The sequence below is a fragment of the Trichosurus vulpecula genome, chromosome 2, assembly GCF_011100635.1.
Source record: "Trichosurus vulpecula isolate mTriVul1 chromosome 2, mTriVul1.pri, whole genome shotgun sequence".
Lineage (NCBI taxonomy): Eukaryota > Metazoa > Chordata > Mammalia > Diprotodontia > Phalangeridae > Trichosurus > Trichosurus vulpecula.
The window spans coordinates 6,787,789-6,890,196 of NC_050574.1; the positions used below are offsets into that span (position 1 = coordinate 6,787,789).

At 39.7% G+C, this 102,408-nt stretch overlaps 1 protein-coding gene and 2 pseudogenes across 1 annotated transcript; all 3 read left to right on the top strand.

The window, feature by feature from the left end:
• The first annotated feature begins 18,099 nt into the window (after positions 1–18,099).
• LOC118835847 (zinc finger protein 2 homolog) lies at positions 18,100–38,528 on the top strand. Its single transcript, XM_036743127.1, is given in 6 exon segments — positions 18,100–18,388; positions 19,017–19,100; positions 27,285–27,411; positions 29,935–30,030; positions 36,416–37,905; positions 37,907–38,528. Coding segments are annotated over 6 exon segments (2,391 nt in total). The 5' UTR covers positions 18,100–18,373; the 3' UTR covers positions 38,486–38,528.
• A 12,584-nt stretch (positions 38,529–51,112) lies between these two features.
• LOC118836171 lies at positions 51,113–81,516 on the top strand (annotated as a pseudogene).
• Positions 63,235–66,203, top strand: LOC118837693 (annotated as a pseudogene).
• Positions 81,517–102,408: the final 20,892 nt, after the last annotated feature.

Consider the following 102,408-nt stretch of genomic DNA (forward strand, 5'->3'; position numbering starts at 1 on the left):
ATTGATTCTGTGCTGCTTATGCTAATTTTGGCCTATCAGCACCAAAGAAACGCAGGTGCTCTACCAGCCAGCACACCAGCCACATGTGGAACCATTGGTTACAGCAAATAGAAAAGTTTTGAATACTATGGATAAGTTCATTTACCTTGGCAGTGTACTTTCCAGGCACGTACACAGTAACAATGAGGCTGATGCACACATTGCCAGGGCTAGCTGAGTGTTTGGGAGGCTCCAAAATAAAGTGTGAGAGAGAAGAGGAATTAGGCTGACTACTGAACTAAAAGACTACAGAGCTGTTGTGCTGAGCTCATTGTTGTATGCCTATGAAACCTGGACAGGCTACCAGCACCATGCCAGGAAACTGAATTGCTTCCATTTGAGTTGTCTTGAATTGTCGGGTCATGTGGCAGAATAAGGTACCAGACACTGAGGTTTCTTCACAAACTAAATTGCCAAGCATTCAAACTCTACTGCAGCAAGCACAACTCCGATGGGGTGGCCATGTTTTTTGAATGCCAAAGGTACACTTACTTAAAAGACTATTTTACAGAGAACTCACACAAGGCAAGCACTCACATGATGGTCAGAAGAAGGGATAGAAGGCCACTTTCAAGGTCTCTCTGAAGAACTTTGGAATTGAGGTACTGCTAGTATAGTAACCTGTACTTACAGCACAGCAGTATTCCATCACAATCATAAACCACAACTTGTTTAGTCATTTCCAACTGATGGGAATGCCTGCAATTTCCAATTCTTTGCCACTACAAAGAGAGCTCCCATAAATATTGTGGAACATACAGGTTCTTTTCTTTTCCCCTAATTATCTTATCACCTAAAGACACCAAGCAAGCCCTCTTATCAGTCTCTACATTGGGCCTCCCAGATTGAAGGTGAATCCCAAAGTACTCCCAGAGAGAGAAAAACTTCTTTTAAAATCAGGAATCAGCTGGAAAGTAAGTAAAATTTCATGTTTTTCTGTGAAGACTATAATAAGTTAGGGTAAGAGAACAGAAGAAATAGACTTAGCTTTTGAGTTATTTGAAAGGAGATAGGGAAAAGGTTAAACTTTGAACCTTTCAGAAAATTATAGTCTCCATCAGACACTTTTTTCAGTGGTGCAATTCCTGCTAATATATGAAGTAAAAATTGTGTTTTTAATAAAAGCAAATACTTTAAATCAATAAATTATTATGCTACAAATGAAAGAATCTAATGCAAATCGTTGTTGACATTTGATAATGAGGTAAATTTTATAATAGATCATAAAGGATAATGATCTGACTATTAAAAAGAGTTAGTGAAAGTGGTACAAAATGATTGGGGAAGGCTATGTTCAAGGTTATGTGAATCTCTTTAAATGTCAAAGGATTTGTAGAAGTGTACTGTCACAGGGTACTGTTCTTTCATATACATTTCATTGAACTAACGTAATGCTCGCAATTATGTTCTAACAGTTGTAATCTCACCATCACTTTTCGATCTGAGTTAATTTTTTTTTCAAAAATTAAAGAATAAACTAATTAATATCAATGAGCTCTGAAATTTGAGATCCTGGCAGTTAATAGCTCTTGTGAAATTTTAGATTTAAAATTGTTAACATTAGTGATTATTTTGGAGCACTAATGATGGACCCCTAGAAGGCCTTAGACTTTCCCATGGGGCCCAGATTCCTGTTGTTTACCTGGGGTGCCTGGCCCTTTACAGTTAATAATCCTTTCAACTGCTCTTTCATTGTGGTCCTCACTGTCTGCACCTGGTCCTGCTCCTTAATTCCATCTAGACCCTGTCTCTGTTACCTTCCAGTCACCCCAGACTAATGGTCCACTCACATCCAAATCTTCCCACAGATCTTTTTCTTATAAAAAGGGTTAGTCTCATCTACCAAAGTGCAGGTTCTTAAAATCTTGCCCACCTCAGCTGGTCTTTTAAAAAACCCTCCTTGGCTTTGACTGAAAGAAGGCTTCAGTCGAATTCTTTTGAGGTGAGGCCCATGTCTTTTGCTTTTGAATTTCAGGGTTTCCAGCACCCCTAGATTGCAAAAATTATAGAACTATATTTTATTTAGTTGAATCCAAATATTAAATGTGTGACAAAGATTACTGTTCATTTAAACTCATTAGAAAATTAATTCCTCCTTGATGAGAGGCAAACCTAAAACTCTTAATTGCTTATTAGGTACAATAATTTAATAACCTACAGTATTAGAAAATAGCATAAACTTTGTAAAAGAGGCAATTAAGCATTCACAAAGAAAACATATGTACAAGTTTCTTTGCACATTAAAGTAGCAGCAGGAAAATGAAAATTGCTTTTACAATAAAGACTGTACATTGAAAAACCATACTTAGCTGATTCCTCTTGTCATTACCAAGTCAATTCCTTTGTGAAACAGGTGGATAAATGCTTCCCTAGCATAGAAAACATTAACTGTGAGAAGACAGATGACCTCTTCTCCAAAGTCACCAGTGAGGAAGCAAGAGAGCCCTTAAACTTTGCAGTTGTGCTGAATGAGTTGTATTTGGGTTTATTACTTATAAAAACTATATCACGGTAACCAATTCTAATTGCCCAAAAGGCCTTAAAGTAATTGGAATGAGCTATGCATTTGTAATGAAGAGGAATTAAGAGCCTCTTGATGAGGGTGAAAGAGGCAAGTGTAAAAACTGGCTTGAGCTTAACATCAGAAAAACTAAGATCATGGCGACTGGTCTCATCAAGTTTTGGCACATAGAGGGAGAAGAAATGGAATCAGTGTTAGACTTTATATTCTTGGGCTCAAAGATCACTGCAGGCAGTGACTGTAGCCATGAAATCAAAAGATGCTTGTTCCTTGGAAGGAAAGCTATGGCAAATCTGGACAGCATACTAAAAAGCAGAGACATCACCTTGCCAACTAAGGTCCATATACTCAAAACTATGTTTTTTCCAGTAGCAATGTATGACTGTGATAGTTGGACTATAAGGAAAGCCGAGCACCACAAAATTGAGGCTTTCAAATTGTGGTGCTGGAGAAGACTTTTAAGAGTCCCTTGGAGAGCAAGGAGGTCAAATCCATGAAGATTTAATGAAATTAATTCAGACTAGTCATTGGAAGGACACATACTTAAGCTGAAAATTTGGCTACATAATGAGAAGATGGGACTCATTGGAAAAGACCCTAATGTTGGGAAAGATTGAAGGAAAGGAAAAAGAGATGTCAGAGGATGAGATGAATAGATAGTATCATGGAAACAACAAACATGAACTTGGACAGACTTCCAGAGATAGTGGAAGATAGAAAGGCCTGGTGTGCCATGGAGTCATGAAGAGTCAGACATGACTGCACAACTGAACAACAACAAATGCATTTGTAAGCCTTTAAGAACCTAAAATGTGACAGTATTACAATTAATTGGTTTTGTATAATAAACTGTATAGGAATATTATATAGGAAAATTCACTAGAATGAAGATTAAGGCTGTAGACAGTCTTGGACATGCTTGGGAAATAAAGACTACAGAAATTAAGCAAGTAGAAGAAAGGAAGAAAAGTTTCAGATTGAAATATGGAAAGGGCAGGGTTTTTTTTATTTTTTTTTTTTTGAAGAGGGAAGGCAAGGGAATTGGGGTTAAGTGACTTGCCCAAGGTCACACAGCTAGTAAGTGTGTCAAGTGTCTGAGGCTAGATTTGAACTCAGGTCCTCCTGATTCCAGGGCCAGTGCTCTACTCACTGTGCTACCTAGCTGCCCCAAAAGGGCAGTTTTAAAGAGCTTTAGTCAAAGTCCACTGAAGGGATATAAAAAGAAAGGAAGAAAGTTTAAGGGAATAAGGATGGGAGAAGAATGGAGAGAGAGCTAAAGGAAAGTTGAAGTCTATTTGCACTGCCACAGTGTCAATGGGGGCCTTCAAAGTAGAGGGTTTTGGAGTTTTGAAAATGAAGATTTGAGGAAGTATTTGATCCCAACAAAATAAAAAAGATCTGAGGAATTTTTAGAGAAATACCTCTTCAAGGAAGTGAAATACCTAAATAACCCCATCTCCAAAAAAGAGATTGAGCAAGCCATCAATGAACTCCCTAGGAAAAAGCTCCAGGGCCAGATGGTTTTACATGTGAATTCTATCAAACATTTAAAGAACAATTAAATCCATTACTTTATAGACTGTTTGGGAAAATAGGCAAAGAAGGAGTCCTACCAAATTCTTTTTATGACACAAATATAGTACTAATACCTAAACCAGGAGGAGTCAAAACAGAGAAAGAAAATTATAGACCAATTTCCCTAATGTATATTGATGCAAAAAATTTAAATAAAATATTAGCAAAAAGGTTGCAGCAACTTATCACAAGAATAATACACTTTGACCAGGTAGGATTTATCCCAGGAATGCAAGACTGGTTGAATATTAGGAAAACTATCAGCATAATTGATCATATCAACAACAAAACTAGCAGAAACCATATGATTATCTCAACAGATGCAGAAAAAGTTTTTGACCAAATACAACATCCATTCCTATTAAAAATGCTAGAAAGCATAGGAATAAATGGAGTCTTCCTTAAAATTAAAAGTTGCATCTACCTAAAACCATCAGCAAGCATTATATATAAGTTGCAGGATATAAAATAAACCCACATAAATCCTCAGCATTCCTATACATTACTAACAAAGCCCAACAGCAGGAGATAGAAAGAGAAATTCCATTCAAAAAGTTGCTATAGACACTATAAAATATTTGGGAGTCTATCTGCCAAGACAAACCCAGGGACTATATGAACATAATTATGAAACAGTTTTCACGCAAATAAAGTCAGATCTAAATAAATGGAAAAATATCAGTTACTCATGGTTAGGCTGAGCTAATATAATAAAAATGACAATTTTACCTAAATTAATCTATCTATTCAGTGCCATACCAATTGAGCTACCAAAAATTATTTTACAGAGCGGGATAAAATAATAACAGAATTCATCTGGAAGAACAAGAGGTCTAGAATATCTAGGGTATTAATGAAAAGAAATGCTAGGGAAGGTGATCTAGCCATACCAAATATTAAACTGTACTATAAAGCAGCAGTCATCAAAACTACCTGGTACTGGCTAAGAAACAGAGTTGTGGATCAGTGGAATAGGATAGGTACACAAGATGGAGAAGTCAACGACTATAGCAATCCACTCTTTGATAAACTCAACGAATCTAGCTTCTGAGTTAAGAATTCACTCTTTCACAAAAACTGCTGGGAAAATTGGAAAATGGTAGGGCAGAAACTGGGCATAAACCAATATATTACACCATATACCAAAATAAAGTCAAAATGGATTCATGATTTAGGAATAAAGGCTGATACTATAAACAGTTTGGGGGAGCAAGGAATAGTTTACCACCAAGAATTTTTTGAATATGAACTAACTGAAAAACAGGGGACCCTTGGGAAAATGAGATTTAAATATAACGTGGTCTCATTTACAGTGAGATGAAATCTTTGCACCTACCTCCCAGTATTGTTGGGAGCAGCACATAATTGTGAAGTGCTTAACACAGGACTGGCCTTGTATAGAGGATGAGCAGTGTAATAGAGCTTATAGGAATTCACCTGAACAAAATGCTCAGCCACTTAAAAAGGTGTTTCTTAAAAATGACATTGAAGGGGCGGAGCCAAGATGGCGGCTGGTAAGCAGGGAATAGTGTGAGCTCCCTACGGAGACCCTCCAAAAACTTATAAAAAATGGCTCTGAACCAATTCTAGAACGGCAGAACCCACAAAACAGCAGAGGGAAGCAGGGCTCCAGCCCAGGACAGCCTGGATGGTCTCTGGGCGAGGTCTATCCCACACCGAGCTGGGAGCTGGGAGCTGGGAACGGAGTGGAGCAGAGCCCAGCCTGAGCGGCATGGACCATCCAGACCAGAAGCCAGGCGGAGGGGGCCCTAGCGCCCTGATTCAGTGAGCTGCGGCAGTTATGAGACTTCTCAACCCACAAATACCAAAGACAACAGAGAAGGTTAGTGGGAAAAGCTGCGGGAGTAGAAGGAGTTCGCGGTTCGGCTTCCAGCCCCGGGGGCAGCGGAGGTGGGGCAGCTACAGCTGTTGTTACTTCCGGTTCCAGGCCCACCTGGTGGGAGGAATTAAGTGGCAGATCAGAGCAGGGGTGCACAGCCTGCCGAAGATCTAAGCCCAGTTCGGGTTGGGGGCTGGGGAAGGAGCAGTGCTGGTGTGGCAGAGCTGGCACCTCCCCCCCAAACGTGGAACATAGAACTCTGTAATCTACAAGCAGTCGTACCCCACTGAAAAACTCAAGGGTCAAGTTAGTTGGCTGGGAACATGGCCAGGCAGCGAAAACGCACCCAGATTCAGTCTCAGACTTTGGATTCTTTCTTTGGTGACAAAGAAGACCAAAACATACACCCTAAAGAAGTCAATAAAGTGCAAGAGCCTACAACAGAAACCTCCAAGAAAAACAGGAACTGGTCCCAGGCCATGGAAGAGCTCAAAAAGGAGTTGGAAAAGCAAGTTAGAGAAGTAGAGGAAAAATTGGGAAGAGAAATGAGAAGGATGCGAGAAAACCATGAAAAACAAGTCAATGACTTGCTAAAGGAGACCCAAAAAAATACTGAAAAATACACTGAAGAAAACAACACCTTAAAAAACAGACTAACTCAAATAGCAAAAGAGCTCCAAAAAGCCAATGAGGAGAAGAATGCCTTGAAAGGCAGAATTAGCCAAATGGAAAAGGAGGTCCAAAAGACCACTGAAGAAAATACTACTTTAAAAATTAGATTGGAGCAAGTGGAAGCTAGTGACTTTATAAGAAATCAGGATATTATAAAACAGAACCAAAGGAACGAAAAAATGGAAGACAATGTGAAATATCTCCTTGGAAAAACCACTGACCTGGAAAATAGATCCAGGAGAGATAATTTAAAAAATTATTGGACTACCTGAAAGCCATGATCAAAAAAAGAGCCTAGATATCATCTTTCAAGAAATTATCAAAGAGAACTGCCCTGATATTCTAGAGCCACAGGGCAAAATAGAAATTGAAAGAACCCATTGATCACCTCCTCAAATAGATCCCAAAAAGAAATCTCCTAGGAATATTGTCGCCAAATTCCAGAGCTCCCAGATCAAGGAGAAAATACTGCAAGCAGCCAGAAAGAAACAATTTGAGTATTGTGGAAACCCAATCAGAATAACCCAAGATCTGGCAGCTTCTACATTAAGAGATCAAAGGGCTTGGAATGCGATATTCCGGAGGTCAATGGAGCTAGGATTAAAACCTAGAATCACCTACCCAGCAAAACTGAGTATCATGTTCCAAGGCAAAATATGGATTTTCAATAAAATAGAGGACTTTCAAGCTTTCTCAGTGAAAAGACCAGAACTGAATAGAAAATTTGACTTTCAAACACAAAAATCAAGAGAAGCATGAAAAGGTAATCAAGAAACGAAAATTGCAAGGGACTTACTAAAGTTGAACTGTTTGGTTTACATTCCTACATGGAAAGATGATGTGTATGATTCATGAGACCTCAGTATTAGGGTAGTTGAAGGGAATACGCATATATATATGTTTATGTATATATATAAATGAATGTGTATGTATGTATCTATATGTATATGTGTGCATGTGTATGTATGTATATATATGTGTGTTTTTATACATACATACATACATACATATATATATATATATGTAAAAGAGAGAGAGCAGACACAGGGTGAGTTGAAGATGAAGGGAAGATATCTAAAAGAAATAAAATTAAATTAAGGGATGAGAGAGCAACATACTGAGGGAGGGAGATAGGGAGAGATAGAATGGGGTGGATTATCTCGCATAAAGGTGGGAAGAGGAAGCAGTTCTGTGGGAGGAGGGGAGAGGGCAGGTGAGGGGGGAATGAGTGAACCTTGCTCTCATCAGATTTGGCCTGAGGAGAGAATACCATACATACTCAGTTGGGTATCTTACCCCACAGGAAAGAAGAGGGAGGAAGATTAAAAAAAAAAATAAAAGGGGGGGGATGATGAAGGGGAGGGCAGATAGGGGTGGAGCTAATCAAAACAAACACTTTGGAAAGGGGACAGGGTCAAGGGAGAAAATTCAATAAAGCGGGATGGGTTGGGAAGGAGCAGAATGTAGTTAGCCTTTCACAACATGAGTATTGTGGAAGGGTTATACATAATGATACATGCGTGGCCTAGGTTGAAGTGCCCGACCTCTTAGGGAGGGTGGGTGGGAAGGGAAGAAGGGAGAGAATTTGGAACTCAAAGTTTTAAAAACAGATGTTCAAAAACAAACAAAAAAAAAGTTTTTGAATGCAACTAAAAAATAAGATACAGAGGCAATGGGGCGTAGAAATTTATCTTGCCCTACAAGAAAGGAAGGGAAAAGGGGATGAGAGGGAAGGGGGGTGATAGAGGGGAGGGCTGACTGGGGAACAGGGCAACCAGAATATATGCCATCTTGGAGTGGGGGGGAGGGTAGAAATGGGGAGAAAATTTGTAATTCAAACTGTTGTGAAAATCAATGCTGAAAACCAAATATGTTAAATAAATAAATTTAAATATAAAAAAAATGACATTGAAAGTTAACAAATCTGTTGATATATTTCAGAAATGAAAATTACAACTGAAAAATCAAACACTAAATCTTTTAAAGTACTACAAAAGTTATGGCTCTGAAATTCTTTAAATTAAGCTTTACAAAGCAAAGAAAAGCCTGGCAGGTAGGAAGCAATGTAGAAACTATTTCTGAGTCCATACTAGACTAAGGCGTGACTAGTATAAAGATGAAATACACTTAATTATATTAAAATCAGCTGATTGGTAATAAGCTTTAAATACATGGCATTGTGTATGTTATTTCTAAAATCTTTCTTATATTGTGAAATTTGAGAACAATTTCATCAAGAATGTCATTAGAAAGGTAACTTCCCCTTTTGTCTAGATGCTGTTATGAATTGAACTTTTAGAAGATATGACAAGGCTGTTCGCCAACTGTTTAAATATTTAATGGGCTATAGTTTGCTTTAAATTAGAAAATAATCATAATAACTTACTGTTGGGAGAAAAGAAGAGCAAAATCCTCTTAAGGGATCCTAGTCTGTAAGCTTCCTTGGGACTTTCTACTCAGGCTGGGTCAGAAGATCTTACCAATCCTCTGACAGCTTGTTGTGAAACCCTTTAGTGCTCAGTTTGAGGAACTAGGACCTCTCCTTGCCAAAGTGGAGAAATTTATAAATTCACTTTAGAGTGAGTTTCATCTGCAATCATTTGAAAAATCATGTAATTGTATCTTTTAATAATGAGTAGTAGTGAAGCTACACTTTTGAGCCGAATATTTGCTCTATGTGTGAACTGGTATTTACTGTATATGAATAAAAGTCCAAAATGTAATTATTCTTACATGAAAAATCAATAGACATTATTAAGACATGAGAAAAATAAAAATAACCTAGCCCTAAGCTATAATTAGTGAAATTTTCCTGTTCAAGGAAACATTTCTTAGAACTTTAGTCTGCTGCTATTCTAAGTTTTGATTTCACATATGTGTGTTTAACCTCTCCTAATGTCCATCATTCAAGGGAATGCTGTCTCTGGGAAAGCTGAGGAAATGACTTTGCCAAGGTGAAGGTAGGAGACTCTTGACTTGGTTTCCCTATCTTATTAAGCAAGACATCTTCCCACATAGGTATACCTGAGCCTGGCTGTATGGGGCTCTGAGGCTCATGGTGAGCCTTTCTGTAGGATTGGCTGTTGATTCTAACTCATACCTGAATTTAAACAGAACTAAAAAACAGTATTGATGTTGTGGTATCTCTCTTGTTTTCCTCACATAGCAAATTCCATTGATAAGGACAAGTAAGTAATGATGCCTCATTTCTTTGTTGTGATAAACATAGGAGATAAACCCCATTGGTGACTTTTGGCTGAATAATATATGCTACTATAGTACCATTTATTGTAGAGAGGAATCATTTTACATTATCATTTGAATTACACATAAGAGAACATATGGGGCCTTACATCTGATAGAGTATTTGGTTTATAGGAGATCGACACCACAATATCCTTTCATTATGTTAATATGATCATAGTATCCGCATTAGGGGGGAATGAATGTAATCAGATTTAGATAAGATGAATGAAGCTGAATATAAAATTTCTGAAATTAAATGGAGTGCACAGTTTTGAGGAGCAACAAGCTATGTGTTGCCTCTCAAATCCAAATGACGTTCATGGAACATACAGTAGCCTGGACTTCAGACTTACCCCCCAACTTATCTGTCCTAGAACCTGAAAACATTCACCACCTTGTCCTACTTTCACTTTTGACCTGCCATACCCCAGTCCTGCCACTGAGTGGGCCTTTCCCTCTATCTTGTTTTTCTTCCCTGAGACATTCTCTCACTGGAAGACAGCTGTATCCTATGGGGAAGCTGAGACCAGGAAGTCAGGACACTGGAGTCCTAAGGCATGTGTTACATCCCATGTTATAGACCTTCTCTTCCCACATACACAGACCTTCACATCTCCCTCTAAGAGCAGGGTCTTGGCTGCTCCCTGATGCAGTAACTGAAATCTATCACCTGGGAGGTCCCACTATTTCCCTCTCCACCCCTTAAAACCTGGGTCCTAATGGGAAGGGGAGAGGTGCAGAAGGCAGGAAGTGTTGATCTTGGGGCACAAGAAGGATGGCAGGAAGCCAGAACAGAGGCCAGAGAAGGACTGAATGTGGGGTTGCTGTTGGAGGGGGAGGGAGCTCAAAACCTTTGGACAGAATCCTGAAAGATCCTTCTTGACTTATTTTTATAGAAGTAAAGACAGTACCTGCCCTCCTGGACCTTATCTTGTAAAGGTGTAGGAAAAGTGGGAAGGAAGGGGAGCTTTGGATAAAAAAAGTTATGTTTGTCAAAGAATAAAGCTGCCCTGGGGGTGGCAAAACCAACAGTGGTATATGAATGTAACAGAAAGTTGCTGGGCTCTAAGAAACAACAACCATAATGAATACAAAGAAGCATGGGAAGATTTCCATGAACTGATGCAGAGCCAAGAAAGCAATTTATGCATTGACAACAATGTAACTGGAGAGAAAGACCAAGATGAAACAAACAAAAGAAAATGTTGCAAAAATATAACAAACAAACTTGGCTCCAAAGAAGTAGTATGAAAAAACATCTCTCCTTTCCAGGCCTTTGCAGAGGTTGGAATCCACAAGGGTGGGACACTGAATATAAAATCCTATTTTTTTTGAAGGTGTCAATCAATTTTGCTAATTTTTTTCTTTTTCTTTTTAAAAATTCTTTATTATAAGGGATGTCTATCTGGAAAGGGGGAAAGGAGAGAGATGCAGAAAGAAATCTAAATAATGTGAAACCAAAAGATATTGATAAAAATCTTTGTTTTTTAAATGAAGAAGTTTTCCTTACCCAAGGAGACCAGGTTTCTATAGTTCTCCAGCATCACATCTCTATACAGGGCCTTCTGACCAGAGTTCAGCAGCTCACACTCCTCTCAGGTGAAATCAATAGCCACATCCTTGAGTGTCACCAATTCCTGAAATACCAGATAGATTATTGTTCATCCAGTGCCGATCCCCTCATACAGTCATGGAAACAGAGAGGAAGCTGGGCAGTGGTTTCTCACAGTGTTCACCATTTTGAATGCCAATAAAAGCAATCATACTCCCAAGGTAGATCTCTGATTAGATATGACATATTTCTCTCCAGGACTAATCTAAAATCATTCCATAGGAATATACATCCAGAGCTGCAGGGGACCTCAGAGACCATCTAGTCAAACTGCCTCATTTTACAAGTAAGGAAACAGGCTCTGGGAGGAGAAGTGAGTGGCCCAAGGTCACAGAGGTCTGTGAGGTGGCACATCCTAGCCACCTACTTTGATTTAAATCCTGGCCTTTTGTCTCTGGAGTCAATCTTCTTTTCACTCTGTCCCATGGGAAAAAAATAGGAATTTCTTTATAATTTCATAATGACAAACTTTAATTTTTATTGCTTCAACTATGCATATATCAATACACCTGGCATGGGACTTTTATTGTGGCTTTAGTAATTTCCTTTTGTTTCATATAATGTTGCTGGGCACTACAGGAATCTGATTTTTCTCTGAAAGTTTACCAAGCTATTTACCTAAGCATTTTAATTTTTAAGAGTGAACTTTCTTTTGAGGAATATATACCCATATATCCACCTTTCTGGCACAGACTCATTTAGTTCTAGGTATTCTTTCCCCCTTGGCCATATTTTGGTAGTTGTGAAAAAAAATAATACAATTTGACATCTTATGGGAAGAGTCCTAAAAAGAACAAGACTAAAGACATTGCTTTTGTTTCTTTGAAAAACTTGGAGCTATCTTATTTTTTTCTACGACCTTTCCAATGTATTCCTCCCATCTCCCACTCAGAGTGCTTTCCTTACAACAAATAATAACGAAAACCATTTTGACAGAGTTAACCAATACATCTGCCTAGCCCAACTGACATGATGTGTTCTGTACCCCAGTAGAGCTAGGAAGGGGGAGGGATGAGGTGCATTCTCCTAGTGCGTCTTGCAGGCCAAGTTTGGAATATTTCATTACACAGTGTTCAGTTCAATTGGTTTTCTGTTCTGCCTGCTTATATTGTTGGAGTCATTGTATACAGAGAGATAACTCTTAACCATGATAAGGAATATCTGCTTGAGATATTGATAAAAACAAATCAGATGGACAATAATCCTTAAAAATGGAAGCAAATCGAGGGTAGCCTGTAGCTGAATCACATTGACCTGACTTTCTTGCTATAAATGAAAATAGAGGCCCAAGGGAAATGTAGTGCAAGGAAAGGTCACTCACAACTTCCCACTGCATAGAGAGAGGCTGGTTTTTATCAAGTAACCAAAGACAAGAGGAAGCAATACTCGCTCCCACACAGGCAGGGCTCATGGTAATAATTGTATAATAATTATAACACCAATGATAACTAGCATTTATATAGTGCTCTAGGGTTGCAAATAAGCTTCATAAATATTATTTCATTTAATCCTCACACCCACCCTGGGAGGTAGGGGCTATCATCATCCTCATTTTACAGATGAAGAAACTGAGGCAGGCAGTGGTAAAGTGACTTGCCCAGGACCACAGCTAGTAAATATCTCAGGCAGGATTGGACCCAGGGCTTCCTGACCCAGAGCTCTACCCAGTGTCCCACCTAGCTGCCTCTTAAAGACCCGCAGGGAGATGACTGAGCTCAGGTTCAAACTGCCTCCCGCCCCTGCAGTAGATGAAGGAATATAGGGCAGCTCTGACAAGACTCCAAAGACCCTCTGACACTCAGTGACTTCACTGCCATGGTGGCCACTGGGAAACCCAGCAAGGCCAAAGACTTGCCGCCTCTCCATGGCCTTGTGGTTAGGACGCTGGGCCTAGAGCCAAGAGATGTGGGAGTCCCTTTACCTCGGAGCCATGGTTTCCTGATCTGTAAAAGGAAAGGCATGGAACCAGCTAGAAACCTAGGAGATCACCATCTTCTGTAACAAGACTAATTTTTTTCTCAATCAACATTTATTAAAATACTTTGGACTATTTGTGCCCGACCTGAGGTGGAGCATTCTGAGCTCATATACTGAAAATTGACCGTAGCACAGTGATGTCGTTTTGGTCCTCTTCGAGAACGAAGGACAACAACCAGCTATTAAAATACTTACTCTGTCCTAGGCATTCCTCTAGGTCCTGGGAATAAAAAGACAATAACAGCCTCTGCCTTCAAGGGGCTTACAGTCTTTTCTTTTTTTTTACATTTAATTTTTAATTTATTTTTTCTCAATTGTAAGCAAAAATTTTTAACTTTTTAAAAAAATTTTGAGTTCCAAATTCTCTCCTCTCTTTCTCCCCTATTATACATGTGCAATCGTATAAAATATTTCCCTGTTAGCCATGTTACAAAAGAAAACAGAGACAAAAAGAAAAGAAAAAGAAAGAAGGTTTAAAAAGTCTTCTTCAATATGCATTCAAACTCCTTCAGTTCTTTCTCTGGAGGTGGATAGCACTTTTTGTCGTGAGTCCTTTGGAACTGGCTTAGATCATCATATGGTCAAGATTGATTTCTTAAAGAAAACACCAGGTAACCAAGGGACCAGGAGAGCATCAGATAACATCACACAATAAAACTGTCTTTTTAAAGACAGGAAGTGGCTCATTGCTGCTGGGGGGGAAGGGGGTGGTGGTGGTAGTAGCAATATCTTAGCACCCTCCACCATGAGTTTGAGGCCTGTTTTTCCTGAAAAGGTCTGAGGCCTGGACACTTGGCCAGGTCACTTCATCTATCTGGCTTTCAGCTTCCTGAAATTAGGGTGTTACATTAGGGGTTCCTAACCTGGGGTCTGTGAATTAAAAAAATATGTATATTTGACAACTATATCTAAATATGATTGGTTTTCTTTTAAAGGCAGCTAGGTGGAGCAGTGGCCTGGAATCAGGGAGATCTGAGTTCAAATCCAGCCTTGGACACTTACTAGCTGCGTGACCATGCACAGGTCACTTAACCTCTGCCTCAGTTCCTCACCTGTAAAATGGGGATCATCATAGCACCTTCCTTCCAGAGTGGTTACAAGGATAAAGTTAGACAATCACTGCAAAGTTCCAAGCACCGCAGAAATGCTAATTAGGAGCGTTTACTATTAATCTGTGTTTCACTTTTTGCATGTAAAAGCACTCCGAGAAACAGTCCATGGGCTTTACCAGACCGCCTGCCGAGGGCGTCTAAGACACAAGAGAAAGTGAGAAACTCCTTCCAGCTCCAATGACTATGGGCTCTCCATCACACACCGAGATAGTCAAGAGTCTTTTGGGGAAAGACGGCTGAGGTTCAGGCCCCTGGATGGGACTTGGCTGGGCCAGGGTGCAGGAAGTGACAGTGGTACCCACATCTTGAGAAATGAGACAGCATTTTGGGACAGAGTCAAAGCCAACTTACCTGTGACCCGCCACTGGTCAGGACGCCAGAAGCCATTGCTTTGTGCTCTGTCTCCTCTTCCTTCAGGGTCCTTTTCTGGGGAAGGGCAGAGTGCTGAGAAGGCAGAGCTGCAGAAGGAAGAGAAGCCATGAGAGAGACCAAGATGGGTCTGTAGCTTCCAAGCTCCCCAGGTTGGATTCTATTCAGAGAAGCTGGTTAAATGCCCATGGGCAGAGCACAAGACAAAAACAGGGCTGAGGAATATGTGTGCTGCCTTGCGGCATGAGAGATGGGTTCTGGCCTTAAACACCTGACAGCCCAAATGCCCTTGTGGTCCCAGAGGGTTTCAGAGGCCCCTAGCATTCCCCTCCAGAGAGGTAAGGAGCCACCTGGTAGAGAGGTAGCTGGCCTTGCAGTCAGGAAGCCCCGGGTACAGGTCCTGTCACCAAGATATTGCTTCTTGAGCACAGCACAGTGCCCAAGGGAAATCTCCAAGACTTCAAGCTATCTATGAGTTGTGAGCCCCCAGTGACTGGTCATGGAGAGTTTCTGACTTTGACAAAATGGCAGGTGGGGCTTGGACAAAAATATCTAGTGGCAGCGCCACCTGGGGGAATGAGCTAGGGGGGCCATAGGGAGAGCTGAGTGCCAGGGTCAGCTGGGGATGGGACACCTCTCCAACACCAATCCAGGGTACCAAGGCTAGAGTTTCTGGAGGAGAAGGCTCACCAGGAAGACTTCACTGGTCCCTGCTCACCATCCCAAGACAGGCTGAAGGGCAGAGCCACCCAACTACAATCCTGAGAGCAAAGAAGGAAGAACACTGGGCTGGAGGATGGGCCCCCCTGGGACTCCCAAGTGCTCCCCTCCCCAGGGAAAACCCTACATCACCATGACTCTTTGAAAAAATTTGTCTTGATATTTTTTGGTATTGATGTCACCTACATTTCCCACTTTATTTCCCCCAGGGAACCATCCCTTCTATTAAAAATAAAACAAGAGGAAGAAAGTAAAGCAAACTTCAAAGCTTATCAACTCATCCATCCAAAGTCTGATATCATATGCAGTTTCCCATGCTTCTGGTTCCCCACCTCTGCAGAAAAGCATTCTCTCTGTTAGCTAGTCACAGGGCATTTATAAAGATGTAATACCCCCCTGCACCCACACCTATGGGGTAATATGTGTAAGGCATTTGAAAATCATTTATGTAACATGTTATGATATATATTATATATGATATGCAGTACATATAAATCTATAGCTATTATATTAAAGAGAACAGCCTAGATGGACCTGTGTGTGGTTTAGTGGCTGGAGGAAACAGAGACCTTACACTGGGACTTCACTTGAAGAGATCAGGGATAAGCAAAGAAAAGGGAAAAGAACCTATTTGGCTCTTTAATTTTCAAGGTCATACTATAAAAACATGAGAAGAGAAACAGATCCTAAAGCTCTCCCAGGCACAGAAAGGAGATGTGACTTTAGCCAAACAGGAGCCAGAGGCCAGGACAAAAGACAGAAGGATCCCTGTGATTAGTTGGCACTGAAAAGCTCCTGAAAAGACACCATTGAGGGATCTAAGAGAAAAGGGAAAGGGTCATATGGGAAAAAGCTTTGTAACAAGATTCCTCTGAAAAGGGTTTGGTGACCAAGATACAGAAACCATTTCAATAGGTATGTGTGTAGGGTATGTATGTATGTGCTTAAAAACACATGTGTGAGTATACAGACATACATGCCTACTCACTGTTTTGGCTTCATTTTCATCCCCAGCCTTGCCCTGTCCTCTCCAATTGAGGTAACAAAGAACCAAGATGAAATCCCACCCTGCCACTTACCTGGATGGTGTGTGTCAATCTGTGCCCTAAGGCCCCACTCCCCAGCCTAGTAACTTTTTCATCCAAATTGCAGGTCCCTGTCAACCACTCCCCTTCCCAACATAAGGTCCAGGAAGGTGGACCTTTTGTCAAAAAAAAAAAAGTCAAGAAGGCTCTTTCAGGATCCTGTCCACGGGTATTTGAGCTGCCTCCACCTCCAACAGCAACCCCACATCCAGTCCTTCTCTGGCTTCTGTTCTAGCTTCCTGCCATCCTTCTGCTCCAGGACCAAGATGCCCAGCTTTCTGCTCCTCTCCCCTTCCCATTAGGACCCAGGTTTTGAGGGGTGGAGAGGGAAATAGTGGGACCTCCTAGGGGAAGGACTTCAATTGCTCCACCCGGTAGCAGCCAAGACCCTGCACTTAGAGTGAGATGTGGAGATCTGTGTAAATGAGTAGAAGAGAGAAGATTTATAACATGTGCTGTAACATGTGCTGTGGGACCCAGGTGTCCTGACTTCCTGCCTCAGCACCCCTGTAGGATCCAGCTGTCTTCCAGTGAGAGAATGTCCCTTAGGGAAGAATAATGAGATGGAGGGAAAGGACCCCTTAGTGTGGGCTTTGGGTGTGGCAGGTCAAGAATGGAGACAGGCCAAGGTGGTAAATGTATTCTGACTGGAGGAGGGTTAAGTTGGGGTGGGCAAGTCTGGGCTCCAAGCTTCAGGGAGGTCAGGGATCCTGAGGGAGTGAGGGCATGGAGAGAGGAGAGTGGCTGAGAGAGCCAGGAGGGATGGAGGGTGGGCATATCCTTGTGAGGAAGAAGATGGGTGTAGCAGGGGAGAGCTGGAAGCAGGCCAGGCAATTCTGCTGAGGAGGAGGAGGGTCTGAGTCCCAGGGCAGGGTAAGGGAAGGAGATAGAGAAGTGGAGGGCTGGGGAAGGAGGAGCTGTCAGAGGTGACCACGCTGGTGGGAGGGGCCCAGGTGGAATTTGAGCCCTGGCGTGGAGTCTGGAGGCCTGGGAGGAGGCGAGAGGGGAAGAAGGGGACCATTCCAGTGGCCAAAGCATTCCACGTGACAGAAGGCAAGGCTTGGGGAGGAGAAGCAGGCAGGGGCCTGAGCTCCTGGGCCTGAGTGCGATTGGAGGAAAGGGCCCATCCTGGGGGCCTCAGGGGCTGGGCAGGGTGGGGCTTTGGGGACTAGGAGGACCCTCCCAGAGTGGGCTGCCTGAAAACAGGAACTTGAAACTGAAATCCCTCTGCCTTCTTCCCCTTTGAGCTGAAATCTTTCTGTTTTCTTCCCTCAGAGCTCAGATCACTCTGCCTTCTTCTCCTCTGAGCTGAGATCTCTCTGCCTTTTTCCTTCAGAGCTGAGATCTCTCTGCCTTTTTCCTTCAGAGCTGAGATCTCTCTGCCTTCTTCCCTAGGAGCAGAGATCTGTCTTCCTTCTTCCTTTGTAGCTGAGATCTCTCTGCCTTCCCATCTCTCTGCCTTCTTCCCCTTTGAGCTTAGATCTCTCTGCCTTCTTCCTTCAGAACTGAGATCTCTCTGTTCTTTCCCCCTCGGAGCAGAGATCTCTCTGTCTTCTTCACTTGGAGCTGAGATCTATCTCTCTGCCTTCTGAAAACCATCTCTGCATGTGCAGGTCCCAGGTAGGTCTGAGCAAGGACCTCTCCCTGCACCCAGCTTCTGCTGGCTGCCCTTCCCATTGAGGCTCATCATCCCCATCTGACCTCTTGGAAAGCATCTGGCAGCTCCTCCAGGAGCAGGTGTCTCTCACAAGCCTGGCTCCCAGAGGCGCTTCCTTCTGTTGCTTCATGTCCAGGCTCCCTGTCACATCCGATAGGGCCCGGGCTGCCATCCCCAGCTTTAACATTGGGTCCCAGCCTGCCAATCTTCCTGTCTCACTCATAGTATCAGGTAGAGGCAGGGCTCTGGGTCTGGGGTCATTGAGGCTCTAACTGGTCTCATCCCATCTAGGATCCCAAACCCCTTCTACCTCCTGGGTCTCTGTAGGATGGGGGAGGGGCATGAGGCCCAGGAGAAGGCGTTAGTGACAGTGGCAAGTTTCCTGTTCAGACCAAGTTCACTTCCATGCCTGACCCTCCCTGCTGCCTTCATCTGTTGGTTGGAGTCTCTCTCCCGAGGGCAGAGCCAAGGGCTTTGCAACTTCTATGAGACCTCACTCTGTAATTCCAGGTAGGCCAGTGACCAGCCTAGGAAGAGAAGATAAAGACAATGTTTCCCCCTCTCTAAGATCCTTCTCCCTCTGCTGCTAAGCTTGCAGACGACCAAAGCCTCTTCCAAGGAGAGAGCCTTGAACCAGAGGGAATGGCCCCTGGGACCCAGAGACCCTCATCCCAGGTGAGTGCAGTCCATCCACAGACCTTACCAGCATCAGCAAACCTGGAATCCAAGAGAAGCAAGGAAGCTGATCCTGTTAGACTTAGGTTGTCCTTTGCAATGCTGTCAGCAGAGCAGAAATTGTCCTGCTTCTGCTCATTTCCTCCTGCCTTGGGCCACACAAGCCTTCCCAGATCTCTATGAATCCCTCTCATTTACCATTTCCTTAGGTCAAGTCAATAAGCGTTTAGAAAGTGGCTCCTCTGTGCCAAACACTGTGCTAACCTACTTGGGATGCAAAGGAAGGCAAAGAAAAAAAAAATCAGTGCCTGCTATCTAGGAGCTCACAGTCTAAAGGGGAGAGAACATGAGCAACTGTGTCCAAACAAGCTCTCTATAGTATAAATGGAGGCACCCTGAGAGGGAAGGCTCTGGCAGTTTCAGGCACCAGCAAAAGCTTGTTTTCAGAAAGCAAGATTTTAGCTGAGATGTGAAGAAAGCCAGGAGTCCCAGGTGATTAGGAGGACATCCACAGAGTCAGGGGATGGAGGGTCTTGGTCCCTGGGTCAGAGGGAAGAAAAGGACCAAGGTGTAAGCAGACTGGAAAGGGTTTGGGGCTGGTCACATGGTGTCTGCTGTGTTCCCGGCCTTAGAAATATTGTCCCATTTGTTCCTGTTGTGAAAATTGTCTGGGTCCTTGCTAGGGGACAGCCAGAATAAGGGAGCACAGGACACAGCCAGACAGGTACATGGCAGTTTGGTTTTTTTTTTTTTTTATCCACTCAAGAGTATGACCCAGTCATCAGTAGGTGATGGATATTGGGTCCTTCAATTCCAGAAATCACATGTGTAAGTATGTATTTATATGTACATTTATTTTTATATATGTATTGTGTTTACATATGTGTATCTCTCAATACACTATATATAATATATGTTCTTTCTTCCTTAGCTCCTTGTCCCAGGGCCCTTAGGCAAGAAAAGAAATAGAAAGGGGACATTAAAAAAAAAAAAAAAAAAGAGGATGCTTCCACTGTTCAAAAGCTTTTAATAGCTAGGAGGCATAGTGGATAGAGTGCCCAGCCTGGAGTCGGGAAGACCTAAATTCAAATGCAGCCACAGACAATTACTAACTGTGTGAACCTGGTTAAGTCACTTACCCCTGTTTGCCTCAGTTTCCTAAGCTGGAAAATGAGCTGGAGAAGAAAGTGGCAAACATTCCTGCATCTTTGCCAAGAAAACCTCAAATGTTTTCAGGAAAATTTGGATAGGACTGAAAAGACTGAATATCAACAAGGAAGGAAGCAGTATCTTCTTTAACAATCAGTTGGTTAACTAGCCTTTGTTAAGCTGTTGCTCTTTGCCTAGTTTGATAGGATAAAGGGAAGGGGTTGAGTTCCTGGAACTCTTCCAAGTCCTTGGAGTTGTCTTTTGGAATATGGGACTGGGCTCTCTGAAGGAGACATTCAGGGCCTGTTCAAGAGACATCTGGTTATGAGGCTAAGTATTATCATGAGACCAAATGGAGTCAGTTTGGTTTTCCCCAAAACTCATTATGGTCAGTCTTCCCAACAACTCTATTAGGTAGGTGCTCTTATTCTCTTATTTTACAGTTGAGGAAACTGAGGCAAACCATGGTTAATGTCTTGCCTAGAATCACATAGCTAGTACATGTCTGAGGCCATATTTGAATGTGGATCTTCATAGTTCCAGGCCCAGAATTCTGTCCCATGAGTCACCAGATTCTTCAACCTAGGGAGAGGTTTTGCCTCCTTCTTTGGAGAGTAACTCTGTTCCCCTGAAAAGGAAAAAAGAGTGGTTAAAGTATTTTTTAAAATTTTTAATATTTATTTATTTTCAGTTTTCAACATTCACTTCCATAAGTTTTAATTTTTCCGCCCCTCCCACCTCCCTTCCCAAGATGGCATGCAATCTGATATGGGTTCTACATATACATTCCTATTAAACACATTTTCACATTAGTCATGTTGCATAGAAGAATTATAACAGATGGGAGAAACCATGAGAAAGAAAACAAAACAAAAGAGAAAAGAGTCTGCTTCACTCTGCATTCCCACTCCATCGTTCTTTCTCTGCATGTGGATGGCACTTTTCCATCACGAGTCCTTTGGAAAAATTTTAGGTCCTTGCATTGCTGAGAAGGGCTAAGTCTATCAAAATCAGTCCTCGCATGCTGTGGCTGTTACTGTGTACAATGTTCTCCTGGTTCTGCTCACTTCAGTCAACATGAGTTCATATAGGTCTTTCCATGTTTTCCCAAAGTCTGCCTGCTCATCATTTCTTATGGCACAACAGTATTCCATTACACTCATATACCACAATTTGTTTAGCCATTCCCCAAATGATGGGCATCCCCTCGATTTGCAGTTCTTGGCCACCACAGAAAGAGCTGCTATAAATATTTTTGTACATGTGGGTCCTTTCCCCATTTTTATGATCTCTTTGGAATATAACCCTAGAAGTGGTAGTGCTGGGTTAAAGGGTATGCATATTTTTATAGCCCTTTGGGCATAATTCCAGATTGCTCTCCAGAATGGTTGGATCAGTGAGTGGCTGAAGTATTTTTCAAAACGCGTAGAAGGGAATGGAAGGACTTTAAGAAAGATACATAGACAAGTGGAACATCTTAGAAGGGAATTATCATCTGCATGGAATTATCATCTGCATTTAATACATCAGCCATTGCCCTCTGCCTCAGCATCCTTCTCTGTAAGAATGGGGATAATAGCAACACCTTTCAAAGTTGTTTTGAGGATCAGTCAATCAGTATACATTTATTAAGGGCCTACTGTGTGCCAAGCACTATGTTAAGCCCTGGAAATTGTGGGGGGTGGTGAAGCAGACAGTTTCTTCTGTCAGGGAATTTACAGTCTAATGGGGTTGACAACACATAAACAAATCTGTGCAAAGTAATGAGCATTTAGGAAAAATAAGAAATAATAAGAATTAAGAGAGGGTAGGGAAGACTTCCTGTAGAAGACAGGATTTTAGTTGTGACTTGAATGCGTCCAGGAGACAGAAATGAGGAGAGAGAGAATTCCAGCCAGGTTGAGAATCCAGAGAAAATGTCTGGAACCTAGAGATGGGCATTAGAGAAGGCCAGTGTCATTGGATCAAAGAGACCCAGTGGTGGAAAGTAAGGTGTAAGAAAACTGAAAAAGCAGGTGATGTCTAGGTCATGATGGCTATTGAATCACGAGGGTTTTATATTTGATCCTGGGGGTGAGAGGGAGCCCCTGGAGTTTATAGAGTAGGATAGTAACATGATTGGCCCAGCAATTTGGACACTTCACTCTGTTGACTAAGTGGAAGATCTGTTGGAGTGGAGAGTATCTTGTAGCAGACTGACCCACCAACAGACTGTTGTAAAAGTCCAGGGATGAGGAGATGAGAGCCTGTAGTATCAGCAGAGAAGAGGATGTATTGGAGAGATATTGTAAAAGTGACATCGACAATATTGGCAAGAGGTTGGATAAAGGGGGATGAGAGATAGAAGTCAAGCAGGACACCTCAGTTATGAGTTTGAGGGACTGGGAAGATGGTGTTGCCCTTGACAGTAATAAGGAAGGTGGAGGTGGTGGAGGGAAAGATGATGAGTTCCATCTTGGATATCTTGAGTTTAAGATATCTGTTCATGATGTCTGAAAGGCAGTTGGGAGGAGAGGTAGCTCAGTTTGAATGGCCTTAATTTTCAAAGCAAAATAAGAGGCAAGACACTTAGAGGAGAGTGTTTGGGTAGTCAATGGTCAGTCAACACTTATTAAGTGCCTACTGTGTACCAGGCATTGTCCTGAACACTGGGGAGCCAAATACAGAAGATAGTCCCTGCCCTCCAGTAGCTTACACTCTAAGTGACAGATACAGCACAGAAAAGGAAGCTGAAAAGGGGGCCAGGAGAACACCCTAAAACTCAAGACCTGGTGGAGAATTGTCACAAGTCCCCACTTAGTGCTCTAATCCCAGACTGAGAGGAGACTGGGAAGGGAGACAGCCATTTCGCAGAGTGCCTGTGCTGTGACCTCAAGCCCTGTCTGGGCCCCTCCTGGTATTATTTCTAGAAGATGTTGTAGGTCTTCATAAAATTGATCAACTGTGGCCTCTTCAGCATCAGTGGTTGGAGCATAGTCTTGTACCACTGTGATGTTGAACAGTTTGCCTTGGGTTGGAACAGATATCATTCTGTCATTTTAGAGATTCTACCCCAGAATTGCTTTTCTCACCCTTGTATTGACTATGAGGGCTACTCCATATCTTCTAAGGGATTCCTGCCCTTAGAAGGATGCCCTGCCCTTAGTAGTGGATGATGATCTGAATTAAATTCACCCATTCCCACCCATTTAAGTTCACTGACATCCCAGATGTTGACCTTTAATCTCTCCATCTCCTGTCTGACCACATCCAACTTGCCTTGGCTCCTAGCTCTCCCATTCCAGGCTCCTGTGCAATATTGATCTTTATAGCACGGGACTGCTTTCATTACCTGATGTATCCACATCTGAGCTTCCCTTTGGCTTTGGCCCAGCCATTTCGTTCTTTCTGGAGCTGCTTGTACTTGTCCTCTGCTCTTCCCCAGTAGCATGCTGGGAACCTTCTGGCTTTCTTCTGGAGCTGACATCTCTCTGGCTTCTGTTCTTTAAGCTGAGGTCTTTCTGCCTTCCCTTGGAGCTGAGGTGTGCCCAGTTGCTCAGCTGATATGATTGAGTCTGATGGGAGCTTCATTAGGCTGAAGCTGGTTTTAGAGATCTGGTAGTGACCTGAAGAGATGGTAATTAAATCAATCCAAGACAGGAGAGTGTAGAGAGAGAAGAGCAGAGGGCCCAGAACAGAGCCTTGGGGATATGTATAGGTGTGGTTTTTGATGTGGTTGTTAAGCCATCAAAGGGGATTGAAAAGTATGGTGACACATATGGCAGGAAAGAAAACTCCCAAAGGACTGAGGATTCCAGAGGAGAGGGTGGTCAACAGTGTTGTCAGAAGAAAAGAGGTGAGTTAGGATTATGACTGAGAAAAGACCATTAGATCTGGGAATTAAGTGTTCTCTGGTAAGTTTAGAGAGTGCTTTCAGGAAAGGCAATTTGTAAGGGAGTAAGGAGTGAGTGAGAGAGGAAAGTAGAGAGTTCAGACAGATTTTTCAAGGAATTTGGCTAAGAAAAGGAGATGAGATAGACTGATAGCTCAGGGGGCCATGTGTGTTTAGGAAACTTCACAGCCAGGCACTGTGCTTAGTGGTGGGCATGCAAAAAGAGGCAAGTAGCAGTGTCTGCCCTGAAGGAGCTCACAGTCTAATGGGGGAGACAACAAGAACACAAATAAGTACTAATCTATAGACAGGTTAATGGATAGAATTAAAGGAAGGAAGGCACTATAATGAAGTGGAGCTGGGAAAGGCTTCCTGTAGATGGTAGGTTTTTAGTTGAGGCCTGCAGGAAACCAGGAGGCAGAAATGAGGAGGGAGAGAATTCCAGCCATTCTGGAGAGCCATAGAAAATGCCCAGAGGTAGAGATGGAGTGTCTTCTTGGCATAACAAGGAGGCCGGTATCATTGGATCAAAGAGAAAGTGGCTAGAAGTAAGGTGTCAGAAGACTGAAAAAGTAGGTGATATCTAGGTCATGGTGAACATTTAAAACAAAATAAGAGGCAAGATACTCAAGGGAGAGTGTTTGGATAATCAGTAGTTAATAAACATTCATTAAGTTCCTACCATATGCTGGGTACTGTACTAAGGCCTGGGGATAGAAATAGAAAAAAAGAAAGATGATTCCTGTCCTCAAGAAACTTATACTTTAAAGGGGTGAAGGCAAAACATAAAATGAAGCTGAAAGGGCCAGGGATGGGGGTTGGGGAGTACCAGACCCTGGGACATGGTGGAGAATTCCATCAGAAGTCCAAAAGTAGTGCTCTAATCAGAGAGTTAGAGGGGAAAGATGAGGTAGAGTACCAAGGCAGATGAGATGTTACAGGATAAAGAGCTTATCCTGGTCCTAAGCTTCTTGGGACCTGGTGGAGAAGTCTGACAGAGAAATCCCAAGGTGTGATAACCACACTGGCACACCCAGGATGGCTGCTAGTGTGGGTTCTTTTATCTGCTTTACTAGGAAAGCAACATAAAAGGGGTCAATGATCTTCTTTAATTAAACAGAAAAAAATACAGAGAAGAGAAATAAAGACCAACAGACAGGGCTGTACTGCCTGAAGCAAAGCTTTACATCCACCACCAAATCAAGAGAGCATTTACCTCTGAGGAGTCAGGGAGCTCTGAACATATGACCACTCAGAGTCTTGACCAGGGAATCACAACATCTTTCTCATAAGTGAGCCCTGAAAGCAAAAAGCTCCCCTCTCAATATATACTCTTTCAATTAATAGGATCAGAGCCAGGACCCTCCTCACTCAGTGCCTAATTAGAAATTAACAAAAAGTGTGTAAGCCTTCCTATAAGCAAGCAACTTTCCCTTAATGGACTCCACATGAGGCCTTTTGATCAGTGGGGAAGATCTTATTTCCCATTGACCTTACACAAGGAAGTAGAGCCAGGTGAGAAATGAAGAAATATGTGAGCTGAGCTGGTTGCTTAAATGGTTTGGTGTTCATGGAATTACCCCATGGTGGTGAGGGATGGAGAAGGAAACAGGCTTAAAATAGCTTTGTTGGGAGTGGGTTAGAGAATCAGACACTGATTATTCATCAATGAAAGGACTCCCTTCCTATAGTGGTTGCTCACACTAAGAATAAATACTATGCAATGAAGAATCATGACTCACAAAACCCTAAAGCAAAGAACAGGTTTGTAAACTCTTGGGAATCTCAAAAAGTGGGAAAAAACAATAAATCCTTTGATTTTTCAGAGATTGAATAATAGTCAAAAAAGGAAGTTAAAGGTAAAATATGGATGACAAATAGAATATAAATCAGATGTTCTAAAGAAGAAAACCAAATAATGAAAAACATGAATATACAATTTTATCTACATGATAGGAAGTAATAATAAGAGAACCAAATAACAGAATTATTGGATAGTGGAGGTGGGAAGGTGAGAGACAGGAGTCAAGGATGACACATACATTATAAGTTTGGGGGACTCCAAAATGATAGAACCTCTGAAAAAGTGAATTGTATCATTCTACTAGAAATGGAAGAAAATAAAATGGAAGAGCATCTGAGACCAAGTGCAATGGCCAAACATCTAGCAGATTGGAAAATGAGATGATCCCTCCCAAGTGTCAAAGGATTTGTAGATGTGGCCACCTTCTTGTGGCCATCAGTCTGCCTCTTATCTTAACTCATGCTCTTGACTCTTGATCCTCAACATTGTAGAGTTCTAAGGGTCTATTGAAATAATTTGTTCCTCATAAATATTCTGTTAGTGTCTTTCTTGTGAATTAGCTCCATCTCCAGCCCCACTTAATAAAATATTACATATTCCCCATTGTAATTCCTCATTTCTATATAACTAAATATGAAAATTAAGGAATAGGTGCCATTAACAAGTGAAAGTAATCATGAAGCAAAGACAAAAGCAGTTTTTTCTATGATGCATCATACCTAGTATCACCTCAAGCCCTCAATAAAACAATAGATAACTCTTCTTCCCTTGGCTGGAAACAGTCACATACCACTCAGTTCAGCCCAGATTGTGAATATCATGTCTTAAGAATCCTCTTCATGCTTTCATTTAGATAAGACTTTATTTCAGCCTTTTCAGAAATTAATTAGATAATTGCCTTTTCTTTGCTCTCTCTTCAGTGATCATAGGTAACATTTTCCCCCAGCTTCTCACAAACTCTTCAAAGAATTTTCTCAACGTATCACTCATAACACTTCTGATGAAGAGAAATTTCATATCACCTCTTTTTCTCCTCCACAGATTCTCATACCTCACTGGTAGAGCACATACCTTCTCCTTGATTCCATAGGGAGAAGCATTTCATATTGAGACATTCATTTTTCCAGCTTTTATTAATCCAACATGATTCTCACTTCAAATAGAAAATGCTTTTCTAAACATTCCATTGGGCTGTTATTGACTATGGTTTCAATTGTTGGCTCTGACCCTCATAAAGGTGATAGGAGTTTTGGGAAATCCCTTCTGTGCTTCAGTTTCCTCCTATAAGTTGATAAGGCTTGGACTAGATGAATTCTGAAGTCTCTTTCAGCTCTAAATCTTGTGATATTTGATGGTTTAGGAGTCGGTGACATTCCAGGATGTGGCTGTGGACTTCACCAAGGAGGAGTGGGGCCTTTTGGACCATTCTCAGAAAGAGCTATACAAGGAGGTCATGCTGGAGAATATCTATAACCTACTCTGCCTGGGTAAGTTCCATTTCCTTTGGTAATTCCAAACCTGCCATCAGAGGTGTGTTTTTGTCCCTACATATTGTGCAGATTATGAGTATTTATCAATTATTTGAAAGGCAAAAATGGTCTCTTCACAAGGTCTTCCTGCTGCCTGTCTTTCCTATGTAAGGTCTTTGAATTATATGGGGGCTCTGGGACTTTGCTTTGTTTCTTCTGAAGTTGTCTCATTTTTATTTTAGGTAGCTTCAGGTAAAAAAAAAATCAATCCAATATTAGAGAATCTCAGCCTTGGAGCCAATTTTAGTGGTCATATTGTGTCTAACCTCTAACTGGATGTAAATTTTGTCTGCAAAATCTCTGGAAATTGCTAATGCAGCTTTTCTTTGAAGATGGGCATTGAAGGAAGCCCTACTTGCCAAAGCATCCCTTCCTCTTTGGGAGGGGTCTAGAATTTAGAAAGGTCTTCCTGTTAACAAGTGTAAGTTGTCTCTCGTTGCTCCTAATCCTGCCTAGCGTTATGTGTGAAATTGAACAATAAGGAAAACTGAGGCAAGAGAACCTTTATTAGCAGGGCCATGCCACCTGCCAATAAAAGGGCCCGTGACTCTGTCTCTGGTCAAAGATCCAGAGCAGAGAGACAGCTCCCCTTTTCCATGTTTTGTGGGGCACAGAACGAAGAACAGCGTAGATGACATCAGGGAATTGAAAACAACATGATTGGTTACAAAGTTGAGGTGTAGGGAGCAATGTGATTGGTTGGAAGTTTGATAAGGAAGGGCTAACAACAATCCCCTCCTTCTTCCCTGTGACTAAGAATTGGTTATTGTTTTAGAGCACCTACAAGGTCTTAGAAATAATACATCAGACATTTTGGATGGAAAACCTAACATCGTTGAAGGATGGCTTGGTGGCCTAAAGATATTAGGCCCAACACCCTAGTATTCACACGCATCCCTCAAGGACGGCTAAGTTTCTCCAGGCCAGAATGGATCGGTGATTAGCAGGAGAGGTAGATTTTTAAAGTTAATCTACTACAGACCAGCTGAATTCTGAACTAAGTCGAGAGAGAAAGAATCATGACTTAAGCAATTACAGGACAAAAACAGTGTATCAGGAGGGCAGAGTTTATAATCTCAAAGAGGATCATAAACATGTCTGAAAGGTTCGGAATCGCCGGATAGAAGAAACTCTCATAGTAGAAGGCAGAAGAATCAAAACATTTATTTAGGCTCAACAGTAACCAACCCATGAACCAGCAACCCCATTTTGATATGTTGGTCATAATCTTCCAGGCCCAATAGGTACGCCTTGAAAGAGTAACCAGGAGGCTACAGAGAAACATGATTGCGTAAAGCAAAATCATGTTTCCCCCTTGATGGTAATAAGATTACCCACTGGACTGAAGTCTTTGTTCAGCTTCCTCCCGTAGATCAGCTCTGCTGCTGGCAGCTCCTGCCTCAGCTGTGTCTGTTTCTGAAACTGAAGCTGCAACTGAAACTGACGATGTAACGGTCGTAACTGCCTCTGTAACGGTCGTTGTAACTGCCTCTGGCTCCAACCGGAAAAGGAAAGAGAGGAAGAGAGCTCTCCGAGCTGTCCTCTCCCCTCTTATAGGGTCTCTGACATCATTAAGCTCCGCCCAAATGACCAGGGCCGATTGGTTCTTGAGTTGGCTCCTCCCCCTAGGGTAGACCAGGTTCTGGAGCTAACACCTCCCCTCAGCCAGCCCCATGACTCCCCACACAGGAAGCCGTCTGCCTCCCGGCATGCTCCCCGGGCCTCCTGCCCCGGAAGAGCAAGCCACAGTGTCCAGAGGCTCAATGAGGCAAGCTGAGCCATTCAAAGAAAACAAAAGCCATTATGGCTACAAACAGTTATAGGGACCAATCAATTAATTGAAAAAAGGATGAATAAATAAATGATACTGAATCATTTTCCTCACTAGTATAATACATTTAATTTTATTCTCCTTTGCTGTTCCCTCTAATTCCAGTACAGGTGGTAGAGAAAAAAAAAAGGGAAGGCAATAAGCATGTGTATATACCTACTGCGTGTCAGGCACTATGCCAAGTAATTTATAAATATTTTGTCATTTGATCCTCACAACATCAGTGCTATCATTGTTCCTACTTTATAGTTGAGGACACTGAGGCACACATCAGTGGAGTCATTTGCCCAGGAGTGCACAGCTCCTGAGTGTCTGCGGCTGGATTTGGAATCCAGCCTTCCTGACTCCAGGTCCAGGGCTCTTACCACTGCACTACCAGCTGCCTCCAATTTCTAAATAACGGAAGCTATGGAGCGTGCCCATCCTTCTGTGGAAGAGGTGAACAAAGCCAGAATTTTCTGATTCCCAGTTGGCTGTATGACCAAATAATGTGCTCTCCAAAGATCCCAACGATCAGTACCGTGGAAACCATCCTTGGAGAGTCCCGAGAACCCTCCTGTGGTCCTTGCTTATATGTCCCTTTTCCCTAAAGAGGACCAAATTATGAATTTCTCTCCCTCCTCATGCTTTCTATTATTCCCCATACCCAGGGTTTCCAGTTCCCAGAGAAGGTCTGAGCTCCTATATCGAGGGAGGAGAAGCACTGTGGATTCTGGAGCCAAAATGCCCAAGGAACTTTTGTCCAGGTGAGTGAGATGAAAGCAGATATATGAGATCTTTCATCACAACGCATTTGTTTATGTTGTAGTGAAGGGAGTGCTGGCCTTGGGGACAGGAAGACCTGACCTGGAATTCCTTTTTAGATACTTTTTAGCAGTGTGATCCAGGGCAAATCACTGAATCTCTGAGCCTCAGTTTCCCTGTCTGTAAACATAAGGTGCTTAGACTCTATAGCCTTCAGTCGTAAGGCTACAAGAAGTCATTGTTTGGAACTCTGGGACACAGAACTCTCCTGAAAGCAACCAAAAAGGGCTGAGGCTGTCCAATATGAACAAGTCAACAAGCATTTATTAAGCACCTACTACATTCCAGACCCTGTGCTAAGCACCAGGGATACAAAGGGGGACAAGCCCCCTGCTCTCAACGACTTCACAGTCTAGTGACAAGACAACATGCAAACAATGATGTACAAACCCACTACCTCCAAGATAAATTGGAACTGCTCAAGAGAGGGAAGGCACTAAGGCTGAGGAGGACTGGAGAAGACTTATTGTAGAATGAGGGGTTTGGGGTGGGATGTCAGGGAAGCCAGAGCAAGCATGAGGGGCAGCCAGAGGAAACCTGGCATGGGGAGATGGAGTGTCCTGGTTAAGGAACAAAGAGGAGGCCTGTGCCGCTGATTATTGCATGTGTGGAGGGGGAATAAGGTGAAAGAAGACTGGGGAGGCAGGAGAGAGGCTAATGATGAAAGGTGTTAAGAGTCAATCAGAGGATTTTATATTTGATCCTTGGGACAGGAAGCCAAGGGAGTTTATCAAATAGTCAGTGACATGAGGAGAAGTGAATTTTAACAAGATGAATTTGACAGCTTGGTGGAGGACTCAGTAGATTGGGGAGAGAATAGACATGGGGAGGCCAAGCAGAAGACTCCTGCAGATATACCCCAGGTGTCAGGTCACTAGGACTTGATCCAAGAAAGTGGCAGTTGGGAGACAAGGGGATGTAGGTGAGAATTGTTACAAAGGCCAAATGAAAAGGACTTCCCATAAGGTTGAATTGGGGGTGTGAGTATATGAGAGATGACAAGGACTCAGTGGCTTCTAGCTTATGAGCCTGGACAATGGGGAGGCTGGTGCCCTGGATAGTAATTGGAAAGTAAGAAGATGGCAAGGTTGGGGGAAAGAGAATGTGTTTAGTTTTGGACCTCTTAGGAGGGGAACCAAAAGAAAGTATTGTCACCAAAACCTGGAGAGAAGAAAGTATCAAGGAACAGGGGGTGACTGATTGTGTTAAAGGCTGCAGAGATGCCAAGAAAGATGAGGATTGAGGGAAAGTTAACAGTCAGGAGATTATTGGTAACTTTGCGGCAAGCAGTTTCAGCTGAACAATGAAGTTGGAAGCTGGAGTGTAGAGTTTGGAAGAGAATAAGAGGAAGGGAATTGGAAACACCACTTGTAGATGACTCTCTCTAGGCATTTAGCCATGAACAGAAGGAAAGATAAAGGACAGTATCTAGTGAGGACAAATGGATCATGTGAGGCTTTTTACAGGAGTGGGGAGATATGATTTTATTTATGATAGCAGTGAAGGAACCAGTAAGCAAGGAGAGATTCAAAATTAGAGAAAAAATGAGGATGATACAGAAGGGAATTTGCTGGGGGAGAAGATTGGATGGACTGGGATCATTTATGCATGTAAAGGGGTTTACCTTGACAATCAGAAAAGTCACCTCTTCACATGCAACCAGGGCAAAGGAAATAAAGACTTCTGATTTATGTGAGCTGAGATGAGAAAATTCTTGTCCAATTTTTGAAGTAAAATATGAAGCCAGATACTCAGCTGAGTAAATAACTAGAAGCAAAAATAAGAGGATTGGGGAGAAATGGAAAGATCTGGAAAAGCTTCTGTGGTGAGTGGCATAGGGAGTCAGCTAGGGAGACGTAAAAGGATTTTGTTCTTACAAATCCGAATTTGTAGTGGGCTTAGACAGCCAAATTTCATGATTTTCTCTGTCTCCATTCAGTACTACATGGGTAGGAGTAAAGGCTATTGCCTTACTTGGAAGTAGTAATCCAAGACTGAGACTTGTACCAGTCTGAGGTCACTTTCCTAATCTCTCTGGCTCAATCTTTCTCTCCATTCTCAGAAAATTGTTGGCCATATTCTTGTAGGGGACAACTCTACAGTTAGGCGGGTTGGGAGGTAGAGGATCCCAAGCATCCCACAAAAGCAGACCATCTGGAAGTCTAGACGCTTTTGTGATCTGCAGTATTTAGTTTGGTCAGATCTCATTGGGACTGAAACTGGGCAAAGGTAACTCCTCGTGGTTGATAAGGCATAAGAAAGAGAGACAGAAACAGGCTGGGGCCAAAACCTGCATTTGAAGAGCAGAGAGACCAGAATACAGGTACTGAGGTAGAGGCTGGGGCCTGATGTGGCCCTGGGCCCAGTCAAGCAGTCAATATAATTGATAAATGCTAATGTTCTAGGCACTGTATTAGCCTGGGGATACAAAGAAAGGCAAAAGATAATCCCTGCTGTCCAGAGCTCACCATCTAGTGTACAAACATGGAGATGGTTTGGAAAGAAGCAGCAGATCCTGAGCCTCACTCTTAGGTGAGCCAGGCAAAAGAGAGTGTTTTGTTATTGAAATATGTTGAGTTCAAGAGGGAAATAAGTGAATAGGAGAGAAGAGAATAGATGTTTAGGGAGAGTAGAGTTGGTGAAGAAAATCACAATTATAGTAGTTAATATTCACACGATGCCTACTACGTTCCAAATAATGTACAAATATTATCTCATTTATGCCTCACAAAATCCTAGGAGGTAGGTGCTACTATTATCCTCATCTTACAGATGAGGAAACTGAGGGAAACAGCAATGTTGGGACTTGCTCAGTGTCCCCCAGCTAACAAGTGTCTGAGTCTGGATTTGAACTCAGGTCTTCCTGACTCCAGGCACAGTGCTCCGTCCATTGTGCCACCTGGCCGCCTCATGGTGGAAAATAACTTTGTACCATAGAAGAAGCTTCAGATAGGGGAGAGAATAGGACAAGACACTTTTAAGATAGTGTTCCAGCCAGTCATCCGGAACTGGGATGGATGGAAGCCAAGGTGGGTGAGGAGTGGGGATCAGGGCACATCAATGATCAGTTACTGCCATTGATCCCTTTCCCATCTCCCATGTAGTTTTTCTTTGTAAGGATTGAAGCAGGGGCAGCTAAGTGGCTCAGGGAGTAGAGCACTGGCCCTGGAGTCAGGAGGACCTGAGTTCAAATCAGGCCTCAGACACTTGACACACTTTACTAGCTGTGTGATCTTGGGCAAGTCACTTAACCCCAATTGCACTGCCTTTTCCCCTCCAAAAAAAAAAGATTAAAAAGAAAGGATTGAGGCAGGGGCAAAGGGGAAAGATCAGAAGATATCATGGAGAAAACCTAATTAAATCTCATAATACAATGTGCATGAGATGCATCCACTTGCCAAAAAATAAGAGAGTAGCAGAATGCATTAGAAAGCAGAACCAGACATGTTGCGTACAAGAAATATCTTTGACAGAAAGATTCACAAAGCATTAAAATGAAAGGATAACATTCTATAGTGCCTTTTGCAATTAAGTCCCTGAACTCATTCCACTCTGTGCCCTTTGACCCCATTATAACCACTAGTCCTGTAAACCAAAAGGATCACAGAAAGATGCAAAAGATCCATTTCTACACAAAATTACGACTACTATTTTTGCTGCTGCAAAGATCTGTATACAAAGATGATACCAATATATTGGGAAATGACTGAATAAATGATGGTCTAAGAATATAATGGAAGAAATGATGAAAGGCACAGTATCAGAGGAACCTGCAAAGAATTGTCCAAACTGATGTAGAGAGAAGTGAGCAGAAGTAGGAGAAGAGTTTATTCTGTAGCAACACTGATCAATGCAATGAAAAACCATAATTCCAGAGCAGTACATCCCCAGATCTTTTGTTTGTAGGACTCCTTTCAGGAACAAATATAGAGTGTGTTGTGAAGCCTCCTAGTCGTTTAATCTTCTACTCATAATATTCCTTTAAATTTATGCATTTTTATTTTATGCATTTGGTACTTATTTAATGAAAATGACTAAGATAAGTATAGCCCCCAATGCTCCAAATTAATACTTTCATTTCACAGTATAATTATAAAATATAAAATTTTATTCTACTTTAAATTATAAAAATTTAATTTGGGACTTTCTGGAAGATTTTTTTTTAATCCAACAAAAACTCATGTTTGCCATTACTTGTAAGGCTTTGAGGTAAATTTTCTTATTTCATAGATTTTTTGAAATTGGAATCACATTTTTAGTCAAATAAGTAATAACTTGGAATATGTTGAACAGAACACAATATATGAAATTAATTTCAAAATTGGACTTTTTCTCTGAACAAGGGTTTGCAAACTGACAAACCCCACCTGCAATTTGGTTCTGCATCAAGTCAATTTAATGATGACGACAACAACAAAGTCAACAAAATAATACTTAGTCAATTAGTATGCGCTAGTTACTGGGCTGAGGGCTTCATAGACATTTTCTCATTTGATCTTCGCAACATTGCTTAAAGGTAGATACTGTCATCTCAGTTTTACAGTTGAGGAAACAAAGGCAGGCAGACGTCGTGACTCATCCAGGGTCACAGTGCGAGCAAATATCTGAACTGGAATTCGAAACCATATCCACCTAAGTCCAACTCTCTATCCGTTCTTCTATGAGCTGTCTTTTGAATGATGACCAGAATACAGTGAAAATGCTCTCTTGTTGAGAGATGGAAATTCATATTTTGTTTTTAGCCTTCAAACCAGTCGACAAAATGAATAGCTAATCGCTATAACGGCGATTGCTATTGGCTAATGAGAGGTGGTGCATTAAATGAATAGAACAACCTTTATAAGGAAAGATTTCTTCTGACCTAACTTTCTTCTTTCTACTACAACTTTCTACCACTGGCTATATTCTCTCAGAAACTCTGTGGGACGACTGACCTAGGTTGCCAAGCAGTTCCCTTGAAAATTCACCAGATAGAAAATTAGTAATATAAACAGAAAATAAGTTCAAATCAGAAAGTAGCCTTAATACTGCAATGAAAGGCAAAGTAAGGTGTTTTTTTTGTAGAATGCGCATGATGGCCCATGATGGTTTCAAGATGGTTTGTAATGTGCACTCCCAGGGATTATGTTTTTCAAAGAACGTGCCTTTTGCACTGGAAGAACACAAACATTTGTAACATCTTGATGTGCTACTTACAGCACTAATGAGATGAGATTACAAAGCAATCTTTCAATGAGGTGAGTACTCTGGTGCAATTTACAGAAACCAAAGGGAGATATGATCATGAATTGGGAAAGCATATACACTTGCATGTCCAACCTTTCTGGTAGTTTGAAAACAATTTGATATTATGTTGATATATCGAAAGAATTTGTCTCGGTCAGAAATGGACAGAGTTTGGTGTCATCACTGTATTAACACAAAAACCACTATATGTCTCATTGTGACAGTTTGGAATCAATGAAGATACATTTTAGAAAATACATGGATAATGGATAATAGCTGTCCCAAAGAAATGATGGATCAAACAGAATATATTGTATCTCAGAGGAATAGAAAAAAAATGGTTGGTAATCATTTTGTGATCCCAGACATGGAAACAGAAAAAAAAAATTAAAAAGGTTTACCAAGGAACTTATTGTGTGAATTTTTAGTATATGTGAAGCAAATAGCAAAACATTTATTGGTCTTAATAGAATATAACAAAAGCTGGATGTACTACTGAATATTACTACATGACAGTTAAGAAAATTTTTTATTTTATTATTTTATTTCTCAACAGTATATGAAATTAATAAAGAATGACCATGTGATGGTATATTAAATCTGATCAGTACAAAAAACCAGGAAGATCAACTGAGATTGACAGAATAAGAAGTTTAAAAAATGAATTTGAAGAAAGTATTGAAAGTGCAATGGAGAAAGGCCATCTAGTGCAGTGGAAGGAGTAAAACTAGTCATAGGGCTTGAGTTTGAGTCTTAACTACATGGATATGGGTCAGGGCATTCAGTCATTATGAGTTCATGGCATGAATGGTGAAATGTAATGAGAATCCTTTCCTACCTGTATTATAGGTCTGCTATGGAAATCTAATGTTATTGTATATGAAACTCTTTGTAACTTAAATCTTACTGTGGATGTGAGCTAATAGGATTTTCAAATGATTAAATCTGTCTAGGTTTGAAAATTCTTTTTAACTGGTGAAACAATAAAAATTAGCTTCTTTTCTAGCATTTGAGGGAAGATGATATATTTATAGGGTGTGTGTGTGTGTGTGTGTGTTTATGTGTATGTGTGTATGTATATATATTTATTTGTTTCCTCAGATGCAGTAACCAGGTTTAAAGTGAATGAGACTAAAGTGAATGAGAGTATTTCTGTGGAAGAAGCTGGCCAGCTAAGATTCATGAGCAATAGTCCCTGTGACTTCAGTGTGAGAGAAATCTGTGACTCTGATATCAAGGTAGATAAAAATCCACAGAATCCTTATGAATTTGATGAAGTTGGAAAGACCTTGATACAATATTCAGGCCTAAATAACTGTAACACAGTGACCCCAAGAAATGACTGCTTTCAGTACAAATGCTTTACTGAACAGGCAGAGCTTATTCAGTCCCATGAAAAGCCTCCTGAAATGCAAACGTATCAAGGTAATCAAAAGAAAGTGGCCTTCAGCTTGAGTTCAGACCTCACTGGACATCAGAAAAGTTATACTGGCAAAAACCTTTATATATGTAATGAAGGAAAAAAGGCCTTCAGTGAGAACTCTAAGATCATTAGCCATCAGAAAATTTGCATTGAAAAGAATCCTTATAAATGTAATGAAATTTTAGCAACCTTAACCCATCACTCATATCTTCCTTACCATCCTGGATTTAATACTGGAATGAAAACACATGCATGTAATCAGTGTGGGAAGGCATTTCATTTAAAATCAGATTTAGTTAGACATCAGAAGATTCATACTGGAGAGAAGCCTTTTAAATGTAATGAATGCGGGAAAACCTTCAGCTACAGATCACGCCTTACTAGCCACCAGAGAATTCACACTGGAGAGAAACCTTATAAATGTAATGAATGTGGGAAGGCCTTCTGCTACAAATCAGCCCTTATTGGTCATCAGAGAATTCACACTGGAGAGAAACCTTATGAATGTAAACAATGTGGAAATGCTTTCCGATGGAGCATCAGCCTTGCTATACATGAGAGAATTCACACCGGAGAGAAACCTTATGAATGTAATCAATGTGGAAAGACTTTCCACCAGAGCTGCAATCTTGCTGTACATCAGAGAATTCATACTGGAAAGAAACCTTATGAATGTAATCAATGTGGGAAGGCCTTCTGCTCCAGATCGAACTTTTTGCTCCATCAGAGAACTCACACTGGAGAGAAACCTTATGAATGTAATCAATGTGGAAAATCTTTCCAACAGAAATGCAGTCTTACTGCACATGAGAGAATTCACACTGGAGAAAAACCTTATAAATGTAATCAATGTGTAAAGGCCTTCTGCTCCAGATCAACCTTTTTGCAACACCAGAGAATTCACACTGGAGAGAAACCTTACGAATGTAAACAGTGTGGGAAAGCTTTCCAACGTAATTCTGACCTTGCTGCACATCAGAGGATTCACACTGGAGAGAAACCTTATGAATGTAATCAATGTGGAAAGGCTTTCAGATACCTCTCTAGTTTTGCTGCACATAGGAGAACTCACACTGGAGAGAAACCTTATGAATGTAATCAATGTGGAAAGACTTTCCGACAGAACTCCAATCTTATTGCACATCAGAGAATCCACACAAAAGAGAATCCTTATGAAGATAATCAATATGGGAAGGCTTTCCAATGGAACTCCAGTCTTGCTACAAATCAGAGAACCCACATTGCAGAGAAAACTTATGAATGTAATCACTGTGGAAAAACTTTCCGACAGAACTCTAATCTTATTGCGCATCAGAGAATCCACACTGGAAAGAAACCTTATAAATGTAACGAATGTGGAAAGACTTTCCGAAAGAAGTCCCATCTTGCTGCCCATCAGACGATCCACACTGGAGAGAAATCTTATGTATGTAATCAATGCGGAAAAGGTTTTACAAGGAGGTCTGGACTTGCTACACATCAGAGAACCCACACTGGAGAGAAACCTTATGAATGTAATCAGTGTGGAAAGGTTTTTAGATACAGCTCCAGCTTTGCTACACATCAGAGAATCCACACTGGAGAAAAACCTTTTGAATGTCATCAATGTGGAAAGGGTTTCACAAGGAAGTCCAGTCTTGATACACATCAGAGAATCCACACAAAAGAGAGTCCTTATGAATGTAATCAATGTGGAAAGACTTTCCGACAGTACTCCAATCTTATTACACATCAGCAAACCCACATAAAAAAGAACCCTTATGAATATAATCAGTGCTGAAATGTTTTGTGATTTAATTAAAATCTAACTTAACATCAGAGAATCTGCACTGCTAAGAAACCTTCTGAATGTAATCAGTGTGAAAAGGCTCCAGTTTTGCTGAATATCTGAGAATCCACAGCACAGGGAAACTTCATGAGTGTCATGAATATGGGAGAGCCTCTAGTTACAATTCTAAGTTTATTGACCATGATAGAATCCACACTGGAAAGAAACTTTAGGAATATAGCCAGTGTTGTAAAGCCTACAGGCAACAGTCATCCCTTATTTCCCATCAGAGTATTCATACTAGAAAGAGATTTTATCACTTTAATGAATGAGGAGTAGGATTGCAATGAATTGTTTAACATCAGAAAAATCATTCTGAGGAGAAGCACTATATGGACTCAATTAAAGAAGGCCTTCAGCCCAAGATCATCTCTTTACATCAGAGGATTCAGTGTGGAGAGAAATCTTATAAATGTTCTCTTTACATCAGAGGATTCAGTGTGGAGAGAAGTCTTATAAATGTTCTCAAAGGGGACGTGCTTTTCACTGAAGAGGGATATCAGTAGACAACAATATTCACATTGGAATGAAGGCTTTTAGAAGCAGTGTTTGTGGGAAGAGCTACCTTCACCTAGAGCTCATATTTGACTGTATACTGGAGAAATCATACTAGAGATAGAAGTCTTGGATCTAATTAACAAGGGAAAGTCTTTCGCTGAAGCAGAGACTTCATTTGACCTCCCAGTATGAGAGACCTCACTAGAAATCCCGGATAGCATATTGTGCATAAAGTCCTATAAACAAAATGAATTTTCTCTGAAATCCTGGTGTTTGTCACTACTCCTCATTATTTCATGGCATTCATATACTGTACCTTCTCCAGCCATTCCCTAATTAATCTGTGACTCATTTTGTTTCCTGTTGTTTGCTGGCACAGAAAGACCTCATGTAAATATTTTGGTATCTGTTGGAGATGTTTCTGTTGTGCTTTCTTTAAGCAACTAGGTAGCCCAGTGGATAGAGTGCTGTGCTTAGAGCTATAAGACCTGAGTTCAAATTTGGTCTCTGAAACTTACTAACTGTATTTCCCTGAGCAAATCACTTAACCTATTCCTATTCCTGAGTTTTCCCATCTGTAAAATAGGAATAATAAAAGCACCTACCTGCTAAAGTTGATGTGAGCATCAAATGAGGAAATATTTGTAAAACAAGAGCAAGACTGCAATCACAATGGAAATGATTATTTTTCCTTTGGTCCTAAGTGTCATAGTGAAGTCAGTAGGCTTAAACATCTAGGCAATTTTAATTCAAACTGATACTCAGAACAGTGTAGATGAAGATAATGCTTGTAAAGCATAGAGCTCTGAATTTGGAATCAGGAAGGTTTGGGTTCAAACCCTGACTAAGGTATTCTCTAGCTCTGTAGGACGAGGAACAACCTTTCAGTGCCTTATTTTACTCATCTGTAAAATGACATTGGCTCCAGCTTCTATAGTCCCTTCCAACTCTAAAGATGTGTTCTCCTCAAAAGTACATTCATATGTTCCTTTCCACATCCTCTTCCAATATTCTAGGAAGGAGGCCTAGCAAGACCAAATCTGAAACTATGCTGGAAAGCAGTAGTCATCGGGAGTATTTTGTCCTATTTAAAAATAAATATCTTGGGAAATGAATTGATCAGGTATGCAATATACAAAATAAAATGAATATAGTAATTACATGTTCAGTCAACCCCAATACCTCTTCTATGGAGCCAAGACTTAGTAACCACTACAAAGTGCTAGAAACACTGGAAAGTAGACTGGCAGAAAACAGATATAGGCCAACATTTCATACTGTTGACCAGGATTAGCTCTTAATCAATTCATGACTCAGGTGTGAAAGGTCACCTCAGATAAATTAAAGGAACCAAGAAGAAAAGACATTTCTGAACAGTGAAAGAATTCATCACCAAACAAGGGCCAGAGACAATCACAGACCAGTTTATGTCACACAAGAAACCCCAGTGCATCTGAAATTTAAAGGAAATTCCACCTAGATAAGATGGTCTGAGTAGGATGAATTTTGGGGTAAGACCAGAAATGTCCTTTAGGGACTGGGTTTTGAATGGGAAAGCAAAAAGAGCATCTTTGGGTTCCATATGTAAAATTGTTTATGAATATAAAAAGAAAATAATCATTTTTCTCAAAATGCTGCTTGAATTAATCTGACTGAATCCCCAGATCATGAGGATCTCTGAGCCATTCTCCGATTTTATGCATTACATGATCTGACGATATCAACTATATTCAAGGAAGGCATCCAATTTTGAATCAAGGCTAGAGTCCGTTGAGACTCAGTTGCCTTAAAGGTATAACTGCCAAACCTATTACTCCAGGTGGAATTTTATATATAATCACTAGTATATCGCCAATGTGATACCCACAGTGGCTGCTCTAAATATGCCGGTGTATTTCCAGGTTTGAATCGCAAGATATAATAGACTCTCTTCACTGAAGACAAAACCAAAATGTTTATTCAAACACCAGAAAGCCAAATCCATCATAGTAACAAAGAAATCTATACACATTATCAATGCAGGGAGTACCAATATCCCCAAGACATGCTGCCCTCTCTCGCCCTCTCTCATTCACACCAGCTGCTCTGCTCTCTCTGCCTGCTCTCTCTCTCCAAGTTCTAACTCCCTCCAACTTCCTGCTCCACCCTTTCTGTTCCACCCATTCAGCAAGCTCCTCCTACCACAGGCTCCATGTGACTCAGACTCATGTGACTGAGTCTTCCATGTGACTCAAGCAGATCACATAGGCCTAAGATCTTCCCATTCCCATTAACATAACAACTAGCCAGACAAATTCTCACAAAAACTTGTATATTATAAACAAATGTATAAGCTTCCACTCCTAACCCTACTTTGGTTGTTAGAGGTCTTAATCACTTAGTAAAGCACTTGACCACTTTAGAATTGGGAAACCTTTCAGCACCTTCTTTCCCAGGACTGAGAAGATTTTATGAACTTTCCTAATGAGAAGATTCCAAGACACCTAATTAGTCCCTAAAGAACTTCCCAGATAAGGAGAATCTACAGGGTCTTTTGGCATTTTTGCAAATAGTAAGTTATCATTTTTAAAGCAAAACATACTCAACTAAAATACTTAGCACTTTTTATACATTGTAACCACATTCTCTAACAGCTTAATTTATCATTCCACAGCATTCAAAAGAGGACATAATTTTCTAAGGATGTAATTGAATCATCCTTTAGGAATCATTTTTCAAATTAACAACATTTCTTATAGAATGGTTTTCCAAAAGTCACAATAAAAGAAAAATCAGAAGCATAATAATAGCATAAACAATATTACAGATTTAAAACAAATCTTGTTTTGACAAAACTGATTTGAAACAAAAACTTATTCCAGTCTAATAACATTGATTCAGTTGAATGTATTTATAAATTATCTTGCATAGAAAATCACTTTATCCATCTATCAAATTGTCACTTTAGATTACAATCTAGAGTAATCTAGACTACAATCTAGACTAATCATATTTAGAAATCAGTATAGAGTAATTTTGACCTGGTTATGCTTTTATTTCTTGTTCTGACAATTTCCAAACATATTTCCATAATGCAAATTTTAAGTATATTTGGCATTAAAGTATGATCTGTCTATAGAAGATCAAACATCAGTTATCCTAAAAGAAGAACACAGAGGAACATAAGAACACAAACTCAGTCTCATCAAATCTGGATTTGAAGTTAAAAATGGTATCATACAGAACCTCAATTTTCCCAAAGGCCATTTACTTCCTGAACTCAAATTATAGGACCAACTGCTTTGTTTTAGTCTACTACCAAAGTTTTATCATGGCAGTCATTCTGCTCATAAGAAGGAGGGTCTAATTTCTGCAATAGACAAAGGAGAGAGGTAATGAAGTGATGAGGGAATCACAGTTCTCAGGGGTGACTATCCTAGTGGGTAGTGGCTCAGGTAGAATTTGAGCCCTGGATTGGAGGCTGGTGTACTAGAAGTCCAGGGCAGAATAAAGGTCATTCTCATGGCCATGACATGATAGAGGCCAGGGATAGAGCAGAGAGAAATGCAGGAACCTGAGGTCCTGGCCCAAGTTTGATTAGAGAATAGAGATGATCCTAGGACCTCAGAGCCCATTGGCACTGGGAGGACCTCCCAGAGAAGGCTGGGTCTACTGAGGCCTCTGCCACCTTTTCTGCTTCCCAAGTGCCCCATCTTTTTAAGTAGCTGTGCCATGGATTCATGCTCTTGGCCTCCCTTGGCTGAAAGACATCACTATCTCCTAGAAACCCAATGCTGGACTTGCAGAGTCCAGGTAGGTCTGAACCAAGAGATCCTAGACATTGGATGACTTTCTTGTGCTCTAATTTAGTCTTCTAAACTCCAAGAAGATACTGTTCTCTTTGGATTACTATAAATGGCTCTGCTAAAGATCTTTGAAACAGTTTAAATATCTTTTTTCTTTTGGTAGAAATGTACCTTTTCAGGGGGGTGGAGCCAATTTGGCAGGAACTCAAGTGAACTCTTCCAAATTCACCTTCAAATAACCATAAAATAACACCTCAAAACAAATTCTAGAGTGGTAGAACCAACAAAAAGATGGGGTGAAACAATTTTCCAGCCCAAGACAACTTAGATCAGCAGGAAAGGTCTATCTCAGTTGGGTAAAAGGGGAACACAGTCCAGTGCAGGCAGTGTTCAAGAAAGCCAGCAGCAGGGTGCATCATAGCAACACAGTAGAAGACCCTGAGCCCTAGAAAAAATCAGCAGCTGAAGCCCCATGGCCCTGGCACAGCAGACCAGCAACACAGCAAGCCACCTGTGAGGCTTCAAGTCCCCAGTGCCACAGACCAACAGGTATACCCTATGGCCTTAGTGCAGCAGGCAAGTGGCCAGGCCTTGTGGCCTTGAAACAGCAGGCCAGTGGCCAAGCCCCTGGCAGAAGAAGCTTGAGACAGTGCTCCCTCAACCCGAGATGCAAAGCTGAGCTTTAAAGGTCACAAAATGGGCTCAAAAAAAAGAACAAAAAGAAAACCTGACCACAGAAAAATACTACAGTGACAGGGAAGATCAAAACACAAACTCAGAAGAGGGCAACAATGTGAAAATGCCTACATGTGAAGCCTTATGGAAAAATGTGAATTGGTTTCAGGTGCAAAAAGAACTGATATTTTTAAAATCCAATAAGAAGAGGTGGAAGAAAGGGAAGGAAATGAGTGATGCAAAAGAATCATGAAAAATGAGTCAACAGCTTGGTAAAAGTAGCACAAAAAAATGGGAAAAAATGTACAAAAATTCACTGAAGAAAAAACTCCTTAAGAAGCAGAATTGGCCAAATGGAAATAGAGGTAAAAAAAACTAACTGAAAATAATAATTCCTTAAAAATTACAACTGGGCAAGTGGACGCTAATGACTCCATAAGATATCAAGAATCAATGAAAATGAAAAGAATGAAAAAATGGAAGAAAAATGTGAAATATCTCATTGAAAAAAACAACTGACTTGGAAAAGAGATCCAGGAAGAATAATTCAAGAATTATTGGACTACCTGAAAAGCATGATAAAAATAAAAAAGAAGAGGAACCTGGATGTTATCTTTCAAGAAATTATCAAGGAGAACTTCCCTGATATTCTAGAACCAGAGAGTAAAATAGACATTGAAAGAATCCACCAATCACCTCCTGAAAAAGATCCCAAAATGAAAACTTCCAGGAATATTACAGCCAAATTCAAGAACTCCCAGGTCAAGAATAAAATACTGCAAGCAGCCAGAAAGAAACAATTCAAATATTGTGGAACCATAGTCAAATTACACAGGATTTAGCAGCTTCACATTAAAGGACTGGAGGATTTGGAATATGATATTTTGGAAGGCAAAGGAGCTAGGATTACAAGCAAGTATCACCTACCCAGCAAAACTGAACACAATCCTTTAGACAGAAAATACACATTCAGTGAAATAGAGGACTTTCAAGTATTCCTGATGAAAAGAATAGAGGTGAAGAGAAAATTTTTTACATTCAACAAAATGCTATGGAAAGATAGATTAAAAATTGGACACTAAATAATTTAGTCCTAAAAAATTAATTGGCAAATGATCAAATCATAGAAATAATCAATAATTTCATTAAAGAGAATCATAATGAGACAACATATCAAAATTTATGGGACACAGCCAAAGCAGTACTTGGGGGAAAATTTATATCTCTAAATTCTTACATCAGTAAAAGAGAGAAAGAGCAAATCAATGAATTGGCATGCAACTTTAAAAAAAAATAGAAAGAACAAATGAAAAATCTCCAATTAACACCAAATTGAAAATCCTAAAAATCAAAAGAGTAATTAATAAAATTGAAAATAAGAGAACCATTGAACCAATAAGTAAAACTAGAAGCTGGTTTTATAAAAGAAAAATACAGTAATAAAACAGATAAACCGTTGGTTAATTTGATTAAAAAAAAGAAAGAAAACCAAATTATCATTATCAAAAAATGCAATGTATGAATTCACCATTAGTGAAGAGGAAATTAAAACAATAATTAGAAGCTATTTTGCTCAATTATATGCCAATAAGTCTAACAATCTAAGCAAAATGACTGAATGTTTACAAAAATATAATTTGCCCACATTAACAGAAGATGAAATAGAATACTGAAATAACCTAATGTTAGGGAAAAAAAGTTGAGCAGGCCATCAATGAACTTTCCAAGAAAAAAACCGAAGGGACAGATGGAGTCACAAGTGAATGCTATCAACCATTTAAAGAACAATTAATTCTAATACTACATAAACTATTTGGAAAAATAGGTGAAGGAATCTTACCAAATTCCTCTTATGACACAAATATGATTTTGATATTCTAGCACCAGTGTGATACCCACAGTGGCTGCAGCTGCTATGAATATGCCGGAGTAATTCTGAATTGCAAAATATAACAGACTCTCTCCATGGAAAACCAAACCAGAACATTTATTCCAACACTAGAAAGCCAAATCCATTATAGCAAGAAAGAAATCCATCATAGTAACCAAGAAGTCTATACATATTACTAATGCAGGGGGCACCAACATCCCCAAGCCTTCCTTCCATTAGGGCCTTCCCACAAACCAACTCCATTAAGCAAAATCACTCCCTCTCACTCAAGCTAGTTGCTACTCTGTGTCTCTCTCTCCCTCTCTCCCAGCTCAGCTCCAACTCACTTCCTGCTCCACCCTTCCTGCTCCACCTGTTCATCAAGCTCCTCCCAACACAGGCTCATGTGACTCAGACTTATGTGACTCAGGCAGGTCACATGGGCCTATTAATGGATGGAAAACATCTTCCCATTGCATTAACAATATAGATACCTAAACCAGGAAGAACAAAAACAAAGAAAGAAACTCATATACCAGCTTCCCTAAGGTATTCTGATACAAACATTTTATACAAAATACTAGCAAGGAGATTACAGTAACATATCACAAGGATCATAAAATATGATTAGGTGAGATTTGTACCAATAATGCAGGATGAGTTAAATATTGGGAAAACTATCAGCATAATTGACCATGTCAATAAGAAAACCAACAGGAATCATATGATTATAGATGCAGAAAAAGGTTTTTGACAAAATAACCATTCTCATTTTTATTTTTTTGAATTTTTATTTACTTTATTTTTAACTTATGGAATAAAACAAGCATTTCCATAACAGTATAATTTTTTAAAATGATTGCACATGAAACTGCAAATCTATTATGATGAATTGCTATTCCTTTGAAATATGTAATAAAACTCATTCCTATTAAAAACCCTAGAGAGTATAGGACTAAATGGAGCTTTCCTTAAAATGATAAGTAATATCTATATAAAACCATCAGAAAGCATCATCTGTAATGGGGATAAGCTAGAAGCCTTCTCAGTAAAGTCAGAGGTGAAGCAAAGGATGTCCATTATCACCACTATTATTCAATATTGGACTAGAAATGTTAGCTATATCTATATAAGAGAAGAAAAAGAAATCGAAGGAAATAGGACAGGCAATTAGGAAACAAAACTATCACTCTTTGCACATAATATGATGGTACACTTAGAGAATCAACTAAAACCAGTTTAAATAATTCACTACCTTAGCAAAGTTGCAGTATAGAAAATATACCCATATAAATCATCAGCATTTCTACATACTACAAATAAAGCCAAGGAACAAAAGAAAGTCTATTTAAAATGACTGCAGACAATAGAAATACTTGGGCACCTGTCTGCCAAGACAAACCCAGCAATTATTGTTATCACTACCACATTGTGATTTTCCCCATCTCAGTTTTGATATATTGTGCATGGGCATAAGAAATTAAATGGGAATATTTTGGGAGTTTTACAGAAATGGCAGCTAACACACAAAGGTCAGCAGACATCACAGGAACAGTTTAGAAACTCAAAAATGGATAATATATACACATGCACACAAATATACATATATAGTGTTATATAATATTTTATCTTTTAATGCCATAAATACACACAATTTCTTTTTTAAAGTTAAAATAAGTAAAAAGTTAAATTTTGCAAAAAGAATGTGAAAGCCAGCAGATGACATACAAAGGCTAGTGTTTTTACTTAACATTAATCTACGTATAGCCTATGACCAAATACTTAACCCAGTTTTTACAGTAAAGTATTGTAAAATCCCAATAAAAGAAAAAGAAAATTCAGTCTTCTCTGGTACAAAGGGAGGGCCACAAAATTTTACTCTGATTTTCCAGATCACAGTGTGGGGGTGGGGCCCTAAACTCTGCTGTGTGGAAGGGATTACTGCAGCTACTCTGCCTTCACACAAAGTATCCACCTAAGAAATAAAACAAACTTAACTGTTTCACAAAAGGTAAGCAAAAACAGTCCCTGCCCTCCAGGAGCTCAGTCTAATAGGGGAGACAACATGCCACCAGCTGGGTCCAAACAAGCTCTGTACAATATAAATGGCGGGGGGGGCACCCTAAGAGGAAAGGCTCAGGCAGTTTGGGAACCAGGAAAAGCTTGTTTTCAGGTGAGATTTTAGCTGAGATGTAAAGAAAGCCAAAGACCCAGGTGAGGGGGAAGACATTCCAAGCATGAGACATAGCCGTTGGGAAGGCTCGGGGTCATGGTCAAGAATCAGTCAGGAGGCCAGTGTCCCCGGGTCAGAGAGAAGAAGAGGACTAAGGTATAAGAAGACTGGAAAGGGTTTGGGTCTGGTCATATGAGGTCTGGGAAGGAAGGAAGGGAGGGAGGGGAGGGGAGGGAAGAAAGAAAGAGGATGCTTTCATTGTTCAAATACAGGATCCAGGATTAGAAAGGCCTGAGTTCAAATTTGGCCTCAGACATTTACTAGATGTGACCCAAGCAAGTCACTTGACCCTATTTACCTCAGTTTCCTCAACTGGAATAAGCTGGAGAAGGAAATGGCAAAGCCCTCCAAAATCTTTGCCAAGAAAACTCCAAATGGGGTCAGGAAGGGTCATTCAGGACTGAAAAGACTGAACAACAAAGAAAATATCTTGATTAATCAGTTGTGAAGCTGCTGTTCCTTGCCTGATCTATAGGATGAAGTGGGTGAGGTCCTGGAACCCTGCCAAGGAAGGAGACATTCAGGGCCCCTCCAAGATGCATGGGGTTATGAGTTCGAGTTTTCTATGAGACAACATGGAGTCAGATTGGTTTTCCCCACTATGGACAGTCTAAAGTACGCTTATAATCTTTATTTTACAGTTGAGGAAAATGAGGCAGGCGAAATGGAGGTGAAGTGACTTGCCCAGGGTCACCTGTGTACTGAATGTCTGAGGTCAAATTCGAATACAGATCTTCCGGGTTCCAGGCCCTCATTCTGTCCCTGAGCCACCCAACTCCTCTGACTAGAGAGGTTTTCTCTCCTGGGGGGCGGGTCCCCCTGTTCCCCGAAAAGGAAAAGGTCATTGGAGTCTTTTCCAAAGGGCCCAGAAGGAAAGAACTGATCCCCCTCCTTCCACCAGTCAGCTGCTAGCCTCTGCCTCAGTTTCCTTCTGTGTACAAATGAGATGGTAACAGCTGCGCCTCTCTCGGTCCTCTGGGGATCACTGGGGCGGTAAGCGCACATTAGGCGTCGACTGGGTGCAGAAGGATGGGCCCTGCCCTCCAGGCGCTTATACTCTAAAGGAGGAGCGCCCAGACCCAGCAGCAGAAAGGGGGGGTAGGGAGAATGACGTCACAAGCCCCCCAACCAATGCTCTGATCCTGAATGATAAGGGAGTGAGGAGAGGCGGCCACGTCCCAGGATGCCTACGTCGTGACGTCACGGCCCTTCTCGGCCCCTCCTCTTGCGGCCGCTGCGGAGCCCCAGGGAATGCTGGGAATATCGCTTTGTGCGTGCGCAGCTCTCCGGAGGGAGCCAGAGGTTGGTTCTACTCTTTGTGGGGCCGCGCTGGGTGAGTGGGGGAGGGAAAGGCGGAAAGGAAGATTCTGTGCGCAGGCGCGGCCCCGGCTCCCGGCGTGTGGGGGGAGCCCCTCCTCCCCTCCTACGCCCCCACCTCCTCCTCCCCCAACACACACATACGTGGGGACCTAGGTTGGGTTAGTTAGTGTGACAGCGTCCCCAGAAGCTAGTGCATGGATCTTTGGGTGCGTGTGCAAGAGGGGGAGGGTCTGGGGCTAGTGCGTGTGTTCAGGGGCTCGTGTTTCGGTCTGTGACAGCGGGCGCGGGGAGGAGCAACCCGTTTGGCTTGGGCTTCTCCCTTGGGCCCCAGGCTGCCTGTGAGAGTCCCTGGGCCCCCTCCTCGGAGCAGCTGCTTGGGGGGGGGGAGCAGGGCTGGCCCTTGGGGTGATTCCAGTCCTTGTGGAGCCCCTTCCCGCCCCTCCCCCCACCCTCCAGCCCCGCTTGATGCCCATCCCCACCTCCAGATTCTTCTACCACCATTCCCAGCGCCCTCCCCCTGGGAGTTTCATTCAGCCCACATTTTTGCCCAGCCCCATTTCTGGCAGCTGCGATCTGCTAACCCCGGTGGTATTCCCCGTTCTTTCTCAATTACGTCAGTGCCAGGCCGAGCCTTTCTCTGCACCCCAGCATACATAGAGACGCTCCCTCCAGCAGGCCACCCTTGCAGGTCCACACTCTGCTCGCTCCCCGTCACCTGCGCCTCCACTTCACCAGAGCTGCTCAGAAACCCGTTCATGCCCTTGATCTTGCCACCACCCACGAGTGTCCACTTAAAAAAAAGAACCTCCTACGGTTCTTTAATTAGAATCTGTTGTTGTTAGGGTCAGAGGAGATCGTATTTGTTAAGTGCTTATGACTGGCACAGAGTAGGCCCTTAATTCAGGTTTGTTTCTTTTTTTTCCTACATACAAAATATGCCTAAGGTGAATTGCAGGAACTCAAACAGAGAAGATAGATCAAGAAAGGCTTCTTGCAGAAAATGGGATTTTAGTGGAGGCGTGAGGAAAGCTGGTGAAATCCAGAGGCTGAGACAAGAGGGGACAGCTGGGGAGGAGGGAGAGGAGCCAGTGAAAATGCAGGCAGGAGATGGAGAGTCACCCCAAAGGAATAGCAAGGGGCCATTGTCACTGGATGCTGAGAACAGGGAGGGGGAAAGGGGGGAAGGGATTGGGGAAGGGGAGCTCTCAGGGGTTACTGGACTTGAAGACAGTAGCCTAGGTGAAATTCAAACCCTGGAGTGGAGTTCGGAAGCCTGGGAAAAGTCCAGGGCAGAAAAGGGGTCATTCCAGTGGCATTTGGCATTCCAGATCATGGAGGGCAGAGCTTGTAGTTTAGAGGGAGGCAGGAAGTGTCCTGAAGTCCTGGCCCTGAGGGCCACTGGAGGAAATGTCTGTTTTGGGAGCCTCAGAGGCAGGGCAGAGTGGGGCTCTTGGGTCTAGGAGGACCCAGGCAGAGCAAGCTGGCTCAAAACAGAAGACCTGGCAGCTGATATCTCTCTGCCTTTTTTCATTGGAGTAGAGGTTACTCTGCCTTCCATGGGGGCTGAGATCTCTGCCCTTCTGGAAGCCAGCTCTAGAGATGCAGGTCTCAGGTCTGAACGAGGGCCCCTTCCCACACCCCGCTTCTGCTGGCTGCCATTTCCATTGGGCCTCATCTTCCCCATCAGACCTCTTAGCGAGTGTCCTCCACGCTTGCCAGGAGCAGGCCTCCCTCTCAATCTGGCTCCTGGGTTGCTCCCTACCCCTGCTACTTGTCCAAGCTCCACATCACATCCCAAAGGTCTTGGGGTGCTATCCCCACCTTTACCTTTGGGTTGCCATTAAACGACTTTCATCTTACCTATAGCATCAGATAGAGGGAGAGTGCTGACTTAGGAATCACTGACGCTCTGACTAGTCTCTCCCCATCTGGGATCCCAAGCCCCTTCTGAGTCCTGGGTCTCTGTAGAAGGATGGGGGAGGGGAGTGGGACAGAAGGGAAAGAATAAGTGGGCATGGTAAGTACTCTTCCTTTTTAGACCTGTTCCCACCCCAACGCTACCTGCTGCCCTCCCCTGTTGGTTGGAGGCTATCCCTTGAGGGCAGGGCCAGGGCCTTTGTAACTCCTCTGAAACCTCAGCCTCTGTTAATCCTTGTAGGCCAGCCTCCTGTCTGGGAAGAGAAGGGAAAGACTTCTGCCCCTATGGGATCCTAGTTCCTTCCCAGCTCAGCCTACAGTGGACAAGACCTGGCCTAAGCAGGGAGCCTGGAGTCAGAAGGAAATGGCCCCTGGGACCCAGAGCTGCCCAGTCCAGGTGAGTGCAGCCCATCCCCAGACCTGACCAGCATCTGCCAATGTGAACATTTCCATAGACATAGAAGATTGTTTTTGAAGTTGGCCATCTCTCTCACCTATGGATTGTTTCTTTAGAAAAATAGGTATAAAATTGAATTCCGTAGTAACCAAACTGCCCTGCTGTCTTCTGTGCTTTGAAGTCTACCAGTGGCACTTTTTTATGTTGAGTACTAACTCCCTCCCGTTCACAATTCCCCAATTGCTGCCTTCTGTGTTTGTTTACATTCTCTCTCATTACAGCTGACAAGGAAAATCATTTCACTCATTAGTCCCTATCTGTAGGCATCATGGCTTTGTTCGCTTCTTGTCTGCCTAGCCTACACACAAGTCCTTTGCCCTCCTCTGTTTCTTGTGGCCAGGGTCTCCCCTGTAGCAACTGAAGGTCAAGGAAAACCCCTTCATACTGAGCCTCATCCAGACGGGCCTGGAGCAGAGGCCTGAAGACTTCCCCAGCCCTTGTCCTTGACTGTGTGGTCTTCAGAGCAGAAATTGTCCTCCTGGTCCTGGGCACAGACTCTGCCTCGGCTCACACAAGTCTTCCCAGGAATCTCTGAATCTCTCTCATTTACCATTTCTTAGGCCAAGTCAGTAAGCATTAGAAAGTGGCTCCTCTGTGCCTGGTCCTGTTCTAGGTCTTGAGAATCAGTCAGTGCCACAAGTCAAGGCTTGATTTTCTAGACACAAGAAAGTGACGACCATGATGAACACAAACCTTAGACATGTGTTGTTTTATAGTTGTTTCTTCTCAGAAAGCTGGGTGTTCAGCCTTTACCAGCACACTGCTGCCTGGTTCCCTCCTACTTTGGAGGCACCTACCTTATGTTTGTGTGCTATAGGGATCCCAACAGATCCCCTTCCTCCCTCATGTGAGGGCATCAGGAAAGTTGCTCCTCCCTTGTGGTCTGGACAAGAGGAGATAGGAGGCAAAGCATGGAAGAAGTGGAGAGAAGGGAACTGGTAGCCCACTAGTGGAAACAAAAGGGGGAAGGGGCAAATGGCAGGGATGGGGAGAGAGAATGGCCACATACAGATTAGGCCCCAGGCCCAAGGTCAACTTTGGAGAATAATTGAGAATGAAAAATGAGGAAAAGGTCTGGTACAATGGGCCAATCAATCATCCAGTCAGTATTTCTGATGGGAGTACTCTGTGACAGTACTACATTGTATTAGTTGTGAGGGAGAAAGCTAAAATTAATGAAATAAGCCGAAGTTACATTCGAATAGAGGAGACGAGTACCCATAAAAATAGATATCACATCAATATAAAAGTAAATAAAGTCAAATACAAAGGTTCTGAATAGAGAATGTTTTGGAAGCAAGACTACCAGCAGTGGAAGATAGCAGGTAAGGCTTCATACATAAAATGGTACCTAAGGTGTGTTTTAAAGGGACAGAGAGACCAAACATTTAAAGAACAAAGTGATGGAGTCCGATAGGAGCTTCACTGAGCTGAGGCTGGTTTAAAGGTGTGGCAGTGACCTGCGGAGGTGATAATTCAGTCAATCCAAGATGAAGAAGAACAGAGGACCCAGAACAGAGCCTTGGGGAATATGAAAAAGTCTGGGTTGTGATGTAGTTGCTGGGCCATCAAAGGAGACTGAAAAAGTGTGGTCAGACATGTAGTAGAGAAAAGCAGGAGAGAAAACTCCCTAAAGAGTGAGGATCCTAGAGGAGAAGGTGGTTGGCAATGTTGTTGAAGAAGAGTTTTAGTTTAAGAGTTCAATAATAACTTTAGGGAGAATACCTTCAGGAGAGTGAGGAGGAAAGCCAGTTCGTAAGGAGTTAAGAAATGAGTGAGAGTGGAAAATAGACTGCAGACAGATTTTGTTTACCCTGTAGGATTATACACAGTTTTGCTGGGTAGGTAATTCTTGGTTTTAATCCTAGCTCCTTTGACCTCCAGAACATTGTATGCCAAGCCTTCTGATCCCTTAATGTAGAAGCTGCTAAATCTTGTATTACCGTGATTGTGTTTCCACAATACTTGAATTCTTTCTTTCTGGCTGCTTGTAGTATTTTCTCCTTGACCTAGGAACTCTGGAATTTGGCTACAATATTCCTAGGAGTTTTCCTTTTGGAATCTCTTTCAAGAGGTGATGGCTGGATTCTTTCAAAATCTATTTTCCCCTCTGGTTCTAGAATATCAGGGCAGTTTTCCTTTATAATTTTTTGAAAAATGATGTCAAGCCTCTTTTTTTGATCATGGCTTTCAGGTAGTCCAATAATTTTTAAATTATCTCTCCTAGATGTGTTTTCCAGGTCAGTTGTATTTCCAACGAGATATTTCACATTGTCTTCTATTTTTTTATTCTTTTGTTTTTGTTTTATAATTTCTTGATTTCTCAGAGTTATTAGCTTCCATTTGCTCCATTCTAATGAGCTTTTGGACCTCCTTTTCCATACAGCCAGTTTTGCTCTTTAAGGCATTCTTCTCCTCATGGGCTTTTTGGACCTCTTTTGCCATTTGGGTTAGTTTATTTTTTACGGTGTCATTTTTTGGGGTCTCCTTTAGCAAGCTGTTGACTCATTTTTCATGATTTTCTTGTATCACTCTTATTTCTGTTCCCAATTTTCCCTCTACTTCTCTTACTTGATTTTCGAAATCTTTTTTGAGCTCCTCCATGGCCTGTGACCAATTCATATTTTTCTTGGAGGCTTTGGAAGTAGGAGCTTTGACTTTGCTGTCTTCTGGTTGTATGTTTTGATCTTCCTTGTCACCAAAGCAAGATTCTATAGTATGATTTTTTCCATGATTTGCTCATTTTCCCAGCCAATTACTTGACTTTTTAGCTCTTTATTAAGGCAGGACTCTGCTTCCAGGGTGGAGGGCAAACCGTCCCAAGCTTTAGGGGTTTTGTACAGCTGTTTTCAGAGATACTACTAGGGACCTGTATACTTTCAGCTCTTCCAAGATTGTATGATCAAAGGAGAGGTGTTTACTCCTCTCCTGGTCTGTGAGTGACCATAAGTACTCTTTTCAGCCTTGTAACTGTAAGAAGGATTTCCTTTCCACGCTGCCACAAGCTCTGCCATGCCAGCACTTCTCCTCACCGCCGGACTACCACCCAGGACTGCAACCCAGATCCAAGCAGGGCAAAGCAAGAGAATTCTGTCTCAGCACCAGCAAAGAGATCTCTACAGTCCCCCCTCTGATCAGCTGCTTGATCCCCCCATTGTCTCTGGGCCAAGAGCTCCAGAATCAGTCACTGCTGTTGCCACCTCCACTGCTGCCACCCTAGGGCTGGACCATCCTGCTCCTTTGTCACCTGGTTCCCACAGTCCTTTCCTACTGACTTTCTAAGTTGTCTTTGGTGCTTGTGGGTTGAAAAACCTGGAAACTGCCACAGCTGCCTCTGATTCAGTCTCCTGAGACTTACTTCAACCGTGTCTGTGCTGGCATGGTTCATGCTGGACTGTGCTTTTCCCTAAGACTGGTGCAACAGACCTTTCCTATCGACCTTTCTAGGTTGTCTGGATTGGAAATTTGGTTCAGTCTGTCATTTTGTGGGTTCTGCTGCTCTAGAATTTGTTTAGAATTATTTTTACAAGTATTTGGAGGGCTTTGGGGTAGAACTCAAGCAAGTCCCTGCTTTTACTCAACCATCTTGGCTCCACTTTCTTAGAGAGTGGAAAACAGAAACCATTGTAAGATCACATGAAGAGGTTTTGAGAAGGAGAGAATGAATGCAGCCATTCAGCAAACCCTTATTAAGTGCCAGGCACTGTGCTTAGTGGTGAGCATGCAAAAAGAGGCAAACAGTAGTGTCTGTCCTCAAGGAGCTCACAGTCTAATGGGGGAAACAAGAAATACACAATTATGTACAAACAAGCTGTAAGTCATTGACATTTAGTTAAAAGAAGGAAGGCACCAGTATGAAGAGGAACTGGAAAAAAGTTTCCTATAGAAGGTGGGATTTTGGTTGAGATTTCAGGGAACCCAGGAGGCCTCCATGAGGAGCCAGAGAATTCCAGCCACCTTAGAGAGCCAGAGAAAATGCCTGGGACTTAGAAATGGAGTGTCTTTTTCCTGGAATAACAAGGAGGCCAGTGTCATTGGATCAAAGAATAGGTAACAGGAAGTAAGGTGTAAGAAGACTGAAAAAGTAGGTGATTTTTAGGTCATGGTGGGCTTTCAGAATCAAAATTAGAAGCAAGATACTCAGATGAGATTGGGTAGTCAGTGGTCAATAAGCATTTATTAAGCTCCCACTATATACCTAGCACTGTGCTAAGACATGGAGATTCAAATACAGAAGAAGAAAGACTGTCCTGTCCCCATGGAGTTTATACTTTCAAGGGGAAGACAGCACCAAAGGAAGTTGAAAGGGGGTGGGGGGGGAGGCAAGAAGAAACTGGACACTGGGACATGGAGAAGTCAGAAGTCCCAAAGCAGTGCAGCCAAGTGAGAAATGTGAGCTTACCCTCTCCTCAAATGGAGGTTTGAGGTACATGACCTCATTCCATGGTGGTGAAAAGAGAGTGTGAAAGGATGGAAAAGGAAAGAGATATGGAAGAACTTCTGTTAAGGACAAGTTAGGGATTTAAGAGATTAATTATTAACCAATAAAAGGATGGCCTTCCTATACTGATTGCTCACACTATGAATAAATACAATACAATGACAAATCATGACTCAGGAGACTCCAGTGAAATGGAAAATTTTGTAAATTTTTGGAAATATAAAAAATTGGGAAAAGACTAATACATTCTTTAATTGCTCAGAAGTTCAATAACAGAAATAAAGGAAATTAAAAGTGAAATATAGGTTACAAATAGAATATAAATCACACATTTTAAGGAAGAAATAAAAATGACAAAAAGTGAAATTTTTTTTTATCTACGTGAAAGAGAATTGTTCCAAAATAATAGGACTTCTGAAAACGTGAATCCTATCATTCTGTTAGAAATGAAAGAATATCAGTTGCCAAGAACATTAGCCAAATACGGATTCTACACATAGCAGATTGGAAAAATTGATGACCACTTTGAAGTATTAAAGGATTTGCAGATATGGCCACTCATATAATATCCATCAGTCTGCCTCTTAACTCATTCTCTCGAATCTTGGTCCCAAATATTCTAAAGTTCTAGGGATATGTTGAGGTAATATATTTTCCATAAATAAACTTAATGTCTTTCTTATGAATTAGCTCAATCTTCAACCCCATCTAATAAAATATTAAGTTTTCAACACATGAAGGAACCCTTCTTTATCCATTATATTTACTCATTTCTATTTTTTCTTTTGTAGAAACGTAGCATATAATTTATTTTATTTTCAACTTTTTTTTACATTTTTAAAGTTTTGGTCTTCAAATCCTATCCTTCCTCTCTTCCTTCCCCTGTCCCTGAGATGGTAAGCAATCAGTTATAGGTTATACATGTGCAAAATATTTCCATATTAGTCATTTTGTACAAGACTTGAATAAAAAGATGAAACAGTGAAAAATCGCATGCTTCAGTCTGTATTCAAACAATATCTATCAGTTTTTTCTCTGTAGGCAGATAGTAGGCTTCATCTTTAGTCCTTTGAGATTGTCTTAGACCACTGTATTGCTGAGAATAGCTAAGTCATCCACAGTTCATCAAATGATATTGCTGTTACTGTGTACAGAATTCTTTTGGTTGTGTTCATTTCACCATGCATCCGTTCATGTGAGTCTTTCCAGGTTTTTTGGGAATCATCCTCCTTGTCATTTCTTATTTGGTTGTGTTCATTTCACCATGCATCCATTCATGTGAGTCTTTCCAGGTTTTTTGGGAATCATCCTCCTTGTCATTTCTTATTTGGTTGTGTTCATTTCACTATGCATCCATTCATGTGAGTCTTTCCAGGTTTTTTGGGAATCATCCTCCTTGTCATTTCTTATAGCATATTTAGTATTCATTACAATCATGTACACCGGCTTGTTTAGTCAGTTCCCCATTGATGGGCATCACTGCAGTTTCTAATTCTTAGGCACCACCAAAGAGTTGCTGTAAGTGTTTTTTATATTTTTCCCTATTTTTTCAGATGTCATTGGGAAATAGATCTAGCAGTGGTATTGCTGAATCATAGGAAGCATCACATACAATTTAGAAGAAAGGATCTTAGAGATTGAATCCAACTACTTATTTCAAAGACTATCCACATTTTTTCAAAATAATAGACATTTTAGAAAGCTCTTATTTTTACAATGTCCAGTTTTCCTCCATGTCACTCCCACTCCCATTATCTATCTCAGCAAAACAATCAACATAGAACCAAAATCTGATATCATGTGCAATATTCAATACCTATTGACCCCCACTTCTTTAAAGGAAAAGGTAAAGGTGTCTTCTCATATCTCCTTTGGGGCCAAGCTTGTTTTTGTTTTTTTGAGATTTTTTTTTAGTTTACAACACTCAGTTCCACATAATTTTGAGTTCCAGGTTTTCTTCCCCCACTCCCTCCCCAAGACTGCATGGAATCAGAATTATATTCTACATATAACTTCTCATTGAACTTATTTACACAATAGTCAAGTTGTAAAGAAGAATTATGACCAATGGAATGAATCATGAGAAAGAAGAAACAAAAAAAAACCACAAAAACAAAAGAGAAAAAAAAAGCAAGCATAAAGTATGCCCCAGTCTGCATTCAGAATTCATAGTTCTTTCTCTGGATGTAAATAGCTCTCTCCATCATCAGTCCTTTGGAGTTGTCTTTGCACCTTGTATTGCTGAAAAGAGCTAACTCTACCAGGGTTAGTCATCACAGAATCCATATATCTGTGGTTGTGTATAATGTTTTCCGGGTTCTACTCCGCTTGCTCATCATTATGTTGTGTGGGGTTTTCCAGGTTATTATGAAGTCTGTATCTTCCCCATTTCTATAGCACAATAGTATTCCATTACTTTCATATACCACAACTTGTTCAGCCATTCCCCAGTTGATGGGCATCCCCTTGATTTCCAATTCTTTGCTACTACAAAAAGAGCCGCTATAAATATTTTTGTACATACGGATCCTTTTCCCACTTGTGTGATCTCTTTGGGATACAACCCTAGAAGTAGCATTGCTGGGTCAAAGGGTATGAACATTTTTATAGTCCTTTGGGCATAGTTCCAAATTGCTAAGGTTATCAAATTTATGGGCATACAATTGGGCAAAATAATTCCTAATTATTGTTTTTATTTCCTCTTCTTTGGAGGTGAATTCACCCTTTTCATTTTTTATACTGGTAATTTGATTTTCTTCTTTTTTTAATCAAATTGACCAAAGGTTTATCAATTTTATTTGTTTTTTTTTCATAAAACCATCTCTGTTTTATTTATTAGTTCAACGGTTTTCCCGATTTCAGTGTTATTAATCTCCTTTCATTTTCAGTATTTCTAATTTGGTATTTAATTGGGGATTTTCAATTTGTTCTTTTTCTAGCTTTTTCAGTTGCATACCCAATTCGTTGATCTCCTTTTTCTCTATTTTATTCATGTAAGCATTTAGAGATATAAAACTTCCCCTAAGAACTGCTTTTGCTGCATCCTATAAGTTTTGGTATGTTGTCTCATTGTTGTCATTCTCTTGAACGAAGTTATTAATTGTTTCTCTGATTTGTTCTTTGGCCCACTCATTCTTTAGAATTAGATTATTTAGTTTCCAATTAATTTTTAGCTTATTTTTCCATGGTTCTTTATTACAAATAATTTTTATTGCATCGTGATCCAAAAAGCATGTTTTGACTACTTCTGCCTTTCTGCGCTGGATTGTGAGGTTTTTATGCCCTAGTACATGGCAGTTTTTGAGTATGTGCCATGTACTGCTGAGAAAAAAGTATCTTCCTTTTTATCCCCATTCAGTTTTCTCCAGAGAGCTATCATATCTGCCTTTTCTAAAATTCTGCTCACCTCCTTATCTTCTTTCTTGTTTATTTTGAGGTTAGATTTATCAAATTCAGAGAGGGGGAGGTTGAGGTTTCCCATTATTATAGTTTTGCTGTCTATTTCTTCCTGTAACTCCCTTAATCTCTCCTCTAAGAATTTGTATGCCATACCACTAGGTGCATATGTTAAACAATGATATTGCTTCATTGTTTATGGTGGCTTTTAGCAGGATGTAGTATCCTTCCTTATCTCTTTTAATTAGATCTATCTTTACTTTTGCTTTGTCTGAGATTAGGATTGCTACACCTGGTTTTTTTACTTTAGCTGAAGCGCAATATATTTTACTCCAGCCTTTTACCTTTACCCTGTGTGTATCCCCCTGTTTCAGATGTGTTTCTTGTAAACAGCATATTGTAGGATTATGGTTTTTAATCCATTCTGCTATTTGCTTCCGTTTTATGGGAGAGTTCATCCCATTCACATTCACAGTTATAATTTCTATTTGTGTCTTTTCCTCCATCCTATTTCCCCCTGTTTGTGCTTTTATTTCTCCCTTTCCCCTTCCACTCCTCAACAAAGTTTTGCTTTTGACTGCTACCTTCCTCAGTTTACCTTCCCTCTTGATTCCCCTCCCTTATCTTACCATTTTCCACTTGCTACTTCTTCCTTCCCTTCTGACCTCCCCCCTCTCTTTTTTTTCCTCTTCCCCTCCTACTGTCTGTAAGACAAATTAGATTTCTATACTTATCAGGGTATGTTATTCCCTTCTTGAACCAAATCCAATGAGAGTAAAGTTCAAATACTGCTCTTCTCCCTCCGTTCTTTCCCTCTACTATAATGTGTTTTTGCACCTCTTCATTTGATGTAATTTACCCTTTTCTCCTACCTCCTTACCTCTTCTCCCAGAACCCTCCCTTTACATGTCTTAATTATGTTTTTTATCCTTATATCAGCTATTTTATACAGACATCCACAGTCTATGTGTATCCCTTTCAGTTGTCATAATAACTGTACTATTCTCAAGATTGACATATATATGTGTATGTATGTATATATGTACATACATATAACATACATTAGATGATATAATCCTATATACAGATATAAATAATTGCCCTTATTGATTAATAAGGTTTGTGGGTTTTTCCCCCTCTTTACTTTCTTATGTCTCCATTGAGTTTTGTATTTGAAGATCAAATTTTCAATTGAGTTCTGGTCTTTTCATCAGGAAGGTCTGGAATCCCCTTATTTCGTTGAATGTCTATCTCCTTGACTGAAAAATTATGCTCAATTTTGCTGGGTAATTGATCCTTGGTTGTAGTCCCAGCTCCTTTGCCCTTTGGAATATCATATTCCATTTTATCCTGTCATTTAATGTAGAAGTTGAAAGATCCTTCGTGATCCTGACTATAGTTCCACTCTATTTAAATTGATTCTTTTTGGCTGCTTGCAGTATTTTCTTTTTGACTTTGTAATTCTGAAATTTGGCTGTAATATTTCTTGGAATTTTCAATTTGGGATCTCGTTCAGGGGGTGATTGATGAATGCTTTCAATGACTATTTTACCCTCTCGTTCTAGGACCCCTCTGGGCAGTTATCTTTGATAATTTCTTCAAAGATACTATCAAGGCTCTTTTTTTCATCATGGATTTCTGGTAGACCAATAATTCTTAAATTGTCTCTCCTGGATCTATTTTCCAGGTCCGTTGTTTTTCCAATCAGATATTTCACATTTTCTTCCATTTTTTCATTCTTTACATTTCGTTTTACTACTTCTCGATGCCTCATAGAGTCATTAGCTTCCACTTGCTCAATTCTAATTTTTAGTGAGTTGCTGTCTTCATTTTGCTTTCAAGTCTCCTTTTCCAGTTGGTTGATTTTACCTTCCTGGGTGTCATTTTCTCTGTTTAGATTCTGATTCTCTGTAGCCATTTCACCAATCTTATTTTTTAAAGATTTGATTTTGTCAGTGTTTTTTTTTTTCATTTTTTCCATTTTTTTCTTTTACCTCCCTAATTTGTTTTTAAAATCCTCCTTTAGCTCTTCAATAATGCTTTTTGGGCTTGAGACCAGTTCACATTCCCTTTTGAGGCATCAGATGTGGGTATAGTGTCAATGCCATCCTCTTCTGAATTGGTATTTTGATCATCCCTGTCTCCATAAAAAGAATCAATGGCCTCGGTTTTTTCATGTTCTTCTTCATGTTGGTTAGCTTTTTCCTGGCTTTACAACGGATTTCTCCTTTTGGGGCTCAGGGATCTCTGTCCCAGGTTTCTTGTTCTGGGGACTGTGAGTCTAGTTGCTGGCTTTGTGTATCATAGCCTTCAGTTTCCTGAGGTGTGGGGGAGGGGTCTGGCTGCCAGAAGTCTCCTTTTCCCCTAGGGTTGCTCTCCAGCATTGTTGCTCTTCAGCAATGGTCTCAGCTGTTTGTTGTCTGTGCTGGTGTCTGCCACTTCCCCTGGCTGTGCCAACATATGTCTGGGCTCCTGGTGTTGACCCCTGCTGGCTCCCCTCTGGGACTCAGGAACTCCCACTGCTTGGCCACTGAAGCCCCACTTCTGTCTCCTCTATTCCAGCGTTTTTCCCGAGGAATTTCTGGGTCAGGGAGGGAGGGATTAGAGCCATTTATCTGACCAGTATGTCTCCTGGAAGTTCAAGAAGGTACGTTTCAAGCCTTTGGGCTGCAAGCCTCAGGAATAGATGTCTCATGGCCAGAGGCATTGTGCTGCTGCCTCTTGTCACTTTGACAGACTCCTGTCCTATGTTAGGAGGCCTGGGGAATATCCACCAGTTTCGGGCACCCAGCTTTCTCCCAGCCTGGATCACTGGCTGGTTTCTGCAGCTGCCTCTGCTTTGGTGCTGTCTGGTGCAGCTCCGCACACCAAGCACTCTCCCAGCCTACAGATCCATCCAGTTGACCTTTCAGACTCTCCTGGCTTGGAAATTTGTCCCACTCAGACTGCTAGCAGCTTCTAACTCTCTCAAATCTGCTCAGATTCACTTTTTTAGAGATATCTGACAGAACTTATGAGAGAGCTCCAGTAAGACTCTGCTTTCACACAGCCATCTTGATATTTACTCTTATTTCTACATAACTAAATATTAATATGAATTAATATATTCCATTAACAAGTGAAAGCAATTATAAAGCAAAGACAAGTTTTTTTTGGCTATGATACATCATACCCAGTGTTACCCAAAGCCCTCAATATTACAACAGGTAACTTTTCTTCGCTTGCCTAGAAATGGAGTCTCATACCATTCAATTCAGTACAGATTGTAAGTAATATTTCTTAAGAAGACTCTTCATGCTTTCATCTAGATAAGACTTTATTTCAGCTTTTGAGGAAATTTACTAGATAATTCCTTTTTCTTTGTTCTCTCCTCAAAAATCACTAGTAATGTTTTCCCCCAGAAACACTATACTTACCAGCTTCTCACAAACTCTTCATAGGATTTTCTTAACATTATCACTTATGACACTTATTAAGAGGAATTTCATGCCACCTTCTCACTTTCCCTTCTACATTTTGTTATAACTCACTGATAGAGCACATACCTTCTCCCTGATTCCACAGGGAGAAACATTTCATGGTAAGACATTTCTCTAACTTTTATTATTCCACCATGATTCTCACTTCAAATATAAAATGCTTTTCTCAACATTCCATTGGGCTATTGTTACTGACTATGGTTTCAGTTGTTGGCTCTGACACTCATAAAGATTATGAATTTTGGACAACTCTCCTCTGGGTTTCAGTTTCCTCCTTGAGTTGATGATTGGGCTAGATAAATTCTGGTCTCTTTCAAGCTCTAAATCTTGTGGCATTTGATGATTTAGGAGTCAGTGACATTCAAGGATGTGTCCGTGGACTTCACCCTGGATGAGTGGTGCTTGTTGGACCATTCTCAGAAAGAGCTGTACAAGGATGTCATGCTGGAAACCTCCCAGAACCTTCTTTCTGTGGGTAAGGACCTTTTCCTCTGGTAACTCTGAGGTATTACTTTGGTAGCTCATTGCTCCTAATCCTGCCTGGCATAGCAAGTTCATCTTTATTTTTCCTTCATTCTTCCCTCAAATTCTAGCCCACATGGTAGGAAAGGAAGTGAAGGGACTAAGCATTTACATAATCATACATATATACGTGTGTGTGTGTGTGTGTGTGTGTATGTATGTATGTATGTATACACACACGTATACGTATACATGTATCTTCAATATCCCAAACTGGGGAAAGTGCTTTTTAATTGTTATCATTTGGTCCTCACGATATCCTTCTAGTATTATTATCTCCATTTCATAGTTTAGGGAACTGAGGCAAACAGAGGTTAAATAACTTGCCCAGGGGCACACAGCTACCATGTGTCTGAGACTGGTTTGAACTTGTCTTTCTGACTCCAGGTTCAGACCTCTTACCACTGGACTACCAGCGGCTTCCGCTTTCTAGATAATGGAAGCTTTGCAGTACGCCCATTCTTCTATGACAGAGGTGAATAAAGGTTGAATTTTCTGATTCCAAATAAGCCACATGATCTGTGCTCCCTCTAAAGATGCTAATAATCAGTATCATGGAAATCATCCTTGAGGTGTCCTGGGAACCATTCTGTGGTCCTTGCTTGCGTGTCTCCTTTCTCTAAAGAGCACTAAGTTGTATACTTTTCTCATCCTCATCCTCTCCTTATTCTGTGTTCCCAGGGCTTCCAGTTCATAGAGAAGATTTAATCTTCCTTTTTCAGCAAGGGGAAGCTTCAGGGACACTAGAGCAAAAAGGCCCAAGGAGCTCCTGTCTAGGTGAGTGAGATAAAAGCCAGTGTATGAGGGCTGTCATCACAAGAGACCTCTCTGTGTTGTAGTGAAGATTTTCAAATGCTAAGATTTGGGGGCAGGCAGACCTGACTTGGAATTTGTTTTTAGACACATTTCAACAGTGGGATCCTGGGCAAGTAACTGAACACCTGAGCCCCTGTTTCCTCATCTGTAATAAAGGAGAGGGACTGAGACTCCTGGACCTTTTAGTTCTCTTCCAGTCATAAAACTGTGATCCTGTAAGAAGCCATTGTTTTGAACTTAGAGGCATGAAAGTATCTAACAGGAGCCCCTGTGCTCCAGCAGGAGAGCTCAACTTTAAAAGCTAGGAAATAGGCAAAAAAGATGAGCAAAAAGCAAAAATGAACATTGACCATAGAGAGTTACTATGGTGACAGGGAATATCAAAACGCAAACTCAAAAAAGGACAACATTGTCAATATACCAACATCCAAAACCTCAAAGGAGAAAATGAATGGGTCCCAACCCCAAAAAAGCCTCCTTGGAAGAACTCAAGAAGGATTTTAAAAGTCAAATAAAAGAGATAGAAGAAAAATTGTGGAAAGAAATGAGAGCTATGCAAGAGAGTCAACAGCTTGGAAAAGGTAGGACAAAAATTGACTAAAGAAAACAATTCCTTAAAAAATACAGTTGGCTGAATGGAAAAAAGAATCCACTGAGGACAGCAACTCCTTAAAAGGTAGAATTGCCCAAATGGAAAAGGAGTTAAAACTAACTGAAGAACATAATTCCTTAAAAATTGGAATTGGGCAAGTGGATGTCCCTATAAGAAATCAAGAATCAGTCAAACAAAAAGAAAAGAATGAAAAAATAGAAGAAAATGTAAAATACTTCATTGGAAAAACCAATGACCTGGAAAATAGATCCAGGAGAGATAATCTTAAGAATTATTGGACTACTTGAAAGCCTTGATCAGAAAAAGAGCCTGGACAGCATCTTTCAAGAAATTATCAAGGAAAGCTGCCTGATATCAACCAGAGGGTAAAATAGTCATTGAAAGAATCCACGATCATCTCCTAAAAGAAATTCCAAAATGAAAATTCCAAGGAATATTGTAGCCAAATTCCAAAATTATCAGGTCAAGGAGAAAATACTACAAGTAGCCAGAAAGAATCAATTTAAATATTGTGGAACCACAGTCAGAATTATACAGGACTTAGCAGCTTCTACATTCAGGGATTGGAGGACCTCGAATATGATCTTCTGGAAGGCAAAAAAGCTTGGGTTACAACCAAGAATCAACTGCCCAGTAAAACCGAGCATAATCTTTCAGGGGAAAAGATGGATTTTCACTGAAATAGGGGACTTTCAGTCCTTCCCGAAGAAAAAACCAGAATTGAACAGAAAATTCGATCTTCAAATACAAGACTCAAAAGAAACATAAAGGGTATACAGGAAAGAAAAAAAAAGTTTGCATCTCCACATGGGAAGATATTTGTAACTCTTGAAAACTATATCTTTTTTATGACATTTAGAAGGGGTATACATAGAGGGTGTGGGTATAAGACTTTGATGTGATGATAAAAAAAAAAGTGAGAGTGAATAAAAGGATTGTAGCCCTTTCCCTGCGGTGAGACACAGTCCCTGCTGGCGCCAGCGCCATGGGCTGTTGTCCCATAGGTACTGTAAAAATAAGTCATACCCAAAGTCCTGTTTCTGCAGGGGAGTTCCTGATGCCAAGATACAAATCTTCAATCTTGGTAAAAAGAAAGCAAAAGTGGATGAATTTCCATTGTGTGGCCACATGGTGTCAGATGAATATGAATATGTCATCAGAAGCCTTAGAGGCCACTTGGATCTGTGCCAACAAGTACATGGTGAAGAGTTGTGGCAAGGATGGCTTTCATATTTGTGTGCGGGTACATCCATTTCATACCATCCGCATCAATAAGATGTTGTCATATGCTGGGTGATAGGCTCCAGACAGGCATGCTGGGAGCTTTTGGGAAGCCCCTGGGCACTGTAGCCCGTGTACACATCGGCCAAGTTATCATGTCAATTCGAACAAAGGTTCAGAATAAAGCATATGTGATTGAAGCTTTGCAGAGAGCGAAATTCAAGTTCACCGGCCACCAGAAGATCCACTTCTCCAAGAAATGGGGTTTCACCAAGTTCAATGCTGATGAATTTGAGGATATGATACCTGAGAAGTGACTCATTCCTGATGGCTGTGGGGTTAAGTACATCCCCAGATGGGGCCCCTTGGATAAATGGCAGGCACTCCACTCCTGAGGGGTGTGTGTGCTGTGACATCTACCTTTCCACAGGCATAAATAAACTAGATACTGCTAAAAAATAAAGAAAGAAAGAAAATAAAAGAAAAAAAGAATTGCACTGGGAGAAGAGGACAGGAGAAAGCAGAAAAGGATAAATTACATCCTATGAAGAGATGCAAAGATCTATTACAGTAGAGGGAAAGAAGGGATGGAGGTGAGCATTGTTTGAACCTTACTCTCATGAGATTTGGCTCAAAGACGGAATGACATTCACACTGAGTTGGGTTTAGAAATCTATCTTACCCTTTAGGAGGTAGGGGAAATGGGAAAGAAGGGAGGACAGATTGAGGAACGTGGTGGTTAGAAGCACAACACTGGTGAGGAGGGAAAGGGTGAAAGGACTGAGAAAAGTATAAGCAGCGGTGGGAAATAGGATGGAGGGAAAGACACAGTAATTATAACTGTGAATGTGAATGGTATGAACTCTCCCATAAAATGCAAGCAGATAGCAGAGTGAATTAAAAACCATAATCCTAGAATATGTTGTTTATAAAAAAATGCATTTGAAGCAGAGAGATAGACACAGAGTAAAGGTAAAATGCTGGAGCAGAATATATTATACTTCAGGTGAAATTTAAAAAAAAAAAGCAGGAGCAGCAATCCTGGTCTCAGACAAAGCAAAAATAGATCTAATTAAAAAGAGATAAGGAAGGAAACTACATCTTGCTAAAAGGTATCATAAGCAGTGAAGTAATATCAATACTAAACATATATGTACCAAGTGGTGTGGCATCCAGATTCTTAGAGAAGTTAAGTGAGTTATAGGAAGAAATAGACAGCAAACTATACTAGTGAGGGATCTCAACCTCCCCCTCTCAGAACTAGATAACTTCAACCACAAAGTAAATGAGAACAGAGGTGAATAGGATTTTAGAAAAGTTATATATGGTAGGCCTCTGGAGAAAATTGAATGGGGATAGAAAGGAATATGCCTTTTTCTCAGCAGTACATGGCTCCTACACAAAAATTGACCATGTACTAGGGCATAAAAACTTCACAATACAATTCAGAAAGGAAGAAATATGAAATGCATCCTTTTCAGATCATGATGCAATAAAAATTATATGTAATAAAGGTCCTTGGAAAGATATACTAACAATTAATTGGAAACTAAATATTCTAAACTTAAAGAATGTGTGGGTCAAATAACAAGTCATAGAAACAATCAACAACTTCATCAAAGAGAATGACAACAGCAAGACAACATACCTGAACTTAGAGGATGCAGCCAAAGCGGTTCTTAGGGGGCAATGTTGTATCTCTGAATACTTACATGAATAAAATAAAGAGGAAATCGATGAATTGAGCATGCAACTAAAAAGGCTAGGAAAAAAAAAAAACAAAAATCCCTAATTAAAAAACAAATTACAAATTCTGAAAAAGGGGGTGAGGGTTAAGGTTAGTAACATACATTTTAGAATCAGGGTGTGGGTTAGGATTAGATTAATAAAATTGAAATTAAGAAAACTATTGAGCCAGTAAATATGGTTTTATGACAAAACCACAAAAATAGATAAACTTTTGGTTAATTTGATTGAAAAAAAATCAAATTATCAGTAGTCAAAAATGAAAAGGGTGAATTCACCACCCATGAAGAGAAAATTAAAACAATTATTAGAAGCTGTTTTACTCAACTGTATGCCAACAAATCTGACACTCTTAGTGAAATAGGTAAATGTTTACAAAAATATATAAATTGCCCAGATTAACAGATGAGGGAGTAAAATACTTAACCCCATTTTGGAAAAAGAAATTGAACAAGCTATTAATGAACTCCCTAAGAAAAAATCTCCAGGGTCAGATGGATTTACAATTGAATTTTACTAAACATTTAAAGAACAGTTTATTCTAACACTACATAGACTATTTGGGAAAATAGGCATAGTCCTACCAAATTGTTTTTATAATGCAAATGTTGTACAAATACTAAGCTGGGAAGATCCAAAACTGAGAAAGAAAATTATAGACCAATTTCCCTAATGAATATTGATGCAAAAATTTTAAATAAAATATTAGCAAAGAGACTACAGCAACTTATTATGAAGATAATACATTATGACCAGGTGGGATTGATACCAGGAATACAGGACTGGTTCAGTATAAGGAAAACTATCAGCGTAAGTGACCATATCAATAACAAATGAACAGAAATCATATGATTATCTCAATAGATGCAGAAAAAGCTTTAGACAAAGTACAACACCCATTCCTATTAAAACTAAAGAATACAGGAATAAATGGAGTTTTCCTTAAAATGATAACTAACATCTAAAATTATGAGCAAGCATTAAATAATGGGGATAAGCTAGAAGCATTTCCAATAAGATCGGGGTGAAGCAAGGATGCCCATTATCACCACTGTTATTCAATATTGTACTGGAAATGTTAGCTTTAGCAATAAGAGAAGAAAAAGAAATTGAAGGAATTTGAATAAGCAATAGAGAAACATCTTTGTGGATATGATGGTAGAGAATCCTAGAGAATCAACTAAAACAATTACTTGAAATAATTAACAACTTTAGCAAAGTTGCAGGATATAAAATAAACTCCTGGTGCAGCTAGATGGCATAGTGAGTAGAGCACTGATTCTGGAGTCAGGATGACCTGAGTTCAAATCCAGCCTTAGACACTTGACACACTAGCTGTGTGACCTTGGGCAAGTCATTTTACCCCAATTGCCCTGCCTTCCCCCCTCAAAAAAAAGAAAAGAAACTAACATAGATCGTCAGCATTTCTGTATGTTGCTAACAAAGCCCAGCAGCAAGAGGTAGAAGGAGGAATTCCATTTAAAGTAACTGTAGACAACATAAAATATTTGAGAGTCTACCTGCCAAGACAAACCCAGGGCCTATATGAACACAATAACAAAACACTTTTCACACAAAGTTGGATCTAAATAATTGGAAAAATATCAGTTGCTCGTGGGTAGGCTGAGCTAGCATAATAAAAATGACAGTTCTACCTAAATTAATTTACTTATTCAGAGCCATAACAATCAAACTACAACTATTTTATAGAGCTAGAAAAAATAATAACGTTAATATGGAAGAATTAAAGGTCCAGAATGTCAAGGGAATTAATGGAAAATAAATGCAACAGAAGGTGGCCTAGCTGTATCAGATCTAAAACTGTATTATAAAGCAGCAGTCATCAAAATTATTTGGTACTGGCTAAGAAATAGAGTGCTGGATCAGTGGAATAGGTTAGGTATATAAGACAGAGTAGTCAATGACTATAGTAATCTAAACCCAAAGACTCTAGCTTTTGGGATTAGAACTCACTATTTGTCAAAAACTGCTGGGAAAACTGGAAAATAGTATGGCAGAAACTGGGCATAGACCAACATCTTACACTGTATTTCAAGAGAAGGTCAAAATGGGCACAAGATTTAGACAAAGAGTGATACTATAAGCAAATTAGGTGAGCAAGAAAGTTTGCCTGTCATATTTATGGAGAAGGGAAGAATTTTTGACCAAACAAGAGAGAATGCTTAGAAATGCAAAATGGATAATTTTGATTACATTATATTAAAAAGATTTTGCACAAAATCAATGCAACCAAGATTGGAAGGGAAGCAGAAAGCTGAGAAATAATTTTTATAGTCAGTATCTCTGAAAAAGGCCTCATTTCTCAAATATATAGAGAACTAAGTCAATTTTTAAGAATACAAGTCATTTTCCAGTTGATGAATGGTCAAAGGATGTGAAGAGGCAGTTTGCAGATGAAGAAATTAAAGCTACCTTAGTCTTATAAAAATGCTCTAATTTACTATTGATTAGAGAAATGCGTATTAAAACAACTCTCAATTACCACATCACACCTGCATTAATATGACAAAACAAGAAAATAATAAATGTTGGAGAAGATGTGTGAAAATTGGAACACTAATGCATTATTCGTGGAGTTGTGAACTGATCCAACCATTCCGGAGAACAATTTGGAACTATGCCCAAAGGGCTATAAAACTGTGCATGCCCTTTGACCCAGCAATACCAATACTAGGTCTGTGTCCCAAAAAGATCATAAAAAAAGGGAAAGGACCTACAAGGACCAAAATATCTAAAGCAGCTCTTTTTGTGGTGGCCAAGAATTGGAAATTGAGGGGATGCCCATCCATTGGAGAATGGCTGAACAAGTTGTGGAATATGAGTGTAATGGAATACTATTGTTCTATAAGAAATGATGAACAGGTGGACTTCAGAAAAATCTAGAAAGACTTACATGAACTGATGCTGAGTGAAGCGAGCAGAACCAGGAGAACATTGTACACAGTAACAACAACGTTATTCAATGACCAACTTTGATAAACTTAGCTCTTCTCAGCAATGCAATGCTGTAAGACAATTCCAAAAGACTCATGATGGACAATGCTATCCACATCCAGAGAAAGAACTATGGAGTCTAACTACAGATCAAAGCATAGTATTTTCTCTCTTTTTTTTTTCTTTCTTGTGTTTTTTTTTTCCTTTTGTTCTGATTCTTCTTTGATTTTCCATGACTAATATGGAAATATGAGTAAAAAAATAAAACAAAATTTTGTTTAAAAAAAAAGGACCTCACTTTCTGGTACCTTATGCTGCCAGCTGATCTTCATAATCTTTGTCAGAAAGTGGAATTCAAATGGAAGCAATTCAGTTTCCTGGCATGTTGCTTGATAGACTGTGCAGGTTTCACATCCATATGATGAGGTCAGCACAACAGCTCTGTAGAACTTAAGTTTGGGAGTCAATCGTATTCTCTTCTGTCCCACACTTCCCTTTGGAGCCTCCCAAACACCGAGCTAGCTCTGGCAGTTTGTGCATCAACCTCATTATCATTGTGTACGTCCCTGGAAAATATACTGCCAAGGTAAGTGAACTTATCCACAGTATTCAAAATTTCTCCATTTGCTATAACCAGTAATTCCACATATTAATGATGAGGTCCTGGCTGGTTGAGCACCTATGTTTTCTTGGTGTTAATTGTTAGGCCAAAATTAGCACAAACAGGAGAGAATCAATCCGTTCTTTGTTACATCTTGGCTTCAGAGGCTGCATTGAGGGCCCAGTCATCCGCAAACAAAAATCATACACCATCTGTCTCTCCACTTTAGTCTTGGCTTGTAGCCTTTTCAGTTGAAGAATTTACTATCAGTGTGATAGCTGACTTTGATGCCATGGTTGTCCTCATTGAAGACATTTGACAACATGACTGAAAATAAAATGCTGAAAAACATAGGAGCAAGGACACAGCCTTGTTTCACTCTCTTGTTGACTGGGAAAGCATGACAGCATCGTCCATTATCCAGAACCCAAGCATGTCATGAAATTGATGTACAATTCTGTGGAACTTCTCCAGGCAACCAAATTTTGACATAATTTTCCATATGCCCTCATGACTGACAGTATGAAAGGCCTTAGTCAGATGGACAGACTTCTGTTTTGCTCCTGACCTTTCTCCTGGAGTTGCTGGGCAGCAAACACTATATCTGCTGTTCCTTGGCCCTTCCTGAAGCCACACTGGCTCTGAGATAGGTGACCATCTTCCAGGTGAAGAATCAACCTATTAATAAGAAGTCTTGCCAGCAAGACTAAAGAGAGACACTCCCCACCCCCATTCCTCTGGTGATTGTCACAGGACAACATATTTCCTTTTCCTTTACAGAGATGGACAGAGGAGGCATCCTTGAACTCCTGAGGGATAACCTCCTTTTGCCATATAATCTGGAAAATTTCAGTCAGCTTTTGTATGAGCAGTGAACCCTCTACCTTGTAAATCTCAGCTGGAATAGAATCAGTACCAGGTGCTTTGTCACAGAATAGGAGCTAAATGCTGTGCAAAACCTTTTCTTCAGTTGGAAATTTGGCTAGAGAGATACTGATTTCAACCTGAGGCATATGGTCAGTGGCTTCAGCATTGATTGATGATGGTCTGTTGAGAACATTATGGAAGTGTTCAGGTAAGAGTCAGGAAGATCCTACCTAGGCCATGTCCAAGGTCATCTTCAAAACCTTTTCCCAGGCACAGACATCCACTTTTAAAATTCTCAGCCCGGAATGCCTGCCATTCCACTACTGGCTTCATGTGACCTATCGCTGTAATCAGAGCTCAAAACAATATTAAATTGTAGTCCCATAAAATCTTAAATAGCAAATAAATATCCTTCAGATAGGACTGTCCCAAATTTCATTGAGCTAATAATTATCAAATCAAGCTACATAACTTTTCGGCCTTCTAGAATACTTTCTCACACTCTCAGCTTACTTAAACCATTTGAAACTAGTATTCCTTTGGGACAGGAGAGGCTTAACTAACTCCTGTTTCTCCCTAAACCGTCTTATCTGCCTTTCGTATTTCCAATCAAACCTTTATTTACCTTTCCAAATCTTTCAAACCCATTATTCAGTCTTGCTTTACGTAGTTTCAACCATAAGACAAAATAGCTCATAAATTAGTGATTTTTACTGACATAACTGTCTGTACTGGAATCCATTCCAGCTTAAACAAAACAAAGAGGTTAATGACCAACCTCACAGGTTGAGGAAAGGGATACTTCAGGAATCAAATCTTATATACATTGATAAGCTCTAACTTTTCCTTAAAATCACAAACACATTTTCCAAAACATTTCTAGAATGATTTCCCTTTCTTAAAAACAGTTTCAAATTTATCCTGTTGTTAAAAGGAATGCTCACTAAACTTTCCTGAAGACAATTATTTAGAAGGTTTTAAAATGATAGACATCTCCTTTTTTCTTAAAGCAAATTAACCCTTAAATGCTGGAATTCATTAACTAATTTGGTGCTAAATGTGCTCATTCTCAAATATTGCACAGAATTCCTAGATATTACAAAGTTCCTTAGTCAAAAACGTGTTGTAATGGGGAGGACACTTAATTTCTATAAATTACCCAATTAAATTAACCTTATCACAATAACAAAGTTTACCAGGACCTTAAAAAGCTTTTCCCATAAGAATTCCTCTACACAGAAAACCACACAAGATTGATAAGAATTCATGACTAGATGGTTTCAAAAGTTCTTGTTTCAGTTAATAACCTCAATTATTTAATTAACTACAATTCTTAATCTAACAACATCCAGATTATAAGAGGAATTATTTTAATCACTAGTGGTAACATTTTAATTTCTAAGGCCCAATACTTAGAAAAGATTATTGCCTTTAAAACCATATTTTTTCAATATTGCTGATACATCTGTTTGTCAAATTACACAATTTAGAAATGTAACAGTGCCCTAAACATAATTATGCATTTTAAAACTTGGAACAACCCATTTATCAATTTAGGTGAATGCATTTCTAAATCTCCTTGCACAGAGAATCTTTCATCTCATCATTTGAAACTATAACTTGAAATCATCAGATATATTCTCATAATAGAAAACTTTTTCACACAGAAAGTCTGTTCTCATGGTTAAATATCAGTATTATTAATTATTTACTTGTTATAACCACATATAACAGTTCCAAATTTTATCACATCCCTTTGGAAACCCAATTCACATATATCAAAATCAGCTTAAAATTGCTATAATATCATTTCTTACCACACAATGGTCTTCTCAAATTCCACAGTCTAAGAGAATTTTGGGAACACAATGCAAGTTTAGAAATACAGAAACAATAATTTTCAGCTGACATCTATTGCATTTCCAGATTACCACATATAGAAATTACTCAGCTTATTACTTTTGGTATTTAAAAACCACTTCAAAAGTTAACAATTACATTAAATCAGAGATAGATAATAATAATGTTGTATCTAACATATACCAGACTTTATGTTAAGCATTTTACAATCATTACCATTTTGATCCCGTAACAACCATCATTATTATTTTCCCTTTACAAATCAGGAAACAGGTCAAACAGAGATTAAAATACAGTTTTGCAATTGGAACACAGAAGTGTAAAGTTACCTAGAGCAGAAGCTAGTATCCCAGTGGTGACAATTCTGGGAGGCAGAAAGTCCAAATCCATCTACCTCACCCTTCCCCCACAACTGCAGAAGTTACTGAGCCTAAAGCGGTTTTGCAGCTGCTAGGACAGAGTGGGCAGAATGCATAGGACCTGGGTGATATTTCCAAGCTTTGCCAAAAAGAATGGGCTACAAAGGTACCCAGGGGGCACAGGACTGTCATGATACTGTGAGTCTGTGAATTTCTGTCCTCCTCCTTCTGCCAGGTGGGGAAGGGTGATTTAAGTTTTCCCTGCAGTTCTCCTGCATTCTCTTCTAATCTGATTTGGGATGAGAGAGGTTTGTTTTAACTGCTCTAACTCTTACTACAGCCCTGGCTCAGTCAGAGACAAGAAAACAGTGGTGAAAGATCTCAATGATTGTAACTCAAGTAAACTTCACCTAAGTGATCAGCATTGGGAGGGTGTTTCAGCAAGAGTGAGCTCCTGGAGGGATTTTACAGTCTTAGGAGTTTTCTCTCCCAAAATTCCAACCAATCAGTTTCCAAACTTTTTAATGATTAAATCCCAGAATCTGCTAAAATGTTTCAGCTCTATTTTTTTCTTCAAGTCCAGTTGGCCAGACCAGACATTGAAAAAGAAAAAAGAGTCTCTGTTTCCCTAACTGCAGCCTTAGAATTCTCTGGCTACCTGCGTTTCAGATTTTACCCGGTATAGACATTTCACAGCACACGCTCTCACACAGACAATTAACAGACAATCAACAAAAACAAATACAGAACAAATAGACTGAGCTCAGAGTTTAAACAACAGAGAATTAGAAGCTTTCATCAGTTAGCTATTAGCACCCCTATGGTCTTTGGGGAAGCCTTGGCGTTCCTGATTTTTCTGACTCTCCATATCCTATCCCTTAGGAAGGGGGAAAGGGGAGATGGAGGAAGCAGAACAGAGTTACCTCCCTCTGGATCAGAGCCTTTCCTGGGAGGCAGAGGGGGAGGGAAAAAGAAAAGTGCAGTTTTTCTCCCCAGGATCAGGGCCTCCAAGGGAAAGAAGGAAGGGAGGGAGTGAGGAATAGGGTGGAGGGAGTGGAGGAATGGTTGGACTCCTAATTCTAGTTTTTGACTGATCCATAGCTAATTTTCTAGATCAATCAGTGTTTCCAGGGGATCTATGTGCGTTTGCCTGCAGATCTGATCCCTGCCCCCAGAGCTAGCTTAAAGGGAATTTTCAGACTTCAACCAATTTTGTGGGAGTTCTTTTTGGAAGCTGGGAAGAGAGAGAACTTACCCCCACCTTGTCAAGGCCAAAATTCCAGGAAAAATTAATCCTGTGGCACCCAAAAGCATTGGCAAGGTTGGGCTGCTTGTCCCGTTTCTGTCATTTCCATCTGAAAGTCACGGCACCATAACTGTTAAACCTGAAAATTTGGTTGAAGGAAACAACAGAGCTAGGTGATAGAAAAATCCATGTTGTTTACTATTTTCCCTTAAAGCATAGCTAAGCTAGCTTACTTGTACTGCAGTATAGGTTCAATTTTAACATGCAGCAAAACACTTATATAGTGGCAAGTCCTGGGGTTAGTTGGTTTGAGAGGCTGCCTCAGCCCTAGCCACAGGACCCTGGGATAGTGAGGGGAGTTGGGTGTTTGAGCCCAGGAAGATTGAGGGAACCTCTACTGATGAGGAACACCAGATTCAGTTGTACTGTGAAGAGTGGAGGGGGCAAAAAGAAACCACCACAGGCCCAGTGAGTGCTGAATCAGTGGGGCAGAAAGCCCCTGGCTGTGGGCACTTACAGGAGGTTGAAGGTTTGGCTTTGGTTCCAGGCTAGAGGGGAGAACTGAAGATCCAGGGCAAGAGGCACCACTTCCCATACCCCAGGGCTAGAGGTGATTACAAAAATAAAGTTATTACCACAAAAAATGCACAGGCAAAGGAGAAAGAATCCAATCATAGAAAGCTGTTATGGGAATAGAGATGACCAGGGTTCTTTTTCAGAAGAGGATATTGAAGTAAAGAAACCCCCAAAGAGCAAAGTCAGATTGTCACTTGCACAAATTGAATTTATAGAAGATCTTTAAAAAGATTTTAAAAATCAAATGACAGAGATAGAGGAAAAACTAAAAAAAAAAAAACTAAAAAAAAAAAAGAAGAATCCAAGAGAAATAAAAAGGTTATGAAAGAAAAGTTAACCAATTAGAAAAGGAGATCCAGAATCTTAAGGATGAAAATGACACCTTGAAAATTAGAGTTAGGCAAGGTGAAGCCAGTGAAATTATAAGAGATCAAGAAATAATTAAACAAAACATGAATAATGAAAAAATAGAAGAGAAAGTGAAACATAAGAAAAACAGCAGATTTGGAGAATAAACCAAGAAGAGAAAATATAAAAATAATTAGATTAACTGAAAGTTATGATCAAAAAAAGAATCTTGATACAATAATACAAGAAATAATTAAAGAAAATTGTCCTGAAGCATTAGAACAAGGCAGGGAAATTGAAATAGAAAAAAAAATCCATCAATCACCACTTAAAAAGAGATCCTGTGAAGAAAACTCATAGAAATATCATAGTCAAATTCCAACCCCCCCAGCTAAAGGATAAAATATTAAAACCATCAAGATTAAAACAATTTAAATACGAGAGTGCCACAATCAGAATTACGCAAGATCTAGAAGCAGTGACATTAAAGGGCCACAGGTCTTGGAATATAATATATCAAAGTGCAAAAGACCTGGGGCTCCTGCCAAAAATATCCTACCCTACAAAGTTAAGTATTATTTGAATGAAAAAAATAAATGAACATTTGATAAACTCTCAGACTTTCAAGACTTTGTTAAAAAAAAAATCCTGAACTTAATAGAAGATTTGATATACAAGAACCAAGAGAAACATAAGGTATATACCAAAGACTATTTATAAGGGATTCATAAGGACAGATTGTTAACCTTTTATGTAATGTAAAATGTATGTCTAAGATTCTTATTAATAACTGGTGAGCTAGTAAAAAAGATTGGGGTAGACCTAACTATGATATGAATTTTAAAAAGTAAAACCATTTAGGAACAGTTGAAAAGACTATTTTATACAATATACATATATATATGTATGTATGTATGTATTTAGAAGAGTATAAAAGTCTTCTAAATTTAGAAGAAATAAAATGGTAGGTGTATAGTGAGGGGTGAGAGGACAAGGGAGGGATCTTTAGAGGGGAGAATGAGGGAATAGGCAAAAGGGGGGTATAGAAGGGTGTTTAGATTAATGGGAATGGGAGAATAAGGGAGGGATCCTTGGAGGGGGAAGGCAAGGTAGTGGATAGAAGTAAAGTAGAAGAGGCAGGAGGGATAGGAAACGAGATACGCACAAACATAAAAACAAAGATCAGGAGTAGAGTATGTTGTATATATCTATAGCTATCGAGAAACATCTAAACTATATATTCTTTATGCCCCTAATTCACCCCCAATGTTTGCTGCCCTTGACCCTGTGATGACTACCAGACCTATAAACTAAAGGAATCATAGAAAGGAAAAAGACCCATTTACACAATAAAAATTATAATTGCTGCTTTTTGTTTTTGCAAAGATCTGGAAAGAAAGATGGTGCCTATATATTGGGAAATGACTGAAGAAATGATGGTCTAATAATATAATTAAAGATTATTGAGCCATAATAATGAAAGGGACAGTGTCAGAGAAACCTCAGAAAAGTTGTCTGAACTGATGTAGAGAGAAGTGAGCAGAACCAGAATTGTTTATAGTGTAGCAACATTGACTTAACCATGACTCTGTAACAGTAGTTCACAGAATCTTTTGTTTTTAGAACTCCTTTCCAGAACAAAAAGAAAGTGTTTGGTGAAGTGTCCTTCTTCCCCCCACTTACCCCTCAGTCATTTATTCTGTTCCTGAAAAGTATACACAGCAGAAAGCAAAAGAAAACTTACAAGGAAGCAAACAGAAGATGGACGACTCTGAACACGATGCATAGTGTTTATTATATAGGCTTTCTTGAAATGGAAATTCATTACTGTATATTTTGAATCCTCTCTTACATTCTGCTGTGCACATGACATTTATTCTCTTCCTCACAATATTTTAAATTTATACGTTAAGCACTTTTTATAATGACCTAGATGATTTTTACCCCACAAAGATCCAAATTAGTACTTTAATTCTCCTGTGTAATTATAAAATATAAAATTTTATTGTACTTTATGAAAATTGACTTTAAGGCCTTATGTAAGAATATTTTTTAATACAGTAATAAGACCAAATGCTTACTATTACCTGCAAGACTTCCATTCACATTTATTTTGCAGATTTTATTTGAATAGGAATAATATTATTAATCAAGTATGTTACAACTTTGAAAAAGTTTAACAGAATATATGAAATTAATTTCAAAGTTGGACTTTTTCTCTAAAAAGTAGTTTGCACTATTTGGTTCCACACCTGACAAATCCAATCTTGAATTTAGTTTTGGATCAAGCTGAAATAATAACAGTCATAATAATGATGATGATGACAACCAAAATGACAATTGTAACTACCATTTCTATAGTGCCTGCTATGTGCCCCTTACTGAGCTAAGTGCTTTACACAGATTTTCTTATTTGATCTTCACAACAGTGCTGGGAGATAGATACTTTTGTTTGCAGTAGAGGAAATTAAGATGTGGGATTTGAACTTGGATCTTTCTGACTGATAGGCATAGGTCTCTATCCACTGTTACCAGGTGTACAGACAGTTCTCACTTTACATAAATTTGCTTTATGCAAATTTGACCCACAGGGATGGCAGGAACTCAGGGTGGCAGCACCAGGGTCCTCAGCTATAGTCACTGAAACCACTCTGGCTACAGAGACCCAGGCCCTGAGGCTGCTCAGGCTGCAGGACTACAGAGAAGGTGGCCTAGCAAGGAGAACGGAAGGTCTGTGGAAGGGTCCATTTATGTTAAACAGGAATGGGTTGTAATTTGATTTATAACGAAACTAAAGTGAAAATATTTCTCACACATGAATGAGGTGGAAAATGGGTGAAGAATTTTACAAGCTTTCTTCTTAAGGGATGGAAATTCATATTTTTTTTTTGCCCTTAAACCAGTCAACAAAATGGATGGCTAGTTATTATATGAAAGCTCTCTAGTCTTGGCTATAGCTCAGCCATTTCTGAGCTCATGACCTGAGTTGTGAAGGTTAATGAGAATGCTGGACCTTCCCGTGTCATGCATTTGTTGTGAGGAGCCAATGTTATTGTATGTGAACCTCTTTCTAAAATAAATCCCCTTAGGGTTGTGACCAAATGGCATTTCCAAAGATTGATTGTGCCTGTTTAAGTTAGAAATGTTTTCTTTTTCACTGGGGAAATAGAACATAAATGTGTACACTTTATGCCATCCAAAAAAAGAACACATACTTAGGTATGTATGTCTTCTTGTGTATGTATGATTATTTGTTTTCATTTGCAGAGACCATGTTTGAAGTAAATGAGATGACTACAAAGCTGAGAATTTTTATGGAAGAATCTGGCCAGCAGAGATTCATGAGTGATGGTGCCTATGACTTCAATTTGAGAGAAATCTGTGACTCTAATATGAAAGTGGATAAAAATCCAAAAAGTCACTGTGAACTTGAAAAAACTGGGAAGAGATTCAGACAGTCTTTAGTCCAAAATCACTGTAAGAAAATGACCTCAGGAAATGACTATTTTCAGAATGGTGAATATAGCAAGCGCTTTCCTAAACAGGTGAAGCTTTTTCAGTCCTGTAAGAAGCCTCCTGAAATGCAAATGGGTCAAAGTAATGAACAGGAAATAGCTATTAGGTGGAGTTCTGAGCTCATTAGAGATCAAAAAAATACTGGAGAAATGCTTTATGTAAATAATAAAGGTGGAAAAGCCTTTGGTCAAAATTCTAAGCTAATTACTTGTCAGAAAATTCACATTAGAAAGGAGCCTAGTGAATATAATGAACGTGAACCAACTTTATCCCATCACTCATCTCTTCCTTACCTTCCTAGGCTTCATGCTGGAATGAAACCATATGCACATAATCAGTGTGAGAAGGCCTTTGGTAGGAACTTAGATCTTATGAAACACCAGAAGATTGACACTGGAGTGACATTTTTTAAATGTAGTGAATGTGGGAAGGCTTTCTGCTACAGATCACTTCTTATTAGCCATCAGAGAATCCACACTGGAGAGAAACCTTTTGAATGTAATCAATGTGGAAAGGCTTTCACATATGCCTCCAGTCTTGTTAAACATCAGAAAATCCACACTGGAGAGAAACCTTTCAAGTGTAATCAATGTGGAAAGGCTTTCACATATGGCTCCAGTCTTGTTAAACATAGGAGAATCCATACTGGAGAGAAACCTTATGAATGTAATCAATGTGGAAAGACTTTCCAGTTTAATTCCCATCTTGCTGTACATCAGAGAATTCACACTGGAGAAAAACCTTATGAATGTAATCTATGTATAAAAGCTTTCACATACAGTTCCAGTCTTGTTAAACATCAGAGAATCCACACTGGAGAGAAACCTTATATATGTAAACAATGTGGAAAGGCTTTCAGATTCCACTCCAGTCTTACTAATCATGAGAAAATCCACACTGGAGAGAAACCTCATGAATGTAATCAGTGTGGAAAGGCTTTCACACAGAACTCCCATCTTGCTGCACATCAGAGAATCCACACTGGGGAAAAACTTTATGAGTGTAATCAATGTGGAAAGTCTTTCACACAGAACTCCCATCTTGCTGTACATCAAAGAATCCACATTGGAGAAAAACCTTATGAATGTAACCAATGTGGAAAGTCTTTCACACAGAGCTCCAGTCTTGCTGCACATCAGAGAATCCACACTGGAGAGAAACCTTATGAATGTAAACAATGTGGAAAGACTTTCACAAAGAACTACAGTCTTGCAGATCATGAGAAAATCCACAGTGGAGCAAAACCTTATGAATGTAAACAATGTGGAAAGGCATTCACAGTGAAGGGCAATCTAGCTCGACATCAGAGAATCCACAGTGGAGAGAAACCTTTTGAATGTAAACAATGTGGAAAGGCATTCACACAGAGCTCCAGTCTTGCTGCACATCAGAGAGTCCATACCGGAGAGAAACCTTATGAATGTAAACAATGTGGAAAGGGTTTCATAAAGAGCTACAGTCTTGCAGATCATGAGAAAATCCACAGTGGAGCAAAACCTTATGAATGTCAACAATGTGGAAAGGCGTTCACAGTGAAGGGCAATCTTGCTAGACATCAAAGAATCCACATTGGGTAGAAACCTTTTGAACGTAAACAGTGTGGAAAGGCTTCCACAGAATTCCATGCTTACTAAACATCAGAGAATCCACACTGGAGAGAAACTTCATGAGTGTTAATTAAAGTGGCAGAGCTTTTAGTCACCACTCTTAGCTTAACAGAAGAGAATCCACACTGCTGAGAAACCTTAGGAATATAACCAATGTGGGAAAGACTTCAGGCAAAAATTATCTCTTATTTCCTATCTGAGAATTCAAGTTACACAAATCTTATCACTGTCATGAATGAGGAGAGGTATTTAAATGGAGTTCAGACTTTGTTCACTATTATAAAATTCATTCTGATGAGCAGCTCCATATTGATTCAGTGTGGGAAGACTTTCAACCAGAGATTGTCTCTTTATAGCAGAATTCCTTGCGGAGAGAAGCCTTATGAATGTGCTAAAAGGGAATGTGCTTTTCTTTGGAGGAGGACAGTCAGTAGACAACAATATTCATGTTGTAATGAAGGAATATAAAAGCAGTGTTTGTTAAGAAGGGCTTCACTTAGATCTCATAGTTGTCTGTACATTGGAGAAATCATGATGGAGATAAAACATATATCTAAGAAAGGAAGGCTTATTGCAGAGAGACTTCACTAGAGGTCCCAACAGAAAAGGCCTCTTCAAAAGTCCCAAATTCATACTATCTGTAAAACCCTATAAATGTAATGATTTTTTTCTCTGAAATCCTAATGTTTGTCATCAGTCCTCAGTATTTCACGGCATTAACATACTATAATTCCTTTAGCCATTCCTCAGTTGATTGATACACACTTTGTTTCCTATTGTTTACTGGCACAAGAAATCCTCATATAAATGTTTTAGTTATTGTTGGACATTTATTTCTCTCGTGCTTTCTTTAAGCAACCATGTGGCCATGTAGATAAAGTGTTATGTTTAGAGCCACAAGGCCTGAATTCCAAAACAGTCTGTGGCACATCCTAACTATGTGACCCTGAGCAAGTCACTTAAACCTACTCCCGTCTAGGCTTCCCTGTCTGTAGAATGGGGATAATAAAAGCAACATGTGAACTACAAACGAGACACAATTTGTAAAATGCTTTTCAAGACAAAACACTATGGAAATGCGTGCTTTTTCATATAAAATTTTACTAATGGCTTTTGTTTTTCAGCATTAATTTTCACAAGAGTTTGAATTACAAATTTTCTCCCCATTTCTACCCTCCCCCCCACTCCAAGATGGCATGTATTCTTGTTGCCCCACTCCCCTGGGATGGTGGCCGAACCAGGAACTCCTTTCATTCTGTCCCCTGCAGTTTTTCCCACTAACCTTCTCTGTTGTCTTTTGTGTTTGTGGGTTGAGAAGTCTGGTAACTGCCACAGCTCACTGATTCAGGGCACTAGGGCCTGTTCCGCCTGGCTCCCGGTCTGGTTGATCGGGACGCTGGGCTGTGCTCCACTCTGCCCCCAGCTCCGTGTAATAGACCTTACCCAGCGACCATCCAGTTCTGGGCTGGAGCCCTGCTTCCCTCTGCTATTTCATGGGTTCCGCAGTTCTAGAGTTTGTTCAGAACCATTTTTTATCGGTGTTTGGAGGGTCCTGGGGGAGAGCCCTAGGCAAGTCCCTGCTTTCCAGCCGCCATCTTCAATCCACCTATGCTTTTTCAATGGTTATTTATTATTTCTTGGATCATAAGTGTCATAGTAAGGTCAGTAATTTAAAACATACAGTTTAGTTGCTTCTCTTTTCTTTCAAATTGACATTCAGAACAGAGTAAAGGAAAGCAGTAATTTTAATACATAGAGCACCGGTTTAGAATCAGGGAAAGCTTGGATTCAAATCCTGACTCAGATGCTCCCTTATAACTTTCGGTAAGAAACAACCTCACTGTGCCTCACTTTACTCATCTCTAAAATGAGGAAGTTGTACTCAGTGGCTTCTATGCTCCTTTCAAACTCTAAATATGTGTTCTCATCAAAAGTACCTTCATATGTCTCTTTCTCACTACCTCTTCTGTGTGTGTGTGTTAAATAATTTTATTTTAAAATAAAGAATGCTAATAATTTGGACAATTAAGACCATTGGACTATAAATGCAAATAAAGAAGAAAGTATTGTATCATAAGAACAAATAAATAAAAATTATCATACTATGGCTTTGTCAATTTTAAATGGTTATGTTTCTAACCCTGACCCAAACTTTTTTTTAATCTTTTTTATCCTTTTTAAAAAATTCATTGTGAACTTAAATACAAAAAGACAAAAAAGTTTTTCATTTACACAGCACAACACAGAGAAGATTTAATATGAAACCATGAATCTCCATTTCATACTATTTACTTTTTTTGAAAAACTATGTAATAAATACTACACTGCTACCCTGCTTCTCTGTGTTTCCTTCTGAGTTTGTTATCTGCTGTCATTTTTTTCTCTCTGCTTCCCCACTCCTCACTAACAAAGGCCACCATTAGAATCAGATATGTGTGTAGGTATATATGAAATGTATTATGTATATATGTATATTATATATATGTATGTATGTATGTATATGTGCCATACTATCCATCTGTTTTTCAGTTCTTTATCTGTAGATGGATAACATCTTTATGGGTTCTTTGTACTTGATTTGAGTATTTAAATACTCAAAATAGTCATTCACAGTTGTTCTTTGAATAATACTGCTTTTAGTGTATACAATGTTCTTTTGCTTCTGTTCATTTCACTCTTCATTATTTCATACAATTCTTTTTAAAATCAACCAGCTCATCATTTCTTCTAGTGCAGCAATATTCCATCAGAATCATTTACCACAACTTGTTTAGCCATTCATTACCCAATTGATGGGCATCCCCTCAATTTCAAGTTCTTTGTCACCACAAAGAAAACTGCTATAAATATTTTGGAACATATAGGTTCTTTTCCTTTTTCTCTGACAACCTTGTGAAACAAACCTAATACTGGCATTGCTGGGTCAAAAGGCATACACAGTTTTATAACTCCAGATTAACACACACACACAACCATCACAAGTGATAAATAACCTTAGATGGAACACACTCTATACCATAAGCAGGCTTGAGAATTTCCACCCCCATTTTGTGCAAGGATTATTTACATCTTATTTACTCAGTAGGAATTCTACAACGCAGCAAGCTCTTACACAGGATTGATAAAAATTTGTGACTAGATGGTTCCAAGATTCTTTTTAAATTTACAAAGGAGATTTTACAAGGTCTTTTTTTTCTGTGCCTTTTCGCACACATTAATTAATTTATCTTCTTTGCTTTTAGAGTGTCTATGTAAATACTTGATGGGTTTCAACATTATAACAATTCCAAATAACTGTTAACAGTCTCATAATTTTCATAAGTGACAGCCAAATAATTTTAGATGAAACTTCCTCTTAAATATAGACAAAATTTGTAAGTTTATAAATTCTTAAGTTACAGTACTTTGGAATATTGCAGCATGTAGTCAGCAAGGACTGATTTCAGAAGTGAATGAGGTTTTGGAAGTGGATAAATCCGGTGTCTCTCCTGTATTAACAATTGGTTATAATCACTTCTCTCACACTGATCCATCTTTCTATTTCTTAGCCAGTACCAGATAGTTTGATAATTATTGCTTATAATATAGTTTAAAATCTAGTACTGCTAATCCTTTACTTTTTCTGCCTATTAATCCCTTTGATATTCTTGACCTTTTGTTCTTGCAAATGGATTTTTTTTTCCTATCTCAGAAAAATATGTTTTTTGGTAATTTAATTGGGATGGCATTGAATAAGTAGATTAGTTTACGTGGAGTTGTCATTTTTATTATATTGGCTTTGACTCCACATGAATAATTGATATTTCCCCAGTTATTTAATTACTTCATTTGTATAAAAGGTGTATTATAATTAAGTTCATGTAGTTCCTGGGTTTGTCTTGGCAGTATATTCCCAGGCATTTTATGCTGTCTACAATTGTTTTAAGTGGGGTATCTGTAACTATCTCTTTTTGCAGGGTTTTGTTGATGATATACAGAAATGCTAATGATGTATGTGGGTTTATTTTATCTCTGCTGATTTGCTAAAATTTTTAATTGTTCCAACTAACTTTTTAGTTGAATCCCCAGGATTTTCTAAATATATCATCATATCTTCTGCAAAAAGAGAAAGTTTTATTATTTCATTGCCCTTTTTGATTCCTTCAATTTCTTTTTCTTATTGTTATTATTAGCATTTCTGATACAATATTGAATAATATTGGTGATAATAGGCATCCTTGTTTCACTCCCGATCTTATTGTTAAGACTACTGGTTTATCCTCATTACAAATAACTTTTTTTTTTTTTGCAGGGGGGAAGGCAGGGCAATTGGGGTTAAGTGACTTGCCCAAGGTCACACAGCTAGTTAATGTGTCAAGTGTCTGAGGCTGGATTTGAACTCAGGTCCTCCTGACTCCAGGGCCGGTGCTCTACTCACTGTGCCACCTAGCTGCCCCTACAAATAACTCTTGCTGATGGTTTTAGATGTATTCTTCTTATGATTTTAAGGAAAACCCCATTTATGCCTATGCTTTCAGGTGTTTTTAAATAAGAATGTTGTATTTTGTCCAAAGATTTTTTGTATTTATTGTTATATAGTTTTTTAACTTTTGTTATTGATATAACCAATTATGTTAAAAATTTTTCATCCCTGCGTTCTTGGTATAAATCACATTTGGTCATAATGTATAATCTTTGTGATATATTGTTGTAGTCTACTAGCTAGTATTTTATTTTGGATTTTTGTATCCATATTCTTTAATGAAATTTGTCTATAATTTTCTTTTTTTCTCTTTTTACTCTTCCTGGTTTAGGTGTCAGCTCAATATTTGTTTCATAAAAGGATCTTGTTAGGACTTCTCCTTTGCCTATTATTCCAACTAATTTATTTAATACTGGAATTAATTGATCTTTAAGTGTTTGGTAGAATTCACTTGTAAATCCATCTGGTCCTGATGCTTTTTACTTAGGAAGCTCATTTATGGTCTGTCCAATTTCTTTTTCTAAAATAGGTTTCTTTAGATATTTTATTTCCTCTGTTAATCTAGGCAATTTATATTTTGTAAATATTTCTCCACTTTATTTAAATTGTTAAATTTTTTGGCATGGAATTGGGCAAAATGACTGCTTATAATTGCTTTGATTTCATCTTCATTAGTGGTATATTTACCTTTTTCACTTTTGATGCTAGTGGTATTTTTCTTCTTTTTTTAAAAATCATATTACCCAATGGTTTATGTGTTTTTTTTTTCCCCACAAAATCAATTCATGGTTCTGTTTATTAATTCACTGTTTTCCTAACATTCCATTTTATTAAACTCACCTTTAATTTTTAGGGTTTCCAATCTGATGTTTGTTCTTTTTCTAGTTCTTTTAATTGCATGCCTAATTCATCGATCTGTTCTTTCTCTATTTTATTGAGGTGAGCATTTAGAGATATAAATTTTTCTCTGATGGGTTTTGTATGTTGTCTCATTATTGTCATTCTCCTTAATGAAATTATTGATTGTATCTGTGATTTGTTCTTTAACCCACTCATTCTTTAAGATTAGGTTGTTTAGTCTCCAATTAATTTTATTTTGTGTTTCCATGGTCCTTTATTAAATATAATTTTTGCTACGTTATGGTCTGAAAAGGATTCACTTAATATTTCTGCTTTTGTGCATTTAACTATAAAGTTTTAATGCCCTGATATATGGTCTTTTTTTGGCAAAGGTACTATGTACTGCTGAGAAAAATTATATTTCTATTCTAATTTAATTCTCTCCAGGTATCTATAATATTTAGCTTATCTAAGATTCTACTCATATCTTTGACTTCTTTCTTATTTATTTTTTGGTCAGATTTATCTAGTTCTGAGAGAGGAAGGTTGAAATCCCTCACAATTATAGTTTTGCTGTCTATTTCCATCTATAATTCATAGCTTTCCCTTTAAAAATCTGGATGCTATAACATTTGGTGCATATAGTTTTAATAATGATATCACTCCATTATCTATAATACTTTTATCACGGTGTGGTTTCCCTTGTTTCTCTTTCAATTAAACCTAGTTTAGCTTTAACTTTGAGATCATGTTTGCTACTCCTGCTTTTTTTTTTTTTGCATCAGCTGAAGCATAATAAATTCTACTTCAGTCCTTTATTTTTACTCCATGTGTTTTTCTCATTTTAAAATGTATTTATTTTAAACAACATATTGTTAGAGTCTGGTTTTTAATCCATTCTGCTATCTGTTTACATTTTGTGGGTGAGTTCATCCCATTCACATTCAAAGTTACAATAATTAGTTACATAGTTCCCTCCATCCTATTTTTCCTCACTGTTTATCCTTCTCTCCTCTTTTTACTGTATCCCTCCTCAAATATCTAATTCTAACCATGGTCTCCCTAATCTGCACCCCTTCTAAGAATCCCTCCCTTCTCCTGTTCCCTCATCCTGCTATTTCTTTGTAATTTAAGAACACTTCCCCACCTTCTAGATGTATATGTTTATTCCCTCTTTAATGCAGTTCTGATGAGAATTGTTTCCAGCACTACCACTACTGTACTCTTCTCCTGCCTCTACATAACAGCTCTTCTATTTACACTTGATTTGTATGAGATATTTCTTCCATTTTTACCTCTCCCTACCTAGTTTTATTTTTTAGAATCATCCCATCATACTCAACCTCAATCTTTTTATCTATGCATGCTCTTTCAGGTTACTGAAGTAATGATAATATTTTTTAAAGTTACAGATAACATTTTCCAATATAAGAAGGAAACCATCTAACCTTATTAAATCCCTTATAATTGGTCTTTAATGTTAACCTTCTTATGTTTCTCCTGAATCTTGTAGATCAAATTTTCCATTCATTTCTGGCATTTTGGTCACAAATATCTGAAAGTTCTTTAATTTATTAAATACCCATTTTTCCCATGCAGGATTGCACTCAGCTTTGCTAGGTGAGTTATTCACTGGGTTGCAAACCCAGCTCTTTTACTCTTTGGAATATAATTTTCCATACTTTTAGCCTTTTAATGTAGAATCTGCTAAATTTTGTGTTATATTGACTGTAGCTCCACAGTATTTTTTTAAGTTTTCTAGTTGCTTGTAGTATTTTCTCCTTGACCTGGGAGCTTTAAAACTTGGCTACTAAATTCCTGTGAATTTTCATCCTGGAATCTCTTTCAGGTGGTAATCAGTGGATTTTTCCAATTTCTATTTTACTCTCTCAGTCTAAAACTTAAAGGCAATTTTCCTTAATTTCTTGAAGTATAGTGTCGAGACTTTTTTTTTGTCATAACTTAGGTAGTCCAACAATTCTTATATATTGTCTTTCCTCTATCTGTTCTCTGTTGTTTTTCTAATGAGATGTTTCTTCTATATTTTTGTTCTTTTGATTTTGTTTTATTCTTAGTGTCTAATGAAGTCATTAACTTCCCATTGCCCAATCCTAATATTTAAGGAGTTATTTTCTTTGCTTAGTTTTTGGATCTCTTTTTCCAATTGGTTGACTTTCTTTTCATAATTTTCTTGATTTTTTTGCATTAGTCTTTTTTTTTTCCTTAATTTTTTTCAGCCTCCTTTATTTGATTTTCAAAGTCCTTTTAAAGCTCTTTAAAGAATTATTTTGGGGCTGTAGCCATTTAACATTTTTTTTTGAAGTAGAAGTAGCTGTTTTAACTCCACTATCTTCTGAGTATGAACTCATATTTTTTCTATCACCATAGTAGCTATCCGTGGTCTTTCCCTTTTGCTTACTCATTTTTAGCAGCTTATTTCTTGGCTATTAACTTTGTGTTATAGTTGAGCTCTTATCCTGAGGTATGGGGGATGTCTCAAGCTTCAGGGTTTTTGTGCTGTTGTTTTTTGAGCTTTATCTGGAAACCTGATCTCAGGTACTCCTCTCCACCCCTGAACTATAGCCAGGGCCCCCAACAATGCTGTCACCACTAATGCTCATGCTTCCTGTGGTCCCTCCCTGGGCTGCAAGCTTCAGCTTTCCCTTCTGCTCTGGAAACAAAACCAGGGACTCTGCCCTCCTCTGAGTGCCAATAGCCAGCAGGGTTCCTGCCCCTCTGCTACCACATTCTCCATTGTGTGCATCCTCCTTCTCACCCACAGCCATAGCTTGGGACCATGTCTGGTCAGCTCACCTGAGCCCAGTATCCAGCAGCTGTGGAAGGCCCTTCAATCCTCCCCTGGTCAGCTCTCCAACCCCCACACTGTCCTTGAACTGAAAGTTCCTGAAACTTAGGCTGCCACCCTACACAACTGCCCCCAGGGCTTGTTTCTTGACTCAAAGGTATCTGACTGGAGGTATCTGTCAATCAGACCAAAACACCAACCTGAGGTGGTTGGGTCTTTCCTAAGGTCCTTCCAATTTTGGGGGACAGTTGCATTACACAGACTTTTAATTATTTCTACTGTTCACTTAGGCATTATTTTCACTTGTTTGTGGGGGAGGGGAGATTTGATATAGCCAGGTAATTTCCTGTTTTATTCCACCACCTTATCAGAATCCTCTTCCCCCACAGCCTCTTCAAATATTACAGGAAGGAGGCCTAGCAGGACCACATATGAAATTACATCAGACAGCAATAGTCATCCAAATTATTTTGTCTTACTTAAAGATCTTGAGAAACTGAAGAGATCACCTAATATATAAATATAAATATATATATATATATATATATATATATATATATATATATATACATATCAGGTGCTTAATATATAAAAGCTAGGTAGTACAGTAGATAGAGCACTGGCCCTGGAGTCAGGAAGACCTGAATTCAAATCAGGCTTCAGATACTTACTAGCTGTGTGACCCTGGTCCAGTCACTTAATCCCAATTGCCAAAGAAAGAAAGGAAGGAAGGAAGGAGAGGGAGAGAGAGAGAAGGAAGAAAAAGAAAGAAGGAAGAAAAAGAGGAAGGAAGAAAAGAAAGTGAGTCTAGTACCCTTATATTCAATCCAATACCACTATATAATGCTGGAAATATGGAAAGTAGTCTGGCAGAAAATAAATGTGGACCAGCATCTCAAACTGTAGACTAAGATTAGCTCCTAATGAATATATGACTTAGATATAAAAGGTCACTTCAAACAAACTAGAACAACCATGGTTAAGATACAATTGTGGATTGTAGAATTCATTTCCAAAGGGGACAGAGCGGATCATAAAAAAGAAAACATTTTCAGGAAATGTCTCTAAATTTGCACATCTCATTTATTTTGATCTACTGAAATTCCTCTTTGCTTATAGATAACAGTGCCTTCTTTGATGCAGGCACACCATACTGGGCAGTCATGTGCCAGTGTCTCCCATCTCTCACAACTGATTCCAAAGTTCTTCAGAGAGACCTTAAGACCGTCCTTGTATTGCTTCTCCTGACCTCCATGTGAGCACTTGCCTTGTGTGAGTTCTCCATAAAAGTCTTTTAGGCAAACATATGTTTGGCCACCGGCCAAACTGGCCCACTGGCGCTGCACTCTCTATAGTAGAGTTTGAATGCTTGGCAGTTTAGCTTGAGAAAGGACCTCCATGTCTGCTACCTTATCTTGCCAGATGATCTTCAGAATCTTCTTAAGACAATTCTAATGGAAGTGACTCAGTTTCCTGGCATGGCACTGGTAGACTGTCCAGGTTTCACAGGCATATAACGAGGTCAGCACAATAACTTTGTAGAACTTCATTTTGGTAGGCATTCTAATACTTTTTCTCTCCCACACTTTCTTGTAGAGTCTCACAAATGCTAAGATAGCTCTGGCATTATGTGCATCAACCTCATCATCTATGTGTATAGCCCTGGAAAATATACTGCCAAGATAAGTGAATGTATCCACAGCATTCGCAATTTCTCCATTTACTGTGACTGATGGGTCTATGCATGGATGGTGGAGAACCTGTGATTTCTTGTTAGGCCAAAATTAACATAAGCAGCAGAGAATTGAGCCGTACTCTTCCACATCAGCCTCAGAGGCTCAGAATTCATAGTTATCTGTGGACCACAAATCATGTACCAGTCCTCCCTCCAATTTAGTCTTGGCTTATAGCCTTTTCAAGGCTAATAGAATACATTTTATCTCTCCTGATTGTAAATGAGGAAGAATGAATGTAAACTTCTCAGTGGGAAGGAAGGTAGCAAGTGTTGCTTTAGGGAGTCTTATTTCTCCACTTAGCCCCCATAACCCATGGCATTATGCTCCTGGTTTTCCATCTCTGTTGTCTTTTCATTCATTCCTTCTTTTAGGAGATTGAATATAGGAGACCAAACAGACTACACTATGACCTTGTGACCATTGAAAAGTATGGAGGACCCATAAAATGTGTGGGGGAATTGGAGTCCATAGCAGAGACTGCCAGCTGCTGAGTCCAATAAAGAAGTAGTTATGAGGAGACACCCACTTGACCTCATTCAGCAATGAATGATATTGATGGCTGGTATGCAATACCCTGCACATGAGGGTGGGACACAAACATCAACTTTGCCATACTCAGAGCAAAATTTTGTGAGTGAAATAATTGCCAATCACTATTCTAAGTTGAATCTTCCTCTTCCAATGGACCGAGATTTAGAGGGAGGAGCATGTCTTATATTGGGAGGAAGGGATGTTTGGTGCTTTAGTTCTTGCTCTAGCTTTTCAGTAAATACTCCTTTATAAACACTAATTTATGTAAGTTTCTGATGAACATTAAGTGGCCGAAATGATATTGTGGCCCCACTCAGTGGGTGAATCACACTGAAGAGATAACTGGATGATATTTGGGGGAATACACTGTAATTGAACCCCTAGAGTAACAATACAATAAATGGCATGACCCTCCTCTCAGGGTCCCATAGAACACTAAGGAAGATGTAGTCAGCAAAGCCCTGGAAACTCAGTCTGCCAGTGGGAGTAGAAGTTTGGATAATGATCTTATACCTGCTCTATGAATGTAATGGATAAAATGTTCATTAACATAGGTCCAAGCAAAAGTGCCCAGATTACTTCACTAGTGACTTCTGTTCATGGAGACATTGAACCATTAACAAATGCTTCAACCCATTCTCCAAAAGAATCCCCATTATGCCATACAGGACCAATGGTTTACCTGCTCCTGCTTGAAGAGCTCCAGTGAAGGGGTCCCACTGCCTCCCATGGCAGCCCCTTCACTTTCTGGACAGCTCTAAGGAAATATGTTGGTTATTTTGTTTTGTTTTGTTTTGTTTTGTTTTTGTCCTCCTGACATAAAGTCTGAATTTACTTCTATGCAGCTTCCATTCACTGCACCTGGAGCCTTACTTCCATATCTCAGTTCTTGATGTACTAGAAAATAGCTGCTGTATCCCTCCTGGACATATTCTCCTCTAGACTAATTATCCTCTCTTCCTTCAACAAATATTCATAAGGCATGGTTGAGGCATTCCGTCTTCTTGGTGGGCCTCTAGATTTGATTCAGTTTATCCACATCTTTCCCAAATGTAGGTACCCAGAAATTAACACAAGAAATGATATGAAGAGATTAGAGATCCTGAACTCCGACTCTATGCCCTATTCTTCTACCTCTCTCCTCCCTCATTCATCCTTAACATTTTCATGGTTCTCACAATTGTTTCCTTTCTCATGATGGGGTTGTCTCACAGTCTACTTCACTTCAGACTGACTTCCCATGCTTCCATGCCAGCCTTCACCATTGATGTCTATTGGAACGATTCATCAACGTCACTAATTCCTCACCTACCATCTGCTGTTCTCATCTATCCTTTCCAAAGCTGCTCATGGTCTCTGGATAAAATCCCAGAATAATGATTACATGTCCTATATATTTGTAGTCCTGGACCCTCACTAGTGCATGGAAAACTTCCTATCCACACTTCTTGACATCTCTATCTCATTTAGCTCTCATGTTCCTCCTTTACCTCCCCAAACCTGCTTACATCAGAAACCAGATCACTACTACGCTGAGCATGAAGACATCCAAATTGAGCCTCCTTGTTGCCTGTCGTTCATACTTCTAGACCTCTATACTTTCCTGTGCTCATATCAGAAGTCTAGGTGGATCTCTGTTTTCTGAAAACCAAGCTTTCGATCTAATCAAATCTTGTGTTCTCTGGGATCCTGTTCCAGCATGATCCCTTTATACTCTCTTTACTTCTTTCCATTCTTCTTTGTTGGTTCATCTCTCTTCTACTAGGTGGCTCAGTGGATAGAGTGATTTGGCTTGGAGTTAGGAAGACCTAGTTCAAATCCAATTTTTGACATTTACTATCTACTAGAGCAAGACACTATCACCTGAGCAAGACATTTAACTACAGTGCCAATGTGTGTTGGTAAGCAAAATGGGCTCTTAGCACTCAGTTCAACCAAGTGCCCTTGAAGAGTTTGGCTTTTGTTTCCTTTGATTAATTCAGTGTATTTCATTGAGTCTTACTAGGTGCTAAGCCCCAGGCCCAAACCCCTATTAGGTGCTAAGCCTATGTGGGTGTGAAGCTCCCAGGGTACTAAGGGGAGGTGCTAAATCAAGAGCCAATCATAGGAGCCTAAGTTCTGGTCATTCAGATGATGTTTGATGACATCTGAAATGAGAAGACAGAGCTATTTGCGTGGGGCTCTCACTCTTGGCAGTGCACGCTGATGCCGAGACTCCGGGCAGCTGTAGGTAAGAGCCCTCCAGCTCGTAAACCCAGATGTTGGGACTCTGTTAAACTCTGGTAACTAGGTATTGAGATTTGAATTGTATTTGGTCTGTGTGTTGATGTCTGTAATTTGTTTGTATTTCCTCTGAAGTTCAGGGTGTTGGCTTTTTCCCCTGAACTAAATGAATGGTATTTGTATGCTGAATTAAAGTAAGCTTGTCAACCCCTTAACATTGCTTTCCTTAGTAAAGCAGATCAAAAGAACCTGGGCTTTTGCAGCATGCTGGCAGCATTCTTGTTGGGCTTGTGTTGGTCTTTCACCCCCACAAAAGCTGCTAGCCGTGTTGTTGAAACACAATGGGCTCTTAATTGCCAAATCAAATGGCCTTTTCTCAGTCCTCATCCTATCTGAAGGTTTTCTTGTTGCTTTTAATAAGAACCCACTTCTCCTGTATATTCTTTGTATTCTGGATTGCATGACCATGCTTTCACTTTGTTATTCTCTGACCTAAGTGAGCACTCCTTGGTCTTCTTCAGTGTATCTTGATACATGCCACACCTGTTAATCATGAGTGTACTCCAAGGCTCTCTCTTGATTACTCAGGTTTTCTCTGTAGTCTCTGTTGTTCTGAGCAAGACCTAACTCAGTCCAATCCAGTGATTCTGGCTTAGGCTTAGAACTTATGTATTCTCTCATCCAGTGATATTGACCTCCTACTTGTTCCACCAAGAAGACACTCCATCTCTTGGCTCTAGGCATTTTCTCTGACTGTTACCCATGCCTGGAAGTCTCTCCCACCTTCCCTTCACCTACTGACAAACTCCAACCCCCTCCCCCTTCCTTTAATTCCCAACAAAAATCCCATCTTCTACAGGAAGCTTTTCCCAACCCCTCTTAATTATAGGGCCTTCCCTCTGTTAATTATTTCCTATTTATCCCATATGTAGCTTGCTTTGTATACATTAGTATGTTTTCTTCCCCCATTAGAGTATAATCTCCTTGAGGACAGAGACTATCTTTTCTCTCTTTTTGTATCCCCAGTGCTTAGCACAGTGCCTGGAACATAGCATTTCCTTAATAAATATTTAATTTAATTGATCACATCTCTAAAAACAATTTTGTGCACCTAAAAAATTTTCTAGTGCACTATCCTCCACTAATTAATGTTAAATTATTTCTAGCCCAAGAAGCACTAGAGGAGGAGCTTAATACATTTTTTTTAATTCCTAAAACAAACAGAAATATACTTAAGAGTACAAATCATACAGTGTGGGTGATGCCAAGGGACAGTTCAGAGTATGTCTCCAGATGTAGAAATAACAATGAAAATGATGAGAGAATGATATCTCAACATTGTCTCCAGCATGGATCATCTGTGTCAAAGGTATCTTGCATGTAGCCTTTCTAGAAAGACTAACAAGGATCTGATTGACTAGCTATAGGGTCAGTTAGTGACCAGGTGGATGTAAAGTTTTTGGGACATTCTCTATTTTGTCAAGACAACACAGCCCTTTGTAACCTCATCATGGATAGCCTGATACAGTTTTACCAAGACACTCATCGTGAACAATCATCATCTAATCCAACTTATTTTTTTAAATTTATTTTTAATTTTTTTATTATTTTATTTTAAACTTAAACAGAAAACAAGAATAGAAAAAAATGCCATGTACACAGCAGAACATGAGAGGATTCATTATAAAACAATGAATTTCCATTTCAAGAAAACCTATTCAATATGTACTACACACTGTTTTCAAAGTGGCCCGGTTTTTTTTTTTTTGCTCACTTGTTGGTTTTCTTTTGTTCTCTGCTGTGTACTTTTTACTTTCTTTTTATCCCTCCCTTCCACCCATCCTAAAGAAGGATACAGTTCAACTCAGATCTATAGATATAGATACACACACATATGCACCAGCATGTATGCTTATACATAGGTACCTATAAACATACACATGTATACATATAGACAATCATATACATATATGTAAGATTGCACTATGCTTATTTCCACTTGTCTGCTTCTCTTAAGGTTGATAGCATCTTCCTTCATAGGGCAAAGTCTTTCCATGTTTTTTGAATCAACCAGCTCCTCATTTCCTACACCAGAGTAATATTCCAACCCAATCATGTCCTATCTGAGAGATTGTGATAATTCTTTCCCCAATTATCTGCATTCCTTCTATTTTTGGCAACATAGGTTTTATCTATACAAGAAAATGTTAAAGTAATGGGAATTATCCATTTTACACTTCAACAATGCTCTCATCTCATAATATAATTTAAGGTCTGATACTGCTGAATCTACTTCCTTTACATCTTTTTTCCCTGGTTTCTTTGAATTTTCTGATCTGTTGTTCTTCCAAATGAACTGTTATTACTTTTTTTTTTGTAATTGAGTAAGATAATTTTCTAGTAATTTAATAGGGATAGTATCGAATAAATAGATTACTTAGGTAAAATTATCATTTAAAAAGTTATTTTGGCTTTACCTACCCAAGACCAATAAATATTACTCCAATTATTTAGATCTGACTTTATTTGTATAAAAAGTACTTTATGTTTAGGTTCATATACTTCCCGTGTCTGTTTTGGCAGGTGTACTGTCAGGTATTTTATACTGTCCAGTTATTTTAAATGGTCCGAAACAATATTCAATAATATTGCTGACACACAGTATAGTTTCTCTATTTTTTTCTTTTGATTAAACCTATTTTAGCTTTAACTTTGTCTGAGATCATGATTATTAACCTTGCTCTTTTACACAATAAATTAAATTCTACTCCTGCTCTTTATTTTATCTTTGTGTGTATCTCTCATTTTTGTAGTGTTTCCTGAAAGCAACATATTGTTGAAATCAAATTTTAAATCTGTTATCCATTTCCATTTTATGGGTAAGTTCATCCTATTCACATTCTAAGCTATAATTAGTTATTGTGTATTTTCCTCTGTCCTATTTTCCTCACTATCCTTCTCATCCTATTTGCCCTATAGCTCCTCAGTTCTCTGCATTACTGCTACCCACTATCTTGCCCCCCTGTTCATAAACCTACCCTTGACCTCTTATTTCTTTCTGAATTTAGAAGACTTCTTTATACCCTTCTAGATATATATGTTGTTCCCTCTTTAACCCATTTCCCATGAGAGTAAGGTTCCAGCACTACATGCTCTCCCCCTTACTAGCTTCTTCGGCATCAATTTTTTCTTTTATGCTTCATTCTTGTGAGATAATTACTCCTTTTTATCTCTCCCTACACAATTGTATTTTTTTAGAATCACCCTATCATACTTAGCTTAGCCCATGCCTTTCTTTCAAACTACCCAAATAATGATGACAATCATAAGAGTGCTGCTAGTATTTTCACATATATGAAGTAAACAATTTGACCTTACTGAGTCCCCTATAATTGGTTATTAATGTTTACTTTGTTTTTCTCCTAGATCTGATATGCTGACTTTTCCATTAAGTTCTAATGTTTTTGTTACAAGTACCTGAAAGTTTTTTCATTTATTAAATGTTCTTTTCTTTTTTCATTCAGGATTATACTTCACTTTGTTGGATAGGTTACCCTTGGTTGTAACCCCAGCTCTTTTGTTCTACAAAATATAATATTCCAAAACCTAAGGTTCTTCAATGTAGTAGCTGATGGTTCTTGTGTAATCCTTATGGTAGCTCCATGATATTTAAAATGTTTCTTTCTTGTTGCTTCCAATATTTTTGTTTTAACCTGGGAGCTTTGAAACTTGGTTATGATATTCCTTTAAGTTTTCCTCCTGGGATCTCTTTCAAGTAGTGATTACTGGCTTTTTTCTATTTCTGCTTTGCCTTCTTGTTCTAGAACTTCAGAGAAATTTTCCTTGATAATTTCTTGTAATATTGTATCAAGATTCTTTTTAAATCATAATTTCCAGGTAGTCCCACTATTCTTATATTATTTCTCCTCAATCTTTTCTCCAGGTTAGTTGCTTTTTTTTTCATTCTTTTCATTCTGTTTTATTATCTCTTGATGTCTTAGAACACAAACAGCTTCCCCTTGCCCAATTCTAGTTTTCAAGGAATTATTTTCTTCCTTAAGTTTTTCATTCTCTATTTCAAATTGGTTGACTTTCTTTTCATAATTTTCTTGATTTTCTTGGATTGCTCTTTTTTTTCTAATTTTTCTTTGATTTCTCTTATTTGATTTTTGAAGTCCTTTTAAAAGTGCGTCCAAGTATTCTTTTTTGTTCTGGGGACCATTTCATGTTTCTCATTGAAAGAGGAGTGGGGGTGGGGGGGCAGAGCCAAGATGGTGGCCAGAAAGCAGAGACTTGCCTAGGGCTTTCCCCCAGGACCCTCCAAACACCTATTAAAAATGGCTCTGAACAAATTCTAGAATTGCAGAACCCACAAAATAGCAGAAGGAAGCAGGGCTCCAGCCCAGGACAGCCTAGATGGTCACTGGGTAAGGTCTATGGCATGGAGCTGGGAGCGGAGCAGAGCAGAGCTCAGCATGGGCTGGGCCCGGACCAACCAGACCAGGAGCCAGGTGGAACAGGCCCTAGCACCATGAATCAGTGAGCTGTGGCAGTTACCAGATTTCTCAACCCACAAACACCAAAGACAACAGAGGAGGTTAGTGGGAAAAAACTGTGGGGACAGAGCGAAAGGAGTTCATGGTTTGGCCACCACGCCGAGGGCAGTGGAGTTGGTGCAACTCTGAGGACTACAGCCACAGTTGCTTCCAGCCCCAGGCCCACCTGGTGGGAGGAATTACATGGCAGATCTGAGTGGGAGTGCAGAGCCTGCTCAGATCTGAGTCACAGTCCAGGCTGGAGGTTCTTGGGGGAGGAGGAGCACTGCTGTGGCAGAGCTTGCTGTGTAGAAAAAGCTCTGAAAACAACAGCACAGCCCCTCAAGCTTGGGACAAAGTACTCTCTACTCTACAAGCAGTCATACCCCTACCAAAAACTCAAGGGTCAAGTAGTTGACTGGGAACGTGGCCAGGCAGCAAAAATGGACTCAGATTCAGACTCAGACTTTGGAATCTTTCTTTGGTGACAAAGAAGACCAAAACATACAGCTAGAGGAAGTCAACAAAGTCAAAGAGCCTCCATCAAAAACCTCCAAGAAAAACGTGAATTGGTCTCAGGCCATGGAAGAGTTCAAAAAGGATTTGGAAAAGCAAGTTAGAGAAGTAGAGGAAAAATTGGCAAGAGAAATGAGAGTGATGTGAGAAAACCATGAAAAACAGGTCAAGGACTTGCTAAAGGAGACCCAAAAAATACTGAAGAAAATAACACCTCAAAAAATAGACTAACTCAAATGGCAAAAGAGCTCCAAAAAGCCAATGAAGAGAAGAATGCCTTGAAAGGCAGAATTAGCCAAATGGAAAAGGAGGTCCAAAAGACCACTGAAGAAAATATTACCTTAAAAATTAGGTTGGAGCAAGTGGAAGCCAGTGACTTTATGAGAAATCAAAATATTATAAAACTTACTAAAGTTGAACTGTTTTGTTTAAATTCCTACATGGAAAGATGATGTGTATAATTCATGAGACCTCAGTATTAGGGTGGCTGAAGGGAATATACATACATATATAGAGGGCACAGGGTGACTTGAATATGAAGGGATGATATAAAAAAATCAAATTAAGAGATGCGAGAGGAATATATTGGGAGAGGGAGAAAGGGAGAGATAGAATGGGGTAAATTATCTCGCATAAAAGTGGCAAGAAAAAGCAGTTCTGTTGGGAGGGAAGAGGGGCAGGTGAGGAGGAATGAGTGAATCTTGCTCTCATCAGACTTGACCTGAGGAGGGAATAACATAAGCACTCAATTGGGTATCTTACCCCACAGGAAAGAATGAGGAAGGAGATAAAAAAGAGGGGATGATAGAAGGGAGGGCAGATAGGGGGAGGAAGTAATCAAAAGCAAGCACTTTCAAAAAGGGACAAGGTCAAGGGAGAAAACTGAACAAAGGAGGATAGGATAGGAAGGAGCAAAATATAGTTAGTCTTTCACAACATGAGTATTGTGGAAGGGTTTTACATAATGATACACATGTGGCCTATGTTGAATTGATTCCCTTCTTAGAGAGGGTGGGTGGGGAGGGAAGAGGGGAGAGAATTTGGAACTCATAGTTTTAAAAGCAGATGTTCAAAAAAAGTTTTTGCATGCGACTAGGAAATAAGACATACAAGCAATGGGGCATGAACATCTATCTTGCCCTACAAGAAAGTAAGGGAAAAGGGGAGGGGGGAAGTGGGGTGACAGAAGGGAGGGGCAATCAGATTATATGCCATCTTGGAGTGGGGGGAGGGTAGAAATGGGGAGAAAATTTGTAATTCAAACTCTTGTGAAAATCAATGCTGAAAACTAAAAATAATAATAAATAAATAGATAAATAAAGAATTTAAAAAAGAATATTAAAAAAAAAGAAAGCGTAGTGGCTATTTAGGTCTATTATCTTCTTCTGAATATGAACCCAATTATTTTCTATCCCCAAAGTATCTATGGTTGGATTTTTTCTCCTTTGCTTACACAATTTTTTGTCGTTTTATTTATTTTGTTTTTAGCAGCTATTAGTATAATCAAGTTCTAGTCCCAGGGTATGGGGAATGATGCCCAAGCCTCAGGTGCTTCTTACTGTTGTTTTCTGAGATCTGTCCCAGGACCCAACCTTAGGCTCTCTTCTCCACTCCTAAGCTATGGTTAGGGCCCCTAGCCATACTGTCCCACAAATGATGTTGCTCCCTACAATGCCTCTGATGACTGCAAACCCTACTTATGTTTTAAATGTCATACATGAAAGTTATTATGGGAAATAGGACCGTTATCTTCTGACCACCTTGATATCATTCCTCCTCACATCATCACCAGAATGCCTATTTGGGTGGATAGCCCTATTTGCCAGGACTTAAGGAGGAATTAAGAGGCCTCTAGATGAGGGTGAAACAGCTGTTTTGAAGCTTTAACATCAAAAACAACAAAAAGCTAAGGTCATGGCAACTAGTGCCAGCACTTCCTGGCAGATGGAAGGAGAAGAAATGGAAGCAGTGTGACATTTTATATTTGGGGGCTCAAAGATCACTGCAGATAGTGGCTACAGCCATGAAATTAAAAAATACTCGCTACTTGGAAGGAAAGCTATGGCAAATCTGGACAGCACACTAAAAAGCTGAAACATCACCTTCCAACAAAGGTCCATATAGTCAAAGCTATGGTTTTCCCAGAAGCAATGTATGGTTGTGAGATTTGCAGTACAAAGAAAGCTGAGCACTGCAGAATTGATGCTTTTGAAGCATGGTACTAGAGAAGAAGCAAGGAGCTTGAAGAGCAAGGAGATCAAACCAGTCAATATTTAAAGAAATTATCCAGGCTATTCATTGGAAGGCCACATAAGGAGAGGATAGAACTTATTGGAAAAGTCCCTGATGTTGGGAAAGATTGAAGGCAAAAGGAAAGGGGGTGGCATAGGATGAGACAGATAGTGTCATGGAAGCAATGAACATGAGCCTATATAGATTTCAAAAGATAGTGCAGGGTAAAAGAGCCTGGAATGCTATGGTCCATAGGTTCAGGAACAGTCAGACATAGTTGAATGACTGAACAAAAACAACAACAAAACAGTGGAAACATCTTTTGTCTTTTCCTTTTTTTTTTTTCTTTTTAAAGATGCCCCTTTTCTATCCCTTTTCTTGCCTAACATCCCTACCTGATATTACCCCAAACTCTTCTGTAGTCTCTCTGGGTCAAGCAGCTCAGGAGGAAAAAATAAACTTACATACATTTAAATACACATACATCATAATACACTCATAATACATATGTATGTAGGTGATCTTTGGAATTGAGGGAGTGTCCATTACCTGCTGATGATGTGGGTCATACTCTTGAGTGGACTAAAAAAAAAACCTGCCATGTACTTGTTTGGCTGCATCCTGTACTGCCTTATTCTGGCTGTCCCTAGCAAAGACCCTGACAATTCTTACAACAGAATCAGATGAGACAATATTTATGAGGCTCATGTAAAATAGCAGAAACCAAATGATGAGCCCCAACTCTCTTTCCAGTCTTCTTATATCATAATCCCCCTCTACCTCCTCTCTGACCCAGTGACACTGGCCTCCTGGCTGATCCTTAACCAACACCCTTGATCTCCTAGCCCTGTGCCTTTCCAACGGCTGTGCCTCATCCTTGGGATATTCTCCCTCCTCACCTGGGCCTCCTGGCTGATCCTTAGCCAACACCCTTGATCTCCTAGCCCTGTGCCTTTCCAACGGCTGTGCCTCATCCTTGGGATATTCTCCCTCCTCACCTGGGCCTCCTGGCTGATCCTTAACCAACACCCTTGATCT